At 45.2% G+C, this 112,941-nt stretch overlaps 2 protein-coding genes, 1 long non-coding RNA gene and 7 other non-coding genes across 11 annotated transcripts; 3 read left to right on the top strand and 7 right to left on the bottom strand.

Annotated features, from left to right (window-relative positions):
• Positions 1–2,528: 2,528 nt before the first annotated feature.
• On the top strand, positions 2,529–2,602 carry trnan-guu (transfer RNA asparagine (anticodon GUU)). Its single transcript has one exon. It is a non-coding gene; the product is annotated as a tRNA-Asn (tRNA).
• Positions 2,603–9,463: 6,861 nt separating this feature from the next.
• LOC132808615 (zinc finger protein 664-like) lies at positions 9,464–10,039 on the top strand. Its single transcript, XM_060822179.1, has one exon. The coding sequence runs from the start codon at positions 9,464–9,466 to the stop codon at positions 10,037–10,039; it is 576 nt and encodes a 191-aa protein (XP_060678162.1).
• A 7,635-nt stretch (positions 10,040–17,674) lies between these two features.
• Positions 17,675–17,746, bottom strand: trnaw-cca (transfer RNA tryptophan (anticodon CCA)). The gene has a single exon. It is a non-coding gene; the product is annotated as a tRNA-Trp (tRNA).
• A 16,113-nt stretch (positions 17,747–33,859) lies between these two features.
• Positions 33,860–45,460, top strand: LOC132808626 (zinc finger protein 774-like). The gene is made up of 4 exons (XM_060822185.1): positions 33,860–33,939; positions 39,427–39,584; positions 41,806–43,085; positions 45,390–45,460. The coding sequence occupies exon 3, from the start codon at positions 42,148–42,150 to the stop codon at positions 43,042–43,044; it is 897 nt and encodes a 298-aa protein (XP_060678168.1). The 5' UTR covers positions 33,860–33,939; positions 39,427–39,584; positions 41,806–42,147; the 3' UTR covers positions 43,045–43,085; positions 45,390–45,460.
• A 12,549-nt stretch (positions 45,461–58,009) lies between these two features.
• On the bottom strand, positions 58,010–66,972 carry LOC132808622 (uncharacterized). 2 transcript variants are annotated; one of them, XR_009642125.1, is made up of 3 exons: positions 66,844–66,972; positions 62,074–62,136; positions 58,010–58,066 (listed from the first exon to the last, which is right to left on the bottom strand). It is a non-coding gene; the product is annotated as an uncharacterized LOC132808622 (long non-coding RNA). The 2 variants fall into 2 exon arrangements; XR_009642126.1 differs by lacking the exon at positions 66,844–66,972 and adding an exon at positions 66,750–66,823.
• Positions 66,973–75,890: 8,918 nt separating this feature from the next.
• Positions 75,891–75,962, bottom strand: trnae-cuc (transfer RNA glutamic acid (anticodon CUC)). Its single transcript has one exon. It is a non-coding gene; the product is annotated as a tRNA-Glu (tRNA).
• Positions 75,963–81,069: 5,107 nt separating this feature from the next.
• Positions 81,070–81,141, bottom strand: trnae-cuc (transfer RNA glutamic acid (anticodon CUC)). Its single transcript has one exon. It is a non-coding gene; the product is annotated as a tRNA-Glu (tRNA).
• Positions 81,142–86,248: 5,107 nt separating this feature from the next.
• trnae-cuc (transfer RNA glutamic acid (anticodon CUC)) lies at positions 86,249–86,320 on the bottom strand. The gene has a single exon. It is a non-coding gene; the product is annotated as a tRNA-Glu (tRNA).
• Positions 86,321–91,426: 5,106 nt separating this feature from the next.
• Positions 91,427–91,498, bottom strand: trnae-cuc (transfer RNA glutamic acid (anticodon CUC)). The gene has a single exon. It is a non-coding gene; the product is annotated as a tRNA-Glu (tRNA).
• A 3,628-nt stretch (positions 91,499–95,126) lies between these two features.
• On the bottom strand, positions 95,127–95,198 carry trnae-cuc (transfer RNA glutamic acid (anticodon CUC)). Its single transcript has one exon. It is a non-coding gene; the product is annotated as a tRNA-Glu (tRNA).
• Between the last annotated feature and the right edge of the window lie 17,743 nt (positions 95,199–112,941).

Here is a 112,941-nt window from a genome sequence, read left to right as displayed (position 1 = left end):
TCATCTGACAACGCTGTGACTTGACTGATGTTCTCAGGAACACTGACTGACGCGAGACAGTGAAAAGAGTCTTGTTCCTGCAGATCAGGAAATCAAACAGTATACCGGCTTCAGGACAATGAGAAAGATAATTGGGGTGTGTGAAGAAGCTGTGAGCTGCATTTCAAACAGGCAGGTGGAGACAGATGCGTCAACCATTGCGCCCGCCCTGTGCGTGCCTGACGCTGCCATGCTGCAGAATTCTGACGTTAACACGGACATGTGCAGCAATGGGAACAGTCACAAGGTCAACAACCAAAGATAATCAGCGTCACTGATTCCCTTCCACAGTCCCAACTTTGTGAAACAGTATCTTTCACTGACAAATAAAACACCCATTGTCCTCAGGTGCCTGCTTCATTTCGATCTCGATTTCCAGCCCTCACTGTTCAAGTCTCATTTCCAAACACTTGGCACATAGCCTCAAAAGCAGCTCTGCGGGTATCTGCTTGTTCCACCCTGACAGGCAGTGGGTTGCAGATTCCCGACCAGTCCCAATGTGATTGAAATATTTCAACTCCTCCACTGATTTGTATCTTAAAAAACCGTGGAGCAATCTCCCTTTCCTTTTGACGACGTTTCTCAACTGTAGTCGGCAGGGTGCACACCTGCGTGGGGAAACCACAATGGATTTCATGTCCATCGCATTAACCACTCGGCCCACCAATACAGAACCACACTGACAGCTTCATTTCCTAGGTCTCTCTGCCTGTGGAGCTGAGAAAGAGTGAATCATTGCAGAGTTTGTTTGAAACCAATCACTTCACAGGTTTCGAAAGTGTTAAATATCTGCACATGGCGAGTCTGGATGTTTCATCCCGAAAGATGAAATGGACATTCAGTTAAAAACAACAACAGAAATTGCAGGAGCAACTCAGCAGGTCAGGCAGCATCCGTGGAAAGAGAATCAGAGACAACATTTCAGAACTTTTTTTGCCTTCCCCAGGTACAGCCAAACCCGCTGAGTTTCTCCAGCAGTTTCTGTTTCTGTCTTGGATTCTCAGCATCCGTAGTCCTTTACGTTAGAAATTCAATCAGTTCAGAAACTCCTTTGTCCTTCCTCAGTGGAGAAGATTTCCGTTTGGGAAACATTTTCCTGACACCATTAAAAACGCGAAATTCGCAGCGGTAGGAGCGAGGAACACACAACACCCTGTCCCTCGCTGGTCTGGAACCACCAGCCTTTCGATTAACAGCCGAACGCACTGATTTATTGAGCCACAGAGACAGAATTGGACGCCCCACCCCCGCAGTCTGTTTGAGGAAGCTACTGTTCAATTCATAATTCAGCCTGCCCCGCCCAGAATTACCATTGTCTTCTATTAGTTTTACTTTTCCATAATAAAGCCTTGGACATTCACTGTGGAGCCACCGGGGATAGTCTGATCCCACCACCTGCAGGCACATCCATGTCACAAGGAACTATCCCACCTACACCGGGGCCATCGCCCTCCGAGCGTTTCAGTGTTTTGCCTCTTACCGAATTTTCTCATTGACCCCCAGCTGTGAAGGGGTTTGAATTCCTGATATGCAGAGAATTCTTTCAATGTCTCAGATCAGTTCATGTCCTGAGAATATCAGAGTCAATCTCCCGGCCTCTTAAACAAGTGGACGGTGTCTGGACTGTCTCTGCTCAGTCGGACAGTTCATCCTTCATTCTCCTCTAATTCCACTTCCCAAAGAGTTTCTAAAGCTTCACAAAGCTGGAGACTGGGATTTCTCTTTTACTTCCTGAAAATTATTCCACCTGCTAACTGACAATATTCTGCCAAAATCTCCTCCCTATTGTAACACTTGCATCATGTCCAGGGATGAGGAATTTCCATTTTGTTGAGACATTCCCAATTTGGGAATGTTCTCTTTGAAACAAAGAAGGTTAACTGGAGATTTCTAGGGGCTGTTGGCAATGATGGGAGAAGAAGTGGTGGGACTGGGCAGGTTAATGATCAGAAGAACCTATTACCACTGACCAGGATCAGTTACCAGAGGACAGGGTTTGAAGTTCTTTAATGGAAAGCAACATTTGTGTAGAACAAGCACAGCGAATACTGCAGAAAGCCAACGGGTCGAGCAGCATCTGTGGAAAGGTAAACAAAGCCGATGTTTTGAGTGTGCTACGGTTTTTGTTCAGAACTCAGTGATTTGCCTCTTCCCGAATTTGGTCCAGGTCTGTTTCTCAATTGGCAAACACATGGCAAGTGCAGTGCTGCAATGTGGCTCGGGGCCAATGAGAAAATTTGGTAAGAGGCAAAACACTGAAAGGCTCGGAGGGCAATGGCCCCGATGTAGGAGAGCTAATTCCTCGTGACATGGATGTGCCTGCAGATGGTGGGATCAGACTGTCCACATGTCTCCACAATGAATGTCCAAGGCTTTATTATGGAAAAGAAAAACTGAAAGAAGACAAAGGTAATTCTGGGCGGGGCAAGTTGAATTATGAATTGAATAGTAGCTTCCTCAAAGAGACTGCGGGGCTAGTGCTGGTACCTGTCTCTGTGGCGTAATTGGTCAGCGCGTTTGGCTGTTAACCAAAAGGTTGGTTGTTCGAAACCACCCAGGGATGGAGTGTTTGGATTTTTTTAAAAACAAATCAGTGAATTGTTTAAATGGTGATATATTGGAATGTGGAGAAAGTGAGGACAAGAGGTGAAAGTCGAAAAATGTGGCATTGGAAAAGCGCAATAGATCAGGCAGCATCTGAGGAGCAGGACAGTGAGTTTTGGGCACCAGCCCTTCACCAGGAATGATGTAAGGATGTACAAAGGGGTCTCAGAGACCCTCCAGTCAATGCCAGTTGTCGGGCAGATGCAGCAGGCAATGAGCAAGGCAAGTGATATATTACGAAGAGTAATTGAGTTCAGAAGTGGGGTCATTGAACATATTCAAGGCTAAGTTCATCTGAGTTTTGAACAACAAAGAAGTGGATGGTTTTGGGGGAGGTAAGAAAATGGTTCTAAGGCTAGTACAGGTCAGTCACAGAGTCAGACAGCACTGAACAGACCCTTCATCCATGCTGAGTATATCCTCAAACTAAACTCCATGCTGAGTATATCCTCAAACTAAACTCGTCCCACCTACCAGTGTTTGACCCATAAACCTTCGAATTTTTCATATTCATGTACTTGTCCAAATGTCTTTTAAACGTTGTAACTGTGCATGTATAAAATCATGAAGGGCATGGATATGATAAATAGACAAAGTCTTTTCCCTGGGGTTGGGGAATCCAGAACGAGAGAGCATGGGTTTAGCGTTAGAGGGGAAAGATGCAAAAAAGATCTAAGGGGCATCTTTTTCACGCAGAGGATGGTGCGTTTTTTGAATGAACTGCCAGGGGAAGTGGTGAAGTCTAGTACGATTGCAACATTTAAAAGGCATTTGGCGAGGTATATGAATAGTAAAGATTTGGAGGGATATGGGGCCGTGTGCTGTCAGGTGGGACAAGATTGGGTTGGGATAGTTGGTCGGCATGGACAAGTTGGACCAAACAGTTTGTTTCTGTGCTGTACATCTTTATGACTCGATGACTTTCTCTGGTCATTCATTCTGCAGTCAGACCACTCTCTTAAAAAAAAAACCCTTGTCCTGTCTTTATAAAATCTTTCTCTACTCACCTCAAAATATTTGCTTCCCTGATCCTGAAAACCCCCAGCTGAGGGAAAGGACACCTGTTGTTCACCTCATCCGTATCCCTCATGATTTTATAATCCTCGACAAGGTCACCTCTCAATCTCCTATGTTCCAGTGAGAAAAGTTCCAGCCTATCCACCCTAGATGTAGGTATATTCATATCCAGTTATGACGTGTTCAATGCTGGTGCAGGCTGGAAAGATCATGTGGTTTACTCCTGCTCCCAATTAATCCTGGCTGTTGCATTTCTCAGCCCCATTCTCCCAATTTCTCCCCGCAACTCTCAACCTCTGATACTCCATCCCAGTGTTAAACATACTCAGTGACCTGGCCTCCACAGCTTTCTGTGACAATTAATTCCATAGATTCACCACCCTCTGGCTAAAGAAATTTCTCCTAATCCCCATTCTCCCTTTATGCTGAGGCTATGCCCATGGGTATTAGTCTCTCCTCCCAATGAAAACATCTTCCCAATGTCCACTCTGTCCAGGCTGTTCAATATTCTGTACGTTTCAGTTAGATCCCCCCGAGTGTGGGCCTATTAATCAGCATGAACCAGACCCTTCAGGATGAGGACAGCAGGGATTAGGTTCAACAAAGTGAGAATGGAGGGAGAGTGAGTAGGATGGAGATTTTCAGCTTTGAGGGAATAAGAGAGGAAAGAAAGTTTGACATAAATTGCAATTGATCAGATGAGCCGATGGGCCAAGGAGTGGCGGATGGAGTTTAATTTAGACAAATATGAGCTGTTGCATTTTGATGAAGCAAATCAGGGCAGGACCTATGTGGTTAATGGTAAATTCCTGGGGAGTGTTGATGAACAAAGAAACCTTGCAAAGCAGGTTCATAGTTCCTTGAAAGTGGAGTTGCAAGTAGATAGGATAGCAAGGAAGGCGTTGGTACGCTTTCCTTTCTTGGTCAGAACACTGAGTTATAGGAGTTTGGAGGTAACGTTGTGGATGCACAGGACACTGGAAAGGCCACTTTTGGAATACCGCGCTCAGTTCTGGTTTCCCTGCTGTCGGAAAGGTGTTATGCTGTCGGAAAGGTGTTATGAAAAGTGAAAGGGTTCGGAAAAGATTTAGGAAGTTGTTGCCAGAGTTAGAGGGTTTGAGCTACAGGGAGAGGCTGAATCGGCTGGGGCTGTATTCCCTGGAGCGTCTGTGACCATTCGAAGTTAATAAGGGGCATGTATAGGGTGAATAACGGAGATCGTTTCCCCAGGATATGGGAGTGCTAAAGTAGAGAGTATAAGTTTGAGGTGAGGGGAGGGGGGTGGAAGACTTTAAACGGACCTGAGGGGCAGCATTTTCATGCAGAGGATGATGTGTGCATGGAACGTGCTGCCAGAGGAAATGGTGGAGGCTGGTACAATTACAATATTTAAAGGCATCTGGATGGGTATATGAATAAGAAGGGTTTAGAGGGTTATGGGCCAAATGCTGGCAAATGGGACGAGATTAATTTTGGATATCTGTTTCGCACAGACGAGTTGGACGAAGGGTCTGTTTTCGTACTGCATGACTCTAATGATCTTTGGTGAAAGCAAAAATGTCGCTGTGAAGAGTGGACTTTCAGAAGCAGCTTTCAAAGATGTTTTGCCCTTACAAGGAGCATAAATCTTCATTTTTTTTTGTAAGATAGCAGCTGAGTGAGTGACATCCAGGACTTTGTTAGAAAGTGGGAATTCATTGCACTGTGGGGATGTAGTGTTTTAAGGTTTACCGGCAGTAAGTACAGTGTGCTGAGCGGGGAGCCTAGTGAAGGGTTAGGTCGGTTTTTGTTTAAACTGCTCATTTCTGTCAGGCTCCAACATTGCATTTCCAATGCTGTCAATCAGAAGGTGCAGTGAATCAGTAACTGGTATCGTTAGAAGCCTTACTATTTTCAGTACTGCAGGTATTGCATTGTTTCATCAGCACTGTAAAGGTCGCTGGCAGCAGTGGGAGGTGTGGGCTGTATTCACTAGAAATGATTAAGCATTTAGATAATACACATACAAGAGGGCAGGGTGGGATTTGTCTTTCGATTTGTGGAAGATGGGGCATTCTGGGTGCTGTGATCTGGGGCAAACATAACTGCAGTATATCATTGAATCCCTACAGTGTGGAAGCAGGCCATTCAGGCCATCGAGTCCACACGGAGCCCTCCAAAAATACACCAACGAGACACACCTCCCAACCATTCCACCATCACCATCCCATCAGGTCTTTTCTGCTGGCGGTTGAGACTGGGCTGCAAGATTAGGGGGGAGTAGAATTCGGACAGAAATGAGGAGGAGCTGGTTTTCCCAGAGGTCGGTGCATCTATGGAATTCTGTGCCCAAGGAAGCAGTAAAAGCAGCTTCATTAAGACCCTGTTGCATGGGTTTTTGCGTGGTAGGGGAATTAAGTGTAGTTGGGATAATGCAAGTAGGAGGAGCTGAGGTGATTGATAGATCAGCCATGATTTTAATGAATGGCGGAGCAGGGTCGATGGGCCAAATGGCCTACTGCTTCTATTACTTTGAAACGATAACCCTACGTTTCCCATGTCTAACCCACCTAACCTGCACAACCCTGGACACTGGGCAATTTAACATGGCGAATCCAAATCAAGGCCGGTGAGAAATGGAGTGATGTGGAAAATAAACATCAGAGAATGAGAGAAAGGGACAAGGAGAATAAATGTACTAGCAATCAAAACTGGATTCTAACCATCACAAAAATTAAAACTAAAAGCTCAGTATGTGAATGTGTGCTGCATTGTACCAAAAGCGAATTAATTGACTGCACATGTTGAAGAGAATAATTCTGATCTGAGACTCCTTACAGAGATATCGCTTCAGAATGATAAGGATTGGATCCGGAATATCGAGGTGATACGTGGCATCCAAGACGAGTGGGAAGCTCAGTAACGGTAGAGGATGGGCACTGCTAATCAAAACACTGATAACACGGTAGTCTGATGTCAGCTCGGATGTCAGGTCCTGATTTCTCTGTCAGCTGATCTCCCTGTTCCCACAGAGCTGGATGTTGTCTGTTCTCAGCTCTGCTTGATTTCTGCTGAAGCTTTGACCCACTTTTACACCTTCTGGGGCAATAAAATATTCTGAGCCTCCTGAAAATGACACCTTATCTATACCTCTCCTGATTTTAAAAACCTCTATAAAGTTATCTGTCAACTTGCTAGGCTCCGTTGGAAAAATGTCCCAGCTTCTTCTTAACTCAAACCCTCCATTCCCAGCAACATCCTGGTAAAGTAGGGAATAAGGAATTGTATCAAATCACATAAATGTACTGTCTGAAACAATCTGGCTGTGTTCTTGCCTGAGATATTGAGAGTCCCTGGTGTAAGTAATTACGAATGCAATTATTTTGGTCACAGAATTGGGCAATCATTTTGCAACAAAGTGATCTACTCTGATAAGGAGGTAGTGGTCATTTCTACGGTAAGTGAACAGTTTGTTGATCAGGGAGATGAAGTTCCAAACACTTGGGAAGAGCAAGAAATGACTGTGATAAATAAGACAAAGAACTGTGGATGCTGGAAATCTGAAACAAAAACTGAGAACACTGGAAAAACTCAGCAGGACTGGAAGCATCTGTGGAGAGAAAGCAGAGTTAAAGTTTCGAGTCCAACAACTCCTCTTCAGGATTCTGAAATAGTTTGTGAGAACCCCTTAAGTCATCTGCCCAGCTTTAAGACCATAATATACAGGAGCAGGATGAGGCCATTTGGCCCATCGAGTCTGCTCCACCTGTCGATCACGGCTGATATGTTTCTCCATCCCATTCTGCTGCCGTCTCCTCATAACCCTTGACCCCTTCCTAATCAAGAACCAATCTCTGTATTAAATGCCCTCAATGACTTGGCATCCTCAACCCTTCTCCGAGTGGAAACATCATCTCTACATCCACACTATCCAGTCATAGAGTAGCACAGCGCTGCCTGACCAACTGTGATCTCCATCATTGGTTGTTTTCAAGAAGCATTCCAGCATCTACAGCAACGCACTTCTAAAGTTTGTACCCAGTTGGTTAGCTCTCCCGAGATCCCGTGAGATTTATCCTGACTCAACAACCCACTGTGTGGTACAATTAACAAAGGTCCCAGTCCCCACCTCGTTCTGCCCACAGTAGTAGCACGATAGCTCAGTGATTAGCACTGCCTCATAGTACCAAGGACCCGTGTTCGATTCCAGGCTTGGGGCGACTGTCTGTTTGGAGTCTGCACGTTCTCCCCGCCGTGTCTGCGTGGGTTTCCTCCGGGTGCTCTGGTTTACTCCCAAAATCTAAAAATGTTCTGGTGAGTTGGCCGAACTAAACGGGCCCTCTGTGTGCATTAGTCAGGAGTAAATGTGGAATAATGGGATAGAGGAATGTGTCTGGATGGGTTACACTTTGGACAGGCAGTGTGGACTTGTTGGGCTGAATGGCGTATTTCCACATTGTAGGACTTCTACGTGGCATTTCCCCAACTCCAGAATCTCAGAGCTCTTGGCTTTTCCCATGGACAGTGTGGGGGGAGGGAAACAGTGTTTTACACGGGAGGAAGGTTTGGTGAGTGTGAAGCTACAACTAAACGTAGTGCATTACTTGAGCTGTTTCCCCGGTATACCAGAGGCTGCGGGTTGACCTTACAGACGTTAATCGAATCATGAGAGGCAAGCATAGGGTAAATAGACAAGGTCATTTCCCAGAGATGGGAGAAGTCCAGAAAAGGTGGGTAATATGTTTGGTGTAAGGGAGGCAAGTGTAAGGAATGATCTGCCGGAGGAAGTGATGGGTGTAGTTCCAATTATAACATTTAAAAGGCAGTTGGATGGGTATATGAATAGGAAGAGTTCAGAGGGATATGGGCCAAGTACTGGTAAATGAGACGAGATTAATTTAGGCTATCTGGTCGGCACAGATGAGTTAGACTGAAGGACCTGTTTTTGTGCTGTGTATCTCTATGACCCTGGCTTGCTTGTAATGTTTGCCATGCCTATATGTTCAGTTTCTGTCTGGTGTCGGTGATATCTCATTTCCTCCAGCTCCCCACTTCCACCTCCCCAGATGTTAACCATTTCGTGTCTGGTGGTTTCTCAAGAAGCTTCATTGAAGGTTCATCCTGAATTGACTTTTTTTTTGCTTCCCAAAAGCAGACTTACTCGCTCCTAGATGTCGTGAAAGATGCCAAAATTCAGAGATGCCTATCTTGATGTTTTCACTTTTCGGTCTCTGTGAGATCCTGAATCAGTACCATCGGGAGAATTAGTTTGAGCGGAGTGAGAATAGAGGGGTGAGAGAGGGTGGGATGGTGCTTTAAATGTTTTGGAAAAAGAAAAGAATCTTTAGCGGAAAGTAGAATTGCTTGTTTGGAATTTCTAACCTGGACTGACAGTGATGATTTTTGTAATCTCTTTTTACAGATTATTTGAAGATCTGAAGACAGAAGTTTCAAAATCAATAGCTGAAGGGCTTTGCCTGAAACATTGACTCTACTGCTCCTCAGATGCTGCCTGATCTGCTGTGCTTTTCCAGCATTGCACTTTGACTGTGACTCTGACTCTCCAGTCCTCAATTTCACGTCAGTGTCTGACAGTCACTGAATCCATCGGTACTATAACAATTTTCGACTCTGATTCTGTGAGAAGGAACCAAGCTTTTTGGTTCCTGTTTCAGTACGTTTTCAGCATCAGTGAGACTGGAAGAGAGACCCGACTGTTGCAACATTCTGATTGTGGAGCCAGAAAACGTTATACAGACTGGGAAGAGGAATTCACGGCAGGGAGATGCTGTACTCGCGTTTGTGTGCAGCTGAAGCTTTGGTCATGGAGAAAGCCAAGGAATCCCGTCCCTTGGAGAAGCCATGGAAGTGTGGCGACTGTGGGAAAAGCTTCTGTTTCCCTTCTGACCTGGAGATTCATGGGCGCAGTCACACCAGGGAGAGGCCGATCTCCTGCCCTGAGTGCGGGACGGGCTTCAGCAATTCCTGCCACCTGCTGGGCCGTCAGCGGGTCCACATTTGGGAGAGACCCTTCAGCTGCCCTGAGTGCGGGAAGGCCTTCAGCAATTCTTCTGTACTGCAGAGGCACCAGCGGGTCCACACGAGCAACAGGCGTTTCCCCTGCCCCGAGTGTGGAAAGAGCTTCAGCAATTCCTCCTGCCTGTTGAAGCACCAGGGGGTCCACACGGGAGAGAGGCCCATCAGATGTCCCAAGTGCTGCAAGATCTTCAGCAGTTCCTCCATTCTGCAGAGGCACCAGCGGGTCCACACAGGCGAGAGGCCATTCGCCTGCCCCGAAAGCAGGAAGGTATTCAGCTATTCTTCCGTCCTGCTGACCCACCGCCGTGTCCACATGTTGGAGAAAACCCTTCAGCTGCTCCAAGTGCGGAAAGGCCTTTAATGATACCTCTGCCCTGCTGAGGCACTAGCGGGTCCACACCGAGGATAGGCCATTCTCCTGTCTGAAGTGCGGGAAGGGTTTACCCAGGCATCCCACCTTCGGGTCCATACGGGGGGAGGCCCTTACTCTGCCCAGAGTTCGGGAAGACCTTCTGCAATTCCTCCCTCCTGCTGAGACACAGGCGGGGCCACACCGGAGAGAGGCCGTTCACCTACCCCAAGTGCAGGCGGAGGTTCTCATCATTCTGCACCTTGCAGAAGCACCAGCGGGCACCCCAGTGCTCCCAAAAATCTGATTCTGCTGGTGAAACTGCTGTGGGTCACTGCAAGGACTGACCCCCTGCCCAATCTGACAGTGCTTATAATGGGAGAGTTGGTCGGATTTTTTTAGTTTTATGCTGTCGTGCTCCCCCACCCCGCAACTTTGCTTCCAGTGGGCGTTGCTGCTCATTGAGACCAGGAGCTGTTCTCTCTAGTTTTTTTTTCTGTCCAGTTAAAGAATTATTGGCTCTGTCAGGGAACTAGCCCCAGTCTGTAAGAAATAGCTGAATGCTTCAGAGTGTCGATTCGCATTCAGCAGTGACTTTGAAATTAAATTTATGGTTATGTGCCTGTGAACAACTCATTGTCGAAGGATTGCCCAACGGCTTGGCAATCCAGTGTTGGAAACTGCTTGAATTGATAATTTTTAAAATTCTCTTCCTTAATTTATGCCTTAAGTTTCTGTCTATGAGATGGTGTGGGACTTGATCAAGGGGCTTAAATCATTGCTATTAACTGGATTATCATGTTTAATTTTGCCCTAGTAAATTTGTGGTATTCATAATTGTTTGTTTTTGTTTAAATTATAATTCTGGTGTGCAAGATCTGTTCATCAAGTGTGGTTCTCTTGATGAAACTGCTGTGGGTCACTCCCAGGACTGAGCCCCTGTGCATTCTGACAGTGTGTGTTGCAGTGGGAGAGTCAGTGATCTTTTTTGATTTATGCCCTTGCCTCGCCTTGCCCCGCCGCCAACTTTGCTTCCATTAGGCATTGCTGCTTGTTGAGTCCAGGCACTGTTCTCTCTTGATTCTACTGTCCAGTTAAAGAATTGTTGGCTCTTTCTGGGAATGAATCCCAGCCTGTAAGAAATAGCTAAATACTTTGGGGTGTCTATTCACATTCAGTAGCGGCCTTTAAATTAGATTTTCAGTTACGTATCTGTGAAAAACTCATAGTCCAAGGATTGCACGAAGGCTTGGCAATCCATTGTTGGAAACTGTTTCTTTGAATTGGTAAGTTTAAAAAAAATCTTTCTTAATTTGCCGCTTAAGTTTCTGTCTCTGAGATGGTGGGGGACTTGATCAAAGGATTTAAATCATTGCTACTAATTAGATTATCTTCTTTAAATTTGCCCTGGAAAAGTACCGTGTTTAAATTACAATGTTGGGTTTTTGTTTAAATTATTATGTTGATGTGCAAGGTCTGTTCTTCATCAAGTCTGGTTAAGAACAGTTGAGAAATGGAGGGACGTTGCATGTTTTAATTTCACTCTGTTGTGAATCTGGTGACAGTGACATTCATTTGTATTAGGTTGCTTACCCTTAGTTGTAATGTCTTCCAACCCAACTATTCACTGTGGTAGGAAGTTCCACAGTCTCACCACACTCTGAGGTTTTTCATGAAATTCTTAGTACACAATTGTAAGGGAAAAAGTTGACGAGGGCGGAATATAGGGTGTTAACTGCAAAAGCCAGGAAGACATTCGACAAAGTAAAACCATGACAATGTAGGGACAAATAAGGAACTTTGGCAGAAATGAAGAGGTCACACGTCAGAGTTCAAGATAATGGTCGTGACAAGAAGAAAAAGTACTCTGAAGATATTGGATATTGTAATTACACAAGTTTCGAGATGTTGTAGTTGGTTGAATACGATAACGTAAGAGATGAAATAACCAAAACCACGAATGTAATTGGATGTCGGTAACCATAAAGCAAGTGTACACTATTGATTGATATAGGTCAATTGCGTGCAAGTAGGCCATTCAGCACATCGAGTCAACATTGACTGACCATCCCACCCCAGACTCAGTTCGTTACCCTATCCCTGTAACCCTGCACCTCCCATGGTCAATCTACCCTCACCTGCATATCCTTTGGACTGTGGGAGGAGGCCAGAGCACCAGAGGAAACCCACGCAGACACAAGGGGAGAATGTGCAAACTCCTCACAGTCGGCCCGAGGGTGGGATCAAACCCAGGTCACTGATGCTGTGAGGCAGCAGTGCTCACCACCGTGCCACCACCACATGCTGCTCTCTAAAGAAGTGAATTTCAAAGACTCGGGAACACTTGAGAGAAAAATAAGACTCTCTTATCTGAAATGAGAGACTAGTCTCTGGGTGGAAGTGAGTGGACATTACATTTACATTAAGTCCTCTCCAGATGTTGTAAGGCTCCATAAGATCATCTGTTTCTTCTAAACTCAAACTGATACAAGCCCAGCCTGACATCCCCTTGTCCCCGATTATAAGTTGAGTAAATCAGCGACCCTCGACCTCACTGGCATGACACAGGATGCCCTCAATCTAAGTTGACCTTAACTGTCTAACCTCTTGACCCCCCACGCCACTATGTGCAACTCAGCCCTAAACGAGAGCAGGGGAACTGAACAGACAGTAGTGAGGTGGACATTGCATTCCCAGAGAATATTATTCAAGTGAATAAGTTGTTCAGCACTCATTCGGATCATTGCGGAGACAATGTTTCCTGTCATTTAAATATCTTTGATCTCAATAACAGTCTAGTTTTGTTGTACATTGTGTGTGTTTTATCTGTGTTTCACGACATGATTTTCTGTTGCTGTCATTCCCATTAGGGGGTGTGAATTCAGTTCCAGATAATATTCTCAGTTCTGAATTTTCCTTGAGGACTAGTGTAGAACGTACTCAGTGTCAGTCATAGTGGAAGACGCTCGACAGTTTATTTAACCCTTTGCTGTCATTGTCTTGGAACTATATGAATGGGGAAGTGTAGAGGAGGTTTTACTCTGTATCTAACCCAATGCTGTCTCTGTCTTGGCTGTGTTTGTTGGGGACAGTGTTGAAGTAGTTTCACTTACAAATTAAGAGTAGAGGAAGTTTTATTCTGATTGTGATCCCATGCTGTCCTTGTCCTGGGAGTTTTAGATGGCGTCTATAATTGCAATGAATGCAGACTTGGCTGTGGGAGTGAAGGGTACTTCTACCTGAGCAGACCCATCTTTGAGATTTCTGTGCTGATCAAGACAATCTCAGACACCTTCATTCACTTTTCCAACCAACCACAGGGTGGTTAAGGATGGTATAAATGCTGGCATTGCCAGCGATGCCCACACTCCATGTATGAATAAATACTTTCTGTTTAAAAGTTACATTCACGTTCCAAACCCTCTAATGTATGATTACTTACATGGAAAATTCCTGTATGGTTGGAATATCATTTTAAAACATAGGAATGTGTCAACCATGTAGAAATATAACAAGAACAACAAATTGAGAAGTTAACAAGTAATGAGCAGGACCAGAATGCTGAATCAGTCTGACCTCCATGACTGAGAGAGTTCTCCCAGATGTTGAAGTTACACTAGTGCCTTTTACTCTTGCAGCTTCCCAAACGTTTGTCCCTGATGTATGATCTTTCAATGACCCGAAGAACTAACTGTTTTTATCTCCATAGCTGCTGCCAGACTTGCTGAGTAATTCCAGCCCTTCTGCTTTTTTCTTTTATGGGATTTGAGCTTCCCTACATCAGTGTAATGAAGAACTGCAGATTCTGGAGACCTGAAACACAAAAGTGCATAAATTGCTGGAGAAACTCAATAGGAATGGCAGCACATGTGGAGAGAGAAGCAGAGTTAGCATTTGAAGTGCTGTGACCCTTCTTCACAACAGTTCTGGACGCAGGGCAGGATATTGGCTCTGTTTCTTTCTCTCTCTCTCCACCGGTATTGCCAGACTGGCTGAGTTTCTCCAGCAATTTCTGTTCTGACACTTTCACAAGGTTGATATTTGTTATCCAACCCTAATTGCAAGGTATCTTGTTTGAGCCAATTCAGAGGGCAGTTTAAGAGTCAACCACATTGCTGTGGGTCTGGAGTCACATGTAAGTCTGATCAGATAAGGATGGCAGTTTCCCCTAAAACCTCTCCGCCCCCACCCCACTCCGGCACCTCTCCGCCCCACCCCACTCCGGCACCTCTCCGCCCCCACCCCACTCCGGCACCTCTCCGCCCCCACCCCACTCCGGCCTATCACCCTCACCTTGACCTCCTTCCACCCATCCCACCTCCATCGCCCCTCCCCCTAGTCCCTCCTCCCTACCTTTTATCTCAGCCTGCTTGGCTCTCTCTCTCTTATTCCTGATGAAGGGCTTATGCTCGAAACGTCGAATTCTCTATTCCTGAGATGCTGCCTAACTGCTGTGCTTTGACCAGCAACACATTTGCAGCTCCCTCCTGAAAGGACATTGTGAACATGGATTTTTATGACAATTAACGTCAGTGCCATCGATACCATACTGAGACTAACTTTGTGTTCCCCATTTATGATTTGAATTATTCACATCTCATCTCTTGCTGTGGTGGGATTGTGAACGCATGTTCCCTGGATTACTCATCCTGTGACATTATGTCTAAACTGTTGCTTCCCATCCTTTGTTATTTTGTGTCTGCTCTTTACGTCTTTGTCCTCTGATGTTTGGGAAATTGAACCTGTTTAAAAGATTGCTCGAAACCTGCCCCTTTGACCAAGTCTTTGGTCACCTGTCTTAATCTGTGTTCCGGTCTTGTGATTTTTAAAGGAATTCTCATTATGTTTACGTGAAGCACATTGAGATAGTTAACTGTACCACAAGTATTATTAGAATGCAGCTTCTATCCCTATCTTAATATCTGAAAATAGAGGGTCATATTGTAAAAGTAGAAGACAAAAATGAGGATGATTTCTTTTCTTTGTGAGGGTTGTGTGTCTTCCTCAAAAGTTAAATATGTCACATCGATACACAAGTCAAATTTACACAGTTGTGCTGGCACGCTTGTGGAGCTCTGAGTTGTCTTGTCCTGTTCTCTGTCGGTGTGTCCTGATCTCGTGTGAAACATCTTCGCTCAGATGGCAATGAACCGGTGAAGTGTAACACATGACTTGCTGGTTTGCCCCATTTCCTGCAATAAAGAAACCAACGCCCGTGTAAGAAAAGACTCTCTGCAGGATTGCTGTGTCAAGACAAATTCTGAACACTAAGCAGGCTGCACAAAAATGCACTCATATCAATTTACCTGAGGGAAGAGTCTCCGGTGTCCATTTCTCTCTGTCCCGACAGCACAGTATCTTCCTATCTCTCTGTTAACAGGACCTTTGGAACACGTTCAAAGTTGCCCATTTCCTACGCATTAGTGTAACCGACTTCTCCTGCCTCACGAAACAGAGAGAGAGAGAGCAGAAGAGCGAGTGGGCTCCTTCTTCCACCAGACACAGCTTGCAAGTCGAAACAAAATGGTTCAATATCCACCAGTAGTCCTGCGAGCAGGGAGACAGATTGAGAAGCAGATGTTCTTGAAACTCTATGCTGCTTGTAATTCCCGGAGCAATGTACAATGTATTTCGTACTCAGCAAGTCTCAGTTGCTTCAGGAGCTGGGCGCGCCCATGGTTCTTGGCTAGTTGGTCTCGGAGTATGATGCTAGCTTTGGGTTTTCTAGCATATACAGACGGTGGGAGGGGCCGGGTTCCAATCTCAGGTGAACCCTCATTTCTTAAATTGACATGAGCAAAAATGCTGCGTCAGTTTTCTCAAAAAGCCGCTTTGTTAAATAAGATCGGACTGCCTGAATTAGGGACGGCGCAGAGCTGCCATTGCAGTGAACACGGCGAAGGGAAACACTTGCTCAAAGTGAAAACAAGTATTGCAGATTTTTCGCCCGTGCAATCCGAGTCTGAATGAATCCTCCACCTGTATTACGCTCAATTCTGAGGGTGATACTTCAGGAAGCGGGGAAGTGAAGTGATTGCAGATGGCGCTGAACAGGTTGAAGTGAATGGTACCGTCCTGAGGAATGTCAGCAACGAAGGGAGATTGGAAAGTTTGGGGCAGCTCTCTTTGGAGAACAGAGGGCTGAAAGCTGGTCTGATTGAAGTTTTCCACGTCATGAGGGTTTTAGACAGAGGAAATAATGCAGTGAAAATGCTCCCAGGCCTGAAAAGATCGAGAACGTTTTGGCAGAGATTTAAAGTCATCAGGAAAATAAGTAAAAGTGACATTAGGAAGACCGTTTTCAAGGGACTGGGGTCAGTAAGTCGCTGTCTGACAGTGACAAAGAGGCAGATTCAATGGACACAAAAGGGAAATCGGTGGACATGTTCAATGTAACAATGTGCAGATTTACAGGGAGAAGGCGACAGAATGAGACACGTATTTACATATTGTGTTGAGCCAGCAGAGCTAAGGTGGGCTGCATGGCCTCAGTCTGCGCTGTCAGACATTTTGTGATTCTGAGTGAAATCGGAGTTAGACCAACAGAACGTGGAAAATTTGACAACGGGTATATTCTACCCAACAGGATACTCCATCACAGAAATGAAGGTGTTTTGACATCATTCTCGAAGGTCCATGCCACTATGCAGATTCAAAACTGAGTATTCCTTTGAATCACTGAGTAATTTGTTACAGTTATTCAGTTGAGGTGAGCGGAGTTGCGCATTGGGAGCCACTCCAGTTGATAGGTCGAAGCCGTTTTCTCCTGTGTGATAGTCCCACCAGCACTCCAATTTGCTGTGCTTCCAGTCAGTAGATGCAGATTACTGTCCCATACTGATCCACGGGCCACGATGACCCAGCTGTGGTGACAAGCTTGTGAAGGTCTGAGTGCTCTTCTCCTGTTCTCTGTCGGCCTGCTATGATCCGAATCATCAAACCTCTCTTCTCCGAGATGGGGATAAACTGATGAAGGTGAAACACATCAGTTGCGGTGTGTTCCATGCGCAGGAGGCCCTGCTGTAATTCCCCACGCTGTCTCACACAGCAGCATCCTCTCGGTGAATTACGCTTGGCAAATAAAAACGATTGAACCAAATCAGTGTCCTCCATTGGATTTTACTGACACCGTTTATAAAATTCAGGCTCACCGTTAATGTGGAGAGGGGCCGTCAGACTGTAGTTTCCGCTGCTTCTGTTGAATAAAGATAATTTTAACTGTGTCCAGTGAGAGGAAAGGATTTGCTGTTGGTGGGAAACATTTCTATCTGAACTCGTTTGTCACTCTGCTATGACAGGAGGAGCTGGGACCTCCTGATAGTTTGAAACACAAAGCTGATAATCACTAGATTATGTTGTAAAAATATCGGTATAATGTTATTCACACCGCGCTGTCACCAACTGAACGAAGCGGCTGTGTGTTTAAATCCCGTGATGAACAGTTTGTCTTATTATTTCTCACACTGGGGGGAGCTGAGCATTTACCCAAACACTGGGCACACCACCTCCCTGATTCAGTGTTCACAAATCAAACTGATAGCAAAGCTTTCCTGTGATCGAAAGTTTCCGGAAAGAAGATTTGGCTCAACAGAAAAACGGAGTAAACATACTCCTTCCTTGGTTTGAAACATAAATGGTCGACTTCAGTGAGCCTGACGTGATTCGAACACGCAACCTTCTGATCTGGAGTCAGACGCGCTACCGTTGCGCCACAAGCTCACTGATGGCCGGAGGTCTCTATTCATGATTAAAGGAAATGATCGCACTTCAATGATTTTACGTTTTGAGTAGCAACGGAGATCAACAGTTCATGTCTGTTCTGTTCCTCCCCCCCTCTCTTTCTGTCTCTCGAAACAATTTCCAACTCTCTCTCAATGAAAATCTGAAAGAATTGTGGATGCTGTATATCAGAAACAAAAAAAACAGGAGTAGCATGTGACCCTTCCACAGAACTGATGGTGATTGGGAAAATGTCGGTTTATATGCAGGAGATATTGTGGGAGGAAGGCGGAGATCAGGACAGAGCCCAAAGCGAAGGAAGAACTGTTGGACAGATAAAGGAGTTGATAACGATCTGCGTGGGAGGGTGAATAACTGTTAATGGAGACTGTTCGTGGCTAAGTAGTGTGGAATGACAGACGATGTGATAACAAGGCTTGGTGTGTGTGGGAGGGACGAGGATACTATGGAGTTCAGGCCCTAGAATTATTGAATTCGATATTGGGACCGGAGGGATGTATGGTCCCCAAGTGGAATATCCAGTGCTCTTCGTTCTGCTGGTGCTGAGCTTCACTGGAACAATACAGCAAACCTGAGACACAGATGTTGGCCAGGGAACAGGGTGGGGTGTGGAATTGGCAGGCAGCTGGAAGCTCAGGGTCTTTTTTGCAGGCAGAGCGCAGATGTTCTGTTCAGCAGTCACCCAGTTTATGCTTCGGTTCCCCAATATAGATGAGACCACATTGTGAGCAGCAAATGCAGTAGACTGGTTGTGGGAAGTGCAGGTAAAGTACCACTTCACCTGGAAGGTAAGTTTGGGCGCTTAGATAGTGAGGAGGGAACAGGTAAATGGGCTGGCGTCACACATTCGGCAGTTGCAGAGGAAAGTGGCGTTGGACTATTGGGGTAGGAATGGGGGTAGGGTTGATGGGAATGAATGAAGTGTGGACCCAAGGCATAACTCCTGCCCATTTACCTATCTGTCAAAAAGAGGAATATGTTAACTGTGTACAAGGAAATTTTCTAATTCACAATGTGGATGTACCTACTGGAGAGGGTGCAAAACCTAAGGCCAGCAACCCCAATTCTATTAACATTAGAATCGTGATTGAAAATAATATATCAGATCAGTGGGCGGCACGGTGGCACAGTGGTTAGCACTGCTGCCTCACAGCGCCTGTAGACCCGGGTTCAATTCCCGACTCAGGCGACTGACTGTGTGGAGTTTGCACGTTCTCCCCGTGTCTGCGTGGGTTTCCTCCGGGTGCTCCGGTTTCCTCCCACAGTCACAAAGATGTGCGGGTCAGGTGAATTGGCCAAGCTAAATTGCCCGTAGTGTTAGGTAAGCGGTAAAATGTAGGGTGGGTTGCGCTTCGGCGGGTCGGTGTGGACTTGTTGGGCCGAAGGGCCTGTTTCCACACTGTAAGTCTAAGTCTAATCTAAAAGTTGAAGTTCTAAATTGGAGGAAGATTCAGGTATTAAGCAAGATCCTACAAAAGCTGATTGGGGGCAGATGTTCGCAGGTTGCTGGAAAATGGAAAGCCTTCAGATATGAGATAACAAGAGTCCAGACAAGTATATTTCAGTTAGGGTGAAAGGAAAGGCTGGTATATGTAGGGAATGCTGGATGACTAGAAAGAATGAGATTTTGGTTAAGAAAAACAAGGAAGCATATGTCAGGTATAGACAGAGAGATCGAGTGAGAGTATGAAGGCAGTACAAGCATACTTGAGAGGGGAATCATGAGGGCAAATAGGGGGCTTGAGATAGCTTTGGCAAATAGAGTTAATGATAATCCAAAGGGTTTTTATAAATACCTTAAGGACAAAAGGAAAAAAGGGAGATAATAGGGCAACTGAAAGATCAGCAAGGCGGCCTTTGTCTGGAGCTGCAGTAGATGGGGGGGGGGGCGTGGAATACTGAACGGATATTGTGCATCAGTGTTTACTGTGGAGAAGGGCATGGAAGATATAGAATGTGAGAAAATAGATGCTGACATGTTGAAAAAATGTCCATATTACAGATGAGAAATTGCTGGATATCTTGAAATGCATAAAAGTGGATAAATCCCAAGGACCTGATCAGGAGTACCCTAGAACTCTGTGGGAAACTAGGGAAGTGATTGCTGGGACTCTGACTGAGATATTTGTATCATCCATAGTCATAGGTGAGGTGTCGGAAGGCTAGAGGGTGGCTAATGGGGTGCCAGTATTTAAGAAAGGTGGCAAGAAAAAGCCAGGGAACTATAGATCGGTGAGCCTAACATCCGTGATGGGCAAGTTGTTGGAGAGAATCCTGAGAGATAGGATTTACATGTATTTGGAAAGGCAAGAATTGACTAGGCATAGTCAGCATGGTTTTAAGCTTGGGAAATCATGTCTCACAAACATGATTGAGTTTTTTGAAGAAGTAACAAAGTGGATTGATAAGGGCAGAGCAATAGACGTGATCTATATGGACTTCAGGAAGGCGTTCATCAAGGGTCCTCATGGGAGACTGGTGAGCAAGGTTTAATCTCATGGAAGCTGAAAATGTGTTGCTGGAAAAGCGCAGCAGGTCAGGCAGGATCCAAGGAGCAGGAGAATCGATGTTTCAGGCATGAGCCCTTCTTCAGGAATTCATGGAATGCAGGGATAACTAACCATTTGGATACAGAATTGGCTCGAAAGCAGAAGTCAGAGGGCGGTGATGGAGGGTTGCTTTTCAGACTGAAGGCCTGTGACCAATGGTGTGTCAGAAGGATTGATGCTGGGTCAGCTACTTTTTGTGATTTATATAATGATTTGTATGCAAACGGAGGAGGTATAGTTAGTAAGTTTATAGATGACACCAAAATTGGAGGTGTAGTGGACAGCAAAGAAGGTTACCTCAGATTGCAACGGGACCTTGATCATGGGCCAATGGGCTGAGAAGTGGCTTTTGGAGGTTAATATAGATAAATATGAGGTGCTGCATTTTGAAAAAACAAATCAGAGCAGGACTTTTACACTTAATGGTACGTTCCTTGGAAGTGTTGCTGAACAAAGAGACCTGGGAGTTCAGGTTGATAGTTCCTTAAACGTAGAAACGCAGGTAGATAGGATAGTAAAGAAGGCTTTTGGTGTGCTTTCCTTTGTTGGTCAGAGCATCGAGGATAGATGTTGGGAGCTCATGTTGCCACTGTACAGAACATTGGTCAGGCCACGTTTGGAATATTGCATGTAATTTTGGTTTGCTTCCTATTGGAAAGATGTTGTGAAACTAGAAAAGGTGCAGAAAAGATTTACAAGGATGTTGCCAGTGTTGGAGGGTTGAGCTAGAGGGCGAGGTTGAATAGACTGTTTTCTCTGGAGCGTCAGAGGCTAAGGGGTGACCGTATAGAGGTTTATAAAACCATGAGGGATATGGATAGGGCAAATCGACAAGTTCTTTTACCTGAGATGGGGGAGTCCAGGACTAGAGGGCATAGGTTTAGGGAGGGGAGGGGAAAGATATAGAAGGGACATAAGGGGCAACCTTTTCACGCAGAGGGTGATGCATGTACGGCATGAGCTGCTGGAGAAAATGATGGAGGCTGGTATAATTACAGCATTTAAAATGCGTCTGGTTGTGTATATGACTAGGAAGGTTTTATGGGGATGTGGGCCAAGTGCTGTCAAATGGGACTGGATTAGGTTAGGATATCTGGGCTGCATGGACGAGTTGGACCGAAGGGTCTGTTTCCGTGCTGTACATCTGTGTCACTCTGTGAGACTCTATGGGATTATCTGCCCAAGAGAGCAGTTGAGACAGCTTCATGAAGTATATTGAAGACACAGTTGGATGGGTTTTTGCGTGGTAGGGGAATTAAGGGTGGTGGGGATAATGCAGGTTGGTGGAGCTGTGATCTTAATGAATGACGAAGCAGGCTTGACCAAATGGTCCTCTCCTCCTGCTTCTGTTAATATGAATCTGCAATACTGCGTTTCCCGCGACAGGAGTTTTCCCACGGCACAAAGGAGGTTTTCTAAAATAAATTTAAACCCATTGCTTTGCTTGAACTCAAACTGCATTGACTTGGAGGAGAGTGGGATTTGCAAAGTGCCCTCCCCTCCACACGTGCCTCAACTGCAGGGCAGCTGTCCGGCACGCCCTCCATTGTTGACGTCACAATGCGGATGCAGCCCTGTCAGCTTCAGAGTGAAACTTCCTCTCTCTGGGCAATATCTGGGAGCAAAGCAATGTCACACCCTTTCCATATACCATCCTCCAGCAGCGAGGGGGGAGGGGAGGTAGGGGTGGGTGAAACACTGTTCACTTGTAGCAACTGGAGTGAATCCAGGGAGGGGGCAGACACTCCAAAGGTGCTCAAATACTTTCTATCTCTCTTAAAGCTATTTTCCTTGTGTATTCACTCAGTTTGGCACGTGTACAGTTTGCACCCTCGAAAAGGATTGCTTCTTTACTCATGTTCACAACTAAAAGGTTAGATTCTCATGGATCTGAGCAGCATTTAAGGGATTGGCACATGTTAAAAAAATGTAGGGCACCTGGGGCATGTGGCTCGTTGGTCTAGGGGCATGATTCTCGCTTCGGGCCACTTGGTGTGTGGACGTGTGAGAGATCCCGGGTTCAAATCCCGTATGAGCCCTTGTTTCTTACATTGCCTTGTGTGGAAACGGCCAATCAATTCTCTCAAAAAGCAGCTTCGTTTAACGAGATCCGACTTCCTGAATCAGGGATGGGGCAGAGCTACCATTACAATGAACGCGGCAAGGGCAACACTTATTCAAAGCGAAAACAAGTTTTACTTCACACACAGGGTGGTGGGCGTTTGGAACGCGTTAGCAGCAGAGGTGGTAGAGGCAGGCACGGTAATTTCATTTAAGATGCGTCTGGATAAATGCATGAGTGGATGGGGAGTAGAGGGATACAAATACTTAGGAATTGACCAACAGGTTTAGACAGTACATTTGGATTGGCTCAGGCTTGAAGGGCCTGTTCCTGGGCTGTAAAATTTCTTTGTTCTTTGTTCTATATGATGTATATCTGATATTGTTGGCTGTTGTAAAAGTTTCTTTGTAATTATTATTCACCTTCTAATGTAGTAATGGAGTTACGTCCTGTTTTGTCATAATTTTTTTTATTTAATAGGCCAGCATTCAGCAATTTTACTGCCTTTCTTTTCTCAAGAAGCCTTAACATCTAATTTTCATATCCTTGATTCAGCTCCATTTCCAGCATCTTTGTAGGCAGTTTGTTCCATGTTATTGTCACTGGAATGAAGTTTTCCTCCATACATACCTAAGCCTATCTGGCTGCATGAGGGTTTTCAGGTTTCTGTGGCCTGGATAATATGTGATCAGCAGGCATCTGGCAATCTAAAGGAGTTTCCACCTATGTTATGTTCATTTAACTGTACTGACAGTGATCACTTATTTTGTGATTTTTCTTTGTAGGAAGACGTGCAGAAAGAAATCTGAAAGCAAATGATACATCAACTTCTGACAGAGCCACTTGATTCATTGGGACTTGAATGTCAGCAGCCATTCCAATCAAGAAGACCTGTTTGCTTGAAAGATTTTGGACACTGGTGTGGCAGGAAGAATACTGAGACACCCGAGAGAGGGAGATTCAGTGCGCTGACTGTGAAAAGTGCTTCAAACCATTTACTCAGCTTAGGGGAATCAAACTCTCACCCGTCACGGTGGGGATAGACTGGTAATTTCAAACCCAGAGTAACACAAGGAAAGCTCCTTCAATGGGGAAACCGTGGAAATGTGGGGACCGTGGGAAAAGATTCCCTTCCCCATCCGTGCTGGAAACTCACAGACTCATTCACACCGGGAGAGGCCATTCACCTGCTCAGTGTGCAGGAAGGGCTTCAGTCGGATCAGCCATCTGCAGACGCACGAGTGGGTCCACAAGGGAGAGAAGCCATTCGCGTGCCCCATGTGCGGGAGAGGGGTCACTCAGACAGCTGCACTGCTGACCCACCAGCGGGTCCACACCGGAGAGAGGCCATTCACCTGCTGTAAGTGCCGGAAAGGATTCACCTGCTCCTCCCACCTGCGGAGGCACCAGTGAGTTCACGCGCCATCGCAGGGGGATTGAACGAACGATGGCCGAGTGCCAAGTGCTTATGCACGAAACACGATTCTCCCGCCCCTTGGATGCTGCCTGACCTGCTGAGCTTTTCCAACACCACGCTCTCGACTCTGATCTCCAGCATCTGCAGTTTTCACTTTCTCCTCGAGGGCAAGGTTGGACTTGTGTTTTATTCACTCATTCACTCCTTACAGCCTCTCCTTTGTTGTGGCCTAACTGCACATACATCAATGCAAGTTTCAGAAAGATTTTTGCAGCTTTTGTTTTGGAAAAAATAACATTCTTCCCGACTTTAACGAAGTTTCTGAATATACGGTTTTAGTTATTCTCAATTTTAAATATCAACTATTTCCCACATGCCGTGTTTCCCAGGTAAAGTCATCACCATCCATTCTCTATCTCCCTGAGAAAGACTTCATACAGCGATCAAAGAGGGCTGAGGCACGAGAAAGGACGATTGTGGGGGTGCAGGGGATGAGGGGGTCGTTGGTGATGGTGGAGAAAGGAGGGAGATGGACAGGGGTTCAGAGCGTTGGGGGGGAGAATAGAGGGTGCAGTGTGAGGAGAGAGAATGGGCAGGGGGCAGTGAATGGGGAGAAAATGGACAGGGGGGCAGAATGTGAAGAGAGAGACGGCACAAATGCCACCTTCTCCAGGCCTGGTGTCAATGTCCAACGAACTGGAACCCACTCCTCCCACATTTCTCAATATACACGTGGCTAAGGCAATGGTACCATATCATCATTCCAGGCCATTCACACCGACCTTCCCAACAGCATCCCACTTAGACTCACTCGATTACGCTACAGCCCTGCAGTTCCCCATGGCTATTTCCTGATGAAGGGTTTTGCCCGAAACGTCAATTCTCCTGGTCCTCCGATGCTGCCTGACCGACTGTGCTTTTCCAGCTCCACACTCTCGACTCTAATCTCCAGCATCTGCAGTCCTCACTTTCGCCCAGTAAGGGGTGAATGTTCTATTCCTAGTCTTTTAGATCTCTTAAAATCTTTCTCCCACACCCTAAGCCTTTACCCTCTAGTTTTGGAATACCTCTACCCTGGGGAAAGGACAGAAACGTTGAAAAGCCAGACAAAATGCAAAAGAAATAAAATGTCGAGGCACAGCGAAAAAAATCGGCAAAATAAAATAGCGTCGGCATTTGTCTCCCGTATTCGCATTTGGACGCTTAATATTTGTTATGATCGGGAGGTGCCCGTGTTGGACTAAGGTGTACGTGTTCAACGTTGGACTGTTGTGCTGTATCAGAGTTGAATATTGTGGCGCTGGAAAACCACAGTAGGTCAGACAGCAACTGAGGAGGAGGAGGGTTGACGTTTCGGGCACGAGCACTTCATCAAGAGTGACGTGTGGATAGACAAAGAGGCCTCAGTGTCCTTCTACACCAGTCACTGCCAGTTGTCAGAAAGTGCAGCAAGCAATGAGCAAAGCAAGTGGTATATCAGCGAGAGGAATTGAGTTCAGAAATGAGGATGTCTTCCTGCAGTTAGGTCGGTTATTGAATTTATTCAAGGCTGAGTTCATGTGATTTTGAAGAACGAAGAAGTTATGGGGGGAGGCAAGAAAATGGCTTTAAGACCAGTACAGAACAGTTACAGAGTCACACAGCACAGAAACAGACCATTCAGTCGAACACGTCCATGCTGATGGTGTTCTGAAACTAAACTGGTCCCACCTACCAATGATTGGCCCATATCCCTCCGAACATTTCCTATTCATGTACTTACCCAAATGCCTTTTAAACATTGTAACTGTACCTGCATCCAGCAACTCCTCTGGACATTGATTCCTCACACGATCTACTCTTTATCTTTTAGAAAAAAAAAGGTGCCCCTCATGTCTTTTTAAAATATTTCTTTCTTCACCTTCAAAATTTGCTCCCTAATCTTGAAACACCCACACTAGGGAAAGAATACTTGCCGTTCACCTCATTTATACCTCTCATGATTTTATAATCCTCTCTAAGGTCACCTCTCAATCTCTGATGCTCCAGTGAAAAAAGTCTCAGCCTATCCATCTAGATGCAGGTATGTTTATATCCAGTTATGAACTGTTCAATGCTGGTGCCAGCTGGAAATATAAATGACCTATTCCTGCTTCCAATTCTCTCACTGTGTCCAGGACAGCAGGAGACCATACAACATAGGTGCAGAAATTAAGCCATTTAGTCCATCAGATCTGCTCCACCATTCAATCACGGCTTCTACGTTTCTCAGCTCTATTTTGAAATATGGATTTTGGAAAGGCAGATCAGGGCAGGATCTACACATTTAATGGGGAGTGTTGTTGAATAAACATACCTTGGAGTGCTGGTTCATAGTGGAGTCGCAGGTAGACAGGGTAGCAAAAAAGGTATTTGGTATATTTGCTTTTATAGGTCAGTGCATTTCAATATAGACGTTGGGAGGTCATGTTGAGGCTGTACAGGACATTGATTAGGCCACTTTTGGAATACTGCATTCGGTTCTGGTTTCGCTGCTACAGGAAAAGTGTTACGAACTTTTGCAAGGATTTGGAAAAGATTTACATGGCTATTACCAAAGTTGGAGGGTTTGATTTATCTGAAGAGGCTGAATCGGCTGGGCTGTTTTCTCTGGATCATTGGGGGCTGAGGGGTGACTTTATAGAAGCTCATAAGGAGCATGGATAGAGTGAATAGCCAAAATCTTTTCCCCAGAGTAGGGGTTTCCAAAACTAGAGGGCAAAGGTCTGAGGTGAGAGGGGAAATATTTCAAAGGAACTTTACAGGCACCTTCCTTACGCAGAGGGTGTTGTGTGTATGGAAAGAGCAGCTAGAGGAAGTGGTGGATGCTGGTATAATTAAAGCATTTTAAAAGGCATCTGGTAATAGGGAGAATTGAGAGGGATATGGGTTATGTGCTGACAAATGAGACTATGTTAATTTGGGATATCTGGTCAGCACGGACAATTTGGACTGAAGGAAAGCAGAAGTGTCATTGTGAAGACTGGACTTTCAGAGCAGCTTTCAAGGATGTTTCGTCCTTACTGGGAGCAGAAGCTACAATGAAATTTTTCATTTGTGAGACAGCAACTGAGTGAGTGAGGACATTCAGGATATTGGTGGAAAGTGGGAATTTGTTTTAATGTGGAGTTGAAGTGATTGAAGTAAAGTGTGTTGAGCAGGGAGCCTAGTGAAGGGTTAGGTGAGTTTTTGTTTTAAACTGCTCATTTCTTTCAGCCTCCAACATTGTATTTCCAATGCTGTCCATCAGTGGGAGCGGTGAATCAGTAACTGGTAGTATTAGAAGCCTTACGATTTTCAGTACTGCAGGTATTGCATTGTCTCATCAGCTTTGTAAAGGTTACTGGCAGCAGCGGGAGGTATGGGCTGGATTCACTAGAAATGATTAAGCAGTTAGATAACACACGTACAAGAGGGCAGGGTGGGACTTGTCTTTCGATTTGCAGAAGGTGGGAGTTTCTGATGCTTCGGTCCATGGCAAACACAACTGCGGTAAATCATAGAATCACTACAGCGTGGAAGCAGGCCATTCATCCCATCAAGTCCACACTGACCCATCCAACGAGCATGCCACCCAGACCCACGCTATCTGGTCGTTTCTGCCGGTGAGTGAGACTAGGTCACAAGATTAGAGAGTAGGTTTAAGACAGAGGAGAAGGAACTGCTTTTCCCGGAGAGTGGTGAATCTATGGTAATCTCTGCCCAAGGAAGCAGTAGAAGCAGCCATATTCAAGACATAGTTCGATGGGATTTTGTATAGTAGGTGAATTTAGGGTAGTCAGGATAATGCAGGTAAGAGGAGCTGAGAAGATGGATAGATGAGCCATGATCTTAATGAATGGTGGAGTAGCTCGAAAAACCAAATGGCCTACTCCTGCTTCTATTACTGCGAATGTATAAACATGCATTTCTCATGGCCAATCCGAATCAAGGCAGGTGAGCAATGTAGTGATGTGGAAAATGAACATCAGAGAATGATAGAAAGGGACACGGAAAGTAAATGTCCCAGTCCAAAGATGTGCAGGTCAGGTCAAATGACCATGCTAAATTGTCCATATTGTTAGGTTCATTAATCAGAGAGAAATGGGTCTGGGTGGGTTACTCTTCAGGGTGTCAGTGTGGACTTGTTGGGCCGAAGGTCCTGTTTCCACACTGTAGGGAATCTAATCTAATCAATCAAAACTGGATTCTACAGAACACAAAATTTGAAACTGAAGACTGTATGGCTAAATGTGTGCTGCAATGTAACAAAACTGAATGAATTGACGGCACACATTGAAGAGAATAATTATGATCTGAGACTCCTTACAGGGACATGGCTTCAGGATGACGAGGATTGGATCTGAATATTGAGGAGTACGTGGTATTCAAGTTGAATAGGAAGCGAGGTAAAGGTAGAGGGTTGGCACTGCTAATCAAAGCACTAATAACATGGTACTGTGGTGTGAGCTCGGATTCCAGGTCCTGATTTCTCTGTCCTCTTCTCCCTGTTCCCACAGAGTAAGATGTTGTCTGTTCTCGGCTCAGCTGCCTTTCTGCTGAGCCCCTTTTACACCTTCCAGAGCAATAAAACATTCAGTCAATCAAGGCCCAATCCACAATATTCTGAGCCTGACAACCATCCAGACTGAGAGAGTAATCGGAGCAGGAAATAAAACAAGAAAAATGAAACAAAATTAGACATAAATGCACATTTGGTGCTTAAAGTGTGTTCATTAGACAGTAAACCAGAATTAGGGGTCTCCCAGGATTCTTATCATCCCCTACTTGAGGAATTCTCTCTCCCTAACAATATTTACATCAACAGAAATAAAACATCTTTTATCAAATAGACATAGAGATATACAGCACGGAAATAGACTTTTTGATCCAACACATCCATGCTGATAAGATGTCCTATATAAATCTAGTATCCCATTTGCCAGCATTTGGCCCATATCCCACCAAACCTTTCCTATTCACACACCCATCCAGATGCCTTTTAAATGTTGTAATTGTACCAGCCTCCACCACTTCCTCTAGCCTATTTACCCTATCCATGCCCCTCATGATTTTATAAATGTCCATAAGATCACCCCTCAGCCTCCGACACTCAAGGGACACTCCCCATCCTATTCAGACTCTCCTTATACCACAAACCCTCCAATCCTGGCGACATCCTTATCTATCTTTTCTGCACACTTTCAAGTTTCACAACATCATTCGTATCCTATCGTAGGGAGACCAGAATCGAATGCAATAATCCAAAAGTGGCCGAACCAATGTCCTGTACAGCTACAACATGACCTCCCAACTCCTATACCAATAGCATTCAATGAGCCAAATGGCCTATTTGTGCATTGCAGCGATTTAATGATTTGACACTCTGGAGGCAGGAAACATGTTTCCACTGATGGGTATGTCCTGAACCAGAGGACACAGCTTAAAAGTAAGGGGTAGGCCATTTAGGACAGAGATGAGAAGAAACTTCTTCACCCAGAGAGTGGTGGGTGGGTGGAATGCTCTGCCCCAGAAGGCAGTGGAGGCCCAGTGTCTGGATTCGTTTAAGAAAGAGTTGGATAGAGCTCTCAAGGATCGTGGAATCAAGGGTTATGGAGATAAGGCAGGAACAGGATGCTGATTGAGGATGATCAGCCATGATCATAATGAATGGTGATGCAGGCTCGAAGAGCAGAATGGCCTACTCCTACACCTATTGTCAATTGAGTTCACGTGCCATTGCAGGGGGATTGAAGGAGCGACGGCTGAGTGCCATTATCGACTGGACTATCAACCCAATTCCGGGGATTCCTGGGGTTTGAATCCCGCCGAGGCAGATGGTGGGATTGTAATTCGGTCAGAAATTTGGAGTTCTGAATCTAATAATGAACCCATTTTTGGGGGGAGAAACTGTCATCTAATTCACTCATGTCCCTTTTAGGAAAGGATTCACTCAGTCATCTCAACTGCATCCTTTATCCCGTCTGGCGTACACCTGACTCCAGGCCCACAGCAGCATGGTTGACTCTTGACTGCCCCCCATGTAAAATGATGGGAGTAACTTAAATGGACACAGTGTGTAGGTTGAAATTGCTGAGTGAGGCAATACTTCCTTCAGCTTAAGGCTGTACCAAGGACCAATTATGAAGGGACAACTCTGTGCTGACCAACAGTAAAGGAAGTGGAGTTGGGAGGAGTGTGTGAGCTTTGAGCTGTTTTTTAAAAAAAGCTTTTTTCATACACCTTTTTTTTTGCTGAGGAGATCTGAAGCTGTAACAAAGTTGGGCGGCAATAAAGGTAACTTGAACTTAACCCCAGTCTCAGACTGTCAATGATAGCTGTGAGATCCAGTAGGTTTTTGTTTTAAAGCTGCGCATTTCTTTCAACCTTTTGCACTAAGTTTCCAACATCGTGTATCAGAAGGAGCAGTGAATGAATAGCTAATATCATTAGAAATTGTAAACTTTTCATCTCTACAGGTATTGCATCATTTCATCGACATTGTAAGGTTTACTGGCAGCACCTGGAGGTGTGGGATGTATTCATGAGAAACAAAGTTTAAAATCGTACAACACCAGGTTATAGTCCAACATGTTTATTTGGAAGCACTAACTTTCGGAACACTGCTCCTTCATCAGATGTTTGTGGAGCAGGATCATAGTAAAATTTATAGCAAAAGGTCGCAGTTTCATGCAACAGAAATGATATAGAACAAACTTAGATTGTTGTGAAATCTTTCATCTTTTAGGATGGGTTGCAGGTTTTGGTTCATTAATATGTAAATCCCAGAACTTGCTTGAAGACACATTCTCGAGACAACTTAAGGTCTGTATCCCAATCTTGAGTGAGACTGGTTCTATTTCCAAAGTAGGAATTTATAAAATCTCACATGGATTGACTGCCTGTAGATTGTATTTGGCTCAAAAAGCGCACAATGTACCTGCAAATACAAAATCACACCAAAGCCTTATATGTAAGTGTGCACGCATGAGAGTATGTGTAAGTGTGTGCGTCCTGGATAAAGTATGTGAGTGATAGAGTATCAGCCTGTGAGAGGGTGTATATGTGTGTGTGTCTGAGAGAGGGATCTGTGTGAATGTGAGAGTGTGTGCTTTGTGTGGGTGTGAGAGAGCGTGACAGTGAAGTAAGGTTACCTGTCATGTGACAGGAATCCAAGGTCCTGGTTGATGCCATCCTCATGTGTTCCGAACTTGGCTACCAGCCTCTGCTGGGCCACTGAAACTGAATAAGCAGTTACATAGCACACATTGGAGAGGGCAGGGTGGGACTTGCCTTTCGATTTGCAGAAAGTTGGAGGTTCTGGGTGCTGGAAACTAGGGAAAACACATGCTGGTGGACCTTCGGCTCAGAGAGATGCAGCTAGAAGCCAGGCTGCAGACACGTTGGGGGAATCATCAAACCCCCTACACTGTGGAAACAGGCCCTTTGGTCCAACAATCCACACTGACCCCTCTTAGAGCATCCCACCCAATAACCTCCACAGCTAATCCCTGAATTTAGAACACCCAATCCACTCTAAGCTGCACATCTTGGAACCTTGGGAGGAAACCAGAGCACCCAGAGATTGGGGAGGGTGGGGGGGGGGGGGGTAGGAAAATGCAAACTCCACACAGACAATCACCCTGAGGGTGGGATCAAACTCAAGTCCCTGGCACTGTGAGGCAGCGGTGCTAACCACTGAGATGCTGCCGCGCCGCCCACAGTCTTGGATTGAAGGCATCGATTGACTTCATTCCAGGGTTGAAGGAACGGATTAGCTTCATGCCAGACACTCCAGCCCGTTTGGGGAATTGAATTTGCTTCCACAGAGTTTCCATGCTGCGGGGGTCATTGCGTCTCAGCAGCTTCAACGATCCAAAGAAGGGCTCGTCTACGGCGAGAACTCTAGTCCACATTTCGCTACAGAGTTAAAGTTGTCTGCACAGTCAGAACCCTGGAACACTCCCACGCAGGCTGCGTGTAATCACGGGGCTTCTCAAGTCACGTTGATGCTTGAAATAATTTCCCCTCCTAGATTCAAACGCTGCTGATATTCAGGCCCTGAGTAAATTTCTTGTACACACCTGAACAGCAAATCCTCCTCTGCTAATACCTTGAGAAAACAGATCATTGCTGTCAGTGCAGGGCAGGAAATAGGATCGGAGAATTCTAGTTTGTACCGAACAGCCTTCCCTATCTCCTACCCGAAATCTCTGTTTCCCAATTCCTCCACCTTTCAATGGATTCCAACTCGAATTCATCCTTCCACCCTCCTGTTTTTGGCCAGCTCCCCTCACCGGAAAGCGCTGACTCTCGGTTCAGTTTCTTAGTTTCATCTTGGCATTCCCAATATATTGCCCACATCTTTATTTAGTTTTTAAAACAGAAAGGCAGTGGTTTGCTGATGCCAGGATCTGAGGGTAACTACGCTCACACTCCAGATTCTCTCTCGCGTCATTCACAACAATCTGCACTGCACATGTGGAAAGAAGGGGTTGCTGGGAGTGGGTGGGACGCATTCACCAACTCCCCATTCAATCAAGATCCAATCATGCCCACAGCGCCCCCAGTCTATTCTCTCTCACTATTCCTAGCTTCCCCCCGCCCTCTCACACACATGCCACCCTCTGCACCTCCGTCCATTCTATCTCCATACCCTCTGCCCCCTGTCCAGTCCAGTCTCTCATCCACCCTCTGCCTTCCTCCATCCAGTCCCTCTCCCCACACTCATTCTCTCTCTCCTCCCACTCTCTGCCCCCTCCATTCTCTCTCTTCCCCCACCCTCTGCTCTCCATCCATTCCCTCTCTCCCCCACCCTCTCCTAACATTCATTGTTACTCTCTTTCTCCCCCACCCTCTGCCCCTTTCCATTCTCTCCCCACCCACTGACCCACGTCCATTCTCTCTCCCCACACTCTGCGCCCCCATTCTCTCTCTCTCTCTGACAAACGCTCTGCTCCCCATCCTGTGCACCCCAGGGTTTCTCTAACTCCAATGCTCTGTCCCCATGTCCATTTCTCTCTCTCTCTTCCGCCTAGCCTCTGTTTCCCATCCAATTTCTCTACCCGCACCCCCACTCTCATCCTTTCTTGTGCCTCGAACCCTCTTCGTTCACTGTATCAGCCCTTCTCAGGACAGAGAGCGCGGATGGTGATGACTCTACCTGGGAGATGGGAGGGGGCGGTGTGAAAAATGGCCGATCTTTAACATTGAGAATCGCTAAAATGATATTTTCAAAAACATCTGTAAAGTTTGAAAGCAAATTCAATTATTTTTCTAAAAAGCAGCAGCCATTTTTCTGAAACTTGCATTGAAATCTGTGCAATTAGCCCACAGTTGAGAATAGGCTGTAAAGATGGAATGGCCAAGTCCTCGTCTTGTAAAGTTGGTTCAGATTAAGTAGAAATAGAGTCATAGAGTTGCAGAGCAGGGAAACAAGCCTTTCGGTGCATGCCAACCACATATTCTAAATTAATCTGGTGATCCATTTGCCACCATTTGGCCCATATCTCTCTCAACCCTTCCTATTCATATTCCTATCCAGATGCCTTTTAAATGTTGTAATTGTTCCAGCCTCGACCACTGTCTCTGGCAGCTCATTCCATACATACACCACCCTCTGCATGGAAATGTTACCAGTTCGGTTCCATTTAAACCTTTTCCCTCTCAGCCTAATCCTATGCCCCTTCAGTTTTGGATTTCCTCTACCCTGGGGAAATGACATTCAAAGATTGAGCAGCCAGACAAAATGCAAAAGGAATAAACTGTTGAGCCCCAGGAAAACAAAAGAAGTGTGGCTCCAGCCTGTTTTTCTCTCCGATTGGCAGTTGGACCAGCATCTCCACTGGGCACACTGCGCATGCTTTTCGGTGTCAGGAAGCATTGCGCATGTACGCTGGTGTCAGCAAAATACTGCGCATGCTCCTTACTGTCAGCGGAAACGGCACGCAACATTCTTCTGATCGACCAATGGGAAGCCCTGAAGGACCGGAAGGAGTGCGGTCTTCCTGCCATTGAGAGCCTCCCCCCTATTGTCTGAATGCGGAAGTTGGATCAGGCGCTTGTGAAGGTGTTGTTGCTCCTCTCTCTATGAATGAAGATTGAACTTCATCCCAGACTGCAACTTCTTTCTTCTGTCCAAATTTGTGTGAGTACAACTTACTCTTCTCACCCCCTTTCTCATTTTATTTTTTCACTCTGGTGTTCAGTTCTTCACTTGCAGCAAAGTTGGTTCAGGTATGTGTCTTATTTGGCAAACACATGGTAAATGTAGTAACGCAGTGTGAAGTTATAACCTTCCCTATGAAATAAAAACAGAAAGCAGGTACATTATTTAAATGGTGATATATTGGGATGTGGAGTAAGTGAGGACTGCAGGTACCGAAAATCAGAGTCGAAAGTTGTGGCGCTGGAAAAGCACAGTTGGTCAGACAGCATGCGAGGTGCAGAACAGTCAACGTTTTGGGCAAAAGCCTTTCATCCAGGAATGATGTGTGGATGTACAAACGTGCCGCAGCTACCTTCTGCTCAGGCTTTCTACTCCAGTCAATGCCAGTTGTCACATAGGTGCAGCAAGCAATCAGCAAGGCAAGTGGTATATTAGCAAGAGGAACTGAGTTCAAAGTGGGGGTGCCTTCCTGTAGTTAGGGAGGTATTAAATATATTCAAAGCTGAGTTTATCTGACTTTTGAATCTCAAAAATAGTTATGGGGGAAGACAAGAAATTAAAAAATATATATTTTTATTCAAAACTTTTTCAAATCTCTCGCAACACCTCTATATACAAAAAAGAACAATACTAAAATACAGAAAAATAACAGTACAACAATGTCATATTATGATACTATTAATAATGAGCTACCTATTATTCTACTAGGACAAACTTAGCTTAAACTAAACTACAATCAAATTGAATAAAAATAAAATTAAACATAATTTAAGTTAATTTGAATTCTATCACATTACTATATTCTATTTCACTCACCACATCTCCATTAAGGCTTCCATCCATGGGAGCACCAGTTATTGCACCTGTATTCTTTTCACCCAGCCTTGCCCTCCCAGGGCCCCATGAGCACCCAGACTGATTCCCACAGCTATACCATAGTCCTAATTAATACTGCTGATCAGTCTGCATCAATACAATTTAGAAAAGGCCGCCACGTCTTGTAAAACTACTGTTTTGTGGTGCACCATATTTGTGAGGTCATCTTGGAGGTGGATGCTCCATCACCAGCATATGCCACTCCATAAGCCCTGGGGGTTTTTCCAATGTCCAATTCATTAAAATGTTCTTCCTTGCACAGTGCGTAAGAATGTTACACAGTCTGTTCCTGTGTTCTCCAAGAGAAGGCAAATTTGTCAACCTCAGAAGAAGAAATACCGGATTCACTTTAACTTCAATCCCCCAGGATGTCCTTCAGCTCCCTTACTATAGCACTCCAGTATCTCTGGATCTTACAACATGACCAATAGCAGTATGTGAGTGCCTATACTAATGTTACATTTGGGACACCCTGGTGATGCGCCACTCTTGAACCTAGCTAGCCTCTCTGGCGCCAAATAAGCCCTGTGTAAAATCTTCAATTGCATGCCCTGTGCTTTGTTACATGTTGAAATTTTCCTTACATTTTCCCATATATCTTGCCATACTTCTAATGAAATATCCTAACTCCTGATTCCACATGGTAGAGAGTCCCTCCACATCTCCTAAGGTATGTCCCTTCTGTGAATGATACAACGTACTAACTGAAAGAGCGCCTGTACACAGAGTACTCTTTACTCCACATTTGACCTGTAAAGCTGAGCCAGGAGTGTGGTCTTCCTCTGTATATAATCCCTTAGCTGAAAGTACCGGAAAAGGCCCCTATTAGACAATGCATATTTCTGTCTTAGCTGGCTAAATGACATCAAGACCTAACCTTCAAATAAATCTTCCCTCCAGGAGATTCCCTTATTCTCCCATGACTTAAAGCCGGAGTCTATTGTCTCAGGTTAAATCCTTAGGCTGCCACCTGTGGGGTAATCAGCGAGGTCTTCAGCCAAATGCCCTTGTCTTGCCTCAGTGTCCTTCAGGCTTTCACTGTATTTAAAATGATTGTACTCTTACACTGCTCAGTCTCGGATTTCATCTTATCAGTGAATAATAGATTAACTCGGGGACATCTCGACTGCAATGCTTCAACATCAAGCAAAATCGACCCCAAGTCCCCCCGTGCCCAGTCACCCACATATGCTAAGAAAGCGCTTATTTGATATCTCTCCAAGTCCAAAAGATCCACTCCTCCTCACCCTGTGAGAGCTGCAATTTGGTAAACTTAATTAGGGGGCGACTGCGACACCAAATAAAATAACCTAGACACCCATTGAGCCTCCGTAATACCCATCTGGGTAGCAACAACAGGAGCATTCTCATGGGGTACAACAGGCGAGGAAGAACATTCATTTTAATCAGAGCTATTCGGCCTAACCATGATAATGGTAATCCGTCCCACCGCTGTAAATCCTGCTTTATCCTCTCCAGTAATTGTACATAGTTAGCTTTATACAGCTGGTGGAAGGCAGGGGTAATAAAAATTCCCAAATACAAAAACCCTTTTGACGACCATCTAAACAGGAACTGCATTCCATCCTTCAGCATGGCGTCTGATTTTGTAAAGTTGATCCTGCAGCCTGAAAAACTTCCAAATAAATTAATTGTTTGAATCAATCGAGGAACAGACTCCTCCAGATTGGCCAAGAACAGAAGGACATCATCAGCATATAGGGTAATCTTATGTTCCCCCATTCCCATTCCTGGCGCTATTATTTCAGGATCCCTCCTGATAGCCTCAGCCTCAGCTAATGGCTCAATTGCCAAGGTAGATAGCAGCGGTGAAAGAGGACATCCCTTTCGACTACCTCTCCCAGCATTAAAGTTATCTGACTTAGTGCCGTTTGTGATGACTGCTGCCTTAGGATCATTATACAACACCACCACCCATCTAGCAAAGGTTGTCCCCAGATCAAAGCGCTTGAGGATCCCAAACAGGTACAGCCATTCTATCTGGTCAAATGCCTTTTCTGCATCTAGGGAGGCCACCGAACCCAGGATCAACCTTTGCTGGCATACCTGCACCATGTTCAGTACCCTCCTGATATTGTTGGAGGAGCTATGGCCCTTAACAAAACCCATCTGATCTTCTTTCACAATACAGGACAACACCTTTTCCAACTTCAGGGCCAGTGTCTTGGGTAGAATTTTAAAATCTACATTCAATAGTGAAATGGGTCTGTATGAAGCACATTCTTCCGGCTCTTTCCCCTTCTTTATAATGAGGGAGATATTAGCCTCCCTAAGAGAGGGTGGAAGACAACCCATACATATGAATAGCTATACATCCCCAGAAGTGGCTTCACCAACACATTTATGAATTCCTATAGAATTCACTTGGGAATCCATCTGACCGTGGTGCTTCATTGCATCCTGCACCTCCTGTATCGTCATAGGCATATTCAACAGGAAACCTGTTCCACGTTTATACTAGGGAGGTGCAGGATCTCAAAAAAGGCCTGCATTCTTACTGCTCCATGTTCATCTCCCTCCGACCGATATAACTCTGCAAATTACTCCCTAAATCTAACATTAATCTTCTTTAACTCACGGGTAACTGTGCCAGCCTTCTCTCGAACAGACATAATAGATTGGGAAGCATTTTTCTTTCTGGCCAGATATCTACCTGGCTTATCTCCAACTTCCAACAATCTTTGTTGAGCAAAGCAGACCTTTTTTTTCCCAGTGTGTGCAATGAGTTGGGAGCAGCCGGAGAGCTGCAGCTTGACCAGTGAAGGCCTATTATAATATACTTCCTCAGCTATCTGCAGACGGGTCTCCAGCATCTGTTGTTGCTTCTTCCTCTGCGTCCTTCTAGTCATTGAATAAAAAATAATCAAGCCTCATAAATATGCCTTAGTGGCCTCCTACAGTATTTCTGGATTACTGGCCGTACCCAAGTTGGTACCCAGAAGGCTCTGAACTCTTGTGATGTACTCAACAAATTTGCTATCCCTTAACAGGAATGGGTCCATGCACCAGTGCTGTGCATCCATTCCACCACTCTTGATTTTACCATCTAAATACACTGGCACATGGTCTGAGACAGCTATATTGCCAATTTCACAAGCCAGTGTTCTGTCCAAGCAATCCAATGGCATTAAAAAGTGTCAGTTCCCATGTGGTACTCATGTGGGTTGGAAGAGAAAGTAAAGTGTCTTCTATTAGGGTGGAGATGCCTCCATACATCCACTAATCCCAACTCCTTGCACATGTCCACCAACTGCTTAGGTTGCGCGGGTGACCTGCCTGGCCCCTTGGCACTCTGTCTACCTCAGGATCTATTAGACGATTAAAATCCTCTCCAATGACCATGCGGCGTATCCCAAGACTCATTAATTTAGCAGCTGCATCAATTAGAAATTTAAGAGGGTGCACCGGGGGGACAATACAGATTCAGGACGCCATAATCTTCACCATGTATTAGAGCTTTAAGAATGATGGACAGTCCATGTTCGTCCTTAATTTGCTCAATTACCTGGAGAGGGAGATTCCTTCTTACCAGTATAGCCACTCCTCTACACTTGGAGCTAAAGGAGGAGAAGAATACCCTATCACAACCTCCTTGCTGCAGTTTCAGATGTTCCTTAACAGTTAAATGTGTCCACCCTTTCCTTCCTGAGGCTTGACAGCACCTTCTTTCTTTTTAATGGGGGAGTGGCTCCCTTTTACATTCCAGGCGCACCACCTGAACGAATCAGTAGACATGGCCATCCAGGGAAGCCTCTGGTTTCCCAAGAGGAGGAAGCTTATCTGAGGTGCGGTGAGCAACAAAGACATTAACTCTATAAATTCTAAAAACTGCTCCTATTAAAACTACTATAAATAAAAATCTAACCACCACATATAACTTAAGCAAATGCTCAAATAACCCCCAATTATGTAGAGATCTCTTTCCCCCCACCCCAACCCCCACCATTGCCATCAGCCTGGCTCCTTCCCACTGAGGCTGTGCCCCAAACGCCAGGCAATTCACATATTTGAAAAAAACATGTTATTTACATTCTGAGAGTTAACAATGGTTGCCCATCTCCCCACACCCCTTCTCCATACATCTTAAACACAGGTATAGCCACCCCCAATCCAAAAACAAAAGGACAGCAGTGAAAAAAAGGCCCCAGACAATACCTAACTGACCGATATACTAAATAATTCCAGTTTTACACCAAGGCAGTACGTATAAAGCCGATAACCACAAAATAAGGGGCAAAAAAGTAGCATTGTCTGGAATGACGTCCCTCCCGCCTTCACCCCAACTCAATTTCTTTAATTCAGAGAATTCGCAAAGTCCTTCGCCTTTTCTGCTGAATCAAATTATATACCGTCCCTCCATGAGTAAAACGCAATACAATCAGGGACCTCAAGGAATATTGTATGTTCAGATCCCTTAATTTTCTCTTAACTTAATTAAATGCCCTTTTCTTAATCCAGGCTCCTGAGAAGTCCTGAAAATATATTATTCTGATCCTTTGTACATTAGAGCCTGTGGATCTCTTCCCAGTCTTCTTGCTGTTTCAATCACTGGTTTTCTTTATAATGCAGGAGCCACACTAGGACCACGCGGGGCTGCGGGTCCGACCCGGACCTGCACATTTCGATCCAGTGTGCCCGCTCCACACTCAACAGGCCAGACTACAACTCCAGCCCCAGGAATCCAATAAGGTCTTCACCTTCCTCGCGTTCCGGAAGACCCACAAGCTGTAAGATTTCTCTTCTACTTTAGTTTTCCAGGTTGTCCACTTGCTCCTGAAGGATCCGAACCTGGTCTTCCAGCGTTTGGATCCTTCCTCCTGAGACCTCCGCCACGGTCTCCGATGCCACGGTCCTCTCCTCCGCTGCTTATTCTCTTCGGCCCAACACGTGAATTTCCTGTCCATGCTTTTGCAGCGTGGCAGATAGTGGTTCCACCGCTGCTTCAATCTTTTCTCAGAGATTGGCAAACACCGAGAGTAGCTGCTGCTGTCCCATTAAATCCACAGGGATTGCCCTGGAAGTTTGAGCAATGGCTCCAAGCACCCCCAATGCAGTTGGGGAGTGCCCTACCTGCTGCACCCCTTTTGGCCCCTTTCCTTCATTTGCTTTCATTCTGTTCCTAAAGCTGTCAAACCACAATTATAGCAGCTCCAGACGTTCAGTAAGTTTATATTCGCAATTTTTTTCTCCTACGGATGGTTAATGAGGTGGGGAGAGGGGTAAAAGTCCACCTTACCAGGGGGTGTGGCACAGAGCCCAGCACAGCAGACCACTCAAACCACCGCCATCTCGGATTTCCAAGAAAATGGTTTTAAGACCAGTACAGAACAGCTACAGGGTCATACAGCAGAGAAACAGATCCTTCGGTCCAACTAGTCTATGCTGACTATGTTCTCAAACCCAACTCGTCCCATCTGCCTGTGTTTGGCCCATATACCTCTGAACCTTTCCTATTCATGTACTTTTCCAAATGTCTTTTAAACATTGTCACTGTACATGCATCCACTACTTCCTCTGGACACCCATTCCACACACAAACCACTCTCTATGTGAAAAAAATGGAGCTCTTCGTGTCTTTTTAAAATCTTTCTTCTCTCCCCTTCAAACTTTGCTCCCTAATCTTGAAAGCCCCACCCTAGGAAAAGGACACCTGCCTTTCACCTCATCTGTACCCCTCATGATATTATAATCCTCTGTAAGGTCACCTCTCAATCTCCTCTGCTCCAGTGAAAGAAATCCCAGTCTCCACTGCCTGCAGGTATATTCATGTTCAATTATGATGTGTTCGGTGTTGGTGCAGGCTCAAATGGCCAACTCCTGCTCCCAGTTCTCTCACTGTGTGTCCAGCACAGCACTGGGAGATTGGGAAAGGGGAGGGATAGATATCTTGTTTGTTTTTATTTTTAAAATGCACTTGATTCCACAAATAAAAGCAACAGGTACAAGTACAGCACATGCAGTATTCCTCATTGCAGCTTCAAGGTTTTGTGTCGTCTTCTTCCGTGTTGGCTCCAGCACATTCGGCTTCCTTCCCCTCCCCCCCCCCACCCCCCCCACCCCCCCCCCCACCACCCACCCAATCCCCGCCCTGAGCTGTTGATGCTTACATTCTATCAAATAAAGAGAGGGATAGACAAGGTCTTTTCTCTGGGAGTGTAGAACTATACAGTAATAGGTTTAGGGTGAGGTGGCCCGGGGAGGAGGCGAGGGATTTAAAAGGAACCTAAGGGGCAATTCATGCAGAAGATGGCCCGTGTAAGGAAAGAGCTGGCAGAGGAAGTAGTAGATGCTGGTATAATTATGACACATTTAAAAGGCATCTAGATAGGTTTATGAATAGGAAGGGTTTAGAGGGATATGGGCCAAATGCAGTCAAATTAGACCAGATTCGGTGAGGATATCTGGTCAGCATAGACCAGTTGGACCAAAGGACCTGTTTCTGTGCTGTATATCTAGATGACTCTGGTTTGCCACACCAGTCTGTTCAATTTCTCTCTGGTGTCATAGCCTTGGTGTCTCATTCCAAAACTCCCCCACCCCCGTGGGGGCACGTTAACCATTTTGTGTCTGATTGGTTGTCAAGAAGCTGCTTTGCAGGTTCATCCTGAATTTACACACTATATTTTTGCTTCCAAAAATCAGACCGGCTCACTCTCAACAGTATCCCAATGTCGTGGAAGATATTAATTTTCAGGTGGAGGTATCCAAAATTCAGAGAGGTGTCAGTTGTGACTGTTTTGCTCTTCTGTCCCTGTCAGATCCTGAATCAGCACTTTCAGGAGAATTAGAATGGAGTGAGAACAGAGGGAGAGAGGGAGTGAGTGAAAAAGTGGGATGGTGCTTTCAGTTTTATGGAATAACAAAAGAAATGTTCTGCAGAAAGTAGAATTGCTTGTTCTGAATTTCTACCCTGGACTGGCAGTGATGACTTTTGTAATCTCTTTTCAGAGTATTTGATCTGAAGATGAAGTTTCAAAATCAACAGATGAAGGGCTTATGCCTGAACCATTAACTCTCCTGCTCCTCGGATGCTGCCTGACCCGCAGTTTTCGACTCTGATTCTCCAGCATTTGTGAGTCACTCAATCCATCGGGACTGCAACAATTTTCGACTGTGATCCAATTGGTTCCTGTTTCAGTACGTTTTCAGCATCAGTGGGACTGGAAGAGAGATCCTAGTGTTGCAGCAACACACGGAGTGTGGAGCCTGAAACAGTTAACTGGCCTGAAAAGAGGAATTCAAGGCTGGGAAGGGACATACACGCGTTTGTGTGCAACTGTAGCTTTGGCCATGGAGAAACCATGGAAGTGTGGCGACTGCGGGAAAGGTTTCCGTGTCCCGTCTGCCCTGGAGACACATCGTCGCAGTCACACCAGGGAGAAGCCATTCTCCTGTCCTGAGTGCGGGAAGGCCTTCAGTGATTCCTCTGCCCTGCTGAGGCACTTGCGGGTGCACACAGGGGAGAGGCCCTTCAGCTGCCCTGAGTGCAGGAAGAGCTTCAGCGATTCCTCCGCCCGGCTGAGGCACTTGCGGGTGCACACAGGGGAGAGGCCCTTCAGGTGCCTCAAGTGTGGGAAGGCCTTCAATGATTCCTCCGCCCTGATAAGGCACCGGCGGCTGCACACAGGGGAGAGGCCCTTCCGCTGCCCCGATTGTGGGAAGGTGTTCACTCGCTCCTCCCACCTCGTGATTCACCGGCGGGTCCACACCGGTGAGAAGCCCTTCCCCTGCCCCAAATGTGGGAAAGCCTTCAGCGATTCCTCTGACCTGCTGGCCCATCGGCGGGTCCACACCGGCGAGAGGCCATTCACCTGCTCTGTCTGCGGAAAGTGCTTCACACGCTCTTCCGACCTGCTGAAGCACCAGCGTGTCCACACTGGGGAAAGGCCCTTCAGCTGCTCTGAGTGCGGGAAGGACTTTACCCAGGCATCCCACCTGCTGACACACCGGTGGGTCCACACTGGGGAGAGGCCGTTCACCTGCCCTGAGTGCGGGAAGGGCTTTGCTGTCCCCTCCAGTCTACTGACGCACCAGCGGGTCCACACTGGGGAGAGGCCGTTTGCCTGCCCTGAGTGTGGGCAGAGGTTCACAATGTCCTGCAGTTTGAACAAGCACCAGCGGAGGCACCAATGCTCCCAACAATCAGATTCTGCCGGTAACGCTGCTGAGGGTCACCCCCAGGACTGAACCTCCTGCCCTTTCTGACAGTGGGGGTAATGGAAGAGTTGGTAGGCTTTTTTGTTTTCTACTGGGGGAGTGGAGGGGGTTGGGGGGGTGGCTCAGTGGTTCGCACTGCTGCCTCATAGCGCCAGGGACCCAGATTTGATTCTATCCTCAGGGTAACTGTCTGTATGGAGTTTGCATGTAACTCCCCCCAGTGTCTGCGTGGGTTTCCATTGCGTGTTCCAGTGTCTTCCCAAAGTCCAAACGTGCACATGTTTGGGCGAATTGGCCAAGCTAAATAGTCCCACAGTGTTCAGGAACGTGTAGATGTGCTGCATTAGTTAGGGGTAAGTGCAGGGTGATAGGGTAGGAGAATGTGTCTGGGTGAGTTACTCTTCAAAGGGTCGGTCTGAACTTGTTGGGCAGAAGGGCCCGTTTCCACACTGTAGTGATTGTATGATTCCATGAACATTTCTTCCAGTGGGCACTGCTGCTCATTGAGCCCAGGACCAGCACGAACCTAAGACCATTGGAGCAGAAGTTAGGACATTTTGACCCATCGAATTTGCTCCACCATTTGTTAGAGACAAAATAAAATACTGCAGATGCTGGAATCTAAAATAGCCAAGCAGGAGGCTGGGCACAACAAGGCAGGCAGCACCAGGAGGTGGAGAAGTCAGCATTTCAGATATTATCCCTCAGGACTGAAGAAGGGTTCTATCCGAAGCGTTGACATCTCCATCAGAAATGATTTACCAGGATATTGTCAGAACTAGAGGACATAGGTTTAGAGTGAGAGGGGAAAGATTTAAAAGGGACCGAAAGGGAAAACGTTTCATGCAGAGTGTGGTGCGTGTATGGAATAAGCTGCCAGAGGAAGTGGAGGAGGCTGGCAGAATTACAGAATTTAAAAGACATTTGGTTGGAGACGTGAATAGAAAGGGTTAGAGGGATTTGGGCCAAGTGCTAGCAAATGGGACTAGATTAATTTAGAATATCTGGTCAGCGTGGACGAGTTGGACTGAAGGATCTGTTTCTGCGCTGTACCTCTCTATGACTACCGGTCCTGATGTAAGTTTAGAACTGAGTAACTTTGCATAATTCAATCTTGTTGAATTCACCTCCTGAAAGGTTTCAAATGAACCCCTCCAAGCGATATGATTTAACTACACCAAGTTGGATAAAGTATCCCATCAAGTTCAACATGAATGCGCAGTTGAAGAAGTCAGAAGTCACACGACACCAGGTTACAGTCCAACAGGTTTATTTGAAATCCCAAGCTTTAGGAGCATTGCTCCTTCATCAGTGCTGCTCCTTCATCACTTCACCTGATGAAGGAACAGTGCTCCGAAAGCTCTTGAGTTCAAATCAATCTATTGGGATTCTCACCTGGTGTTGTGTGACTTCTGACCTGTCCACCCCCTGCACCTCTGCATCAGAGTTGACAAATGAGATCAGATTTTATTCAGCCTGATTTAGTGAGATATTCATCTGGATGTCCTTATGCCTGAAACATCGATTCTCCTGCTCCTCGGGTGCTGCCTGACCTGCTGTGCTTTTCCAGCACCATACTCTCAACTCTGATCTCCAGCATTTGCAGTCCTCACTTTTTCCTGGTTCATGTGGAAACTCAACACTGTCAGAGTGACAAAGAGACGCCAGTCATAGAGTACTATAGCACAGAGACAGGCCCTTCAGCCCAAACCGGTCCATGCTGACCAAAATGTTTGTCAACACTGACCTCATTTCCCTGCACTTGGCCCATATCCTTCACAAGCTTTCCTATCCCTGTATTTGTTGAAACACCTTTTCAATGTTGTTGATGTACCTGCTTCAACCACTTCCACTGGCAGCTGTTTCCCCAGGCGAACTAGATTCTGTAAATATTTTGCCCCACATCTTATCTTCCATCTTTCTCCTCTCACCATAAAAACGCGTCCTTGGTCTAGAAATCCTCCCCCTAGGGAAGAGACAGCTACCATTAACCCAACTCTACCCCTCATGGTTTGAAAATATTGCCTCTCAACTTCCTCGGCTCCACTGGAAAAACATCCCAGCCTATCCAGCCTAAATTCTAATTTGATAATAATGGCAGTGATGATTTTGGCTGTGTGTGTGTCAAGGATCTCTCATTTCTAAGCCAATGCTGTGCCTCTTAAGTTCACGTCATCTTAAAACGAATGGCATCCCATTCATTTAAAATGTCCATGTTTTCTGTGCAAAGTGAGTCCTGGTCAGGAAATAGGCAGCAGTGTCTTTTATTCCCGTAGACTGCTCTGTTTTGAGATGTATGAGTAAATCTTCAGAACAAAAGATTAATGCAGCCTTTATTCATGTCTCATTATTAAAAACACTTTCTCCATTTACAGATGTGATTGAGAAGCTTCTCCCAATGAATCTTTGACTGATAACAGCATTTGTCAGGCTTTTGAAAGTCACTGTAGCTCTGTCACAGCACATGGGAGGGCTATTTCAGACACAACGCATCATGCAGAAAATTCTCCCACATTAGTCGAGTAAAGTTGACGTCTTTTTAAGACATTGTGAAACTTGAAAGGATTCAGAAAAGGTTTGGAAGGACGTTGCCAGGGCTCCAAGGTTTTAGCTTTATAACAGTATTGATGACATTCTCTTGAATGCAATGGAGTCAATATTAATCCCAGCCTCTTGGTGTGGTTGTGGGTGAATCACCTTAATTTGGCTCCTGACTCAGAGACCGACAGAGAATCAACTGCTGAAACAATGATTTGCACTTTATTGCATGTAGCAACCACAAATAAAACCCCTCAAGTTCATTCAGCTTCACCCCCCAAAATTGGCTATCACCCAGTTGATGGCTGAATTTAACTGAGTTTCCACCGACAGTGCCCATCTCTGGAAGTGTCCAGAGGTTTGATGCAGTATTATTCGTCTAAGTACTGCTGCTGCAGCATCGTTCTAGAGTTGAATTTTGGTGGCATATCCTCATTTTCAAATCTGTGGTGTGACTTTTTTTTAAGACTCTAACATCACCTCCCATTGCTGGAGACCTCAGCTCTGTAGCTTCCCTTCTTATCCTTGAGGGTTAACTGTCTGCTTGAAACAACCTGCTCTGCAATTAACCCCTCGATGTCAGGGCTTTCCTTCCACAAGCAGAATTAATTGTCCTTTTGTCACACCATTATTAAACAACATTATCTTGCCTGTCCCAAGAAACAACTTATTGTGTTGCCTCCTTCTTCCCAGGGATGGGTAACTAGCAGAAATTAGTCCATTTATCGTATTGAATCTGCTTTGCCATTCAATCATGGCTGATATATTTCTTAACCCGATTCGCCCTGTAACCTTTGAACCCTTTGATACTCAAGAATAAGTGAATGGTGGAGCAGACTCAATGGGCTGAATGGCCTAATTTCAGTTCCTGTGGTGTCACAGTTTTTCGTTGGCCCTTTCATTTCTTGGTCCAGAAAAAGTTATTGTTGACTCATGAAGTTGGGGGAAGTTCTGGAGTTTACAGGTGCACACCACGCTCCTCCCGGAATAACGATTCTTCCTGAGATACTGGCAGTTCTTGAGATCCCTGGATATCGCTGAATACAAATCGATGTGTCTGGAAGTCTCTGCTGCTTCCCTGGAACAGAAGGATTATGAGGAGAAAATTCAGAAATCCGAAGAGCAAAGAGACTTGGGACTTCTAGCCCAGGATTCTCTCAAGGTAAACTTACAGGTTGAGTCAGTAGTGAGGAAAGCAAATGCAACAATGGCATTTATTTTGACAGGACTTGAATATAAAAGCAGGGATGTACTTCTGAGGGTCTAAAAGGTTCCGGTCAGGCCACAATTGGAGTACTGTACGCAGTTTTGGGCCCCATATCTCAGAAAGGATGTACGGGCCCTGGAACATGTTCAGAGGAGGTTGATGAGAAAGGTCCCAGGATTAAAAAGCTTAACATATGAAGAACATCTGAGGACTCTGGGTCTATACTCAATGGAGTTTAGAAGATGACAAGGGAACTAATTGAAACCTACAGAATACTGAACAGCTTAGACAGAGTGGATGTTGGGAAAATATTTCCATTGGTAGGAGAAACTAGGACCCGAGGGCTCAGCCTTCAAGTAAAGGGAAGACCTTTTAGAACGGAGATAAGGAGAACTTCTTCAGACAGAGAGTGGTGTATCTATGGAATTCACTGTCCCAGAAGGCTGTGGAGGCCAGATCACTGAATACATTTAAGATGGGAATAACTAGGTTCTTGAGTATCAAGAGGATCAAAGGTTACGGGGAGAATGGGGTTGAGAAACTTATCAGCCGTGATTGAATGGTGGAGCAGACTCAATGGGCTGAATGGCATCATTTCAGCATATCATAAGACTAGAGGAGCAGATGTGTGGAGGGGTGAGGATGGGGGAAAAGAGATAAAGAGGGGAATACAATTAAGGTGAAGCTGGATACAGATACATAGGAAATACAAGAATTGTACGAGAAATTTCAGACCACATAGAAGCACTGGCGTACAGAGAGATCTGGCCATATAGATCTCCAAAAGTGGCAACACAGGCGGGTAACGTGATCAAGAAGGCACACAGCACGCTTGCCTTGAGTGTAAGAGTTGGCGAGTTATGTTACAGCGACTTATTCCGTTCACATTCAGAATATTGTGGAAGGACATGGATGCCCTAGGGAGAGGGTTTCGAGAAGGTTCACTAGGACATTGCCTGGTCTGGAGGTCTCATTATGAGAAGAGATGGGATAAACCTGGATTATTTTCACTGTAAAGATAGAGGCGGAGGGATGACCTCGACAAAATGATGAGACACACCGATTGGCTGGATGGAGGTGGCATGGTGGCTCAATCAATAGCACTGATGCCTCACAGCGCCAGGGAAACTGGTTCGATTTCAGTCTCAGGCGAATGTCTGTGTGGAGTTTGCAAATTCTTCGTGTCGATATGGGTTTCCTCCAGTTTCCTCTCTCAATCCAAATGTGAAGGTTAGGGTGGAGTGGCTAGGCTAAATTACCCACTGCCCAGGGATTGGCAGGTTAAGTTGGATTGTCCATGCTTAAATTGCCCCACATGTTCAGGAATTGAAAGTTAGGTACATTAGTCAGGGGTAAATGTCGAGTAATAGGGATAGGGAAATGGGTCTGTGTGGATTATTCTTTGGATGTTTGGTGTTGGGCCAGATAGTCTGTTAGATAGTCAGAGGCTTTCCCCCTCCCCAGGGTGGAAAAGTCAACTACAAGAGGGTACAGGTTCAAGGCGAGAGGGGGACAGTCTGGGGGAGAATTGAAAGGGAAGATTTTTCACACAGTTCGATGCTGGATGCCTGGAATGCATTGCCATTGGATGTAGTGGAAAGAGGCACCTTAGCAACACTTAAGGTATATCTGGATAGACACATGAATGGGAGGTGAGTACAGGGAAAGGAACCACACATCGGCAATGGAGGCTCAGGTGTAGCATAAACACTGACAGAGGCCAATTGGATGGACTGTGCTGGAGACGCAATGGGACAGACAAATGTATCTATTTCAGATCTAACTGCACTTCAGCCGCTTCTGTGGACTGTTCCGTAGGGAAGGTGCAATCCCAGGCTCAGAGAGCATCAGCTCCCATTGGAAGTAAAGCGGGTGAGAGAGCAACCAGTCAGCATAAAGGAACCCCTTATCCCTCCTACTTCACCCACTAAACAGGGTTCAAGATGTGACTCTCAGCAGCGGTAACAGCAGAATCCAACCCGAATCCCTGCGCAATCTCACTTGTGAAGTTGCTGGTGTCTCCACACGTTGCACGACTGGGTGAAGCCCTTCCCACACACTGGACAGGTGAACGGTCGCTCCTTGGTGTGGATGTGCTGGTGTTTGCGCAGGGTGGAGGAATCGCAGAAGTCATTCCTCCACACGGGACAGGTGAACGGCTTCTCCCCAGTATGGACGTGGAAGCCGAGCAGCAGGTGATATGAACTGGTGTAGCCTTTCCCGCACACGGAGCAGGAAAATGGTTTCTCCCCGGTGTGCATCCGCTGGTGCGGCAGCAGGTGGTGTGACTGAGTGAAACCCTGCCCACACACGGGGCAGATGAACGGGTTCTTGCTGGTGTGGACCCGCTGGGGGCCAGGAGGTGGTGTAACTGAGGGAAGCCTTTCCTGCATGAGTACAGGTGAATAGCAGCTGCCCGATGTGTAAACGCCAATGAATCTCCAGCGTAGATGGCGAAGGGAAACCATTCCCACACTCCCCACATTTCCACGGTTTCTCCATGGTACAGGTGCCCTCGTCTGTCTCTGACCTTAAAAATCAGTTGAAAACTCGCTCACGCTTACAGTATGTGTGTGGTGTTACTGGTGAATCCTCTGATAATTGGAATACTCTCATGCACTCTGTAAAGCTTGTTCCAGTCACTACTATGGTGTGTGGATATGTGAGAGTCAGTTTCCAGTCACACTGACGTTTAAAACCTAACTAAGCAGACAGACCTTCAACTCTTTTTTTTCAAGGCCATCAATATCCACGTCCTCGTGAATCAAGTGACTATCAGACTTTGATGTGATGTTTGGTCTGAGATTTCTGCTGCCAAATTCTTCTCTTGTAATATTTCTGTGAAGTGATTGCAAAGGTTATCACAGTCAGTCCAAGACAGAAAATCTGAAAGTAATTCTAGTTACTGTGGAACATTCTTTCCTCTCTTAATCCCAAAGATCTTTGTGGAGATCTATATGTAACTGTAAACCAACAGGGTTATGGAGCAGACTGCATACCTCCACAAAGAGTTCACATGGACTCAAGTTGCTGAATGGACCTCTGCAGTACAGTATTGACACACTTACTGAAGATCTACAATATGCTGCAGCACGATATTACAAGCCCAGAAACAACTGCAAATCAGACAAGGTCTTTTCAGAAGTTGGACCATGAATTTCTGAAGCTGCCGCAATTCTTCTTCTCGCTCTCTGATTGAAGATTGATCTTCACCCAAACTGCAACTTCCTTCCTCTGTCCAAATATTTGTGAACACAGCCCTGTTTTTGAAGGATGGCACGTTTCCTGATCATCACAATCTCTTCCCCCGATATGCAAAGGGACAGTCAGTCGGGGGGGTGCGGTCACATCTTGTGTTGTTATGTGAAATCTGTGACAGCTGCAACAGTTCATCCCAACTCCTGTACTCAGTGCTCTGACTGATGAAAGTAAACATGCCAAAAGACTTCCTCACCGCCTGTCTACCCATGACTCCACCTTCCAGGAGATATGAACCTGCATCCCTACATCTCTTGGTTTGAAATACTGCATATGAAACAGTGCTTGTTGGTATGGGTTATTATTTGGTGCTTATCTCGACTCTAATTTACTATTTTATACTGAATGCCATGACTTATGAAGGCCAGAGTGCCAAAAACTTTCTACCTGTGACTCCACTTTCAGAGAACTGTGAACCTGTACTCCAAGATCCCTCTGTTCCACTACACTCCTTAAAGTCCTACCATTCACCATGAAATTCCTGCCTTGATTTGACTATACAAAATATAAGACCTCACACTTATCTATATTAAACTCCATTTGCCATTAACCTTAAACCTTTGCCCTCTAATTTTGGACTGCCCCACCCAAGGGAAAAGACCTTGCCTATTTACCCTACCCATGCCTCTCATGATTTTATAAATGTCTTTAAAGTCACCCCTCAGCCTCCAAAGCTCCAGGGAAAATAGCCCCAATCTATTCAGCCTCTTCCTGTAGCTCAAACCCTCCAGCCCTGGCAGCATCCTTGTAAATGTTTTCTGAACCCTTTCAAATTTCATAACACCCTTCCTGTATCAGAAAGCACAGAATTGCATGCAGTATTGCAACAATGATGGAACCAATGTTCTCGCTGAAGAAGATTTTAAAAAAAACATTTATAACTACAAGCAAATCAAGTTAGTTGGGCATGACTTTCCCATAGCAGTTTGTTTTGGCTGTCCTTCATTAACCTATGCTTTATAATATATAAGAAAATATTTTGAGGGATGGGATTGTTGCTCGCATGTCCAACATTTGCTCACCAGCCTTCATGGCCTTTGAACCGAGCAATTGGCTACATGCTTGAAGGCAGTTGAGAGTCAACCACATTGTGGTAGGTCTGGAGTCACATGATGTGAGCGCGCACACGCGCGTGTAGGGTTGTGAATGGTAGATTTCCCTCCCTAAAAGATCACTTTCACAACAATCAGTAATGATTGGACAAAAGCAACAGTTCTGGCAGTATCTATGAGGAGACGACAGTGTTACTGTTTTGAGTTCGGTGGTCCTTCAAAATTAGGCTGGATTCAAAACATGAACTGTTTTCTTTCCACAGATGCTGCCAGACCTGCTGCATTTTCCCAGCAATTGTTGCTGATCTCCAACATCTGCAATTCATTTCTTAGCCAATAATGGTTTCCTTGTTGCCAGTACTGAGACAAACTCTCACTTCCAGATCTTTTTATTCATTGAAAAAAAAGTCCACTAGCATCCATGATGGGATTTTAATTTTTGTTCTCAGAAGACCGAGATCTCTGGGCTACTTAACCAGTATCACCAGATCACAATCTTCCCTTCACTGACAGTGACATTGACAATCTTGTCCTGAATATTTTTCTTTATTCATTCATGGAATGTGACACTTTGTCTCCCAAAAGAACCAAGTGCCAATTCAGAGGGCAGTTAAGAGTCAATCACATGACTTTGGATCAAGAGTGAGACATTCACCAAACTGGGAAAGGACAGAAGATTTCCTTCCTTAAAAAAAGGTTATTAGTGAACAAGATCGGTACTTATGACAATTGATAAGATCACCAAAGCAGCTTTATATTCCAGATACATAAATTGATTTCAAATTGCATCGGGGCCATAGCAGCATCACTTTGAATCTCCAGATGTTAAATCCAGTAACAATGCCCAAATGCCACCTACTCCCTACAATCTCTAGGCTTCCCAACACTGACTGGTTTGTAGTTTGCAGTTGTATTCTTTTCCTCATTAGTATTTACTATTCAATTCAGCCCATTGAGTTGACGCTGCCACTTATTCAGATCACAATTATTCTGGTAAACATTTACTCCACTTTTCTGGCATTGTCCCATAATCCTCAATTCGCTTACTGATTTAAAAAAAAACTATCTCAGCCTAGAATGCACATAACAACCCAGGCTTAACAGCCCCCTGTAGTATCAAGTTCCACAGATTTACTGCCCTCAGGAGTAATTCCTATCTGTCCTAAACATGCAATCTCTTATTTGGAGGTTACTTCCTCTGGTCCCAGACTCACCCACTTTTCCACGTCTAGCCTGTCAAGTCTCCTCAGAACCTTGTACGTGACAAGAAGGTTACCTCTAATTCTTCTAACTTCTAATAAGCACAGGCCCAACCTATTCAGTTCTCCTCATAAGACATTCTTTCCATCCCTGATATCATCATGGTCAACCTTCTCTGGACTGCCTCCAATGCCAATATATCTTTCGTCAAGTAAAGGGCCCTAAAGTGTTCATAATATTCACTTGTGGCCTGACTAGGGCCTTACACAGGTTCACTATAACCTTTCTACATTTATACTCTACTGAAAACGCCAAACTCCCATTTGCCTCCCTATTACTGACTGAAATTGGATGAAGAGATTCGTGGATGTGATTCCAAATCCCTCGATTCTAAAGTTTTCTCAATTTAATATTCAGTTCTTCACCTCCTGACAATCTGCATGACCTCATTTTCCCATTTCGTTCATTTGCTTAACCTGTCTATATCCCTCTCCAGATATCTAATGTCATCCTCACCACCTGCTTTCACATCAACTGTCTCTTCTGCAAAAGTACATTCACTTTACTTATCCAAGTAATTCGTATACATATTGTAAATAATGTTGGCCCCAGCGCTGATTCCCGTGGTACACCACAAATTACAAGTTGCCATCCTGAACATGGCCCTTACCATAACTGTGGTAGTTAGTCAATCCTCTATCCATGCTAACATTCAGCCTCCAACACCCTGGGCTCTTTGCTTACCATTTCATGAGATGTTAATATCATTGGCTGTACCAACAACTCTTTCCAAACTGACCTTGAAAAGGTGGTCCTGAGATGCCTGTTAAATTGCTTCACAAACATGGTGTGGTCTGCAACAATGTTCAGGAATGAGTTCCAGCATTTTGGTCAATAACAAAGAAGCAATGCGATATATCTTGCAGTCGGAATCCTGTGTTCACACTTCTCTGTTCTTGGTGGTTGAGGTCATGGCTTGGAAGGTGCTTTTGAAGAACCACCACCCATGCAATCAAGTCAGACTGACAGATTGTGGCCCCAGACTCTACCATTTGATTTTCTTCATCAATCTACATTCTTTCCAGCCATGTTTCAGTCTCAAACTGCCATGAAATGCTGTTACGGCTTAAAGATAAGAATACACAAGATAATCAATTATATTTTGGGTTGTATAAATCTTAGCCTGCCAGAATTATTTTCTTAGGCTTGAATTAAACTGGGTGACTGCATGAAAGGTTTGTTGCTCAGACTTGAATCTTCATGCTCAAGGAGACAGTGCCAATAATATCATTAAACTCCTTTTTTTGTTAAAAAAGGACAAGCTCTTGATTTATTTTTACACCGTACTGGTATTCACACCTGCACATTCAATGTCAAACTCAGACATCATAAATGAAATTACACCATTAATTTTGTTTAACAACAATCCAACAGATTTATTAATAATACACAGTGAATACCATGTCCGATTATTGTGAAATTAAATTTGACCAAAAATGTAAAATTGAGATGAGAGATAACAAATGGGGGAAGGGCAGAAGGTAAGAAATGCAGCATCATAGAAGGTGTTCCTCCAGGGAGTGTATTTTACCAACTACAACTGCTCAATATAAACAAACACTCTGACATGATCCTCCGGTTTTAATGTAAACCATACCCCCATACAGTAGGTACCATTTAAATAAGTTAATAGATACAAGCCTTGAGTAAATCCAGCCTCCAGCCGGACCCCCCGCTTCTTGGAGCTCGGACCTTCCTCCAGCTCCGGGGGGTTGTTGAGCTCCTGGGCTCCGGCCGCCGCCGAAGAAGCCGCGGGCGCCGGCTCTCTCTCCTCCACCGCCGACAGTTTTAATTTGTTTTCCCGTTCACCCGGTAACCGTCACCTCTTGTTTGAAAAGTTCCGACTTTAATTTGAAATGTATTTTAAAGGTATTTTCTGAGGTAAACGATGCCTGTCTGCCCCCCTCCCTCCGTCAGAAACCGTAGCCTCGCGCCGCCATCTTTGTTTATCTTCTTCATTCCGTCTCCACCTTCTGTGACGCGCGTCATCCACGCCTCCTCCAATCAGAGCGCACCTTACGCCACCTGACCAATAGCGGCCGCGTTTGCGTGTCGTGTTGTCCCACCCTCTGCAATCTCTCTCTCCGATTGGTCGGTACCGACCACAAGCTTTGGGATTGGTGGGGAATGTCACAAGCGGCTCAGTGTATCCGCCCTTTTCATTCCCGTTCATTCATTCAACAGCAGCTGACCCAATTTACTGCAACGGGCTCTGGGGCTGTAGCGGTAGTGTCACATAGTCAGGGGCAAGATGTGATTTTTAACGATTTCAACTGTGGCACCTCCACATCCATTCATTCAACCGAAGAGGACTCAATTCAGTGTAATGGGCTCTGAGGGTATAATATTTGTACCCCATGTTGAGAAGAAACCTCTCCCCATTCATTCAACAGAAGAGGACCGATTTGCTGCAGAGGGTTTTATTTTATGATGCAGTGGTAGTGTCCCAATCTTCGAGCCCTGAAATCCCACTGCTATGAGGATGCGTAATAAGAAAGTTTTTAGTCATAAGTCACATGACACCAGGTTATAGTCCAGCAGGTTGTTTGGAAGATCTTACAGAAATATATTAAATTTTGAAAGAAATAGAAATAGAATGTGCACTGGAAGGTGAAACTAGGCTAACAGCGCATGGCCTCAAGCTTAGAGGAAGCAGGTTTAAAACTGAACTGAGAAGAAACTTCGTCACCCAGAGGGTTGTTCATCTATGGAATTCCTTACCCAGGGAAGTATTTGACATTACTTCAGCAATCACTAGAAGCAGTAGATACGTTTTTGAAAAAAATGAAAGAATTAAGGGATATGGTGAAAACGCAGGTAAGTGGACTATAGTCCACGGAAAGATTAGTCATGATTTTATTGAGTGGTGAAGCAGACTCGAAGGGCCGGAAGTGAGTTGCTGGTTAAAGCACAGCAGGTCAGGCAGCATCCAAGGAATAGGAAATTCGACGTTTCGGGCATAAGCCCTTCATCAGGAAGGGCTTATGCCCGAAACGTCGAATTTCCTATTCCTTGGATGCTGCCTGACCTGCTGTGCTTTAACCAGCAACACATTTTCAACTGTGATCTCCAGCACCTGCAGACCTCATTTTTTACTCGAAGAGCCGGAAGGCCGACTCTTGCGCCTAGTTCTATGTTGAAATCACAAGCTTTTGGAGTGTAGTCACTTCAGCAGATGAAGTCATGAAAAAAACAAGTGCAGGAAAGAGAATTTAGATAAATGAAAGACAGAGCAGCTCAATGGTCAATTACTTACTCCCATTCCTAATTTTGATGATCTTACTACACAGCAAGTTGTGTGTTTTCCAAATATTAATTTTATTTCCATTGTTTAAAAATAAATATTTAAGATGAACAGTTTGTTTTTCCTCACTTGGACACATTGTAACCCACAACAATTTATATAGCACTGTGGATATCATAGGAACAATTCATAAACTAGATTTGTCACTGAGTCACTCAAGTAGATACTAGAAAGGAGAAAAAAATCCCAACATGTGCAGGATGCTGACGAAAAGTCAGCAACCTGAAATGGTAACAGGAGCGAGTGAACAGCCCCAATCAGGAAACTCATATTCTGAAATCCACTACAGTACCTTGTACTATTCTTCACTGAACACTGCAACTGCTTTCCTTTTCAGTTTAATGATCCACCTCTATTTTGAATACCGTAATTGAATCTGACTCCAACACACTCTCTGGCAGACAGTTCCAGAGATCAAAGTATTTTCAATCATTAATGAAGTAAGTTTTGGATCCATCCCAAAGACAATTCCAATGGACTTTTGCTTCCAAACATTTACACTAAGTTCTTGTTATGGACACATTTACAACTTAGTAGGTTTATTCAAATTTTATAACATATTGGGATAGCACACTGCTATGCATTGCTACCTCACAGCATAAGGGACCCAGGTTCAATTCCAGCCTCAGGTAACTGTCTGTGTGGAGTTTGCACGTTTTCCCTGTCTGCACAGGTTTCCTTCCACAGTCCAAAGAGGGGCTTCGGTACATCTGTGTGGACCTCCTCCAGTTAACTGAGGGCAATGGGGTACTGTGAGGATCAGTAGATCAGACAATCAGTCAGCAAGTTCTCTTTGGGAGACTTGTCTCAAGACAGGCAGCGGTTTCTTATCTCATCCATTCTCCTACCCTCCACAAACTCCACACAGACAGTCGCCCCAAGGGTGGAATTGATCCTTGGTTCCTGGTGCCATGAGGCAGCAGTGCTAATCACTGAGTCACCATACCACCCCTGAGCCACCGTGGGGTTGCAGTCCAACGGAAAACAAATACAGTGCACCAACTCTCCCACTGCACCCACTGTCAGGAGAATCAGTCCTGGGGGGGACTCACAGCAGTGTTAGCTGTGGAATCTGACTGTTGTGAGCGCTGGTGCCCCCGCTGGTGCTTCCGCAAATTGCGGGAAAACGTAAACCTCTTCCCGCACTCAGGGCAGCTGAAGGGCCTCTCCCCAGTGTGGACTCGCTGGTGCTTCAGCAGAGCAGAGGAATCGCTGAAGGCCTTCCTGCACTCGGGGCAGCTGAATGGCCTCTCCCCCGTGTGGACCCGCCGGTGGGCCACGAGGTTAGAGGAAACAGCAAAATCCTTCCTGCACTCGGGGCAGGAGAACGGTCTCTCGCGGGTGTGGATCCGCTGGTGGGTCAGCAGGTTGGAGGGCTGGGTAAAGCACTTTCCGCACTGGAGGCAGGAGTACGGCCTCTCCCCAGTGTGGACCCGCTGGTGCCTCAGCAGGTGGGAAGACCTGCTGAAGGCCATCCTGCACTCGGGGCAGCTAAAGGGCTTCTCACCCGTGTGGACCCGCAGATGGGTCAGCAGAGCGGAAGAGCGGGTGAAGCCCTTCCTGCACTCAGGGCACGAGAACGGCCTTTTCCCGATGTGGATCCACTGGTGCCTCAGCAGAATAGAGGAATCACTGAAGGCCTTCCCGCACTCAGGGCAGCTGAATGGCCTCTCCCCTCTGTGGACCCTTTAGTGCTTCAGCAGGTCCGAGGATTTGCTGAAGGCCTTCCCACACTCAGAGCAGGGGAAGGGCCTTTCCCCAGCGTGGACGCGCTGGTGGGCCACCAGGTGGGTGGAGTAGGTGGAGCCCTTCCCACACTCAGGGCAGGAGAATGGCTTCTCCCCAGTGTGGACTCGGCGGTGGTCCAGCAGGTGGGAGGAGCACGTAAAGCCTTTCCCGCACTCGGGGCAGGAGAATGGCCTCTCCCCGGTGTGACTTCGCCGATGAATCTCCAGGACAGATGGGGCATGGAAGCCTCTCCCGCAGTCGCAACACTTCCACGGTTTCTCCACAGTGTGGGATTCCTCTGGTTTCACCATGGCCGCAGCTACAGCCTCGTGTACGGCCCCTGTCCACAGTAAATTCCTCTTTCCTGGCCGTATAACTGTTTCAGGCTTTACACACAGTGCGCTGTAACAGTACAGACTCTCATCCAGTCCCGCTGATGCTGAAAATGGTCTGAAACAGGAACCAAAATGTTTTGCTCCTTCTCACAGAATCATAGTTGAAAATCGTTGAGGTCCCGATAGATTGAGTGACTGTCAGACATTGATGTGAAAGTGGGGACTGCAGAGGCTGGAGAGGAGTTGAAAAGTGCGGTGCTGGAACAGCACAGCAGGTCAGGCAGCATCCAAACAGCAGGAGATCGACAATTCAGGCATAGGCCCTTCATCTGTTGATTTTTAAACTTCAGTCTTCAGATCTTCAAATACTCTGGAAAGAGAGATTACAAAAGTCATCACGGTCAGTCCAAGGTAGAAATTCAGAACAAGCTACTCCACTTTCTGCAGAACATTTTTTTCTTTTGCTGTTCCACAAAATTGAAAGCATCCCACTCTCTCTCCTCCTCCTCTATTCTCACTCCGCTCAAATTAATTCTCCTGAAGTTGCTGATTCTGGATCTTACAGGGACAGAAAAAGCAAAAACGTCAGGACTGACACCTACGAATTTTGGATAACACCACGTGAAAGTTAATACCTTTCAGGATATTGCTGAGAGTGAGCAAGTCTGATTTTGGGAAGCAAAAGAAGTGAAAATTCAGGTTGAACCTGCAATACAGCTTCTTGATAAAAATCAGACATGAATTGGTTATCGTCCCTGTGGTGGGTGGTGGTATGTGGTGGGTGGTGGTGGTATGTGGTGGGTGGAATGAGACATCAAGGCATTGACACAGACAACCCGAGAGAAACTAAACATATGGACATGGCAAATGTTCGTGGCAAGCCAGAGTCAGGTCTACAGCACAGAAACAGCCCCTTCGGGCCAACCGGATATCCTGGCCTAATCTAGTCCCATTTGCCAGCACTTACCCGTATCCCTCTAAACCTTTCCTATTCATATACCTATCCAGATGCCTTTTAAATGTCATAGCTGAATCAACAGTCACCACTTCCTCTGGCAGCCCATTCCTTACACACACCACTCTCTGCATGAAAAGGTTACTCCTTAGGACCCTTTTAAATCTTGCCCTCCTCCACTCTAAACCTTTTATCCTCTAGTTCTGGATACTCTCACCCAGGGAAATGTCCTTGTCTATTTACCCTATCCATGCCTCTCATGATTTTATTAATGACTCTCAGTCACCCCTCAGCCTCTGGTGCACAAGGAAAAACAGCCCAGCCCATTCAGCTCAAACCCTGGCAACATCCTTTTAAATGTGTTCTGAACCCTTTCAAGTTTCACAACATCATTCTGATAGGAGCGAGACCAGAATTGCACACAACATTCCAAAAGTGGTCTACCCAATGTCCTATCAGCCACAACACAACTTCCCAACTATTATCCTCAGTCAGAGGATTGGAAAAATTTTCAAAACCCGCAAAAAGACAACCAGGAAAGAATGCAGGGACAAACCAAATTTGAGGGTCAGCTTGGAAGCATCAATGAGAAAATGGCGCACTGGGTTTATTGCTACCCGTTCTTCTTGAGTACGTATACGTATTTCTCTTCTGCTCTTCGCAGTTCCTCTGTGCTGCAATGTGTGGTGGCTCGTTGAAATAATCTGATGCAGCTTCGTTTGTGGGTGTTGGGATGATTGTTTCTGTAGTTTCGTATTTGGTCCGTGTGTACTGTTTCTTGTCGACGCGAGTTTGAAGTTCCCCTTAACTGTTTGCTCTACTGTGACATCTCGGAATGGCACTTTGTTGCTGTTCCCGTCCTGTTCAAACCAGGAGGCCCCCCTCAGGCCCACAGTCTCACTACCTGGAACACCAGTATACAGACTAGTCAAAGGCCAACAGTGAAGACGAAAACACTGAGTAGAAGATTCATGCCACTCCATTCACTCCACCCAAGAATTCCTGAACACCAAAGACACCAAGATAGAAGAGGATGAAATAATGCTGTCCTTTGACATAACAGCCCCATTCACATCCATTAACATCAACATGGCCAAAGAAACACTAACTACACTACAAAAACCACCAGAGACATAAACACCAAACAGCACCAACTTCATCAGCAAAGATAACATTGTCAAGCTTGTGGACCCGTATCTTATCACCTACTTCACATTCAATAATAAGCCTTACAAATAAATCAACAGAACACCCATGAGACCACCAATATCAAGGTTCCTAGTAGAAGCAATAATGCAGAGACTTGAACAAACAGCCCTCCCAACGCTCCAACCCAAATTTTGGGTCCACCACAGTGATGACACCTTTATCATCACAAAATGAAACAGATTAGAGGAAACCTACAACACCATCAACAATATCCTTACTGGCATAAAATTCACAAAAGAGAACAACAACAAAGTGCCATTCCTGGATGTCAGTAGAGTGAACAGTCAATAGGGAACTTCAGACTAACGTCTACAGGAAAACAACATACACAGACCCAAGTACCTAATGCAGAAGCAAATCATCCCAAACAAATCTGCATCAGGATACTATTTCAACGAGCCACTACACACTGCACCACCCAGGAACTATGAAGAGCATAGTTATACAGCATATTCAAGAAGAACAGGTACCCAATAAACCCTGTCCGCTGATTTCTCAACAACGAACTCAAACAAGCAGACACATGCACAGAAACACCAGCCACATTACCTTACATCAAAGACATCTGTCAAGTGTGAGGTTGTCCATTTTGGAAGGACAAATAAGAATGCGGAATACCGGGTTAACGGTAGGGTTCTTAGTAAGGTGGAGGAACAGAGGGATCTTGGGGCCTATGTTCATAGCTCTTTGAAAGTTGCCACTCAGGTGGAGAGAGCTTGTAAGAAGGCCTATGGTGTATTAGCGTTCATTAGCAGAGGAATTGAATTCGAGAGTCGTGAGGTGATGTTGCAGCTTTACAGGACCTTGGTGAGGCCACATTTGGAGTACCACGTGCAGTTCTGGTCGCCTCACTTTAGGAAAGATGTGGAAGCTTTGGAGAGGGTGCAGAGGAGATTTACCAGGCTGCTGCCTGGAATGGAGAATAGGTCTAATGAGGATAGGTTGAGAGTGCGAGGCCTTTTCACATTGGAACGGCAAAGGATGAGGGGTGGCTTGATAGAGGTTTATAAGATGATCAGGGAAATAGATAGAGTAGGCAGTCAGAGACTTTTCCCCCGGTACAACAGTGTGTTACAAGGGGATATAAATTTAAGGTGAAGGGTGAAAGGTATAGGGGGGGCATGTCAGGGGTAGGTCCTTTACCCAGAGAGTGGTGGGGGCATGGAATGCGCTGCCTGTGGGAGTGGCAGAGTCAGAATCATTGGTGACCTTTAAGCGGCAATTGGATAGGTACATGGATAGGACAAATGTTCGGCACAACATCGTGGGCCGAAGGGCCTGTTCTGTGCTGTATTGTTCTATGTTCAAAATGATGTCCAGACAACTCAAACCTCTCCGCATCATGGTAGCCCACAAACCTACCAACTCACCTAAGCAGCAGCTAATGAACCTGAAAAAAACAAATGTTATTTACACATTACCACACAAGGAAATATAGACATAGACTCTGCCCCCATAGTCGTCAGTGGCAAGAAATGCTGGGATGAGATAAGGAAGATTTTTTTCAGTCAGAAAGAGGTGACTCTGCGGAATTCATTGCCACTGAAACGAGGCAAGTAACTGAGTGCTTTTAAAGCAGATAAAGATAGGCTCTTGATTAGTAAGGAAATCAAGGGTTACAGGGAGGAGGCAGGAGAATGGGGTTGAGAAACATTGGCCATGATCGAATGGTACAGCAGATTCAACAAGTTGAATGGACTGATTCTGCTTCTGTATCTTATGGATCTGTAACCACAAAGATCTGACTTAATTTTCACGACTTTTACTGTGTCCCTGTCATATTTATAGCAAGCGTGTGGCAATACGTTGTAGATTTCTCAAGCTAGATCTTCTAATTTGATATCAAACATTGATAATTGGAGCTAATATTAGAGAGAGTAAAGGTGCTTATTTCTTGGATAAATAAGCCTGTCATGCATTTTAAGCTTAAACCTTGCATACTTGCGAAATTAGAGTTGCCATTTTGCCCGCTGTCATCAAATCTCCAATTATACTTCCCTTTCACTTGATAACCCATTTTGGGAAATAATAAACATAACTGAGGTTTTGTGTTTTATGCAAGCGCTTTAAGCTTTTGATATAATGATTTTAAGCCATCTACACAGAGTGTGATTGAATTTCTAAACTTAAGTAACAGCCTTATTGTTATTTGTGCCACTCACATAACTGTAATTAATGTAAACATTGAATTAAACTTATTGAAAAGAACATACTTGCTGAATTAGAGTCAGCGTTGTTTTCAGTGCTTTGTCCATTATTCCCTTTCACCTTATTACCTATTTTAGAGAAAGAAAAAGATTGCACATGTTTGAACATTTACTTTTTTTGGCAATATTATAAAATGAAGAAAGCAGTTCAGTCAGTCAACTTCAATCTTCATCCCGTCACTTTTTAGAAAAGGTTTTGAGCAGTTATAAAATAATAATGCAAGATTACCTAATTTTGTGCATTGCTTGAGACAGATTTAATAGTACAAGAAGTTATGATCTCGATTCAGTAATGTCTTGATTTGAACATAGTTTAAGTTAAGCAAAGGGTGTTGCGGAAATTGAAGTCATTGTGAAAATGTTACCGGGAAAACATTGGATCAAAAAAAATCTGGTTTGAGTTTCTTCTTTGGGTATAAACAGATACTGAATCCAAGTATCCTCCTAATCTTCTCAAACTATGCCCACAAAATGAACACAATGCAACCTCAATAAATCAGGCCCAAAAGAAATTCAGAACCCACACTAATATATGGCAAGGAGGAAAGTTTTAGACTACAGGGCAATAAAGACGGCTTGGTCAGATGAGCAGAACAATGGCAGATGGAGTTCAATCCTGAAAAGATTGAGATGATACATTTCAGGAGGATCAACAGGCAAGGGAGTACATGATGAATAGCAAGAACTTAGAATGTACTGAAGATCAGAGAAAGGTATATGTGTTCATAGATTCTTGAAGGCAACAGGACATGTGGATTAAATGGTTAAGAAGGCATATGAAATACTTGCTCTTAGTAGTTAAAGCATTGAACATGAGAACCAGGAGATCATGATGGAACTGTACAAGACATTAGTTGGGCCATAGCTGGAGTAGTGGATCTGATTGTCACATTATTAGAAAAACGTGATGGCACTAGAAAGGGAATACTAACCCAGGGTGGTGCATGTTGGTGGGTTTCAGCTATGAGAATGATTAGATCGGCTGAGGGTATTTTCCTTAGAGCAGAGAAGGCTGAGTGAGGACCTGTTTGGAGTGTACAGATAAGACACTTAGGGTCTAGATAGGAAGAAACTTTTCCCCTTGGTGGATGGCTTCAGCAGTTCAGACAGGGAAAAACTTTGTTCTTGTGGTGGTCAGTGGAGACTTAATCAAGTATTAACTACCAGTGCATCTCACATAGATGTTGTATAAATCAAGATCTTATTGATCACTATTGACAAAATTAAACCTATTGATCTGACTCTTTACAAAATAATAACATATTTTAGTGCATAACATTTTCCCATAATACAGACATTTGCAGTAGTGCAGTTATGTGAAAAGAAATCTGCGTTGTTAATTTAGTTTGTTGCTCCACTTCATAAATGTTGTTTTCATTTATTTTGAAACATCAACCCTTCCACTCTTTCTAAAGGTACATGACACTTTAATTTCTTTTTCTTTGCCAATTTTCTTTCACCAACAAAACCATTCACTTTTTTGGCAGTGGGTGGGGGAGCTCTGCCAGCTGACAATTTCTTGCTAAAATTGTTTCACTTGACATGAGTCTTGCCAATAAATGACAGCAACAGCAACAGCTAATACTAATGATAATATTTCAACAAAAGTATACTAAAGTGCTTCACATTATGTATCACCCAAGTTGGAGAAATGTGAGGATCTCCTTCTCGGCCTTTCCCCTCGGCTGAGGTGTGGTGACCCTCAAGATAAACCACCACCAGCCATCTCTAATGAGAGAGAACAGTCTGATCCTCTGGGAAGACCGTGATGAATGTGTTTAAAGTTGAAAGACTGTTGAAATATAAGGGGGCAGCATGGTGGCTCAACGGTTAGCACTGCTGCCTCACAGCACCAGGGACCCGGGTTCAATCCCATCCTGGGGCTATTGTCTATGTGGAGTGTGCACAATCTCCCCGTGTCTGTGTTGGTTTCCTCCAGGTGATCCGGTTTCCTCCCACAATCCAAAGATATGCAGGCTAAGTGAATTGAACATGCTAAAAATGCCCATAGTGGTACATAAGTCAGGGGTAATTGTAGAGGAATGGGCTTGGCTGGCATACTCTCTACAGGGTCGGTATGGAGCTGTTGGGCAGAAGGGCATATTTCCACACATAGAGATTCTATAACTGTAACAAACACTTCATCTGACAAACAGGTATAAAACTAGCCACCTGGATATATAAATATCAACTAGCCACAAAAACACATGATCCACTATCACTAGTATCTTTACATACAGACAACGGAGGATACCATGCCGACTGGGACCATCCTATGACAAGCCACCATCCTATAAGCCAACCAGAAACACACAAGAATTCCTCGAAGCACGTCGTTCCAACTGGAAATCTATTGATTTGGACCCCATCTACCATGCTCTGAGAAAAAGAACGGAAATGATATCACCCATCCTAAGAAACCAAAAGACATAAATAGAAAGCAGGACATAGTACCAGCGCTCCACTAGACTCACTGATGATGTTATCTTGTATGGTGATGAAACATCTGAAAGTGACCTTCCAGCTCAGCGAGCAAACTTACATCCAGAATGAGAAAATTCCCATTGACACAAAGGCTGCCACAAAGTTGGAATTCTCTCCCAGAAATGACAGCTGATGGTGCCCTCACCAAGAAGGAAGCTCGCGCTCCCTGTCCCAAGACAAGATGCGTCTTACCCTCACGAATATGGCGACCGGTTGCCCCCAGAGGTCCTTCCTTAAACAAAGTAAACACTGGGCCTGTGGAGCTTTTATTCACGGCCTCAGGCCTCCCCTAGGAGTTGATAAACTCCCCAGTCTCCCTCCTCCCGCGGTTTCCAATCCTCCCCTGTCTCACTGTCTCCTCTCGGTAAAAACAATGACTGCAGACGCTGGAAACCAGAGTCTAGGTTAGACTGGTGCTGGAAAAACACAGCAGTTCAGACAGCATCTGAGGAGCAGGAAAATCGACATTTCGGGCAAAAGCCCTTCATCAGGAATACAGGCAGAGATCTTGAAGGGTGGAGAGATAAATGAGAGTAGGGTGGGGGTGTGGAGAAAGTAGCATAGAGTACAACAGGTGAGTGGGGGTGGGAAGAAAGCGATAGGTATGGGGGGAGGGGTGGTGCAGTGGATAGGTGGAAAAGAAGATAGAGAGGTAGGACAAGTCATGGGGACAGTGCTGAGCTGGAAGTTTGGAACTGGGGTGAGGTGGGGGAAGGGGAAATGAGGAAATTGTTGGAAGTCTACATTGATGCCCTGGGGTTGAAGTGTTCCGAGGCGGAAGATGAGGCATTCTTCCTCCAGGTGTCTGGTGGTGAGGGAGCAGCGATGAAGGAGGCCCAGGATCTCCATGTCCTCGCAGAGTGGGAGGGGGTTTTGAAATGTTGGGCCACAGGGCGGTGTGGTTGATTGGTGCGGGTGTCCCAGAGATGTTCCCTAAAGCGCTCTGCTAGGTGTCCAGTCTCCCCAATGTATAGGAGACAGCATCTGGAGCAATGGATACAAGAAAGGATATTGGTGGATGTGCAGGTAAAACTTTGATGGGTGTGGAAGGCTCCTTTAGGGCCTTGGATGGAGGTGAGGACGCAGATTTTGCAATTCCCGCAAAATAGTGGGACAAAGGCAGGGGAAGGTGTCAGGATGGGAGGGTGGGTTGTAGGGGGGCATGGACCTGACCAGGTAGTCACAGAGGGAACGGTCTTTGCGGAAGGTGGAAAGGGATGGGGAGGGAAATATATCCTTGGTGGTGAGGTCTGTTTGGAAGTGGCAGAAATGTCGGCGGATAATTTGGCTTATGCGAAGGTTGGTAGGGTGGAAGGTGAGCACCAGGGGCGTTCTGTCCTTGTTACGGTTGAGGGGTGGGGTCTGAGGGCAGAGGTGCAGGATGTGGACAAGATGCGCTGGAGGGCATCTTTAACCACGTGGGAAGGGAAATTGCGGTATCTGAAGGAGGCCGCCATCTGGTGTGTTCTGTGGTGGAACTGGACCTCCTGGGAGCAGATACGGCGGAGGCAAAACAATTGGGAATACGGGATGGCATTTTTGCAGGAGGTAGGGTGGGAAAAGGTGTAGTCCAGGTAGCTGTGGGAGTCGGTGGGTTTATAAAATGCCAGTGTCAAGTCGGTCGTCATTAACGGAGATGGAGAGGTCCAGGAAGAGGAGGGAGGTGTCAGATGGTCCAGGTAAATTTAAGGTCAGGGTGGAATGTGTCGGTGAAGTTTGCTCAACCTCCTCGCGGGAGCACGAGATGGCGCCAATGCAGTCATGAATGTAGCGGAGGAAGAGGTGGGGAGTGGTGCCGGTTTATTTACGGAAGATGGTCTTTTCTACATAGCCAACAGAGATGGGCATTGCTGGGGCCCATATGGGTGCCCATGGCTACCCCTTTGGTCTGGAGGAAGTGGGAGGATTCGAAGGAGAAATTGTTAAGGGTGAGGACCAGTTTGGCCAGATGAATGAGTGTGTCGGTGGAAGGGTACTGTTGGGGACATCGGGAGAGGAAGAAACAGAGGGCTTGGAGGTCCTGGCCATGGGCGAATGGAGGTGTAGAGGGATTGGATATTCATGGTGAAGATGAGACGTTGAGGGCTGGGGAAACGGAAGTCTTGGAGGAGGTGGAGGGTGTGGGTGGTGTCCTGAACGTATGTGGGGAGTTCCTGGACTGGGAGGGGGGATAGGACAGTGTCGAAGTAGGTCCTCACTGTCCCCTCTCCCCGGGCGCTCAGGCCTGGCGACCTCTCCGGGATGTTTCCGAAACCTGTTTCTGTTCTGAAAGAGAATTACTGGACACGTAACGTTTCCTCGGAGTCTCTTGACACATGCAGCCAGGGCTGCTCAGCTTTTCCAGCGGTTTCTGTTCTTGTTCCTTAAGCCGCCGGCGCCATTCCTCTCCCACACTCAGTAACACTGTCTTGTCCCACTACATGACCTACACTGCACATGCGCCAACTCAAGGAGCAGGGTGACCAGACCGTGACGTCACCCCGCGTGTAGCGGGCGCGGTTCGACGAGGCATCCAACCAATCGGAGGCAATGGGGGCGGGGCGAATGTGTTCCCTGCTCCCCTCGCCAGCCACCTGAAAGTTTTAACGTAGTTTAAAAAAAATTCAGTCTTTTCCGAAATGTTATTCCAGACCTCGAAAGATGAAACATTGGAAAACTTGCAAAAATAAACGAAGGGATACTAAAAAAAATGAATAAAGATAAATTACGAAAGAAACCTAGCGCAAAATATGAAAAAAGAATAGCAAAGGTTTCTGTTGGCATGCTGAAGGGAACAGAGTTACTCAAGCCCCTTGGAAGATGAAACCGGGGAGTTAATAGGAGGAACACTGAAATGGCAAAGATGCTAAGTCAATCCTTTTCCTCAGTTTTCAAGCTTGAGAACAATCGTACCATTCCTATTGGAATGGGCAAGTCAGAGATGATGGAACTTAAACAATAACATTGAGAGGGAAAAGGTACACAGCAAACTATTAGGATTGAGGGCAGACAAGTCCCCTGGGCCTGACGGCCTACATGCCAGGGTACTATATAGACTTCAGTAAGGTGTTTGACAAGATTGCCCTAGGGGGACAAGTTCGCAAGGTTAGATATCATGGAATACAACGAGAACTAGCCATTTGGATACAGTACCAGCTCACAGGTAGGAAGACAGAGGGTGATGGTGGAGAGTTGCTTTTCAGACTGGAGGCCACAAGGATGGGTGCTGGGTCCCCTACTTTTCATCATTTACATAAATATTCCTGTCAGGGTGAAAGGGAAGGCTGGGGGTATAGGGAATGCTGGATGAGTAAAGAAATTGAGGGTCTTGTTTAGAAAAAGAAGGAAGCACATGTCAGGTATGGACAGGATAGATCGAGTGAATCGTAAGAAGAGTATAAAGAAAGTAGGAGTATACTTAAGAGGGATATCAGGAGGGCAAAAAGGGGGCATGAAATAGCTTTGGCAAATAGAATTAAGGAGAATCCAAATGGTTTTTACAAATATGTTAAAGACAAACGGGTAACTAGGGAGAGAATCGGGCCCCTCAAAGATCAGCAGGTCAGGCAGCATCCAAGGAGCAGGGGAATCGACGTTTCGGGCATAAGCCCGATTCCTGAAGAAGGGCTTATGCCCGAAACGTCGATTCTTCTGCTCCTTGGATGCTGCTTGACCCGCTGCGCTTTTCCAGCAACACATTTTTCAGCTCTGATCTTCAGCATCTACAGTCGTCACTTTCCCCTCAAAGATCAGCAAGGTGGCCTTTGTGTGGAGCCACAGAAAGTGGGGGAGATACTAAATGAATATTTGGTGAAAGTATTCTCTGTGGAAAAGGACATGGAAGATATAGACTGTAGGGAAATAGATGGTGACACTTTGCAAAATGTCCAGATTACAGAAGATGTCTTGAAACGTTTAAAAGTGGATAAATCCCCAGGACCTGATCAAGTGTACCCTAGAACTCTGTGGGAAGCTAGAGAAATGATTGCTGGGCCTCTTGTGGAGATATTTGTATCATCGATAGTCACAGGTGAGGTGCCGGAAGACTGGAGGTTGGCAAACGTGGTGCCACTGTTTAAGAAGGGTGGTAAAGACAAGCCAGGGAACTGTAGACTGGTGAGCCTGACCTCGGTGATGGGCAAGTTGTTGGAGGGAATCCTGAGGGACAGGATGTGCATGTATTTGGAAAAGCAAGGACTGAATCGGGATAGTCAACGTGGTTTTGTGCGTGGGAAGTCATGTTTCACAAACTTGATTGAATTTTTTGAAGTAACAAAGAAGATTGATGATGGCAGAGCAGAAGCTCTGATCTATATGGACTTCAGTAAGGCTTTCGACAAAGGTCCCATGGGAGACTGATTAGCAAGCTTAGTTCTCATGAAATACAGGGAGAACTAGCCATTTGAAGACAGAACTGGCTCAAAGGTCGAAGGTGGTGTTGGAAGGCTGTTTTTCAGACTGGAGGTCTGTGACCAGTGGAGTGCCACAAGGATCGATGCTGGGTCCCCTACTTTTTGTCATTTACATGAATGATTTGGATACAAGCATAAGAGGTACAGTTAATAAGTTTGCAGATGACACCAAAATTGGAGGTGTAGTGGACAGCGAAGAGGGTTACCTCAGATTACAACAGGATCTGGACCAAATGGACCAATGGGCTAAGTGGCAGATGGAGTTTAATTCAGATCAATGCGAGGTGCTGCATTTTGGGAAAGCAAATCTTAGTAGGGCTTATGCACTTCATGGTAAGGTCCTAGAGGGTGTTGCTGAACAAAGAGACCTTGGAGTGCAGGTTCATAGCTCCTTGAAAGTGGAGTCACAGGTAGATAGGATAGTGAAGGCGGCATTTGGTATGCTTTCCTTTATTGGTCAGAGTATTGAGTAGAGGAGTTGGGAGGTCATGTTGCGGCTGTACAGGACATTGGCTGGGCCACTGTTGGAATATTGCGTGCAATTCTGGTCTCCTTCCTATCGGAAAGATGTTGTAAAACTTGAAAGGGTTCAGAAAAGATTGACAAGGATGTTGCCTGGGTTGGAGGATCTGAGCTACATGGAGAGGCTGAACAGGCTGGTGCTGTGTTCCCTGGAGCTTTGGAGGCTGAGGGGTGACCTTATAGAGGTTTACAAAATTATGAGGGGCATGGATAGGATAAACAGACAAAATCTTTTCCCTGGGGTTGGGGAGTCCAGAACGAGAGGGCATAGGTTTAGGTTGAGAGGGGAAAGATATAAAAGAGATCTAAGGGGCAACATTTTCACGCAGAGGATGGTACGTTTATTGAATGAACTGCCAGAGGAAGTGGTGAAGGCGAGAACAATTGCAACATTGAAGAGGCAGTTGGATGGGTATATGAATAGGAAGGGTTTGGAGGGATATGGGCCGGGTGCTGACAGGTGATTGGGTTGGGATATCTGGTCGGCATGGATGGGTTAGACCGAAGGGTCTGTTTCCATGCTGTGCATCTCTATGACTCTAAATGCTGTGGATGTCACTATACAAGGTATGGTTACTAATTTTGCAGATGACACCAAAATTAAAGATGTAGTGGACAGCGAAGATGCTTAGCTCAGAGGACAACAAGACCTTATCAGATGGGTCAATGGGCTGAGAAGTGGCAGATGGAGTTTAATTTAGATACATATGAGGCACTGCATTTTGGAAAAGCATATCAGAGGAGGAATTATACACTTAATGGTAAGATCCAAGGAAGTGTTGCTGAACAAAGAGATCTGGAGTGCAGGTTCATAGCTCCTTGAAAGTAGTCACAGGTAGATAGGATAGCAAAGGCGGCGTTTGGAATGCTTTCCTTTATCAAGTATTGAAGTTGGGAGGTGATGTTGCAGCTGTACAGGGCATTGGTTAGATCACTTTTGGAATATTGTGTGCAATTCTAGTCTCCTTTCTGTCAGAAGTTTGTTGTGAAACTTGAAAGGGTTCAGAAAAGATTTAGAAGGACGTTGCCAGGGTTGGAGGATTTGAGCTATCGGGAGAAGCTGAATAGGTTGGTCCTGTTTTCCCTGGAGCGTCGGAGGCTGAGAGGTGACCTTATAGAGATTTATAAAATCATGAGGGGCATTGATAGGATAAAGAGACAAGGTCTTTTCCCTGAGTTTGGGGGAGGGGTGGAGGGGGTGGTGGGAGTCCAGAATTAGATGGCATACATTTAAGGATGAGAGGGAAAGAAATAAAAGGGACTTAAGGGACAACTTTTTAACGCAAAGGGTGGTGCGGGTATGGAATTAGCTGCTTGAGGAAGTCGTGGAGGCTGGTAAAATTACAACATTTGAATGGAATCTGGATGGAAGGGTTTAGAGGGATATGGGCCAAGTGCTAGCAAATGGTACTAGACTGTTTAGGCTAACTGGTCAACCTGGATGAGTTGGAGTGTTAAAGTAGGAATTTGAGACAGCCCAGGAAATCCCTTGTGGAGTCAGACCTGTAGCCTCTCACAATTCATCCTGGAGATCGTACTCTTTGAGAGTCTGGAACAAAAAAAAACTGTTACAGACTGTTTAGTTTAATTTTAGTTATCCCCTTTGTTTACCAATAGCTCCATTGATACTGATAAGCTAAACTCGCTAGGTTCTAGTAACCTAGGAGAGTAGGGGACCAACTCTTCAAGTGCCCTGGCAGGTTACTCTGATGTACTGATACAAAGTGGTTTCCTTTACACAAAGATTTACAAAAACATTGAATGTTCTTAATTCGAAAGGAAGAAAGGTTAATTGACAGGTCACTGTACGCTTGACTAATCACTCCCACAGGCCCTAAGCCATTCATCGGGTGGGAAAAACATACCCAGCCAAGTTAGGAGCCTGCTAGCGAGATAAACTCCTATCATAAAGAGGTACCAATCTGAGCTAATTGGAGAGTTCCTAACCTTGCACAGGTCACAGGTCAGATACAACTGTTTTCCAAAATGGCTTCTTAGCAAGAGGGCAAACTTTTGACCATAAAATGGCTTGCTGACACATTGTGCCAGAATCTCTTCAATGTTAGGCCTAGAATAATTTCCAAGCGAGGAGCAGACCCCTGCTTTTTAGGCACTGAATCATACTGTACCTGAGGCTGAGATGTTACCAAAAGGTTGCATTTAAACTGATTCATTAGTCTTCGAATTAAACATGCTTTCTTTTCAGGATTGTGATTCAAATAAGACATAAGATCTGATGAGTTGGAATTGACAGTGGGGCAGTCTGAAAGGTCTGTAGAGTGGTCTGCAAGAACAGCAAGTAAGTTAAAGCTTCATCAATGTTACCTTTTACAGAGTTCATATTTAATAACCGGTAATGGCTACTCAATACCATCATAAATTCTCAAAAATACAATTACGTTCAATCCAAAGCAGGTAAGCACTAAGAGTTAATTTTTTTAATGGCTTCGGGAGCACCAGTGCTATAATGGTTTCTCTTTCTCTCGTCCTTTTGAACTCTCAAGTCAGGGAGTTGTAACAGCAAAGGTGTTTTCCCTCGGTTTGCCTAGCTTGCAAGGGGTAATAAGAATTCATTATAATTAACAGTTCCTGACTGTCAATTACAAGGCCTTTGATAGTACTGAATTTCGTTTCGGGGTCAGAATCAAACGCTGTCATTAATTTCACAAGGGAACAGCCATGAATGTTATCACTCTGTGTCCTTTTTACACAGATTCACTGTTTAGGCAAATGTTCTTAATTGCCTAAGGGTATTCCGTTATCACTTGGTTATCTTCTGCATACCTTGAGTTCTCCCCTTTTACCAAGCCTCCCTGCCTGTCTATTTTTTAGTGTGCAGCAAATGTGCTCTATAATTCAACATTACATTTTAGTTTAAATGTTGAAAGACAAGTTTTATGGCTATAGACTTTCTTATTCCCTCCTTTTGTTATTTCATGACAACTACTTGGCTTATAACTATAATTAGTCCATCCAGTCAATTTGTATTTTCAAATAAGTCAAGTGCCTCCTCTGCCAGGTCATCGTCCAGAGGAGCAGAGTCTGAAAGATACAGGATTTCAACATGGAAGTTCGGGCATGGAGTTAGAGGGGTAGACAAGGGTCAAATAACCAGATTCCTCTTTGGCTTAGGTGAAAAACAATGCACAGTCCATTTCACGCATAAGCAGACAACAGTGTATATTCCTAGGATGAGACCAATGACTATCAGTACATCCCACACGATCCATCCACACAGCGATCATAGCCAGCAATTAAACTTCCATCCACATGAATCAGACGACAGTTGGGCAGGTATCTTCCCTGCATCTTGACCCGTTTTGTTGATCACATCTGTGTCGTCCGTAAGATCAGAAGATGGTTTAGTTACAAGTTCATTTATGAAAACACAATCATGGGGAGGATCAGGCAGTTCAAGCGGTTCTTCCTGCAGGAATGTAGGGGGGTTAATGTTAGAGCAGTATTTAAAGGAGAGAAATGGATTCAAAAGTAATGAAATCTCATAGCGACTGATACGAACCATAGCGGGGTGCAGAGTATGTTTAGAAATCAGCGAGGATACTGCAGAATGCGAGGTACAGACTTCTACATTTTGATGTAAAGTTATATTAGAGGCAGCCACTACCAGAGTGTGGATGGCAGAAAGAATCTGGGTGCAGAAAGGCATACCTTGAGCAACAGGGTCAAGCTTAGTAGCATAATAGGCAATAGGGCACCAAGAGGAGCCATGTTGCTGGGTGAGAACAGCTGTAGCACAGGTATCAAGGATGGCAACATAAAGATGAAAGTGGCAGTCATACAAACGTCGGCCTAGCCTGGTGCTGAAAAGAGGGTCGTTGTAAGCTCCGTAAAGACTTGTTGTTTTGGAGTGAGTTCATACCGTTAAGGCTCATTAGGAACTTAACTTCTTTCTGATTAGTCTTAACTTTGTTGGGGGGGTACAATATAACCACATTGATTGGATGGTTGAGAAAGGTCGTGGAGTCAGCGTGATTGGACACTTTGTCAGGGCTAGCGAGGAGGTCATCAATGTATTGAACTAGGGTAGCGTCTTCAGGAAATTCAAATAATTTTTGCTGGGCATGAAAACTCTCTGAAAAGAGTGTGGGCGAGTGAATAAACCCTTGAGGTAGGCAAGTCCACGTATATTGGTGGCCCTTAAAAGAAGGCAAAAATGTATTGGGTTATTTGGATGCAAAGGAAGACAAAAGAATGCATGTTGGAGGTCAACGACAGTGAAGATCTTGGCATCAACTGGAACTTGGCTGAGGATAGTAGCAGGATTGGCAACTGGAGGATTATGAGCCTCAATGATTTTATTTACTTCACGAAGGTCGTGAACAACATTCAGGACATCCTGGTTTAGGGATCGGAAAGATAGGTGTATTGACAGAAGAATGGCATGGGACCAGAAGGCCTTGCTGTAGAAATGAATCAATGACAGGTTTCAGGGAGTATTGAGATATAGACAGGAGGACAGAATGAGCTTTGGTCAAAATGGAGATGGGTGGGACCTGAGCAAGGCCCACTTGTGTTTTGGAGTCCACCCACATTCCAGGATATACTGCGCCCTGCGGGCGAGGGTAGACATGATGATGATGAAGGCTGCCATGTATCGACAAAGGCTGTGCATAAAATAGGATTAATCCTTGAGCAAGCAGCTGAATTTCACGCCAAGTTTGATCAGCATGGTCAAAAAGAGTCTTAGCGTCAAAACCTACATATTGGACTTTGTGTTCTGGGTTCAAATGAGTGGTGACACGGGGGAAAATGAGGGGGTCAGTTTTCCAGCTATGAGGAGGAACTGACACGAAAAGAACGCCACCAGCTGGTGACCTGATCTCACCAATCACCCAAGCGTGCTGAGTAGCGCCCAGTAAGGGATTATAATATGTGTTCAAGTCTGAGATCATTCCCGGATGAGTCATAAGCTAAAGTAATGTGGCGGTGAGGGACGTTATGTAAAATAGGATCAAAAGCGTAAGGATCCAAATCAAATCACCACCATCGAGGTGGCTTTGGTTTGGTATTGATGCATTGAACAAAATGAGGTGGAACCTGAATCAGGATACTAGCATCATGACGTTCAATAGTAATAGTTAGAGGACAGAGGAGATCTCTAGCAAGTAGAGGGATACGTAATCCATTAGTAACAACAAAGCAAAAAGGGAACGTGACACAATTTTTCCACACCACTGTCAGAGGGATACCCCTGTAGTGCCTCGGGTTTCTCTCCTGCGCGCCTTTATTGGGGAAAAAAAACTACCCAGGTAAGTTTGCGCTACACCAGCTTCCGGGTCCGCTCCGCGCTTTTTTCGAAAAAGATATTTAAATTTAAACCGTGAAACAAACGTAACCGCGTCTACGAACAGACACCGCCAAACAGCCCTTACCTGCTCCGCCGGTAGAATGAGGATTGTTCACTCGTTTGTGGGTGTTGGGATGGTTGCTTCTGCGGTTAAGTATTTGGTTTGCATGTGTTGTTTTTCTGTCGACGCTAGTTTGAAGTTTCTCATTGACTGTTCGCTCTACTGTGACATCTAGGAATGGCACTTTGTTGCTGTTCTCCTCCTCTTCAAACCAGGAGCCCCCCTCAGGCCACAGTCTCACCACTTGGAACACCAATATACAGACTAGTCAAAGACCTCCACTGAGACTAAAACACCAAGTCGAAGACTCACGCCACTCCAGTTACTCCATCCAAGAATTCTTGAACACCAAAGACAACAAGATAGAAGACGATGGAATAATACTGTCCTTTGGCATACAGCCCTGTTCACATCCATTAACATCAACGTGACCAAAGAAAACTGAAGACACTACTTGAAGAACCAAAGACATAAACACCAAACAGCACCAACTTCATCAGCAAAGATAACACTGTCAAGCTCGTGGAGCTGTGCCTTAGCTCCCACTTCCTATTCAGTAACAAGACTAACAAACAAATCAACGGAACACCCATGAAACCACCAATATCAGGATTCCTAACAGAAGCAATAATGCAGCGTTTCGAACAAACAGCCCTTCCAAAGATCCAACCCAAACTTTGGGTCGGCTACAGTGATGACACTTTTGTCATCACAACGTGAAACAACTTAGAGGAAACCTACAACACCATCAACAATCTCCTTACTGGCATAAAATTCACAAAAGACGAGAACAACAAAAAGTGCTGTTGTTCTAGATGTCACAGTAGAGCGAACAGTCAATGGTCAATTCAAAACAGCGTCTACAGGAAACAACACACGCGAACCAAGTACTTAAGCTGCAGAAGCAATCATCCCCACACATGCAAACAAATCTGCATCAGGATGTCATTTCAACGAGCTACATCACACTGCAGCACCCAGGTACGGTGAAGATCAAGAAACAACTGTAAAGCGCATTTCAGAAGAATGGACAGCCCGTAGGCCAGCTAAAAACAGCTTCCCTGACCGGGAATCGAACCCGGGCCGCGGCGGTGAGAGCGCCAAATCCTAACCACTAGACCACCAGGGAGACATAAAGCCGGCCTTGTAGCTCTGCAGAAAATGGCCTCGCTGCCCGGGAATCGAACCCGGGCTGCAGCAGTAAGAAGACTTTCACCGGTGCATCCATCAATGTAACTTTTTTGTTACATTGCGATCTCTATAACATTGGGGAGACTTAGAGTCAAGTCACATCTCCGGGACTCTCCTGCGCGCCTTTATTGGAAAAAAGCGCGGAGTGGACCCGGAAGCTGGTGTAGCGCAAGCTAACCTGGGTAGGTTTCTCTTCCTATACCTAATTTTAGTTATCCCCTTTGTTTACCAATAGCTCCATTGATACTGATAAGCTAAACTCGCTAGGTTCTAGTAACCTAGGAGAGTAGGGGACCAACTCTTCAAGTGCCCTGGCAGGTTACTCTGATGTACTGATACAAAGTGGTTTCCTTTACACAAAGATTTACAAAAACATTGAATGTTCTTAATTCGAAAGGAAGAAAGGTTAATTGACAGGTCACTGTACGCTTGACTAATCACTCCCACAGGCCCTAAGCCATTCATCGGGTGGGAAAAACATACCCAGCCAAGTTAGGAGCCTGCTAGCGAGATAAACTCCTATCATAAAGAGGTACCAATCTGAGCTAATTGGAGAGTTCCTAACCTTGCACAGGTCACAGGTCAGATACAACTGTTTTCCAAAATGGCTTCTTAGCAAGAGGGCAAACTTTTGACCATAAAATGGCTTGCTGACACATTGTGCCAGAATCTCTTCAATGTTAGGCCTAGAATAATTTCCAAGCGAGGAGCAGACCCCTGCTTTTTAGGCACTGAATCATACTGTACCTGAGGCTGAGATGTTACCAAAAGGTTGCATTTAAACTGATTCATTAGTCTTCGAATTAAACATGCTTTCTTTTCAGGGTTGTGATTCAAATAAGACATAAGATCTGATGAGTTGGAATTGACAGTGGGGCAGTCTGAAAGGTCTGTAGAGTGGTCTGCAAGAACAGCAAGTAAGTTAAAGCTTCATCAATGTTACCTTTTACAGAGTTCATATTTAATAACCGGTAATGGCTACTCAATACCATCATAAATTCTCAAAAATACAATTACGTTCAATCCAAAGCAGGTAAGCACTAAGAGTTAATTTTTTTAATGGCTTCGGGAGCACCAGTGCTATAATGGTTTCTCTTTCTCTCGTCCTTTTGAACTCTCAAGTCAGGGAGTTGTAACAGCAAAGGTGTTTTCCCTCGGTTTGCCTAGCTTGCAAGGGGTAATAAGAATTCATTATAATTAACAGTTCCTGACTGTCAATTACAAGGCCTTTGATAGTACTGAATTTCGTTTCGGGGTCAGAATCAAACGCTGTCATTAATTTCACAAGGGAACAGCCATGAATGTTATCACTCTGTGTCCTTTTTACACAGATTCACTGTTTAGGCAAATGTTCTTAATTGCCTAAGGGTATTCCGTTATCACTTGGTTATCTTCTGCATACCTTGAGTTCTCCCCTTTTACCAAGCCTCCCTGCCTGTCTATTTTTTAGTGTGCAGCAAATGTGCTCTATAATTCAACATTACATTTTAGTTTAAATGTTGAAAGACAAGTTTTATGGCTATAGACTTTCTTATTCCCTCCTTTTGTTATTTCATGACAACTACTTGGCTTATAACTATAATTAGTCCATCCAGTCAATTTGTATTTTCAAATAAGTCAAGTGCCTCCTCTGCCAGGTCATCGTCCAGAGGAGCAGAGTCTGAAAGATACAGGATTTCAACATGGAAGTTCGGGCATGGAGTTAGAGGGGTAGACAAGGGTCAAATAACCAGATTCCTCTTTGGCTTAGGTGAAAAACAATGCACAGTCCATTTCACGCATAAGCAGACAACAGTGTATATTCCTAGGATGAGACCAATGACTATCAGTACATCCCACACGATCCATCCACACAGCGATCATAGCCAGCAATTAAACTTCCATCCACATGAATCAGACGACAGTTGGGCAGGTATCTTCCCTGCATCTTGACCCGTTTTGTTGATCACATCTGTGTCGTCCGTAAGATCAGAAGATGGTTTAGTTACAAGTTCATTTATGAAAACACAATCATGGGGAGGATCAGGCAGTTCAAGCGGTTCTTCCTGCAGGAATGTAGGGGGGTTAATGTTAGAGCAGTATTTAAAGGAGAGAAATGGATTCAAAAGTAATGAAATCTCATAGCGACTGATACGAACCATAGCGGGGTGCAGAGTATGTTTAGAAATCAGCGAGGATACTGCAGAATGCGAGGTACAGACTTCTACATTTTGATGTAAAGTTATATTAGAGGCAGCCACTACCAGAGTGTGGATGGCAGAAAGAATCTGGGTGCAGAAAGGCATACCTTGAGCAACAGGGTCAAGCTTAGTAGCATAATAGGCAATAGGGCACCAAGAGGAGCCATGTTGCTGGGTGAGAACAGCTGTAGCACAGGTATCAAGGATGGCAACATAAAGATGAAAGTGGCAGTCATACAAACGTTGGCCTAGCCTGGTGCTGAAAAGAGGGTCGTTTTAAGCTCCGTAAAGACTTGTTGTTTTGGAGTGAGTTCATACCGTTAAGGCTCATTAGGAACTTAACTTCTTTCTGATTAGTCTTAACTTTGTTGGGGGGGGTACAATATAACCACATTGATTGGATGGTTGAGAAAGGTCGTGGAGTCAGCGTGATTGGACACTTTGTCAGGGCTAGCGAGGAGGTCATCAATGTATTGAACTAGGGTAGCGTCTTCAGGAAATTCAAATAATTTTTGCTGGGCATGAAAACTCTCTGAAAAGAGTGTGGGCGAGTGAATAAACCCTTGAGGTAGGCAAGTCCACGTATATTGGTGGCCCTTAAAAGAAGGCAAAAATGTATTGGGTTATTTGGATGCAAAGGAAGACAAAAGAATGCATGTTGGAGGTCAACGACAGTGAAGATCTTGGCATCAACTGGAACTTGGCTGAGGATAGTAGCAGGATTGGCAACTGGAGGATTATGAGCCTCAATGATTTTATTTACTTCACGAAGGTCGTGAACAACATTCAGGACATCCTGGTTTAGGGATCGGAAAGATAGGTGTATTGACAGAAGAATGGCATGGGACCAGAAGGCCTTGCTGTAGAAATGAATCAATGACAGGTTTCAGGGAGTATTGAGATATAGACAGGAGGACAGAATGAGCTTTGGTCAAAATGGAGATGGGTGGGACCTGAGCAAGGCCCACTTGTGTTTTGGAGTCCACCCACATTCCAGGATATACTGCGCCCTGCGGGCGAGGGTAGACATGATGATGATGAAGGCTGCCATGTATCGACAAAGGCTGTGCATAAAATAGGATTAATCCTTGAGCAAGCAGCTGAATTTCACGCCAAGTTTGATCAGCATGGTCAAAAAGAGTCTTAGCGTCAAAACCTACATATTGGACTTTGTGTTCTGGGTTCAAATGAGTGGTGACACGGGGGAAAATGAGGGGGTCAGTTTTCCAGCTATGAGGAGGAACTGACACGAAAAGAACGCCACCAGCTGGTGACCTGATCTCACCAATCACCCAAGCGTGCTGAGTAGCGCCCAGTAAGGGATTATAATATGTGTTCAAGTCTGAGATCATTCCCGGATGAGTCATAAGCTAAAGTAATGTGGCGGTGAGGGACGTTATGTGAAATAGGATCAAAAGCGTAAGGATCCAAATCAAATCACCACCATCGAGGTGGCTTTGGTTTGGTATTGATGCATTGAACAAAATGAGGTGGAACCTGAATCAGGATACTAGCATCATGACGTTCAATAGTAATAGTTAGAGGACAGAGGAGATCTCTAGCAAGTAGAGGGATACGTAATCCATTAGTAACAACAAAGCAAAAAGGGAACGTGACACAATTTTTCCACACCACTGTCAGAGGGATACCCCTGTAGTGCCTCGGGTTTCTCTCCTGCGCGCCTTTATTGGGGAAAAAAAACTACCCAGGTAAGTTTGCGCTACACCAGCTTCCGGGTCCGCTCCGCGCTTTTTTCGAAAAAGATATTTAAATTTAAACCGTGAAACAAACGTAACCGCGTCTACGAACAGACACCGCCAAACAGCCCTTACCTGCTCCGCCGGTAGAATGAGGATTGTTCACTCGTTTGTGGGTGTTGGGATGGTTGCTTCTGCGGTTAAGTATTTGGTTTGCATGTGTTGTTTTTCTGTCGACGCTAGTTTGAAGTTTCTCATTGACTGTTCGCTCTACTGTGACATCTAGGAATGGCACTTTGTTGCTGTTCTCCTCCTCTTCAAACCAGGAGCCCCCCTCAGGCCACAGTCTCACCACTTGGAACACCAATATACAGACTAGTCAAAGACCTCCACTGAGACTAAAACACCAAGTCGAAGACTCACGCCACTCCAGTTACTCCATCCAAGAATTCTTGAACACCAAAGACAACAAGATAGAAGACGATGGAATAATACTGTCCTTTGGCATACAGCCCTGTTCACATCCATTAACATCAACGTGACCAAAGAAAACTGAAGACACTACTTGAAGAACCAAAGACATAAACACCAAACAGCACCAACTTCATCAGCAAAGATAACACTGTCAAGCTCGTGGAGCTGTGCCTTAGCTCCCACTTCCTATTCAGTAACAAGACTAACAAACAAATCAACGGAACACCCATGAAACCACCAATATCAGGATTCCTAACAGAAGCAATAATGCAGCGTTTCGAACAAACAGCCCTTCCAAAGATCCAACCCAAACTTTGGGTCGGCTACAGTGATGACACTTTTGTCATCACAACGTGAAACAACTTAGAGGAAACCTACAACACCATCAACAATCTCCTTACTGGCATAAAATTCACAAAAGACGAGAACAACAAAAAGTGCTGTTGTTCTAGATGTCACAGTAGAGCGAACAGTCAATGGTCAATTCAAAACAGCGTCTACAGGAAACAACACACGCGAACCAAGTACTTAAGCTGCAGAAGCAATCATCCCCACACATGCAAACAAATCTGCATCAGGATGTCATTTCAACGAGCTACATCACACTGCAGCACCCAGGTACGGTGAAGATCAAGAAACAACTGTAAAGCGCATTTCAGAAGAATGGACAGCCCGTAGGCCAGCTAAAAACAGCTTCCCTGACCGGGAATCGAACCCGGGCCGCGGCGGTGAGAGCGCCAAATCCTAACCACTAGACCACCAGGGAGACATAAAGCCGGCCTTGTAGCTCTGCAGAAAATGGCCTCGCTGCCCGGGAATCGAACCCGGGCTGCAGCAGTAAGAAGACTTTCACCGGTGCATCCATCAATGTAACTTTTTTGTTACATTGCGATCTCTATAACATTGGGGAGACTTAGAGTCAAGTCACATCTCCGGGACTCTCCTGCGCGCCTTTATTGGAAAAAAGCGCGGAGTGGACCCGGAAGCTGGTGTAGCGCAAGCTAACCTGGGTAGGTTTCTCTTCCTATACCTAATTTTAGTTATCCCCTTTGTTTACCAATAGCTCCATTGATACTGATAAGCTAAACTCGCTAGGTTCTAGTAACCTAGGAGAGTAGGGGACCAACTCTTCAAGTGCCCTGGCAGGTTACTCTGATGTACTGATACAAAGTGGTTTCCTTTACACAAAGATTTACAAAAACATTGAATGTTCTTAATTCGAAAGGAAGAAAGGTTAATTGACAGGTCACTGTACGCTTGACTAATCACTCCCACAGGCCCTAAGCCATTCATCGGGTGGGAAAAACATACCCAGCCAAGTTAGGAGCCTGCTAGCGAGATAAACTCCTATCATAAAGAGGTACCAATCTGAGCTAATTGGAGAGTTCCTAACCTTGCACAGGTCACAGGTCAGATACAACTGTTTTCCAAAATGGCTTCTTAGCAAGAGGGCAAACTTTTGACCATAAAATGGCTTGCTGACACATTGTGCCAGAATCTCTTCAATGTTAGGCCTAGAATAATTTCCAAGCGAGGAGCAGACCCCTGCTTTTTAGGCACTGAATCATACTGTACCTGAGGCTGAGATGTTACCAAAAGGTTGCATTTAAACTGATTCATTAGTCTTCGAATTAAACATGCTTTCTTTTCAGGGTTGTGATTCAAATAAGACATAAGATCTGATGAGTTGGAATTGACAGTGGGGCAGTCTGAAAGGTCTGTAGAGTGGTCTGCAAGAACAGCAAGTAAGTTAAAGCTTCATCAATGTTACCTTTTACAGAGTTCATATTTAATAACCGGTAATGGCTACTCAATACCATCATAAATTCTCAAAAATACAATTACGTTCAATCCAAAGCAGGTAAGCACTAAGAGTTAATTTTTTTAATGGCTTCGGGAGCACCAGTGCTATAATGGTTTCTCTTTCTCTCGTCCTTTTGAACTCTCAAGTCAGGGAGTTGTAACAGCAAAGGTGTTTTCCCTCGGTTTGCCTAGCTTGCAAGGGGTAATAAGAATTCATTATAATTAACAGTTCCTGACTGTCAATTACAAGGCCTTTGATAGTACTGAATTTCGTTTCGGGGTCAGAATCAAACGCTGTCATTAATTTCACAAGGGAACAGCCATGAATGTTATCACTCTGTGTCCTTTTTACACAGATTCACTGTTTAGGCAAATGTTCTTAATTGCCTAAGGGTATTCCGTTATCACTTGGTTATCTTCTGCATACCTTGAGTTCTCCCCTTTTACCAAGCCTCCCTGCCTGTCTATTTTTTAGTGTGCAGCAAATGTGCTCTATAATTCAACATTACATTTTAGTTTAAATGTTGAAAGACAAGTTTTATGGCTATAGACTTTCTTATTCCCTCCTTTTGTTATTTCATGACAACTACTTGGCTTATAACTATAATTAGTCCATCCAGTCAATTTGTATTTTCAAATAAGTCAAGTGCCTCCTCTGCCAGGTCATCGTCCAGAGGAGCAGAGTCTGAAAGATACAGGATTTCAACATGGAAGTTCGGGCATGGAGTTAGAGGGGTAGACAAGGGTCAAATAACCAGATTCCTCTTTGGCTTAGGTGAAAAACAATGCACAGTCCATTTCACGCATAAGCAGACAACAGTGTATATTCCTAGGATGAGACCAATGACTATCAGTACATCCCACACGATCCATCCACACAGCGATCATAGCCAGCAATTAAACTTCCATCCACATGAATCAGACGACAGTTGGGCAGGTATCTTCCCTGCATCTTGACCCGTTTTGTTGATCACATCTGTGTCGTCCGTAAGATCAGAAGATGGTTTAGTTACAAGTTCATTTATGAAAACACAATCATGGGGAGGATCAGGCAGTTCAAGCGGTTCTTCCTGCAGGAATGTAGGGGGGTTAATGTTAGAGCAGTATTTAAAGGAGAGAAATGGATTCAAAAGTAATGAAATCTCATAGCGACTGATACGAACCATAGCGGGGTGCAGAGTATGTTTAGAAATCAGCGAGGATACTGCAGAATGCGAGGTACAGACTTCTACATTTTGATGTAAAGTTATATTAGAGGCAGCCACTACCAGAGTGTGGATGGCAGAAAGAATCTGGGTGCAGAAAGGCATACCTTGAGCAACAGGGTCAAGCTTAGTAGCATAATAGGCAATAGGGCACCAAGAGGAGCCATGTTGCTGGGTGAGAACAGCTGTAGCACAGGTATCAAGGATGGCAACATAAAGATGAAAGTGGCAGTCATACAAACGTTGGCCTAGCCTGGTGCTGAAAAGAGGGTCGTTTTAAGCTCCGTAAAGACTTGTTGTTTTGGAGTGAGTTCATACCGTTAAGGCTCATTAGGAACTTAACTTCTTTCTGATTAGTCTTAACTTTGTTGGGGGGGGTACAATATAACCACATTGATTGGATGGTTGAGAAAGGTCGTGGAGTCAGCGTGATTGGACACTTTGTCAGGGCTAGCGAGGAGGTCATCAATGTATTGAACTAGGGTAGCGTCTTCAGGAAATTCAAATAATTTTTGCTGGGCATGAAAACTCTCTGAAAAGAGTGTGGGCGAGTGAATAAACCCTTGAGGTAGGCAAGTCCACGTATATTGGTGGCCCTTAAAAGAAGGCAAAAATGTATTGGGTTATTTGGATGCAAAGGAAGACAAAAGAATGCATGTTGGAGGTCAACGACAGTGAAGATCTTGGCATCAACTGGAACTTGGCTGAGGATAGTAGCAGGATTGGCAACTGGAGGATTATGAGCCTCAATGATTTTATTTACTTCACGAAGGTCGTGAACAACATTCAGGACATCCTGGTTTAGGGATCGGAAAGATAGGTGTATTGACAGAAGAATGGCATGGGACCAGAAGGCCTTGCTGTAGAAATGAATCAATGACAGGTTTCAGGGAGGATTGAGATATAGACAGGAGGACAGAATGAGCTTTGGTCAAAATGGAGATGGGTGGGACCTGAGCAAGGCCCACTTGTGTTTTGGAGTCCACCCACATTCCAGGATATACTGCGCCCTGCGGGCGAGGGTAGACATGATGATGATGAAGGCTGCCATGTATCGACAAAGGCTGTGCATAAAATAGGATTAATCCTTGAGCAAGCAGCTGAATTTCACGCCAAGTTTGATCAGCATGGTCAAAAAGAGTCTTAGCGTCAAAACCTACATATTGGACTTTGTGTTCTGGGTTCAAATGAGTGGTGACACGGGGGAAAATGAGGGGGTCAGTTTTCCAGCTATGAGGAGGAACTGACACGAAAAGAACGCCACCAGCTGGTGACCTGATCTCACCAATCACCCAAGCGTGCTGAGTAGCGCCCAGTAAGGGATTATAATATGTGTTCAAGTCTGAGATCATTCCCGGATGAGTCATAAGCTAAAGTAATGTGGCGGTGAGGGACGTTATGTAAAATAGGATCAAAAGCGTAAGGATCCAAATCAAATCACCACCATCGAGGTGGCTTTGGTTTGGTATTGATGCATTGAACAAAATGAGGTGGAACCTGAATCAGGATACTAGCATCATGACGTTCAATAGTAATAGTTAGAGGACAGAGGAGATCTCTAGCAAGTAGAGGGATACGTAATCCATTAGTAACAACAAAGCAAAAAGGGAACGTGACACAATTTTTCCACACCACTGTCAGAGGGATACCCCTGTAGTGCCTCGGGTTTCTCTCCTGCGCGCCTTTATTGGGGAAAAAAAACTACCCAGGTAAGTTTGCGCTACACCAGCTTCCGGGTCCGCTCCGCGCTTTTTTCGAAAAAGATATTTAAATTTAAACCGTGAAACAAACGTAACCGCGTCTACGAACAGACACCGCCAAACAGCCCTTACCTGCTCCGCCGGTAGAATGAGGATTGTTCACTCGTTTGTGGGTGTTGGGATGGTTGCTTCTGCGGTTAAGTATTTGGTTTGCATGTGTTGTTTTTCTGTCGACGCTAGTTTGAAGTTTCTCATTGACTGTTCGCTCTACTGTGACATCTAGGAATGGCACTTTGTTGCTGTTCTCCTCCTCTTCAAACCAGGAGCCCCCCTCAGGCCACAGTCTCACCACTTGGAACACCAATATACAGACTAGTCAAAGACCTCCACTGAGACTAAAACACCAAGTCGAAGACTCACGCCACTCCAGTTACTCCATCCAAGAATTCTTGAACACCAAAGACAACAAGATAGAAGACGATGGAATAATACTGTCCTTTGGCATACAGCCCTGTTCACATCCATTAACATCAACGTGACCAAAGAAAACTGAAGACACTACTTGAAGAACCAAAGACATAAACACCAAACAGCACCAACTTCATCAGCAAAGATAACACTGTCAAGCTCGTGGAGCTGTGCCTTAGCTCCCACTTCCTATTCAGTAACAAGACTAACAAACAAATCAACGGAACACCCATGAAACCACCAATATCAGGATTCCTAACAGAAGCAATAATGCAGAGTTTCGAACAAACAGCCCTTCCAAAGATCCAACCCAAACTTTGGGTCGGCTACAGTGATGACACTTTTGTCATCACAACGTGAAACAACTTAGAGGAAACCTACAACACCATCAACAATCTCCTTACTGGCATAAAATTCACAAAAGACGAGAACAACAAAAAGTGCTGTTGTTCTAGATGTCACAGTAGAGCGAACAGTCAATGGTCAATTCAAAACAGCGTCTACAGGAAACAACACACGCGAACCAAGTACTTAAGCTGCAGAAGCAATCATCCCCACACATGCAAACAAATCTGCATCAGGATGTCATTTCAACGAGCTACATCGCACTGCAGCACCCAGGTACGGTGAAGATCAAGAAACAACTGTAAAGCGCATTTCAGAAGAATGGACAGCCCGTAGGCCAGCTAAAATCAGCTTCCCTGACCGGGAATCGAACCCGGGCCGCGGCGGTGAGAGCGCCAAATCCTAACCACTAGACCACCAGGGAGACATAAAGCCGGCCTTGTAGCTCTGCAGAAAATGGCCTCGCTGCCCGGGAATCGAACCCGGGCTGCAGCAGTAAGAAGACTTTCACCGGTGCATCCATCAATGTAACTTTTTTGTTACATTGCGATCTCTATAACATTGGGGAGACTTAGAGTCAAGTCACATCTCCGGGACTCTCCTGCGCGCCTTTATTGGAAAAAAGCGCGGAGTGGACCCGGAAGCTGGTGTAGCGCAAGCTAACCTGGGTAGGTTTCTCTTCCTATACCTAATTTTAGTTATCCCCTTTGTTTACCAATAGCTCCATTGATACTGATAAGCTAAACTCGCTAGGTTCTAGTAACCTAGGAGAGTAGGGGACCAACTCTTCAAGTGCCCTGGCAGGTTACTCTGATGTACTGATACAAAGTGGTTTCCTTTACACAAAGATTTACAAAAACATTGAATGTTCTTAATTCGAAAGGAAGAAAGGTTAATTGACAGGTCACTGTACGCTTGACTAATCACTCCCACAGGCCCTAAGCCATTCATCGGGTGGGAAAAACATACCCAGCCAAGTTAGGAGCCTGCTAGCGAGATAAACTCCTATCATAAAGAGGTACCAATCTGAGCTAATTGGAGAGTTCCTAACCTTGCACAGGTCACAGGTCAGATACAACTGTTTTCCAAAATGGCTTCTTAGCAAGAGGGCAAACTTTTGACCATAAAATGGCTTGCTGACACATTGTGCCAGAATCTCTTCAATGTTAGGCCTAGAATAATTTCCAAGCGAGGAGCAGACCCCTGCTTTTTAGGCACTGAATCATACTGTACCTGAGGCTGAGATGTTACCAAAAGGTTGCATTTAAACTGATTCATTAGTCTTCGAATTAAACATGCTTTCTTTTCAGGGTTGTGATTCAAATAAGACATAAGATCTGATGAGTTGGAATTGACAGTGGGGCAGTCTGAAAGGTCTGTAGAGTGGTCTGCAAGAACAGCAAGTAAGTTAAAGCTCCATCAATGTTACCTTTTACAGAGTTCATATTTAATAACAGGTAATGGCTACTCAATACCATCATAAATTCTCAAAAATACAATTACGTTCAATCCAAAGCAGGTAAGCACTAAGAGTTAATTTTTTTAATGGCTTCGGGAGCACCAGTGCTATAATGGTTTCTCTTTCTCTCGTCCTTTTGAACTCTCAAGTCAGGGAGTTGTAACAGCAAAGGTGTTTTCCCTCGGTTTGCCTAGCTTGCAAGGGGTAATAAGAATTCATTATAATTAACAGTTCCTGACTGTCAATTACAAGGCCTTTGATAGTACTGAATTTCGTTTCGGGGTCAGAATCAAACGCTGTCATTAATTTCACAAGGGAACAGCCATGAATGTTATCACTCTGTGTCCTTTTTACACAGATTCACTGTTTAGGCAAATGTTCTTAATTGCCTAAGGGTATTCCGTTATCACTTGGTTATCTTCTGCATACCTTGAGTTCTCCCCTTTTACCAAGCCTCCCTGCCTGTCTATTTTTTAGTGTGCAGCAAATGTGCTCTATAATTCAACATTACATTTTAGTTTAAATGTTGAAAGACAAGTTTTATGGCTATAGACTTTCTTATTCCCTCCTTTTGTTATTTCATGACAACTACTTGGCTTATAACTATAATTAGTCCATCCAGTCAATTTGTATTTTCAAATAAGTCAAGTGCCTCCTCTGCCAGGTCATCGTCCAGAGGAGCAGAGTCTGAAAGATACAGGATTTCAACATGGAAGTTCGGGCATGGAGTTAGAGGGGTAGACAAGGGTCAAATAACCAGATTCCTCTTTGGCTTAGGTGAAAAACAATGCACAGTCCATTTCACGCATAAGCAGACAACAGTGTATATTCCTAGGATGAGACCAATGACTATCAGTACATCCCACACGATCCATCCACACAGCGATCATAGCCAGCAATTAAACTTCCATCCACATGAATCAGACGACAGTTGGGCAGGTATCTTCCCTGCATCTTGACCCGTTTTGTTGATCACATCTGTGTCGTCCGTAAGATCAGAAGATGGTTTAGTTACAAGTTCATTTATGAAAACACAATCATGGGGAGGATCAGGCAGTTCAAGCGGTTCTTCCTGCAGGAATGTAGGGGGGTTAATGTTAGAGCAGTATTTAAAGGAGAGAAATGGATTCAAAAGTAATGAAATCTCATAGCGACTGATACGAACCATAGCGGGGTGCAGAGTATGTTTAGAAATCAGCGAGGATACTGCAGAATGCGAGGTACAGACTTCTACAGTTTGATGTAAAGTTATATTAGAGGCAGCCACTACCAGAGTGTGGATGGCAGAAAGAATCTGGGTGCAGAAAGGCATACCTTGAGCAACAGGGTCAAGCTTAGTAGCATAATAGGCAATAGGGCACCAAGAGGAGCCATGTTGCTGGGTGAGAACAGCTGTAGCACAGGTATCAAGGATGGCAACATAAAGATGAAAGTGGCAGTCATACAAACGTCGGCCTAGCCTGGTGCTGAAAAGAGGGTCGTTGTAAGCTCCGTAAAGACTTGTTGTTTTGGAGTGAGTTCATACCGTTAAGGCTCATTAGGAACTTAACTTCTTTCTGATTAGTCTTAACTTTGTTGGGGGGGTACAATATAACCACATTGATTGGATGGTTGAGAAAGGTCGTGGAGTCAGCGTGATTGGACACTTTGTCAGGGCTAGCGAGGAGGTCATCAATGTATTGAACTAGGGTAGCGTCTTCAGGAAATTCAAATAATTTTTGCTGGGCATGAAAACTCTCTGAAAAGAGTGTGGGCGAGTGAATAAACCCTTGAGGTAGGCAAGTCCACGTATATTGGTGGCCCTTAAAAGAAGGCAAAAATGTATTGGGTTATTTGGATGCAAAGGAAGACAAAAGAATGCATGTTGGAGGTCAACGACAGTGAAGATCTTGGCATCAACTGGAACTTGGCTGAGGATAGTAGCAGGATTGGCAACTGGAGGATTATGAGCCTCAATGATTTTATTTACTTCACGAAGGTCGTGAACAACATTCAGGACATCCTGGTTTAGGGATCGGAAAGATAGGTGTATTGACAGAAGAATGGCATGGGACCAGAAGGCCTTGCTGTAGAAATGAATCAATGACAGGTTTCAGGGAGTATTGAGATATAGACAGGAGGACAGAATGAGCTTTGGTCAAAATGGAGATGGGTGGGACCTGAGCAAGGCCCACTTGTGTTTTGGAGTCCACCCACATTCCAGGATATACTGCGCCCTGCGGGCGAGGGTAGACATGATGATGATGAAGGCTGCCATGTATCGACAAAGGCTGTGCATAAAATAGGATTAATCCTTGAGCAAGCAGCTGAATTTCACGCCAAGTTTGATCAGCATGGTCAAAAAGAGTCTTAGCGTCAAAACCTACATATTGGACTTTGTGTTCTGGGTTCAAATGAGTGGTGACACGGGGGAAAATGAGGGGGTCAGTTTTCCAGCTATGAGGAGGAACTGACACGAAAAGAACGCCACCAGCTGGTGACCTGATCTCACCAATCACCCAAGCGTGCTGAGTAGCGCCCAGTAAGGGATTATAATATGTGTTCAAGTCTGAGATCATTCCCGGATGAGTCATAAGCTAAAGTAATGTGGCGGTGAGGGACGTTATGTGAAATAGGATCAAAAGCGTAAGGATCCAAATCAAATCACCACCATCGAGGTGGCTTTGGTTTGGTATTGATGCATTGAACAAAATGAGGTGGAACCTGAATCAGGATACTAGCATCATGACGTTCAATAGTAATAGTTAGAGGACAGAGGAGATCTCTAGCAAGTAGAGGGATACGTAATCCATTAGTAACAACAAAGCAAAAAGGGAACGTGACACAATTTTTCCACACCACTGTCAGAGGGATACCCCTGTAGTGCCTCGGGTTTCTCTCCTGCGCGCCTTTATTGGGGAAAAAAAACTACCCAGGTAAGTTTGCGCTACACCAGCTTCCGGGTCCGCTCCGCGCTTTTTTCGAAAAAGATATTTAAATTTAAACCGTGAAACAAACGTAACCGCGTCTACGAACAGACACCGCCAAACAGCCCTTACCTGCTCCGCCGGTAGAATGAGGATTGTTCACTCGTTTGTGGGTGTTGGGATGGTTGCTTCTGCGGTTAAGTATTTGGTTTGCATGTGTTGTTTTTCTGTCGACGCTAGTTTGAAGTTTCTCATTGACTGTTCGCTCTACTGTGACATCTAGGAATGGCACTTTGTTGCTGTTCTCCTCCTCTTCAAACCAGGAGCCCCCCTCAGGCCACAGTCTCACCACTTGGAACACCAATATACAGACTAGTCAAAGACCTCCACTGAGACTAAAACACCAAGTCGAAGACTCACGCCACTCCAGTTACTCCATCCAAGAATTCTTGAACACCAAAGACAACAAGATAGAAGACGATGGAATAATACTGTCCTTTGGCATACAGCCCTGTTCACATCCATTAACATCAACGTGACCAAAGAAAACTGAAGACACTACTTGAAGAACCAAAGACATAAACACCAAACAGCACCAACTTCATCAGCAAAGATAACACTGTCAAGCTCGTGGAGCTGTGCCTTAGCTCCCACTTCCTATTCAGTAACAAGACTAACAAACAAATCAACGGAACACCCATGAAACCACCAATATCAGGATTCCTAACAGAAGCAATAATGCAGCGTTTCGAACAAACAGCCCTTCCAAAGATCCAACCCAAACTTTGGGTCGGCTACAGTGATGACACTTTTGTCATCACAACGTGAAACAACTTAGAGGAAACCTACAACACCATCAACAATCTCCTTACTGGCATAAAATTCACAAAAGACGAGAACAACAAAAAGTGCTGTTGTTCTAGATGTCACAGTAGAGCGAACAGTCAATGGTCAATTCAAAACAGCGTCTACAGGAAACAACACACGCGAACCAAGTACTTAAGCTGCAGAAGCAATCATCCCCACACATGCAAACAAATCTGCATCAGGATGTCATTTCAACGAGCTACATCACACTGCAGTACCCAGGTACGGTGAAGATCAAGAAACAACTGTAAAGCGCATTTCAGAAGAATGGACAGCCCGTAGGCCAGCTAAAAACAGCTTCCCTGACCGGGAATCGAACCCGGGCCGCGGCGGTGAGAGCGCCAAATCCTAACCACTAGACCACCAGGGAGACATAAAGCCGGCCTTGTAGCTCTGCAGAAAATGGCCTCGCTGCCCGGGAATCGAACCCGGGCTGCAGCAGTAAGAAGACTTTCACCGGTGCATCCATCAATGTAACTTTTTTGTTACATTGCGATCTCTATAACATTGGGGAGACTTAGAGTCAAGTCACATCTCCGGGACTCTCCTGCGCGCCTTTATTGGAAAAAAGCGCGGAGTGAACCCGGAAGCTGGTGTAGCGCAAGCTAACCTGGGTAGGTTTCTCTTCCTATAAATGCGCGCAGGAGAGCATGGAGTTAGAGGGGTAGACAAGGGTCAAATAACCAGATTCCTCTTTGGCTTAGGTGAAAAACAATGCACAGTCCATTTCACGCATAAGCAGACAACTGTGTATATTCCTAGGATGAGACCAATGACTATCAGTACATCCCACACGATCCATCCACACAGCGATCATAGCCAGCAATTAAACTTCCATCCACATGAATCAGACGACAGTTGGGCAGGTATCTTCCCTGCATCTTGACCCGTTTTGTTGATCACATCTGTGTCGTCCGTAAGATCAGAAGATGGTTTAGTTACAAGTTCATTTATGAAAACACAATCATGGGGAGGATCAGGCAGTTCAAGCGGTTCTTCCTGCAGGAATGTAGGGGGGTTAATGTTAGAGCAGTATTTAAAGGAGAGAAATGGATTCAAAAGTAATGAAATCTCATAGCGACTGATACGAACCATAGCGGGGTGCAGAGTATGTTTAGAAATCAGCGAGGATACTGCAGAATGCGAGGTACAGACTTCTACAGTTTGATGTAAAGTTATATTAGAGGCAGCCACTACCAGAGTGTGGATGGCAGAAAGAATCTGGGTGCAGAAAGGCATACCTTGAGCAACAGGGTCAAGCTTAGTAGCATAATAGGCAATAGGGCACCAAGAGGAGCCATGTTGCTGGGTGAGAACAGCTGTAGCACAGGTATCAAGGATGGCAACATAAAGATGAAAGTGGCAGTCATACAAACGTCGGCCTAGCCTGGTGCTGAAAAGAGGGTCGTTGTAAGCTCCGTAAAGACTTGTTGTTTTGGAGTGAGTTCATACCGTTAAGGCTCATTAGGAACTTAACTTCTTTCTGATTAGTCTTAACTTTGTTGGGGGGGTACAATATAACCACATTGATTGGATGGTTGAGAAAGGTCGTGGAGTCAGCGTGATTGGACACTTTGTCAGGGCTAGCGAGGAGGTCATCAATGTATTGAACTAGGGTAGCGTCTTCAGGAAATTCAAATAATTTTTGCTGGGCATGAAAACTCTCTGAAAAGAGTGTGGGCGAGTGAATAAACCCTTGAGGTAGGCAAGTCCACGTATATTGGTGGCCCTTAAAAGAAGGCAAAAATGTATTGGGTTATTTGGATGCAAAGGAAGACAAAAGAATGCATGTTGGAGGTCAACGACAGTGAAGATCTTGGCATCAACTGGAACTTGGCTGAGGATAGTAGCAGGATTGGCAACTGGAGGATTATGAGCCTCAATGATTTTATTTACTTCACGAAGGTCGTGAACAACATTCAGGACATCCTGGTTTAGGGATCGGAAAGATAGGTGTATTGACAGAAGAATGGCATGGGACCAGAAGGCCTTGCTGTAGAAATGAATCAATGACAGGTTTCAGGGAGTATTGAGATATAGACAGGAGGACAGAATGAGCTTTGGTCAAAATGGAGATGGGTGGGACCTGAGCAAGGCCCACTTGTGTTTTGGAGTCCACCCACATTCCAGGATATACTGCGCCCTGCGGGCGAGGGTAGACATGATGATGATGAAGGCTGCCATGTATCGACAAAGGCTGTGCATAAAATAGGATTAATCCTTGAGCAAGCAGCTGAATTTCACGCCAAGTTTGATCAGCATGGTCAAAAAGAGTCTTAGCGTCAAAACCTACATATTGGACTTTGTGTTCTGGGTTCAAATGAGTGGTGACACGGGGGAAAATGAGGGGGTCAGTTTTCCAGCTATGAGGAGGAACTGACACGAAAAGAACGCCACCAGCTGGTGACCTGATCTCACCAATCACCCAAGCGTGCTGAGTAGCGCCCAGTAAGGGATTATAATATGTGTTCAAGTCTGAGATCATTCCCGGATGAGTCATAAGCTAAAGTAATGTGGCGGTGAGGGACGTTATGTGAAATAGGATCAAAAGCGTAAGGATCCAAATCAAATCACCACCATCGAGGTGGCTTTGGTTTGGTATTGATGCATTGAACAAAATGAGGTGGAACCTGAATCAGGATACTAGCATCATGACGTTCAATAGTAATAGTTAGAGGACAGAGGAGATCTCTAGCAAGTAGAGGGATACGTAATCCATTAGTAACAACAAAGCAAAAAGGGAACGTGACACAATTTTTCCACACCACTGTCAGAGGGATACCCCTGTAGTGCCTCGGGTTTCTCTCCTGCGCGCCTTTATTGGGGAAAAAAAACTACCCAGGTAAGTTTGCGCTACACCAGCTTCCGGGTCCGCTCCGCGCTTTTTTCGAAAAAGATATTTAAATTTAAACCGTGAAACAAACGTAACCGCGTCTACGAACAGACACCGCCAAACAGCCCTTACCTGCTCCGCCGGTAGAATGAGGATTGTTCACTCGTTTGTGGGTGTTGGGATGGTTGCTTCTGCGGTTAAGTATTTGGTTTGCATGTGTTGTTTTTCTGTCGACGCTAGTTTGAAGTTTCTCATTGACTGTTCGCTCTACTGTGACATCTAGGAATGGCACTTTGTTGCTGTTCTCCTCCTCTTCAAACCAGGAGCCCCCCTCAGGCCACAGTCTCACCACTTGGAACACCAATATACAGACTAGTCAAAGACCTCCACTGAGACTAAAACACCAAGTCGAAGACTCACGCCACTCCAGTTACTCCATCCAAGAATTCTTGAACACCAAAGACAACAAGATAGAAGACGATGGAATAATACTGTCCTTTGGCATACAGCCCTGTTCACATCCATTAACATCAACGTGACCAAAGAAAACTGAAGACACTACTTGAAGAACCAAAGACATAAACACCAAACAGCACCAACTTCATCAGCAAAGATAACACTGTCAAGCTCGTGGAGCTGTGCCTTAGCTCCCACTTCCTATTCAGTAACAAGACTAACAAACAAATCAACGGAACACCCATGAAACCACCAATATCAGGATTCCTAACAGAAGCAATAATGCAGCGTTTCGAACAAACAGCCCTTCCAAAGATCCAACCCAAACTTTGGGTCGGCTACAGTGATGACACTTTTGTCATCACAACGTGAAACAACTTAGAGGAAACCTACAACACCATCAACAATCTCCTTACTGGCATAAAATTCACAAAAGACGAGAACAACAAAAAGTGCTGTTGTTCTAGATGTCACAGTAGAGCGAACAGTCAATGGTCAATTCAAAACAGCGTCTACAGGAAACAACACACGCGAACCAAGTACTTAAGCTGCAGAAGCAATCATCCCCACACATGCAAACAAATCTGCATCAGGATGTCATTTCAACGAGCTACATCACACTGCAGTACCCAGGTACGGTGAAGATCAAGAAACAACTGTAAAGCGCATTTCAGAAGAATGGACAGCCCGTAGGCCAGCTAAAAACAGCTTCCCTGACCGGGAATCGAACCCGGGCCGCGGCGGTGAGAGCGCCAAATCCTAACCACTAGACCACCAGGGAGACATAAAGCCGCCCTTGTAGCTCTGCAGAAAATGGCCTCGCTGCCCGGGAATCGAACCCGGGCTGCAGCAGTAAGAAGACTTTCACCGGTGCATCCATCAATGTAACTTTTTTGTTACATTGCGATCTCTATAACATTGGGGAGACTTAGAGTCAAGTCACATCTCCGGGACTCTCCTGCGCGCCTTTATTGGAAAAAAGCGCGGAGTGGACCCGGAAGCTGGTGTAGCGCAAGCTAACCTGGGTAGGTTTCTCTTCCTATAAATGCGCGCAGGAGAGTAACCCGAGGCACTACAGGGGTAGTCCCTCCCACCCGCCCTCCTCCTCTAACCTTATAATAAGATCCGTTACGGTAAGCAGGTAAGTGCTGCATTTTGCTTGTTCTATTCTTCAGACCTAGTTTTCTTTAAAGGTTACTTTTAGAGGGATGGCAGTGAAGACAGTGCAATGTTCCTCTTGTAACATGTTTGAGTTGAGGGATGCCATGGTCGTCACTGCTGATTACACTTGCCATAAGTGCACCCACCTCCAGCTCCTCCAAGACCGTCTTCGGGAACGGGAGCTGGAGTTGGATGAAATTAGAATCATTCAGGAGACAGAGGGGGTCATGGATCGGAGCTTTCGGGAAGTAGCAACTCCAAAGATTGCAGACAGATGGGTGATAGTGAGGGGTACTTGGAGATAGCAGCCCGTACAGCGACCCCTTGCAGTCGTTCCCCTGAAGAACAAGTGTATCATTTTGGATACTTGTAGGGGGGACGACTTACCAGGGGTAAGCAGTGGGGTTCAGGCCTCTGGCACGGAGCCTGTTCCCAATGCTCAGAAGGGAAGGTTGGAAAAGAGCAGAGTAATAGTTATTGGGGACTCGATAGTTTGGGGCACAGATATGTGGTTTTGTGGGGGCGAGAGAGACTCACGATTGGTATGTTGCCTCCAGGTGCAAGGGTACGTGATGTCTCTGATCGTGTTTTCCGGGTCCTTAAGGGGGTCGGAGAGCAGCCCGAAGTCGTGGTCCACATTGGCACCAACGACATAGGTAGGAAGAGGGATGAGGATGTTATGCATACTTTCAGGGAGTTAGGTTGGAAGCGCAGAGTTAGAACAAACAGAGTTGTTGTCTCTGGTTTGTTACCCGTGCCACTTGATCGCGAGTTGAGGAATAGTGAGAGAGAACAGATAAATGTGTGGCTACAGGGATGGTGCAGGAGGGAGGGATTCCGGTATCTGGATAACTGGGGTTCTTTCTGGGGAAGGTGGGACCTCTATAAACAGGATGGTCTAAACCTTAACCTGAGGGGCACCAGTATCCTTGGTGGGACGTTTGCTAGTGCTCTTTGTGGGGGGCGGTTAAACTAATTCTGCAGGGGCATGGGAACCTAGACTGTAGCTTTAGGGTGCAGGACCTTGAGTGTAGGGAGGTTAGGAACATGGCATCAATCTCGAAGGAGGGTGCCTCTAAACAGGAACGTGACTTGAAGTGTATATACTTCAATGCGAGAAGTATACGAAATAAGATAGGTGAACTTGCAGCGTGGGTTGGGACCTGGGATTTCGATGTTGTGGCTATTACGGAGACATGGGTAGAACAGGGACAGAATTGGCTGTTGCAGGTTCCAGTGTTTAAATGTTTTAGTAGTGTCAGAGGTGGGGGTAAAAGAGGGGGAGGTGTGGCACTGCTTGTCAAGGATAGTATTACAGCGGTGGAAAGACGATGGATGAAAACTCGCCATCTGAGGTAGTTTGGGCTGAGGTTAGAAATAGGAAAAGTGAGGTCACCCTGTTAGGAGTTTTCTGCAGGCCTAATAGTCCTAGAGACGTAGAAGAAAGGATTGTGAGGGTGATTCAGGAGAAGAGTGAAAGTAATAGGGTGGTTGTTATGGTGGACTTTAACTTTCCAGATACTGACTAGGAAAGCTATAGCTTGAGTACTTTAGATGGGTCGGTGTTTGTCTAATGTGTGCTGGAGGGTTTCCTGACACAATATGTTGACAGGCCAACAAGAGGTGAGGCCGTACTGGATTTGGTTCTGGGTAACGAATCAGGCCAGGTGTTAGAATTGGAGGTAGGTGAGCAATTTGGGGACAGTGACCACAATTCGGTGACTTTTACTCTGGTGATGAAGAAGGTTACGTGTGCACTGTAGGGCAAGAGTTATAGCGGGGGGCAGGGAAATTATGATGCGGTGAGGCATGACTTAGGATGCGTGGCTTGGAAAAGTAGGCTTCAAGGGAAGGGCACAATCGATATGTGGAGCTTGTTCAAGGATCAACTATTGAGTGTCCTTGATAAGTTTGTACCTGTCAGGCGGGGAGGAAAGGGTCGTGTGAGGGACCCGTGGTTTAATAATGAATTGGAATCCCTTGTTAAAGCGAAGAGGGCGGCCTATGTAAAGATGAGGCGTGAAAGGTTCAATTGGGGCGATTGAGAGTTATAAGGTAGCCAGGGAGGATCTAAAGAGAGAGCTAAGAGCAGCAAGGAGGGGACATGAAAAGTCCTTGGTTGGTAGGTTTAGGGAAAACCCAAAGGCTTTCTATAGGTATGTCAGGAATAAAAGAATGACTCGGGTAGGAATAAGTCCAGTCAAGGATAGTAGTCGGAAGTTGCGCATGGAGGCCGAAGAGTTTGGGGAGACACTGAATGAATACTTTTCATCAGTACTCACTCAGGAACAGGACATTGTTGCCGATGTGAATATTGAGTCACAACTAATTAAAGTGGATGGCTATGAGGTATGTAGGGAAGAGGTATTGGAAATTCTGGAAAGGGTGAAAATAGTTAAGTCCCCTGGGCCTGATGGCATATATCCTAGGATTCTCTGGGAAGCAAGGGAGGAGATTGCAGAGCCATTGGCCTTGATTTTTATGACTTCGTTGTCTACAGGAATAGTGCCAGAAGACTGGAGGATAGCAAATGTGGTTCCCTTGTTCAAGAACGGGAGTAGGGATAACCCTAGTAACAATAGGCCGGTGAGTCTCACTTCTGTTATGGGCAAAGTCTCAGAGAGAATTGTAAGGGATAGGATTTATTAACATATGGATAGGAATAATGTGATCAAGGATACTCAGCTTGGTTTTGTGAACAACGAAGAGCCGATGAGAAAGATGTATACAGTGTATTTAAGGAGAACAGGTACCTAATAAACCCAGTCCGCCGATTTCTCAATGATGCTTCCAAGTTGACTTCAAAAGTTCGGCTTGCCCTTCCATTTTATCATGTTTGATTTTGTGAGTTTTAAAAACTTCCGCAATCTTCTGACTTGAGTATTGGAGTTGGGAAGTTACGTTGTGGCTGAACAGGACACTGGAATATTGTGGAATACCTTTGGAATATTGTGTGCAATTCTGGATTCCCTCCTATCAGAAGGATATTGTGAAATTAGAAAGGGTTCTGAAGCACCAATGTGTCCACAGAGAGGAAAGGTCCTTCTGCTGCCCTGAGTGCGGGAAGGCCTTTAGTGATTCCTCTGCCATGCGGACACACCAGTTGGTCCACACCCGGGACGGCTGTTCTCATGCCCTGAGTGTGAGATGGCTTTCAGCAGTTCTTCCCACCTGCTGAGACACCAGTGGGTCCACACCGAGGAGAGGCCGTTCTTCGGCCCCGAGTGCAGGAAGGGCTTTGCTCTTTCTTCTGACCTGCTGGCCCACTGGTGGGTCCACATGGGGGAGAGGTTGTTCACTTGCTCTCAGTGCAGGAAGGCCTTCATCAAACCTCAGACCTGCATATCTTTGGACAGGACCACCCAGAGAAAGCCCACGCAGACACTGGGAGAATGTGCAAACTCCTCACAGTCACCCATCTTCCGCAACTACACTGGCACCACACCCCACCTTTTCCTCCGCTACATCGATGACTGTATCGGCGCTGCCTCGTGCTCCCACGAGGAGGTTGAACAGTTCATCAACTTTACCAACACCTTCCATCCCGACCTCAAATTCACCTGGACTGTCTCAGACTCCTCCCTCCCCTTCCTAGACCTTTCCATTTCTATCTCGGGCGACCGACTCAACACAGATATCTACTATAAACCGACTGACTCCCACAGCTACCTGGACTACACCTCCTCCCACCCTGCCCCCTGTAAAAACGCCATCCCATATTCCCAATTCCTTCGTCTCCACCGCATCTGCTCCCAGGAGGACAAGTTCCAATACCGTACAGCCCAGATGGCCTCCTTCTTCAAGGACCGCAAATTCCCCCCAGACGTGATCGACGATGCCCTCCACCGCATCTCCTCCACTTCCCGCTCCTCCGCCCTTGAGCCCCGCCCCTCCAACCGCCACCAAGACAGAACCCCACTGGTTCTCACCTACCACCCCACCAACCTCCGTATACAGTGTATCATCCGCCGTCATTTCCGCCACCTCCAAACGGACCCCACCACCAGGGATATATTTCCCTCCCCTCCCCTATCAGCGTTCCACAAAGACCACTCCCTCGTCAGGTCCACACCCCCCACCAACCCAACCTCCACTTCCGGCACCTTCCCCTGCAACCGCAGGAAATGCAAAACTTGCGCCCACACCTCCTCCCTTACTTCTCTCCAAGGCCCCAAGGGATCCTTCCATATCCTCCACAAATTCACCTGCACCTCCACACACATCATCTATTGCGTCCCCTGCACCCGATGTGGCCTCCTCTATATTCCGCCTACTTGCGGAATGCTTCAGGGAACACCTCTGGAACGCCCGGACCAACCAACCCAACCACCCCGTGGCTCAACACTTTAACTCTCCCTCCCACTCCACCGAAGACATGCAGGTCCTTGGACTCCTCCATCGCCAGAACATAACAACACGACGGTTGGAGGAAGAGCACCTCATCTTCCGCCTGGGAACCCTCCAACCACAAGGGATGAATTCAGATTTCTCCAGTTTCCTCATTTCCCCTCCCCCCACCTTGTCTCAGTCAATTCCCTCGAACTCAGCACTGCCCTCCTAACCTGCAATCTTCTTGCTGACCTCTCCGCCCCCACTCCACTCCGGCCTATCACCCTCACCTTGACCTCCTATCACATCTCCATCGCCCGTCCCCCAAGTCCCTCCTCCCTACCTTTTATCTTAGCCTGCCTGGCACACTCTCCTCATTCCTGAAGGGCTCTGGCCCGAAACGTCGAATTTCCTGTTCCTTGGATGCTGCCTAACCTGCTGTGCTTTAACCAGCAACACATTTTCAGCTTCAATCAGCTTGATGCGATTTGAACACGCAATTTTCTGGTCTGGAGTTAGACGCGCTACCATTGCGCCACAAGCTCACAGACAGCTCAGGAACTCTATTCATTCTTAAGGGAATTGATCACACTACAATGATTTTATGTTATGAGTAACAACGGAGATCAACAGTTCATGTCTGTTCTGTCTCTCCTCCCTCCCATTCTGTCTCTCGAAACAATTTCCAACTCGACGTCAATAAAAAGCTGAAAGAACTGTGGATGCTGTAGATCAGAAACAAAAAAAACAGTATTTGCCGATGACCCTTCCATAGAATTGATGGTGATTGGGAAAACGTTAGTTTATATGCAGGAGATTTTGTGGGAGGAAGGCGGATGCAGTAAATCATAAATTAGGACAGACCCTAAAGCGAGGGAAGAACTGTTGAACAGGAAAGGGAGTTGATAACGATCCACGTGGGAGGGTGAATGGAGACTGTTCGTGGCTAGGAATAAGTAGTGTGTAATGACAGACTATGTAATAACAAGGCTTGGTTTGTATGGAAGGGACGAGGACACTATGGAGTTCAGGCCCTAGAATTACTGAATTCGATATTGGGACCGGAGGGATGGATTGTCTCCAAGTGTAATATTCGGTGCTCTTCGTTCTGCTGGTGCTGAGCTTCGCTGGGACACTACAGAAAACCTGAGACAGAGATGTCGGCCAGGGAACAGGGTGGGGTGTGGAATTAGCAGGCAACTGGAATCTCAGGGTCCTTTTTGCAGGCAGAATGTAGATGTTCTGTGCAGCAGTCACCCAGTTTATGCTTCGTTTTCCCCATTGTAGATGAGACCACAAGGTGAGCAGCAAATGCAGTAGACTGGGTTGTGGTAAGTGCAGGTAAAGTGCCGCTTCACCTGGAAGGTAAGTTTGGGCCTTTGGAGAGTGAGGAGGGAGCAGGTAAATGGGCTGGTGTCACACATTCGGCGGTTGCAGTGGAAAGTGCCGTTGGACTATTGGGGTGGGAATGGGGTTGGGTTGATGGGAATGAAGGAAGAGTTGACCCCAGGTATAACTCCTGCCCATTTAATTATCCGCCAAATAGAGGAATTTGTTAAGTCTGTACAAGGAAATTTTCTAATTCTAAATGTGGATGTACAGACTGGCGAGGGCGCAAATCCTAAGTGTCAGCAACCATAATTCTATTAACGTTAGAATCGTGATTGAAAATAATATATCCGATCTAAAAGTTGAAGTTCTAAATTGGATGAAGACTCAGGTATTAGACAAGATCTTTCAAAAGCTGATTGGGGGCAGTTGTTCGCAGGTTAAAGGACTGCTGGAAAATGGGGAGCCTTCAAATATGAGATAACAAGAGTCCAGACACAGTATGTTCCTGTTAGGGTGAAAGGAAAGGTTGGTAGGTGTAGGGAATGCTGGATAACTAGAGAAATTGAGATTTTGGTTAAGAGAAAGAAGGATGCATACGTCAGGTATCGACAGAGCGATCGAGTGAATCCTTAGAGTATGAAGGCAGTACGAGCGTACATAAGAGGGAAATCATGAGGGCAAAAAGGAGACATGAGATAGCTTTGGAAAATAGAGTTAAGGGTAACCCAAAGGGTTTTTTTATATATATACGTTGAGGACAAAAGGATAACAAGAGAGAGAATAGGGCCCCTCCACACACGGCCTTTGTTTGGAGCTGCAGGAGATGGGGGGTGGGGGGGTGCGGTGGATGCTGAACGGATATTGTGCATCAGTGTTTGCTATGGACAAGGGCATGGAAGATATAGAATGTGAGAAAGTAGATGGTGACATCTTGAAAAAGTGTCCATATTACAGATGCGAAATTGCTGCATATCTTGAAAAGCATTGAAGCGGATAAATCCTAAGGACCTGATCAGGAGTGCACTAAAACTCGGTGAGAAACTGGGGAAGTGATTGCTGGGCCTCTCACTGAGACATTTGTATCATCAATAGTCACAGGTGAGGTGCCGGAAGGCTAGAGGGTGGCTAACATGGTGCCACTATTTAAGAAAGGTGGTAAGGAAAAGCCAGGGAACTATATACCGGTGAGCCAGACATCCGTGAAGGGCAAGGTTTTGGAGAGAATCCTGAGAGATAGGATTTACATGTATTTGGAAATGCAAAAAATGATTAGGGATAGCCAGCATGGCTTTATGCTTGGGAAATCATGTCTCAGGAACATGATTGAGTTTTTTGAAGAAGTACAAAGTGGATTGATGAGGGCATAGCGATGGACGTGATCTATATGGACTTCAGTCAGGCGTTCATCAAGGGTCCTCATGGGAGACTGGTGAGCAAGGTTTAATCGCATGGAATGCAGGGACAACTAGCCATTTGGATGCAGAACTTGCTAGAAGGTAGAAGACAGAGGGTGTTGATGGAAGCTTTTGCTACACATTTTGGTATTTTGTGCTAGGTTTCTTTTGTAATTTACGAGGACTGCAGGTGCTGGAGATCAGAGCTGAAAATGTGTTGCTGGAAAAGCGCAGCAGGTCAGGCAGCATCCAAGGAGCAGGAGAATCGATGTTTCGGGCATGAGCCCTTCTTCAGGAATTTTTAACTATAAACTATAAAAATTCCCTTAGTTATATATTGTGAAGTGTGAAGGCATTGTGTTCGTCCCCAAGTTCGACCTGAGGCCACCCTTCCTCCATCCCAGTAACTCTGTTGACAGCCTTCATGTTACATTTAAAACTAAGATCGATAGATTCATGATCAGTTGGGGGATGAATAGTTACAGGAAAAGGGCAGGAGAGTGCATGTGCGGAATGTCAGATCAGCCACAATTCTATTGAATGGAGAAGTCGGCTCAAGGGGTTGAATGGCATTTTCCTATTCCTATTGCTTATGGTTCCCGAGCCCTCAACTCTGATACAGTGTCCTGGCTTCAGTATGTGCCATTACTGAGAGCGCTGATGTTCTCTTGTGTAATATCAACAACTTAGCAGCTGCTGAAACCTCTTGCTCCTCTGTTACCTCTAAACACAATAACACAATATGCCAATGTGTTCAGGGGAGGCAATGGTCGACTTTATTGTCAGCAGACTATTCACCCAAGTAATGTTCTGGGAACCTGGGTTCATAACCTGCCACGGCAGATGGTGGAATCTGAATTCAATAGAAATCTGGAATTAAAAGTCTAATGATGAAACCGTTGTGGTTTGTTGTAAAAATCTTATCTGGTTTCCTGCTGTCCAAACCTGATCTGATCTGATCTACATGTGATTTCAGATCCGCTGTCAGCTGGTTGAATCTTCACTGCCCTTTCAGTCAATTCTTAAAGCTCACCTTTTTTAACTATGATGTTGCCAGAATGATTTATAGACGGCATAGGCTGGGATTTTTTTTTCACTGGAGTGTAGAAGGTTGTGGGTGGAGGTTATGGAGGTTTGTTACATCATAAGGGACAAAGATAAGTTGAATAACCAGGGAGTTCAAAATTTGGGAGTATATTTTTAAGATGAGAGGGAGAAGATTTAAAATGGACGAGGGCGGGGGAACCTCTTTTACATTGAAGGTATGGAATGAACTGTCAGAGGAAGTGGTGGATGCAGGTAACGTTACAATGTTTAAAATTATTTGGATAAGTACATATGAGTCAAACACAGGAATGTGGGTCTAATCTTCCCCCAGATATTCAAAGTGACAACCAGTCAGAGGGGGGACAGGGCCATGCGATTCGTTGTTGTGCGGCATGTGTGACAGCTGCAACAAGATGTCCCAACTCCTGTGCTCAATGTTCTGACCAATGATAGCAAGCATGCCAAAAGCCTTCTACACCACCCTGTCTACCCACGACTCCATTTTCTCGGAACTAAAAACCCGTAACACGAGATCTCTTGGTTCAAAATGCTGCATATGAAAAAGATTTGCTGCTTGTTGGTAGACGTTAATATTTGGTGCATGTCTCTCCTCTAATTTGGTATCTTAGACTGAATGCCATCACTGATGAAGTCCAGTGTGCCAAAACCTGAACTTCAAAATCTCTCTGTTCAACGACACTCAAGGTCCTACCATTCACCATGTAAATCCGACCTTGGTTTGACTATACAAAATGTAAGACCTCATACTTAGCTATATTAAACTCCATTTGCCAATAACTTTAAACTTATGCAATCTAGTTCTGGACTCGCCCTCCCCAGGGAAAAGACCTTTTCAATTTACCCTATCCATGCCCTCATGATTTTATAAACATCTATAAAGTCACCCCTCATCCTACAAAACTTCTGGGAAAATGACCCCAGTCGATTCAGCCTCTTCCTGTAGCTCAAACCCTCCAACCCTGTCAGCATCCTTGTAAATGTTTTCTGAATCCTTTCAAGTTTCACAACGTCCTTCCTGTAGCAGAGAGCCCAGAATTGCATGCAGTATTCCAACAGTGGTGTAATCAATATCCTCTCTGAAGAGGATTTAAAAAAATATAACTACAAGCAAATCAGGTTAGTTGGGCATGACTTTCACATAGCAGTTTGTTTTGGCTGTCCTTCATTAATCTATGTTTTTCTTCAGTTATGAGAAAATATTTTGTGGGATGTGATAATTGTGAGCACACCCAACATTTGCTCATTAACCCTCATGGCCCTTGGACAGAGTAGTTGTGACTACATGCTAGAAGGCAGTTGAGAGTCAACCACATTATAGTCGGTCTGGAGTCACAAGGAGTGTGTGTGTGTGTGTGTGTGTGTGTGTGTGTGTGTGTGTGTGTGTGTGTGTGTGCGCGCACGCACGTACATGCATGCAGGGTTCATGAATGGTAGGTTTCCTGCCTTAAAAAAGAAAGTTTCTGGAGAAACACAACAGTTCTGGTAGCATCTATGAAGAGACAACAGTGTTACTGCTTTGAGTCCAGTGGTCCTTCAAAACTTGACTGAATTCAAAACATCTCTCCAAAGATTCTGCCAAACCTGTTGAGTTTCCCAAGCAATTTTGCCCTTTGTTGCTGATCTCCAACATCTGCAATTCATTATTTTAGTGACTAACTGTTTCCTGTTTGCCAAGACAGAGAGAAACTCTCACTTCCAGATCTTTTAATTAGTTCAACATAAATTCTACCAGAAGCCATGATAGGATTTCAATTTGTGTTCTCAGAAGACTTTGATCTCTGGGTTGCTCAATCATTATCACTAGATCCCAGTCTTCCCTTCAATGAAAGTGTTCTCCTGAATATTTTCCTTTATTTATTCATGGGATGTCGCACTTTGTCTCCCACTATTATTCTGGGAAACATCAACTTCAATTTCCTGCTGTTTCCCCATAATCCTCAATTCCCTTTCTGATTAAAAAAAATGTTAGTTTTGAATGCACTTAACAATCCAGGCTCAACAGCTGTCCTAAATATGCAATCCCTTATTTGCAAGTTATTCCCTCAGGTTCTAAACTCACCCACAAGGGTAACCTTTCCCACATGTAGCCTGTCACGTCTCCTCAGAATCTTGTTTGTGACAATAATGTTACCTCGAAATCTTCTAACTTCTAATAACCACGAGCCCAATCTATTCATTTCTCCTTATAAGACATTATTTCCATTCCTGATATCGTCCTGGTCAACCTTCTCTAGTCTGCCTCCAATGTCAGTATATCTTCCCTTAGCTAAAAGGCCCAAACCTTTTGCTTAACCTGTCGATATCCCTCTCCATGTCATCCTCACCACCTGCATTCCCATCAACTGTCTCCACTGCAGTCTTGGCAATAGTACATTCACTTCACTTTTCCAAGTAATTCATATACATATTGTAAATAATTTTGGCCCCAGCACTGATCCCTGTGCCACATTGTTCGTTACAAGTTGCGATCCTGAACATGCCTCTTATCCCTGCTGCATCATTGGTGAGCCAATCATGTATCCATACGGTTAGACTGTCTCCAATATCATGTGAATATCATTGGCTCTGCCAGCAAGTCTTCCCAAACTGTCCTTGGAAAAAGTGGTGATGAGCTGCCTCTTAAATTGCTTCACAAATATGATGTGGTCTATAATGAAGGTTCAGGATCGAGTTCCAGGATTTTGATCAATAACATCGAAGCAATGCGTATATGTCACAGTTAGAATGTTGTGTTCACACTTATCTCCTCTTGCTGGTTGAAGTGATGGAGTAGAAATTGCTCTTGAAGAGCCGCCACTCATATAACCAAGCCAGACAGATCGATTGTGGCCAGAGACTCTGCCATTTTGACTTCTCATCAATCTACATTCTTTCCATCCAAGTTTTAGTCACATCAAACTGCCGCGCAATGCTGTTATGGCCTCAGTAAACTATAATAACGGGAAGATCGCTGGAATGATTTTCTACATCCGACTGCAATATAAATACAGATCATTATTTCCAGTTTTGGTGGAACAAAAGACATGGTATTCGTGGATAATAACAGTTAGTGCAAACACAGTTAGCCATCGATAAATATTAATCCTGTTCACTTCAATGGCCAATTTCAATTCAGAAACCAAGTGCACTCGGCTGCTTGTAACATAGACAACATGACAAAATGGCTCATAGGAGGAGAAATGGGGCATTGAGGAGGAGTGAAATGTTTGCTTTTGGTCACCTCCACAATTGTTAGAAAAACAGGTTGAAAGGATTCTTAAAAGGTGGCTGAAGTAATGGTGTGGCATAACACTTCAGACAGAGCAAAGTGGAAGACCACTTTCTAGTGGAAGAAAAAGAATTTTCTTATTTCTGAAAGAACTGGGAAACAGAAGAGGGGATGAAATCTGACATGGGAGCTATTTCCTATTTATTGAGGATGTTGCTTCATCACAGTCTTGGTTTCGAGCATAAGCTCTTGATCAGGAATAAAGGGTGGCCCAAGGGGACTGAGAGATAAATGGGAAGGAAGTGGGGCTGGAGGGAAGGTAGCTGGGAGTGCAATAGATAGATGGAGGCAGCAATTGATGGTGATAAGTCAGAGATGAGGGTGGAGCAAATAGGTGAGAAGCAAGGTGGACAGGTTTGACAGGTCAAGAGATTGGTGTCGAATTGGAAGGTTGGATCTGAGACAAGGTACGGGAGAGGAAATGAGGAAAGTGATGAAATCTACATTGATCCCATGTGGTTGGAGGTTCCGAAGGCAGAAGATGAGGTGTTTTTCCTACAAGCGTCGGGGATAAAGAGTTTGGCAGTGGAGGAGGCCCAGGACTTGAATGTCCTTGTTGGAATGGGAGGGGGAGTTTAAGTGTTCAGCCACAGGGCGGTTGGTCGTTTCGTGTCAGTGACCCAGAGCTGTTCCCTGAAACGTTACGCTTGTTGGCATCCAGTGTCCCCAATGTGGATGAGACCATATTGCGAGCAATGGCCATTAACTTATGAATAGATTGCATAAATCTTAGCCTGCCAGAGTTATTTTCTTTCATTAAATTATAGAAAAAATTAATTAAATTGTGTGACTGCATGAAACGGTTTGATGGTCAGATTTGAATCATCACACCCAAATGAGACAATGCCATGAATATCAGTGAACTGCTCTTTTTTGTTAAAAACCACAAGTTCTTGATTTATTTTCACAACTTACTGGTATTCACACCTGCACATTCAATGTCAAACTCTGACATCAGAAATGAAATTACACCAGTAATTTTGACTTACAATATTCGAACAAACAAATTAATAGCACACAGTGAATACCAAGTCTGATTAATATGAAATTAAATTTGACCAAACAAATCTAAAATCAAGATGGGAGATAAGAAATGGAGGAAGGGCAGAAGGCAAGAAATGCAGCATCATAGAAGGTACTCCTCCAGGGAGTGTATTTTACCAACTACCACGGCTAAATCTAAACACTGATATGATCCTCCGGTTTTAATGTAAACCATAGCCCTATACAGTAGGTACCATTTAAATGAGTAAAAAATGCAAGCCTTGAGCATATCCAGCCTCCAGCCTTACCCCCCGCTTCTTGGTGCTTGGACCTTCCTCCAGTTCCGGGGGGTTGTTGAACCCCTGGGCTCCAGCTGCCACTCCTCCATTGAAGAAGCTTTTGGGAAACAGATGCAAAGGCAAGATACAGAACAGAGCACCTTTGCAAATGAAAGCAGCTTACAGAGACATCACATGATTTTTAGCCATCGACCTCAAGGTTATCTGCCCAGCATACTCACGCAGCACTACTCTGCTTCTGTGCTCCCAGCAGCTGGATTGTGGATCAGTTTAAAGTAGATCCTATATCTCTGACAACATCGGTACACAAGGCAGTGAAGAAAGGTTTCAGCACACTGGCCTTCATCAGTTAGAGAATTGAGTATAGATGTTGGCAAGTTATGTTGCAGTTATACAGGACGTGGATGAAGCTGCACCTGGAATATTATGATCAGTTTTGGTCCCCTTGGTGTTCTGACTTCTGACTTCTTCAATTCTGCGTTTGTGTTGAACTTGATGGGATATCTGAAACTTTTCAGGAGGTGAGCTCAACAAGATTGAAAAATTCCAAGTTACTTGGAGTCTATTTTAAACTTACATCAGGACCAGTAGGCAGAGACACGTACAACATGGAAACAGATCTTTCGTCCAACTTGTCCATGCTGACCTGATATCCTAAATTAACCTAGTCCGAGTGGTTGTTGGGTGTAGGGGAGGCAATTGCAGTCCAGCAGAAAACAAAAACAGCCCACCTACTCTCCCACTGCACCCAGTGTCAGAACTGCCAGAAGGTTCAGTCCTGGGAGGTGACCCAAGACAGCGTCACCGGTAGGATCTGATTGCTGGGAGCGCTGGTGCCCGCTCAGGTGCTTCTGCAAGTTGCAGGAAAACATGAATCTCTTCCCACACTCGGGCCAACTGAAGTGCATCTCCCCAGTGTGGACACACTGATGCTTCAGCAGGGAGGAGGAATTGCTGAAGGACTTCCCTCACTCAGGGCAGCAAAATGGCCTCCTCCCTCCACCCCACCCCCATCCCCGTGTGGACCAGCTGGTGCATCAGCTGTGTGGAGGAGCGGGTAAAGCCCTTCCCATATTCGGGGCAGGAGAACAGCTTATCCCCGGTGTGGACGGACTGGTGCCTCAGCAGGGCTGAGGAATTGCTGAAGGCCTTCCTGCACTTAGGGCAACTGAACGACCTCTCCCCCATGTGGACCCAGCAATGGGCCAGCAGGTCGGAAGAAAGAGCAAAACACTTCCTGAACTTGGGGCAGAAGAAAGGCCACTCTTCAGTGTGGACCCACTGTTGTCTCAGCAGGTGGGAAGAACTGCTGAAGGCCATCTCGCACTTAGGGCCGGAGAACAGCCTTCCCCGGTGTGGAAACAACTGGTGCGTCAGCAGGGCAGAGGAATCACTGAAGGCCTTCCCACACTCAGGGCAGCAGAAGGGCCTTTTCCCCTCTGTGGACCCATTGGAGCTTCAGAACCCTTTCAAATTTCACAATATCCTTCTGATAGGAGGGAGACCAGAATTGCACTCAATATTAACCCAAAGTGGTCTAACCAATGTCCTCTACAACCACAACATAACTTCCCAACTCCAATACTCAGTCAGAGGATTCCAAAAGCTTTCAAAACTCACAAAAAACAAACAGGAAAGAATGGAGGACAAACCGAATTTTTGAGAGTCAGCTTGGAAGCATCACTGAGAAATCGGCGGACTGGGTTTATTGGGTACCCATTCTCCTTAAATACACTATATACGTATTTCTCTCGTGCTCTTCCTAATTTCTCTGTGCTGCAGTGTGTCATGGCTCGTTGAAATAATGTCCTGACGCAGCTTCGTTTGTGGGTGTTGGGATGATTACTTCTGTGGTTAAGTATTTGGTTTGTGTGTGTTGTTTTTCTGTAGATGCTAGTTTGAAGTTCCCCATTGACTGTTCGCTCTACTGTGACATCTAAGAATGGCACTTTGTTGTTGTTCTCCTCCTCTTCAAACCAGGAGCCCCCCTCAGGCCATAGTCTCACTACTTGGAACACCAATATACAGACCAGTCAAAGGCCTCCACTGAAGACTAAAACACCAAGTCGAAGATTCACGCCACTCCATTTACTCCACCCAAGAATTCCTGAACATCAATGATCCGAAGATAGAAGAGGATGGAATAATGATGTCGGTTGACAAAGCAGCCCGGTTCACATCCATTAACATCAACGTGGCCAAAGAAAACTGAAGAAACTATTCGAAGAACCAAAGACACAAACACAGCACCAACTTCATCAGCAAAGATAGCACTGTCAAGCGCATGGAACTGTGCCTTAACCAAACGCTTCATATTCAGTAACAAGCCCTACAAACAAATCAATGAAACACCCATGAAACCACCAGTATCAGGATTCCTAACAGAAGCAACAATGCAGAGACTCGAACAAACAACCGTTCCAACGACCCAACCCAAACTTTGGGTCAGCTACAGCGATGACACAGTCATCAAAAACTGAAACAAATTAGAGGAAACCTACAACACCATCAACAATCTCCTTACTGGCATAAAATTCACAAAATAGGAGAACAACAGCAAAGTGCCATTTCTCGATATCACAGTAGAGCGAACAGTCAACGGTAATATTCAAAACAGCGTCTACAGGAAGACAACACACGCGAACCAAGAACTTAGCTACAGGAGCAATCATCCCTAAACATAAAAACAATCCTGAATCAGGACACTATTTCAACGAGCCATACACATTGCCACAGCCAGTCACTCCGAAGACCAACAAGTAACTGTACAGCACATTTAAGGAGAATGGGTAGCCAAAAAATCTATTGAAAACTGCTTCCCTGACCGGGAATCGAACCCGGGCCGCGGCGGTGAAAGCGCTGAATGCTAACCACTAGACCACCAGGGAGATGCCGGTACTGGCTGACAGCTATACTATAAATTTCTTCCCTGCCCGGAAATCGAATCTGGGCAGCGGTATATCTAAAAGCATATTGTTAAAGTTTGAACATTGCGAGTGTTGAAATTGTGTGATTCTGAGCGAAATCACAGTTCGAAAAACGGAATGTGGGAACTTCGACGGAGTTTATACGATTTGCACGTCGGAGATATGTCTGCGGGTGCGTGATGGGAGCATAACCCAGGAGGGAAACTATCTGTCCCATTCACTCAATGTCATCTTTAGCAGCTTTCCCGTATGACGGCGCACTGTTCAGCACCTCGTCTTCTGATCTGCTTTCCAAAGATCTTCGACATAATTATTTCACCTTGATATACTGGCCCAATGTGCACAGTTGAGATGGCACACTCGTGGAGGTCTGCGGGGTCTTCTCCTTTTCTATGTATCCTATGTTGAGGAGGGCAATGCTTGTCACTGGTCACTCCGGTGTCAGAGAAAAGTTTAGAAACAAAACGGTTTAATTTTCTGCCAGTAGAGAGGGCCCGGTTCCTGGGGACGGGCAAACAGCAGCAGGAAGACAGAATGAGAAGCAGCTGTCCGGGAAAGTCTTTGCCGCTTGCAATTCTGAGAGCAATGTCAAATGTATTTCACACTGAGCAAGACTCAGCTGGTTCAAGAGGTAGGGCGGGGATGGATGGGGGTTCGATGTGTCGCTCGTTGGTCTCGGGATATGATTCTCCCTTTGGGTCTTTTTCTACACAGACTTGCGAGAGATCCAGGACGAGCCCGCGTTTCATGGCTTGTACCAAAGTGCTTTCAAAAATTTCACAAAAAGTACCTTCGTTAAACGAGATTGGGCTCCTTGGAGTACGGGTGGTGCAGAAAGCAGGGAAGTGAAATGATTGGAAATAGCGTTAAACAGGTTGACGTGAGTGGTGCGATGTTTGAGGAATGTCAGTGATAAAGCTAGATTAGAAAATGCGAACAGCTCTCCTCGGAGAACGGAAGTTTGAAATCTGGCCTGAAGGAACTTTACCAAGTCATGCGGGGTCTAGACAGAGAAAGTAATGTAGTCAAACTGCTCCCACGCCTGAAAGGATCGGCTGGGTTTTAAAGTCTTGAGGAAAAGAACTAAAAGTGACATTAGGAAGAATGCTTTCGTACAGGGAGTGGTTGGGGTCAGAAAATCCCGATCTGACATTTACACAGAGGCATAGACGCAAAAGGGAAATTGGTGGTCATGTTTAAAGTAACAATGTGTAGAATTACATGGAGAAGGCAAGAGAATGATACGAATAGACAGGCACATTTACTTACTGTTTCGAACCAGCAGAGCGAAGGTGGGCCGCATGGCCTCCGTCTGCGCTGTGACACATGTTGTGATTCAGTGTGAAATCACAGTTCGACCAACAGAATGTGGGAATTTAGTAAAAAAGTTTCTATTTGCACAGCCTCCATACGTCTGCGAAACAGCATATTACACGACAGCAGTGGAGGTCTTTGACATCAGGCTCGAACGAGCATGCCGCGTGCCAGACGAAAGGCTGAAGGGACCTGTGGAAAGTGACAGACAGAGTAGCTGCAGAGTGGCACAGCGAGAGTGTGCGGGCCCCTTAAGCCCGAGGTCGATGAATCGAAGCTGCCCTTTGTCATGGAACTTTATTTTGTATCTTGCCTTTGCATCTACTTCCTGAGGGTCTGAATGCCATGTATCATTCCGAAACTCACGCGGTTAAAGTAACATGCTTTTTGGAGGTCTGAGTGGATTTCCCCTATTCTTCGTAGGTTTCCTATGAACTAAATCGCAAAA

This window comes from Hemiscyllium ocellatum, assembly GCF_020745735.1.
Source record: "Hemiscyllium ocellatum isolate sHemOce1 chromosome 27 unlocalized genomic scaffold, sHemOce1.pat.X.cur. SUPER_27_unloc_8, whole genome shotgun sequence".
NCBI classification, from domain to species: Eukaryota; Metazoa; Chordata; class Chondrichthyes; order Orectolobiformes; family Hemiscylliidae; genus Hemiscyllium; species Hemiscyllium ocellatum.
This window is presented reverse-complemented; position numbering and strand designations above follow the sequence as displayed.

Excerpts from the sequence above, each read along its gene's own strand:
- LOC132808615 (XM_060822179.1), top strand. The coding sequence starts at position 9,464 with ATGGAGAAAGCCAAGGAATCCCGTCCCTTGGAGAAGCCATGGAAGTGT.
- LOC132808626 (XM_060822185.1), top strand. The coding sequence starts at position 42,148 with ATGGAGAAACCATGGAAGTGTGGCGACTGCGGGAAAGGTTTCCGTGTC.